A 124,469-nucleotide genomic window follows, 5' to 3' on the forward strand; every position below is an offset into this window, starting at 1 on the left:
CCCCAAGGTTGTAGGCCTCTCTGGCGTATTTTTGAATATCCCATCTGGTTGCAACTCTGGGCTCCAGTCCTGTAATAAATGACACTCTGCTTAAATTTAAAAAAAAATATTCAAAACAAGCAGCTATAATAAATGTGTAATTTTCAATAAATGAGTTAGATAAGTTGTCAATATTTAGTTCCTAACTCTTAAAAACTATTAACTATTTTGCATTGACGTATCCAATTTTAAATACTGTGACAGCCGGACTTCAAGATGATTCCCAATGATCTCTGCCCTCTGATGTTCTCACCCTTGTGTGGACCCTCCTGTATTATATCAGGTTGGTCTGTGAGACCAATAGAATATGGCAGAAGGGATGGTTTGTGACTTCTGAGGCTAGGTCCTAAAAGACATTATGTTTTCTGCCTTGTTCTCTCCTGGAACGTTCAGCCCAGCTGCTGTGTTGTGAGAACACTCAGATACCACAGTGGAAAGGCCCATGAGCCAAGGAGCTGAGGCCTCCAGTCAACAGACAGAAAAAAACTGACCCTGACTCCCAACAGCCAACTGAGAGAGCCTGCAAGTAGATCCCCCAGCTCCCATCAGGCCTTCAGATGACTATAACCCTTGCTAGAGTCTGGACTGCAACGTATTAAGAGACTCTGAGCTAAGCTGCTCCCAAATTCATGACCCACAGCAACCTGAGATATAATAAATATTTGTTGTTTAAAGCCACTAAATTTTGTAATAATTTGTTCTACAGCAATAAATACCACAAATGCTTTGCCGTTCTTCTTCCATGGTTCTTCTAGACTGATTATTTTCCAGGGTCCCTCTAGAATATGGGATAAGGACCTTAGAATGAAATAGGAGGCTGGCCAGGCTCTGGCCCTGCTCACCCGTGACTTGATTCTCCAGGTAGACTCACCCCCACTTCCCACACATGCTTTATCCCTCTTCCCAGACTGCAAGTATTCCCTCCACTTCATCTGCTTGGTCTCTTCATTCAAATCTGTTACACAGTAACCCAGTGATGGTAACTTCCCTCTGCCCCCCAAACTCAGATATTGCTAGAATGTCTGAGCAACATTCAGAATAGGAGAAAAGTACCTCGGCGATAACTTGGTCTAAACTACTTATTTTTTCTGATGAGAAAATTAAGATCTGGGAGAACTAAGAAATTTTGCTAAGGTTCTGCAACTTAGCAACAGAGCTGGAACCAGAAATGGCATCTTTGCTGATCCTACCCAGGAGGGTGTCCTTTTTGCCAACTTCAGGTATGACGAATTGGTTGTCTACCTAGGTGTTGACTCACCTGTGATTTTACATTTAAGTTCAGAGGTCTTTTTTGCTTGCCGGTCCTGTCTTTTCCTAATGTCTAATTTAAAAGTTGTTGGGTTGCAAGGAGAGAAGCTGGGGGCAAGATATGAGGAGATATGCAGCCATTACTTTACATGATAAAGCTCTATGGCTAGAGATTTCTTTGGAATTTGTCAAACATAAAGACCCTGAGATGATTTATAAAACGTCTGTCTTACCGAAGGGGAATTCTGGCAGGTCGATAAATCCCTGTTTGCCGCAGTCGGGAGTGTGGAAGGCTAAGGGCTGACTCATCAGGTGGGCTTTCAGTCCCGAGGCCTCCAAGCCTTCTTTCATGAGCTTCACTGTTTGTAAGCTAGTTGTGAAGTCAAAATGGCAGTTCACGCCAACGATGGAAGCTCCTGCAAGTGGGAAGAACATTTGAGCTTTAGGGATTCACCAGGTACCAGTGGGCCCAACTCTCCTCTCACTCGGGGAGCTTTTACTTGGAATGGTGAATTGGAAATAAGGCACTGGGTCCCTGCAAACTTATCCTACCCTTGGGCAAGAATGATTGGTAACAGGCAGCAAGCTCTTTCTGCGAACAGTGCTTTGAAGAGTCAGATATAATTGAAGTGTCATTTATGCACACTTGGCTGTCCATCATTTTTTGAAAAATATAATCATTATTAGAGGTTTTTTTAACTACAAATTTTAGTAGTCATTTAAAAAAATCATTATTGGAGTGTTCTTTAACTTCAAATTTTAGTAGCCATTTTTTCAATCTTTGACATTATATTTGCAAAGCATGATACTTTTTCACGACTCCCAGCTGCCCCATGGCACCTGTGGTTACGACTCATCTGAGGAATAAATCAGTGTTTCCTTTTATCAGGCCAATTTAATAATATTATTAAGTTTCTTGGGCATAACAGCAGGGTGTAATTTAGGAAACGGTTTTTCCGAAACTTTCAAACAAGTGAAATCATATAATATGTGTCCTTTCCTGACTGGCTTATTTCACTTAGTACAATGTTTTCAAGGCTCATCCTTGTTGAAGCATGTGTCAGAATTTCATTCCTTTTTATGGTTGAATGATATTCCATTGCATGTACGTACCACATTTTGCTTATCCATTCATTAGTTGGACACTTGGGTTGTCCTCCAAAAAGGACTTTTTTGATGAACTCATGGCCTAGGATTTTGTAGCTGGGATATAGAGATGCCAAGAACAAGGAAAGGAAAGATTCACTCTGGCCGCAATGAGAGCAGCACCAACATCCAGATTCCAGGAGCAGCAGAGCTGACACTACGCTCTGTGACCCCCAGTGTTCAGTGGCAGGCATCTTAGCGGTCCTCACTGGCCTGGGCCTGCAGTTCACTCTTCATTTTTGTTCCAGTCCGGCCTCACTCCCCGTCATTCCTCTGAATCAGTTTTTGTTAAGGGCACCGATGACCTCAATCTTGCCAAATCTAGTAGTCGCTTCTCTCTTCTCATCTTACTCAACGTCTCGGCCACATTCAACCTTGTGGCACTCTCTCCTTCATCAATACTCCCCTTCTCTTGGCTTCTGAGAACTTCCCCCTCTCTCTGAGTGTTGCCCCTACCTCCCTGGCTGCTTTTTTTTTTTGAGTGTTATGTGCTGACCCCTCCTCAAGGCTAAACCTTTGAGTCCTGCAGTGTCCCAGGATCCCACTGAGTCATCTTCTCTTCTGCATCTACACTTCCTTTTCAGCCCCAGGCTCTCAATACCATCTATATCCAGACCTCTCCCAAGCTTCTCTCTCTAACCCTCACCTTTCCACTGGGTTCCAGACTGGTATATTCAACAGCTTACTGAACAGGGTCACTTGGATCTTGACTACCTTTTTCTCTTTCTTTCTTTCCCTTTCTTTTCCTCCCTTCCTCCCTCTCTCCCTCCCTCCCTCCCTCCCTTCCTCCCTCCCTCCCTCCCTTCCTTCCTTCCTTCCTTCCTTCCTTGTTTCCATCCTTCCTGGTGTTCTGGAGCCACACTTTCTCTTTCCTTGCTAGATATCATTACATTAATGAAGTAATCATATTTTGGCTATTTATTGGAGGTCTATTAGGTATAAAGGTCCTTGTAAGGGGTTTTAGAGAAATATAAATAAAGGACACCAAAGATTTTATAATTTAGCACAGGGCTTCCCAAGGTTTGCTCTATGAAAACAAGGTTTTATGATCCATTAAACTGGGCAGTCGTTATTTACTGTAGTCCCTTCTTGGAGACTGCCAGTATACACGAACACGTCAAGGCCTCTGAGAAGTTCTGCAGCCAAGAGGCTGCTTAACTTGGCTTAACACAGCATTTTCTATCTGTGTGTAACTCCAGAACCCTATTAACAGTCTCACAGATTAGAAGATGTCATCTGAGGATACTCTAAATGTGTGACACAGCTGCTGAGAGGAGGAAGTGATTATTTGGGGTAGGGATGACTATGTAAGGGCACATGGAAGTTGAACTAACATTGGAAGATGGACTAGATTTGTGAGATGGATATTGACTAAGGACCTATCATGTGCTGGGTGCTGTGCTGGGCACACGGTACTCAGTGCTGAGCCAAGCAGACGTAGTCTCTGCCCTCTGGGATTTTACAATCAAGTGAGAGAGCCAGACATTCAAGACATAACTAATGAGATAACTGGGGAGTTCTGTGAAGGATATAAACAGGGTACAGTGAGGTCAAGCACTGTGGCCACTCACTCTGAACAGACTGGCAGGGGAAGGAGTATATGCAGGCGAAGAATCCCTGCCAAGTAACAGTTGGGATGATGAGGGCCTCCTCTGATCTTTTTGAAACATATTAATTTGGTTTCTCCCCCCAGTTTTAATATGTATAATAAAAAATTAGGATTCTACAATGTCATTCCTAAACCTAAATAATTATTATTAGTGACAAGTATGAAGTGACTTTCATGAAATATTAAGAGTTGGGTAAAGATGAGAAATTAGGGCTTCCCTGGTGGTGCAGTGGTTGAGAGTCCGCCTGCTGATGCAGGGGACACGGGTTCGTGCCCCGGTCCGGGAAGATCCCACATGCCGCGGAGCGGCTGGGCCCATGAGCCATGGCCACTGGGCCTGCGTCTCCGGAGCCTGTGCTCCGCAACGGGAGAGGCCACAACAGTGAGAGGCCCACGTACCACACAAAAAAAAAAAAAGATAAGAAATTAAACAATTAGCCAATCAAAATTTCTGTTCCACAGAGTGAGTCAGACTCTTCCACAGACACTGCGTTATATCTCAGGTTGAAAATGAGGCAGCCTTGAAAACAGTCTGTGAATTTTCCCTAATTGAAATGAGACCCAATATTAGGAATGGAAATTATATAAAAAGATAAATTAGGTGCTCAGTGTCTCATATCAAAGGATTTTTAAATTTATTATACCAATTACAAAAAGTAAAGCATACCAGTAATTTATGAGAATGGAAAAACTTTGGCAAAGAGGGCAACTGACTTAAAACTTATTAATGTCTAAAGACCTCAACTTTAGATAATTTAAAATAAAACATAATTTTTCCTAATGTTCCTTTCGATTTACTAAAATTCTTCTCATTTCCAGGTGTTAAACCTTCAGCGTAGGTCTAATTGCCCATTTCAAAAGGCTGGTATGTGTGTGTACGTATTTTTTTAACATTTTTTTCTCTTTGGGACTCAATAATGATATTATAGATATTCCTAAGAAAGTAAATTAATGGTTTTCCTGTAACAAAAGTAGTATATAGTGATTCATAGATGGACCTGCATTTGTATGTCATTTAAAAGACACACTAGGGGCTTCCCTGGTGACGCGGTGGTTGAGGATCTGCCTGCCAATGCAGGGGACACGGGTTCGAGCCCTGGTCCGGGAAGATCCCACATGCCGCGGAGCAACTAGGCCCGTGGGCCGCAACTACTGAGCCTGTGTGTCTGGAGCCTGTGCTCCACAACAAGAGAGGCCACAATAGTGAGAGACCCACGCACTGTGATGAAGAGTGGCCCCTGCTCGCCGCAACTAGAGAAAGCCCTCGCACAGAAACAAAGACCCAACACAGCCAAAAGTAAATATAAAAATAAATAAATAAATTTAAAAAAAAAGACACACTAATTGCAAACTGGTCAGAACGCATCATCACCTGCTTTAACCAGGCGCACTGCACACTCGCCAGGGGCCACGCCGTGCAAATCTCCCTCTGGGCCGATGCACATGGTTGCTGCCACTGGTTTCCCAGATGCTTTCAAGGCTTCAACTGCCCATACAGCCTCTTCAACGTGTTCAAAATACTGAAATAAGTTAAAGTCAAGATACTTTTAATCTTGTTTCTTCCCAAATAATTTGAAAACTTATCCTACTGTGTATTAACTTAATTATCCTCAGATGGGTGTTTTTCAGACTCTGAGTTGTGACCCATTAACATTTTTAAAACAGAATAGAATGGTGATTTCAGCGACTTACAGTCCACAGGTTTGAAGGACACTATGTTACATTAACTGAATCACATTTAGTTGAAGCCCTACATTGGAAAAACATTTCAAAACTAAATATTACAGCTACTAGTCATGACTGGTACCTAACCCCACATGGTCCTCATGAGAGTAAAAGGCAGAGAGAATGTCCTAAGTGTACTTGTCTCATCTTAGATCGTATATGTTTACCTCTGCGATCAAAAAGTCCACGTTCTTCTTCATGAAGACCTCTAACTGTTGCTGGAAGACTTTTTTGACTTCAGTTTCCCTCTTGCAGCTAAGGTACGAAGGTGTCTGGCTTACGCCTCCTGCCACCAAGGCGTCTCCCTCATCAGCCACTTGCCGGGCAATATCACAAGCAGCTTCATTGACTTTCTGCCCCTGAAATGGATGAATTTATGATACATCTACATTTTCATGTGAAATTGAAGCAAAATTGTTATTCAAATGTCCAAATCTCAGTTGTATGTTACAATAGTGATTTTATTCCAGAAAACGACAGTGATGGAGTAGTTCAATGCTTTATGGAGTTGAGCAATTTGCAGTAACAACACTGCCAATAACAGTGATTTAAAAAAAAAATCTAATGATAGTATTTAGGATATTACATTATACCAAAGATCTGTGAGAGGGTAAAAGTCTTTACATAAAAGGATCTGGTATCTTCCAGTGCTTAAGCTGCACTTAGAAGAATACCTAGCAAATAGTGGTGATGATGATAATGATTTGCTTTTATGATTAATAAGAATAAAATTCAATTTAAATTACTACAGAATTCATAACTTTTTGTCATTATATATTTTCTCAACAGATACATGTATCACAAGTAAGGTCTTTTCTAATTATTTAGACAATATAAATTGATGCTTGTCCTCAAAAAACCCCAGTACTATAGATCACACAGACTCATATAATTTTAGACTTCCTTTTTCATTTTAGAGATGAAGAAATTGCTGATTTGATGGGATAAGTAAATGGTTTGCCCAACATCACATAGTTGATTGTAGCTGAGCCTGGAAGATTCTAGGGTCACTGACTCCTGGCACATATGACCTTTCTCCTATACTGTGTCACATTAAAAAATTGTAAAGATGTAAGAGTTTCGGACTTCCCTGGTGGTCAGTGGTTAAGAATCTGCCTGCCAATGCAGGGGACACGGGTTCGAGCCCTGGTCCGGGAAGATCCCACATGCCGTGGAGCAACTAAGCCCACGACCCACAACTACTGAGCCTGCGTGTCACAACTACTGAAGTCCGCACGCCTAGAGCCCGTGCTCCTCAACAAAGAGAAGCCACCGCAATGAGAAGCCCGCGCACTGCAACAAAGAGTAGCCCGCGCACTGCAACAAAGAGTAGCCCAGGCTCGCCGCCACTAGAGAAAGCCCGTGGACAGCAACGAAAACCCAACATGGCCAAAAATAAAATAAATAAATAAATAAATAAAATTTATTTTTTAAAAAGATGTAAGAGTTTGTAAGGATACTCATTCAGCAACTTAATCAAGAGACTGAGAGAACCATTAATAGTTAAATACTTCTTTGATCTGCTTCATTAAATGCCTTTCTGTTAATTTGAGGGATGCTAGCTAAAACCCTAAGAATATTATTTATACATATCTTGTTTCTGTATTGTTTAAAACAAAACAGAACTCTAAAGAGGCTCAACACTTTTCTCTATGAGAGCTTTGGTAATGACACGCGTGTCTACTGTGTCCTTCTAACAGTGCCACGTATGGTGTTACTCACGGATATTTTCTCTGCAACATAGTTTCCCCTGTTCTCCAGCTTGTCTTCACTGGCGTAGAAGGTGAAGGTCTGCATGACATTTGATCCAGCTCTGAGGAATTCTCGATGAAGCTGGCGAACTGGGAGATTGAATGAGGGAAATGTATTCATTGTTAACAGTTTATTAGTCTGTGATGCTTTCAAAAGGCTCTCAGATAAACAACTATGAAAATATCTATTTAAATTCCTGGTTGCCTGGCATTTGCTCATCCTGGGGGCAAAAGAGAGGTGGATCTGGAGTCTCTTGCCAGGAGGAAGAGATTATCTCTGCCATGGATGTGGGGTGAAGGGAAGAGGGAGGTCCCACAGAGGAGGAATCATCTCAGTGCTTTTGCCAGGCAGAGAAGATGGGGAAGGGCATTCCCTATAGAGGGGACAGCCCGAGCAAAGACAAGGAGGCAAGAAAAGTCTTGGCATTTGGGGGAGTGACAAGCAGTCTGAGTGGCCGGAGTTGAGGATATGCTGGAGAAGTGGTGGGAGATGCACTTGGAAAGGTGGGCTGTCAGAGTGTAAAACAGCTTAGCACATCATCCCAAGGAGTCTAGGCGCCAGACCACAGGTATCAGTGTTTTTGTTTTTTTAATTTATTTTATTTATGTATTTTTGGCTGCGTTGGGTCTTTGTTGCTGCGCGCACGGGCTTTCTCTAGTTGCGGCAATCGGGCAACTCTTCGCCGTGGTGCACAGGCTTCTCACTGCAGTGGCTTCTCTTGTTGCAGAGCAGGGGCTCTAGGCGCGCAGGCTTCAGTAGTTGCGGCATGTGGGCTCAGTAGTTATGGCTCACAGGCTCTAGAGCACAGGCTCAGTAGTTGTGGCGCACGGGCTTAGTTGCTCCACGGCATGTGGAATCCTCCCGGATCAGGGATCAAACCCGTGTCCCCTGCATTGGCAGGTGGATTCTCAACCACTGCGTCACCAGGGAAGCCCAACTCAGTGTTTTTGAAAGATAATTCTGGTAGTAGAGTGGAATAAGTGTTGGAGAAATGTTCGCAATCTAGGTTCGTGGGTGAATACCATGTGGCGAAGCTTTCATTGGCTGGAGGAAATATGGTGGGAGGTTTCTTTTTTTTTTTTTTTCCATATAATCAAATGTATACAATTTAAAGAGTTATCCTTTGCTCTAAAATAGTGGTCCTAAACCTTGGTTGCCCATTAGGTATCCTGCAAGCTTTTCAAAAATTATAAATGTTAGTGTCAAATCCACATATATTCTAATTTAATTGGTTTGGGGTAAGGCACAAGCAATTTTTTAAAAAGTTTTCCCAGCTGATTCTTATTTTCAGTTTTGTTGAGAATCACCATTCTAAGAGAGCAGGAGAATGTTTCTTTTATAAAATGATATTGAGACTTGGATGGTGTTTTGTTTTTGTCAGGAGAAATGACTGGACAGAGTAAGAAATCAACAGTCGTATATCGAACCCTAAAATTTATTTTGAAATTTCAGAGACCTATAAAATCTGCAGGTCTGGGAACAACTACATTAGACACTAGGAAATTATTAGGACACTGGTGTTCTTAGCCCTTCAGAGGCTAAGACTGGAGATTAGTCTGGCATCTTTGCAACCCAGATGCCTAGTAGAGTGCCAAGAACATAAGAAGCTCAGTTTTTGTTTATAAATGGACAAAAAGGTGAGGCCAAAAAAGCTTTTGAATTTCAGAGAATGGATTTCTAAGCTTGAAGCCAAATCTCTGCTTTTAAAATCATGGAACCTTTCGTTCTCAGTGGGAACTTAAAAGCATGCCTAAATTAGGGGGTTTCGAAGTTGTTTTAATTAGCAGCAGAATCAACTGAAAAACCTTATATACAGTCAATCAGATAAACACAGAGTGCTGAGGTTGGAGCAAGGGAGAAGGGACTACAGACTTGGTATCTGGGACAGAATGGTTTATGAATAAGAAGTCCACCCAGCTGGCCCTTTGATGGATTTCCAGAGACTGTAAAAAAAAAAAAAAAAAAAAAGCAAAAACCCTGGCATGGTGTGCAAATTGTTTACATGTATGTACATTGTATAGTGCTCAGAGGGTCTATAATCTTTTATCAGATTTTTTCAGAGGGCAGTGAATCAGAAAGGTGAAGACAACTTTTCACTCTTAATAGATTTGATTATTCCATCATGCTTCTTAAAAATGCCATGCTTCTCAAAGTGTGACCCTACTAGACTCGCTTGGGGACAATTAAAAATTCAGATTCCTCAAACCCCTCCAGACCCAGGGAAACTGAATTCATCGCCAGATTCAAAGCTGATTCCACTGAGTGCAAGAACCACAACTTTTGGCATAAATTTTAGTAGGAGAGTTAGTCTGGTAATTTCTGAATATCCTTTCAATTTCTATTTTCTGTTTCCTCTCATCATAAAACTATGAGTCTTCATCCTCTAACCAACAACAGGGTATGACTAGTTCCCATGACAACGATACAACTTATGCTAATTAATTATATTCATTTTATGGCTTTACACTCTGCATTATACTAGTTTTATTTTAGCATCATAGAAACTAAATATTACCAACTTATGTGTGTGTGTGTGTGTATATGTATAAAACATATCACCCAGACATATATGTACAGAATATAGATATTACCTTGTACACTTACTTGAGAAATGCAAGTCTTTGAAATTCCACAGCAAACTCTAAAAGGTCAACTAAAAATTTGCAGTATTTCTTCAGTGGGATAATAAATTTGCAGTAAAATCATTTGGCAGCAAAATGTCACCTGAACTAATGTGAGGATATTTATAATTGTATCCTATTTAGTGTGGGTAGTCATATATTTTGATGCAAAAAGAGTATTAATGTGTTTGTGGGGCGTAGGGGAGCACTTCAGACCCTAATAAGAGCGTTATGCAATATGTAGCGTATGTAATGTATTAACTTTCTAAAATTCCCACAAATTCTGGATTCTAAGACGCATTTGGCCCCAAAAGGGCTTGGATAAGGAATTGCAGACTTGTAGCATAACCTTCCCTTTCTTACTGCTTCCAGCACTAAAAAGTCAAGTCCAGGCACCAGTCCTACAAAAGTGTTTTGGGTTCCGTCCAGTCTACAGGGAAACTTTTCAGGGTCTATATGAATTCTAGTTATTACCCAGTCAAAATTAGAAAAGCACCTGCAAAAACAAATTCATTTGCATAAAGTAGCATGACAATGACCACCGCTCTCATTTAGAGCATGAATGTTTTAAACACATTTCACCGCCCCCCACCCCAGAAAAGGTTAAATACATCCAAGGTCGTATGAAATGGTTCTTTGAAGATAAGTTACAAGCAGAGTTGTCTTTTCTGATGCATCCTGTAGTCCACTGTGGTTGACAGAGTTTGAACTAGGCACTGGCAGAGTTGAATATAGGGGATATCAGTCTGTAGCAGAAAGGATTAAATCTAATGACTCAGTATCATGGAGTTTTCATTAATTCTTGAAAAGCAAGGAGCTCCCAGAAGAAAAAGTAGAGCAAGTGCTCAATACATTTAAATAAGCTCAAATTATTCAAGACACAAATGGCCAAGAGATCAAATGTACTGTTTCTGCATTAATAAAATCAAAGAAAATTGGTATCAGAGCAGTTTCTCTTGAGCTCCTCTAATGTGTGACTTTAAAAAAGTAAACGTGACTAACAAAATTGAAATTTGCAGTTTAAACAACAGTCTTATTTTGTTTCCATGGCAGAGTTTGGGCAAAGGTAGTTTATCGTTAATGTCAGTTTGGCCCAAGAAATATTTCATTCTGAGTTTAACCCAGCAAGCAGACCTTAAGAAACAAACCATAGATATATTAGAAATCCTCACTCTCAGGTCTTAATTATGCCATTGTGTTCGTTACATCCCTTCAACACAATGCTTCTGAAAGTGGGGTTTACCTTGCCATCATTTGGAGACAAGTATTATAAATATGCAGGTTCCTGGACCCATCACAAACCTAATGAAACCAAATCTATAAGTGGGGCCTGGGAATTTATTATTTTTAACAAACTCCGCTGGTGAAACTAAAATTTGAGAACTCTTGTTGGTTTAGCTTCCAAAGCTTACTAATTGCATTTTTTTTTAAGGGTAGAACACAGTATTATTTCTACGTTTATTTGGAAATATAAAAGTTGCGTACATTTGCTAGGTTTCATAGTGTGACTATGGCTCTTTTACTTTGGATACTTTTTAGGGACAGTGTGATTTGAACACATTTCTGTACTTCTCTAGCAGTAATAGATTAATACAACCAAGAACATTACCAAGAGAGGAAGCAACTCACTCGAGTTAATAACAATAGCGAATAGTTGTAGTATTTAACATGAGCCAGGCACTCTTTTGAACACTGCACATATAATTTATTTAATCCTCATAACAACTTTATGAGGTAGATGTCAATATTATCTCGGTGTTCTTAGCTAAGTAATTTCCCCAAGGCCACACAGCCTAGTGGCTGTGTCAGGATCGGATCCAGTTTGTCTGGATCCAGAGTCTGTACTGGATCTCAAAGCTGTACTGTCTCTCAGTTTATGTTCTTGGTCAATTTCCATCCTTCATCACTGAGTTTATTGGAATACGCTCTTCTTTAACATAAAAAACATCTGTTTATTATCTTATACAATATTCACAAGAACTCTGGTTTCCTCTGAAAGATTTAAATTCTTTCAAAGTGTTGGTTGCTGACGGCTCCTGGCTGAGACCCTTCCTAGGAAGTGCCCTAGGCCAAAGGGCACTCCTTTGCCAAGGATTAAGCCCTCTCCTGGAGGAGGGGAGGGCTGACAGCTTGTGTGCCGGGCTTGGTCTGTTAGTAGGGGGAAAACACAAAGACCTAGCCGCCTTGCCTCAATTTGGGACAACTCTAAGGGGCCTGTGCAATTCCAGAGCTCCCTGAGAGATTGGCTGGGGTCTCTGTTACAACTCTTCACAGCGTAGTTCCAGTTCCTCCCTTTCCCCAGTCCTGCTTTCCTCACTCCCTTAGTTCACTCCCAAGAGTAGAACTCTTGAGCACAACTCTCTACTTCATAATGTGTTTTCTGAGTGGTCTGACCTGCAAGAGTTGAAGCCAGAACTAGTCATGGGAAAGAACTCTGAAGGCATCATTTTAGAGTCAGATCTCCTTCTGATTAGCTAGTAATGAGCACCCACACATCACAGGTGATGGAGCTCCCAGCATGCTCTAGGGGTACAACTATTAAAACTTCAACCTGTGGTGAATTAGGATGAGATACCCTTGGAGGGGAATGCACTAGCCGGTACACTATCTCAGATGTTTGAGAGGTTCAGGGGAAGTAGTAACTATAAGGACCCCGGAACTAGATGGCTATTGTTGGGTACCACCAAAGTACTGGAGAAAGACAATGAAAGGCTACAGGTGAGTCATCGCCGATTTCAGGCAATGTGTGAAAGTCTGAGGATCTTCTGGGTGGTATGTAAAGAGACTCAGTTCCTGTTACTAGAGAACAGAAAAACTGAGGCTCTGGCCCAGGACTAAATTACATAGGCAGCAGAGTTCTCAACTGGGAAAGCATTTTATTGCCAAAAGTTAGGGTCTGATTAGGAAGAAATAGGACCCTCAGATCTGGAATAAAGACATATGGGTGGATTAACCCATCAGCCTTGAAAACCTACATCCCTCAGAAGTCCATGGGCCTGCAAAAGTGGCCCATTCCTCCCTTTTAAAGCTTAAATCTTCGCTATTGCTTAAGGATGATACAGAGGCCTTAAGAGACAGCATTTATCCCCTTCAGATTGCACCCTACTTCCCCTCCTGTCCATAAAAGATTTGTGGTAAAAAAGTAAAATGAGAATAAGGTTTGTGGGCGCAGGTGCAGGTTAGGTAGGTAGTTGAACAGGGTGGCGCTAATATACAATGAATTTGACTAGTTGGCAGATACATAATGGAAGAGGGCTTATCTGCAAGATGGTGATTGATGCTGTATCATTGCAACTTACAGTGGGTTAAGGAGGGAAGGTGGACTTGTGGGGGAGAATGGCTAAAACACACTAAAATGGTAGAGCCAGAGTCATGATGAGATTGAAGAATAGGAGTATTAGAGAAAGTGAGCAGAAACGATAGGAGGGGGTGGTCAGAGAATGTGGTATTTGTCCTTGAGATTTCAGAGGTGGACAGCTATTGGCGATGGTGAGGTCTAGGAGAGGGTTGCTAAGGTGGGAATGGAGGGAAAGTTTGCTGGAGCTGAGGAGGAGGTCAAGGCACTAACAGGAAGAGTGCTGGATGGATCACATGTATGGATGTTGAAGTCAACTAGAGTGTTGAAGAAGGGAGGGGCAGAGAAAGGCAGTGAGCCAGGTTCTAGACTCATCTAGAGTGAGGATCAGCGAACAAGAAGTAGATATAGATGACAGCAACAGGCCATTGGTACTTACCCAACAGGCAAACCTGTACTTATGTACCTAGCACAGTGCCCAGTAGGCAATAATAAATATTTGGATACCATGGCATGAATGTATCTGTTTGATGGTATGCTTCTAGACTTGGGTCAACATAGTGGTCTTTTATGAGAGCTTAGAATATAGCTGTGCACCAACCTGCTTCTGGGTGTTCCACAGCAGCTTCTGGGGTCCAGGGCCCTGCCTTCACATAGCCCCTCTTCTCCAGTGCAAAGACAAAACCTCCATCTCCAATCATGACCTCTCCAGAGTTTAACCGTTCTAGGATGCCCTAAAATTACAGAAGAGGAGGAAGAAAAGTTGTTACTTGAATTTTTAAGAAAATTTTCTACCTTTACAACTTTTGCTATCATATTCTTGAGAAGTATGATTTCTTTAGAATTCTCGGAAAATATCTATTTTATACAGAAATTTGTGACTATAATGAGAATCACCAGAATGCTAATATATTGAAAGTTTGTGTATCCATGTGTATGTGACAAGGATGGGGTCTTTCCGAACACATTAAAGAGTATTTGAAGAATATTGTGGGAGGACGTTATGTTTGAATAAATATCTTCAGGGGGATTAAATGGAAAGGTTTTGTTGTAAAGCCTCAAATAAATACTTAAGCACACCTTCTTAAAATGGTGATTGTTAGTCTTTCTTCTTATTCTATCAATAAACTAAAGAGAGGATTATATTTTATAAAGAAGTTGAAGTGGCATACAATGCTATTAAGGCATTTTGAGACTGAAAAGTCAAAAGATGTTTGGTGAAGACAGAAGGAAGGAGATACTACCACAAAGATGGCCAAATCAATTAAAGACTTCTGTCTCTGGCGTTAAAATTCAGTTTCCACAATAGGGGCTGCATTATGCTGTCCAGGAAGTTATGAGTATGCACAGCCCACTCTCTACAAGTGAGAGAACAGGAAAGAGACAGGTAAATAAAATATTTATAAACTAATTTCTAATCCAACCTCCATACCTATTCCATTTACAGTACTATGCAATAATTACCCTGGTGTTAATAGAGAAATTTTGAACTTAATATTTTTAAAGGGCTTTGTGACTTAGAAAGTAATTTTCTAGTGTAACTATTTTTTTTTTAATTTCAAAAACTCATAGCCTTTAAAAATAAAAGGTACCCTAATTCAAGTTAGGTCACTCTGATTTTACAAATGAAGAATTAAGGTCCAGAGTCTCTGAGTAATTTATACACGGTCTTCCAGGTGCGGTGTATAGGGCCTCCTGATTCTTTTATCCTTAAATGGTATCTAGATTTGATTTTAAATGGGGGTGGGGAGGGTGGGATAGCCCTGAAAAGGCCATGTAAAGTAATAACTTGGAATGTACTTACCTGTTGTGTTCCATTTATTACTAATAATGGTTGACAAAACAAATGCTGATATAACAAGGGTTACAAATTCTGTGAGAGACATTCGTAGGCTTTTCTATCTTAGGTCCTCACCAACTTCTGCCTCTCTCCCACACCATTTTGACAACTGGTGCTTGGAGAAAAGAAACATCTGACATTTCTACCTTAAAGCAGTAAAATAGGAGGACTATGCTATATACTCTTGAATAGCCCTTCCATATAGAAAAAATGTCAAGTGTACAAGTCCATGAGATAACAAATACAAAAATATAGAATTGATCACATGTAATTTTGAAGTCCAAATACCTGTCATGATTACAATGTGTCTAAATGTCACATTTTAGATTGACACATATACACGAATATGTATAAAACAGATAACTAATAAGAACCTGCTGTATAAAAAAATAAAATTCCAAAAAAAAGTCACATTTTAAAACTACAACTTTGATCGTTATGACCCAATTAACAAGAAAAATAGATATATTGCTAGTCGGTGCTGTTGTATAAAAACATGAACAACAGTCAAATAAATGAGATATGACTGGCTACTAATTTTCATATGGGTGAAATAGTTCATGATATTTTGTTCAGTCACCTAGCAACTCTCATTGGACTCTTGGGTGTGTTTTCAAACTTTAGTAGCACAGCACTTAAATGCACAGCATAGCTAAGAATCTGATATTTGGTGGCGGAGTGGCTAGTGGTGATTCAATTACCATGCTGTACATTAGTTTATTGAACAATTACATCAGGAAGAACACTCTCTTAGATTCTACTGCATTTTTAAATTACCTGAACTTCAGACTTTCTTGTTCCTAAGCTAAGTGGCTTTTTTTTTTAATGGAATGTGCTATGAGAAAATGCTCAAGATATTGTTTGTGAAAAAGTGTTGCAAAGCAATATGTGTAATATCAGACTTTTTGTTTAAAAAGTACATATTTGCCTAGACAATAAACTAGCAGAATATACATCAAAATGTAGTAGACACTGTTCTTAGTGTTTTTCCTAGTTGTTTACAATGAACATGTGTTAGTTTTGTAACATATGTTTTAATTTTAATCAGAAGTATAGAAGTATTATTGTCCATATTTTAACAGTGGCATAGGCATGGAAACAAGGTTACCAAAGAAACTTTTTTTTTTCTTCACATCTTATGTCCATCTGTTGCTAAAATAATTCTTTAAAATGTTTCATTTTGTGAGTTTGAGTCTGGGGGAGTGGATTAGGATTTATGGCAACGTAAATCGGGCCAAACCAAAAAAAAATTTTTAATCTCTATGGGAATCATCCTTTCCAGCCTACATCAGCTATTCCTTTAGTAGATATATGGATTGGCAAAATTCTCCACCTAACTGAACAGGTGACAGCCTATAATCGATTGCCATCTCAGCATCTTAAATCCTGGGACTGCATGGCATTTAAAAAATTTAATTGAATTAATGTTTTTCCTTGTGTGGAGGTCTTTTTAATTTGAGGCGGGGTCATCCCTTTAGAAACTAGGTACAGCCCATTTCTAAAGGGATGGCTGGCAATGAATTTGGGAGGTGGACCTGCCCCCACAGTCCTTACAGCTTCAGGAGTACAGTTGGCCTGGCCCTGTCTCCTTCGCTGCCTTTCCCTGGACCTTTCCTCTGCCAGGCATGGAGTTGGGTGCTTTGACACCCAAGGGGCAAGCATATTCCCTACGCCCTCCGTGCTTCTCTTCCCACTCCTAACCATAGTCTACTCTCAGTGCATCCATCCATCCATCCATCCATCCATCTCTGCCCCCCGCCCCCAGTAACGAGACGAAGGCCCACATTCTGGACTGAAACAGTCGTCCCCAGGGAAGGGCGGGCTTGTTACTGGGTTTTTATTTTTAAAACTTATTAACAGTCCTTCCTCAATATCTTACAGCCATTGTGCTTAATTTTTCTGAAACTGTCTTTTCGAGGCCCGCACGGTGCCCTGTTCTGTGATCGCTGAAACCAAACTGCGGGATGAAAACTTACATCATCCAAACAACGCCAGAGCCTTAGGGCTGCGGCAGGAACCCTGCAAGGTAGGGGCGCTGAGACCCTAGGCGCCTGTGAGGGCGCGGGCGGGAAACGGTGGGAGCCCGGGCGCGCGCCTCCCTGCCCTGCAAGCGCGGGGCGTCAAGGGGCGAGCGCGGTGGCACGGGCACAGACCCCAGAGGAGCCCGGGGCACGCAGCAGGGCGACCCCGAGCCCCACCGCCATGGCAGAGGGAAGTCGCACCTGTGGGTCTAGGAGCCGCATCTTGGGGGAGTGCTCTGGTCTTGGGGTGCGCGACTCAGAAGACGTTGGGAGTCTCAGCGCTTTGGGGGCGCTCTGGAGTTGGGGGTCACATAGTTCTAGAGGGCGCTCTGGTCAGGGGGTAGGAGTGGGGACTCAGAGGCGCCTTGGGGTCCTGCAGCAGAAGTCCTGGGGGGCCTTCTGATCACAGTCAGGCTCTAAGGGCTCCTCTGCGCTCCCCGCGGCTGAGATGCGATGCGGGGCTGGTTTGTGGATCGAAACTCAGAGCTTTGGCCGGGATGGACAGCGCCCTTGGGTCCCCTGCAGACTCACCTTTTTGGCCTTTTTGCCCCCAACTGGTGTCATCTTCGTGGTGTCCCGGACAGACTGTACTTAACACGGATGAGGACCGGCGAGGCGAGCGTTTCCCCCTGCGAAGCCCGGAGCTGCAGGGCGGCAGCAGCCGGGCTCTTTATACCCGCTGCTCCAGCGGGGCGGGTTTCTCCACCCCCGGTGCGATCCAACGCGGGCCTCGGGCTGGGAACACGCCCACCAGCCCTTGATCCCGGCCTGTCGCTGCTTGGGAACCTGCGTGCGGAGGAGGTGATCAAGATTGTTCTGCCCAAATGGGTGAAACCATCCAGAAGTAATAATAATAATAATAATAATAATAATAATAATAATAATAATAATGCCACTCGCTCAGGTTTCAGACCTACCTGTGCCCGGCCCTTCTTTTCCCCTCGCAGGTCCCCGACCCTGATTTCTCCCTTGCCTGGGATCGTGTATCATTACTGCCTTAAGTCGCTAGGCCAGACCCCTAAGAATTTCATCCAATGCCCAAATATTTGTCAAAGGCCGAGGATACAAGATTATTGAATGAGGAGGCTTGCAGTTCTTGGAAGAACTTCAGCCTAAAGTGTGACCTCCTGTGTGATATACACCCAATGGATATGTATCCGAACAAAATATGACATTTACAGAAGGGTGCGATACTGACCCTGCATTAGTGTGTGTGTGTGTGTTCAAAGTGAACTTTGCCCTTATATCCAAACATGCCTTACAGTTTCTAATAATATCTTTGCAATATTTAACAAGGACGAACACTTAATGTTTATATATGACAGTGGATGTACTTTAGAGACTTCAAAATTCAGCGTGAAAACTGTGTATAAAAACAAATAGGCATTAGAGAAACTGGAGGAAAATAGAAATGTTAATAGTAGTTATCTGTTGATGGTAGAGTTAGGTCTTGCGTTTATTTTATTCATTATGTTTTACTGTATTTTCCAAACTTTCTTTACAGTGAGAACACATTGACTTTTTAAATTTTTTTAATTAAATATATTTATTTTTTATACAGCAGGTTCTTATTAGTTATCCATTTTATACATATTAGTGTACATATGTCAATCCCAGTCTCCCAATTCATCCCACCACCCCCCCAGAACACATTGACTTTAAAATAATGAAAACATTACTTTAGAAAAATGTACAATGTGAGAGTAAGTAGCCTAGAGAACAACTAAAAAGTCTGAAGTAGAGTTCAGAACCTTTTACCCAAATACGTAAAAGCACACAAGGAAATTTTGTATGTAGAACAATAACCTTTATTTCAACAAGTGCAAAGAAGGAAATTACTGTAGCAAGTGATGAATTAATACAAATTTAGTTGCTAAAATTAGGTGCACTTGAGATAAAACTGAGAAATTAGAAAACTCCTTTTGCTTCAGGTAATTGTCAAGTTTAAAATGGAAAAAAGGGAAGGATGATGGATGCATATATTGTAATGCAAATGATCTATTATTTCACCTGTCCGGCAAGAATGAGGCATGAGGTAATGTAGGCATCCTTCACAGTGCCTAGATTTTCGACCATGAAAGCATTGGAGTATATGAGTAGGTAACAGTTCAGTTATTTAATGCGTCAACTACGCATATTATTGATATTAACCAGGTGAGTATGGGTGAGAGGAGCAGATTCAGGCTGAGTCTAGTCAGGGCTGCAGAGAGCAGTTGCGGTGGTGGGTACTAGTCGCTAGGGGGCAGTATCAGGGCTCGACAGTAAAAACTGAAAGCAGCTGTTCTCAATTTCACAGTTTGTCCACTTTCAGCAAAACTCAGGAGAGATTTTAAACTAGCAACATTTAATTTAAAAATGAATTGCGGGGGCTTCCCTGGTGGCGCAGTGGTTGCGAGTCCGCCTGCCTATGCAGGGGACACGGGTTCGTGCCCCGGTCCGGGAAGATCCCATATGCCGCGGAGCGGCTGGGCCCATGAGCCATGGCCGCTGGGCCTGCGCGTCCGGAGCCTGTGCTCCGCAACGGGAGAGGCCACAACAATGAGAGGCCACCGTACCGCAAAAAAAAAAAAAAAAAAAAAAAATGAATTGCGAATTTTTAGTAGATAATATAGACACATGGCAAAAATGTTAAAGTCCTTCCCCAGCTGCTATTCCCAGGTCAAGTCCTCCCTGGAGATAACCACCGTTAGCTGTTAACTATTCTTCCAGAACTCTGTGCCTGTGTAAGTGTATACATGTATAGATAAGGATTTGTATTTAAATGTAGGGAATTTAATTTGTTTAGTCACTTATCCACCTCCACCTTTTCTGAAATGATTAATAGGCAGCTGTTGAAATAATTTTGTTTTTCTTCAGCTTCTCAGTTTGTTCTACCTCCACTCCCCACGCCAATGGTGTCCATTAAAAAAATTCATGCACCTACTATTTCCATAATAGCTAATAATATCCACAGCTCACTGAGTGCTTACTATGTGCCAGGCACTACATTAAGCCTTTTACATATGCAATATTGTTTACTCCTCACAGTTCCGTGAGGTAGACACCCCCTCTTTGTCCTCAAGAACTGTGAACTCAGGGAGATATAGAAGAGTTATCAGAGTGATCTCTGAAGGCCCTGTGCCCCATTTCCAAAGTACAAAGTACTAAGGTGGCTTGGATGCCACCTGGGGAGTGAGTTCTGTAGTAACTGTTCTTGGGAGGCTGTCCATGTTCTCTGTTCTCTGCTAGAGCAATGAGATGAGGAAGGTCATATAGCACGGAAGTCTTTGACCTCCTATGTAGACATTTGGGGTCAAAAATATATCCTGAAGGGAAAGAGGAGGGTTAGAGCTGGAGGTCCACTCCCTCAGTTTTATAACCTCAAAAAGAGAGGTTATGGTTCCATCTCCAGCTAGTGCTTTGCTCCACTTATAGGCCTATTTATTAATTCAACAGACATTTAAGGCCCATGCATACAATGATTCAAGCACCATGCTTGTTGCTGGAGATAAAGGATATTTCCTCCATTTTCCCAAAAGGGGGAAATAGATTCCATCTCATGTAAGAGTTAAAATGTCCCCTTTGGGCTTCCCTGGTGGCGCAGTGGTTGAGAGTCCGCCTGCCGATGCAGGGGACGCGGGTTCGTGCCCTGGTCCGGGAGGATCCTACATGCCGCAGAGCGGCTGGGCCTGTGAGCCATGGCCGCTGGGCCTGTGCATCCGGAGCCTGTGCTCCGCGACGGGAGAGGCCACAACAGTGAGAGGCCCGCGTGCTGGAAAAAAAAAAAAATGTCCACATTATCAATATGCAGATGAAAAAAAATGTCAGGACTTTTCATTTTCCATTTCAACTGGGATCATCTTTAAAATGAAAGTGGCTTTTCATAGATCTTTTTAGACTAAAAATGTTTTATTTAGCCTCTAAACTGTTGAACATGTTTTATGTTTTAACGTCATGTAGAACAGTGTTTGCAAACTGGTAGCATGGAAATGGGGCCAACTTCTGTGTTTACTTTGGCAAGTCCAGTGTTTTGAAAAGATTGCATGTGAATTCCTTTATGTGGAGCCTTCCCGTTTGCCAGTCTGTCCAACACCCAGTTGTTCCACTCTTTTTTTTTTTTTTTTTTTTGCGGCACGCAGGCCTCTCACTGTTGTGGCCTCTCCCGGACGCGCAGGCCCAGTGGCCATGGCTCACGGGCCTAGCCGCTCCGCGGCATGTGGGATCTTCCCGGACCGGGGCACGAACCCGTGTCCCCTGCATCAGCAGGCGGACTCTCAACCACTGCGCCACCAGGGAAGCCCCCTGTTCCACTCTTGATTGGTTCACATATTTACCTTACCTTGAAGGCATGTGAGTTTTCAACCTCTGCTGTAAATAGAAGGAATATTGGGAGTTATCAAATATATGTGAGATGTCCTTTGGTCCGAGTTCTCCCAAATAGCCCCCAAACTGAAGATTTCACTTTCCTTATATTTTTCTATTGCCACTAATCTCAGTTATTTTTTTGTTGCCACTGCTTGGGATCATTGTAAAGGGATGGTGGGGGTGGGCTTTTCACCTAAAACCCTCTTTCCTGGGTGCAGAGCCTTTCCTCACTTTATCTTTTCTGGTAGTACAGCTGGTCCCAGAACAACTCAGGGGTTAGGGGAGCCAACCCTCTGCACAGTCGAAAATCTGCCTGTAATTTCTTCTCTGCCCTCCTTGTCAGCAGTTCCTCCGTATCCATGATTCAGCATCCTTAGACTCAACCATCTGCAAATCATGTATTACTGTAGTATTTACTATTGGAAAAAAATCCTTGTATGAGTTGACCTGCACTTTTCAAACCCTTGCTGTTCAAGGCTCAACTGAACTTCATTCCCTCTGTCCATTGCAACGGCTACACTCAACATGATCCCAACACACCAGGCACATTAAACCACATCACACAATTACTCCTCTTTCAAGGGCCTTGGTTACTTATGTAAAATTCAAGCTGAAGCTAGGTGACTTCTCAGATTCCTTTTTTGCAATTGGCTTAGCGTATGCTTAGAGCAAGAAACAGCCTTTTCCCATGTTCTTTCTTTGCCTTCCTCTTGTGGTCAGCAAGCACTTCCTTAGACTGGCTGAGAGGATACCTTTGGCTCCTGTTCCTGCCTCCAGTTTCTGCCCATTCCTAGTTCCTGGAGAAATAGTGGGTTTTATTTTTGCTGAACTATTCAGGACTTCTTTCCACCACAGGCAAAAATGCTTCTCTCAGAGCTCACAGATCTGCCGTCTTGTACAGTCTCCTGGATTCTGCAGAAGAGTTCTCTAGCCAATGTTCCTGTGAATTCTGGACACCCCCCATTTCCCAGACTATCCTCCCAGCAAGGTAATTGCTTCCCAGGTTCTCTTTCTAGCTCTGAAATTTTCTCTCCTCTCCTGCCTTTCCTTTAATGCTTTCTAACAGGATAATTAGCCTGTCTTCTTTGGTCATGTGTTCTTTTGCTTCTTTTTCTTGAAACAAAACAAAACCAGAAACTATAACTTTTTCTTTTTTTTTTTTTTTTTTTTTTTTTTTTTGCGGTACGCGGGCCTCTCACTGCTGTGGCCTCTCCCCTTGCGGAGCACAGGCTCCGGGCGCGCAGGCCCAGCGGCCATGGCTCACGGGCCCAGCCGCTCCGCGGCATGTGGGATCCTCCCGGACCGGGGCACGAACCCGCGTCCCCTGCACTGGCAGGCGGACTCTCAACCACTGCGCCACCAGGGAAGCCCCAGAAACTATAACTTTATTGGCACTTACTATGTGGAGTTAGCCATGCTAAGTGCATCATAGGCATTATGTAATCTTCACAGTAAACCCAGGAGGTAGGTACTTTGCCATCCCCATTTTACTGATGACAGTACTGAGGCACACAGTTTAAATGGGAATCTTCCCAAGGTCATGCCAACAGCAAGCACAGAGCTGAGAGGAGGATTTCAACCCAAGCCGAATGTTGTCAGAGATCATACTCTTTAGAGTGACTCTATTCTTCCTTTTCAGTAAACTGTTTTTCTAAAAAAAAACTTTCCAAACTCTTTATAACCTCATCCAACTCATGGCCCCTCCCACTCACCTGGCCCAATACAAAGGTCCCTTCTCCTGGTCAGGAGAAGTCCAGATTCACTAGAAATACAATTAGTTACAACAAGTTACTGACAGAAAACAGTCTGTCCTGCCCAGGTCATCTCCACGTGATGACTTGGATTGTGTGTAACCCCTGGCTTGTCCAGTCATACTGAAACTTTGTTGTTTTAAATGGGTACTGGAAAAGAAAAGCCATAATTTCCTGTGATAGGCAATCAAACCTTGGTTTCCTACATCTTTTTTTTTTTTTTTTTTTTTTTTTTGCGGTACGTGGGCCTCTCACTGTTGCGGCCTCTCCCGTTGCGGAGCACAGGCTCCGGATGTGCAGGCTCACGGGCCCAGCCGCTCCGCGGCATGTGGGATCTTCCCGGACCGGGGCACGAACCCGTGTCCCCTGCATCGGCAGGTGGACTCTCAACCACTGCGCCACCAGGGAAGCCCGTACATCTTTGAAAGATGAATAAGACATCGTTTGCTTCTTTGAATGGGAGAAGGTGGAGCAGGGGCTAAAGATCCCCTTTTCCCGTGGGTCTGGCACATGATGTCTGTGTGGTCCATCAGCTCCCACACGCAGCTCCTGATTTGAGGAGTTAAACCCCAGGGACAACCCCATGTCTTGGTCCAGAACCTGCAGGGGAAGTACACACCAGGTTGGTGAGTGTGCGGTGTGAGAAGGAAGAGGTGGAGAAATAAAGAAATTATCACCAGTGGCTCAGAGAAAATCTGGTCATGGTGGGGTGAGATGTGGTGTCCAGCCCAGGAAGTGTCAGACACGAGGACCCTGCTGAGGAGCTTACGTTTGATGGGAAACTCTCTGCTGGGCTGGAACCAAAGATTCCCCCACCCTTTTCTTCTCACAAAAAATGTGCTGTTTCCTATTGGTCTGCACATCACCGTTTCACTAGTGAGCTGCATCCAAAGAGGATTTGGTGAGGACTTTTAGTTTGGTGATGATAGTAGAAATCTTTGTCCATGTAAAGAAAGCATTTCTTTGGGGTGGGCTGGTACATGATTTTAGTCTACTTTTAAAAATAAATAAATAATTAATTAATTAAATTTAATTTATTTATTTATTTTGGTTGTACCGGGTCTTAGTTGTGGCATGCGAACTCTTAGTTGTGGCACGCACGTGGGATCTAGTTCCCTAACCAGGGATCAAACGCGCATCCCCTTCATTAGAAGGCGGATTCTTAACCACTGCACCACCAAGGAAGACCCATGATTTTAGTCTACTTTAAGATCATTACCAGTGCACAGCCCTCAGTTAACTTAGAAAAGTGATAACACAAGTAATAACTGAGTAGTAAAAGTGTCATCACCCACCAGCTTCTGAAGCTCAGGAATATAGGAACATATATGTTTTTCAAGTTAGTATGTGCATATAATAGGAACCCCAAAGAGTAAAATGAGGGGTACATAAAAAATGAGGTTCTCTCTAACTTCCACTTCCCGAGTTTTGGCTTTTTTGATATTTATAACCTACCCAGGTTATAAATAATTTAGAAAGAATTTCTAAAAGAAGTTGGCACTTTCAGAAACCAGCTTCCAGTGATACCACTACAAATCAGCCAGAATAACTAAAATGAAAAATACAAAATAGGGCTTCCCTGGTGGCGCAGTGGTTGAGGGTCCGCCTGCTGATGCAGGGGACACGGGTTCGTGCCCCGGTCCGGGAAGATCCCACATGCCGCGGAGCGGCTGGGCCCGTGAGCCATGGCCGCTGGGCCTGCGCGTCCGGAGCCTGTGCTCCGCAACGGGAGAGGCCACAAAAGTGAGAGGCCCGCGTACCGCAAAAAAAAAAAAAAATAGGGAAGATGGGGAGCAACTGGAACTCTCGTTGCTGCTGGTAGGAGTATAAATTGGTACAACTCTTTAGGAAAAAAATGTTTGGTGGTACCTTTTAGAGCTGCACATATCTGTATCAAGCAGTTTCACTCCTGGGTGGAAACGTGTATAACTGTTCCTCAAAAGAAATGTACGAGAATGTTCATAGCAGCCTATTCATAAATGGCCCAAACTGGAAACTGCCTATTGACAACAGAATGGGAAAATGAATTGTGACACACTTATACTATATGGAATTCTATATGTAATGTGAATGATTCACTTATAATTACATGCAACAATATTAATGAATCCTACACTGTTGAGTAAAAGAAGCCAGACACAAAAGGGCAATACCTTAAGTTTACATTTATATAATGTACAGAAACAGGCAAAACTAAGTTATGCTCTTAGGAGTCACAGTATTGATTACCCTAGGGGAAGGGGTAGTGACAAGAAAGGCATGGAGTGCTTTTGGGTTGCTGGTAATGTCCTAGTTCTTTGATCTTAGTGCTGTGTACATGGAGTATGTTTGGTTTATGAATACTCACCAAGCTGTGCGTTTACAGCAAATATATTTTTTTTAATAGATCTTATACTCCAATGAAAAAATTAAAAACAAGAATTAAAATGACATAAAACATTTTCTTGGCCTTTTGTGCATTCCACAAAATGCTCAGTAAACTAAATAAACTAAAAAAATGAAAATAAGCCTGTCTAGATTTTGAATACAGTCATTTCACTGCTGGTAGGAAATGATTTAGGCAGACAGTATTAACTCTAATAGTTTCCTTGCTATAAAAATAATCCATTTTGGGCTTCCCTGGTGGCTCAGTGCTTAAGAATCCTGCCAACGCAGGGGACACGGGTTCGAGCCCTGGTCCGGGAAGATCCCACATGCCGCAGAGCAACTAAGCCAGTGAGCCACAACTACTGAACCCACGTGCCACAACTACTGAAGCCCATGCGCCTAGAGCCGTGCTCCACAACAAGAGAAGCCACTGCAATGAGAAGCCTGTGCACCGCAGGGAAGAGTAGCCCCTGCTTGCCACAACTAGAGAAAGCCCATGCGCAGCAATGACCCAAAGCAGCCAAAAATTAATCAATTTTTTAAAAAAAAGTAATCCATTTTGAAAAATAAATTCAGTCCTTAATATATACATAAGGTACCCTAAATTCAAAAGTTCACTAATTGTTAATGAGATTAACTATACACTCATGATCTAGAATAAACTATAAAAAGGAAAAATTAAAACACTATTTCAGGGTGTCAGTTTCGTTTTAGTTTTAAATGACTGTTAGATCAGCATTATATAATGTATAGAAGAAAGTTAATTTAAATTAATCAGTTAAGCCATTCACTTAGTTCAAAATTCAAATAAAAAAGGGTATCCTGTTCCTCAGGCACTCAGTTTCCCCAGTCAACCAATGTTTCAGTCCTTTTGTGTCCATTCAGAAATATTTTATGCATATACAACAAATATGTATAAACATTCTTTGCCCCCCCATTTAACTAAGCAGTAGTGCCCCATAGACACTATCTCCACCTTGCTTTTTTTACTTAACGATATATATTCACAATCATTTCATATTAAGATGAGGAAGTTCCTCTTTTTTTAGTGGCTGAATAATATTTTATTGTATAATATACCAGAATTTATTTAGCATGTCTGTACTTACGGACAGTAATATTATTTCCATGCTTTGCCACTTCACATAAAGCCGAAATGAATAGCATCCCACATCCATTATTTTATACATTTGAATAAATACAGGCATACCTTGTTTTATTGTGCTTCACTTTATTGCGATTCACAGATATTGCATTTTTTACAAATTGAAGGTTTGTGGCAACCCTGCGTCAAACAAGTCTATCAGCACCATTTTTCCAATAGCATTTGTTCACTTCATGTCTCTGTGTCACATTTTGGTAATTCTTGCAATATTTCAAAATTTTCTTTATTTGTTGTGGTGATCTGTGATTAGTGATCTTTGATGTTATTGTAATTGTTTTGGGGCACCATGAACTTCACCCACATAAGATGACAAACTTGATAACTGTTGTGTGTTCTGACTGGCCATTCCCCCATCTCTCCCCCTCTCCTTGGGCCTCCCTATTCCCCAAGACACAGCAGTATTGAAATTAGGCCAGTTAATCCTACAATGGCCTCTAAGTGTTCAAGTGAAAGGAAGAGCCACACGTCTCTCGGTTTAAATGAGGTATCAGTTTAAGCAGAGAGAGGCTGAAAACTAGACCTCTTGCGTTAAACAGTTAGCCAAGTTGTGAACGCAAAGGAAAAGTTCTTGAAGGAAATTAAAATTGTTACTCCAGTGAACACATTATAAGAAAGCAAAACAGCCTTATTTATGATATGGAGAAAGTTTTGGTGGTCTGGTTAGAAGATCAAACCAGTCACAACATTTCCTTACGCCAAGGTCTGATCCAGAGCAAGGCCTTAACTCTTTTGAATTCTATGAAGGCTGAGAGAGGTGAAGTAGCTGCAGAAGAAAAGTCTGCAATAACAGTTGTTTGTTCATGAAATTGAAAGAAATAAACTGTCTCCATAACATCAAAATGCAAGATGAAGCAGCAAGCACAGATGTAGAAGCTGCGGCAAGTTATCCAGAAGATCTAGCTAAGGTTATTAATGAAGGTGGCTACACTAAACAACAAATTTTCAGTGTAGGCAAAACAGCCTTCTATTGGAAGAAGATGCCATCTAGGACTTTCATAGCTGGAGAGGAAGAGGTCAATGACTTAGCTTCAAAGCTTCAAAGGACAGGCTGCCTCTTTTGTTAGGGACTAATGCAGCTGGTGACTTTAAGTTGAAGCCAATGCTTATTTACCATTCTGAAAATCCTAGGGTGCTTAAGAATTATGCTAAACCTGCTCTGCCTGTGCTCTATAAATGGAACAACAAAGTCTGGATAACAGCACATTTGATGACAACAGGTTTATTGAATATTTTAAGCCCACTGATGAGATCTAGTGCTCAGAAAAAAAGATTCTTTCAAAATATGAGTGCTCATTGATAATGCACCTGGTCACCGAAGAGCTCTGATGGAGATGTACAATGAGATTCATGGTTTTTTTTTTTTCCTGCCTACTAATACAGCATCCATTCTGCAGCCCATGGATCAAGGAATCACTTTGACTTTCAAGTCTTGTTATTTAAGAAATACATTTTGTAAGGCTATAGCTGTCATAGATAGTGATTCCTCTGATGGATCTGGGCAAAGTCAATTGAAAACCTTCTACAAAGGACTCACCATTCTATTTTTTTTTTTTTTTTTTTTTTGGCGGTATGCGGGCCTCTCACTGTTGTGGCCTCTCCCGTTGCGGAGCACAGGCTCTGGACGTACAGGCTCAGTGGCCATGGCTCACGGGCCCAGCCGCTGCGTGGTATGTGGGATCTTCCCGGACCGGGGCACAAACCTGTGTCCCCTGCATCGACAGGCGGACTCTCAACCACTGCGCCACCAGGGAAGCCCAGGACTCACCATTCTAGATGCCATTAAGAATATTTGTGATTCATGGGAAGAGGTCAAAATGTCAACATAACAGGAGTTTGGAAGAAGTTGATTCCACCCCTCAGGGATGACTTAGAGGGGTTCAAGACTTCAGTGAAGAAAGTCACTGCAGATGTGGTGGGAATAGCAAGAGACTGGAATTAGATGTGGAGCCTGAAGATGTGACTGAATTGCTGCAATCTCAAGATAAAACTTTAATTGATAAGGAGTTGCTTCTTATGGATGGGCAAAGAAAGTGGTTTCTTGAGATGGAATCTACTCCTGGTGAAGATGATGTGGAGATTGTTGAAATGATGACAAAGGATTTAGGGTTTAGGATTTAGGATTTACCAACTTGGTTGATAAAGCAACCCCAGGGTTTGAGATGATCGACTCCAGTTCTGAAAAAAGTTCTACTGTGGTTAAAATGCTATCAAACAGTGTTGCGTGCTTCAGAGAAATCATTTGTAGACGGAAGAGTCAATCAATGTGGCAGACTTCACTGTTGCCTTATTTTAAGAAATGGCCACTGCCACCCCACCTTCAGCAGCCACCAGCCTGATCAGTCAGCAGCCATCAACACTGAGGCAAGACCCTCCACCAGCAAAAAGATTGAAGGCTCAGATGATGGTTAGCATTTTTTTAGTAATAAAATATTTTTTAATTAAAGTATGTTCATTGTTTTTTTAGACATAATACTATTACACATTTAAGAAGCTACAGTATAGTGTGAACATAACTTTCATATGCCCTGAGAAACCAGAAAACTCATATGACTTGCTTTATAGTGATATTTGCTTATTGTAGTGGTCTGGAACCAAATCCACAGTATCTCCAAGGTATCCATGTTTGTGGCAAGTCTGGAAGATAGTTAACTTTGTATTATCAGACATTTACTTGCTTTCTCCACTTGATCATTTTAGTTTTGAAGCTAGAACTATTGAAGGTGAGTTTTAGAGTTACAGTCGTAAGGGTTTTCAGGTAGAATGGATTCACTGATCCATGCTTTCATTTATTCCTTCAATAAGTATTGAGCCCTATTTTATTCTCCCCAGTGAACAAAAGAGACAAAATTTCCTGATGTCTTGGTGTTTACATTCTGGTATGTTGTGGGTAAGGTGGGGAGAGAAGACAGACAATATGCAAATAAATAAGTAAATGATGTATATGTTAGGAAACGTTAAATGCTCTGCAGAAAAATAAAACAGGGATGGGGGATAGGTCATTCCAGGAAGGGTGTTGCAACTTTAAACAGGGGTGGCAGGCCCCTGTAAGGACTTGGCATCAGTAAGAGCTAGGGACCCTTGGAGGGTTTTCCCTCCATTATGTTTCTTTCCTTCTTTTTAAGTAACTTTTTTTTTTTTTTTTTTTTTTTTTTTTTGCGGTACGCGGGCCTCTCACTGCTGTGGCCTCTCCCGTTGCGGAACACAGGCTCCGGACGCGCAGGCTCAGTGGCCATGGCTCAAGGGCCCAGCCGCTCCACGGCATGTGGGATCTTCCCGGACCGGGGCACGAACCCGTGTCCCCTGCATCGGCAGGCAGACTCTCAACCACTGTGCCACCAGGGAAGCCCTAAGTAACATTTTTATTTTAAACTAGTTTTAGGTTTAAAAAAAGTTGCAAAGATAGCACAGGTAGTTCAGCTTCTTACCCCAATATAGGCTCCAGTATCAGCCCACAGCTTTTTATAACCCAGTTCTGAGGATTTCTACAAGTAGGCTGGCTCACCCACTTTGTTCCCTTGATGTTATCATCTTACACGACTGTGGTATATTTCTCAAAACTAAGAAACCAACATTGGTTTCCTCCTATTACGTTAACTCCAGACTTTAAAAAGTTTTTACCAGATTTTCCGTTAATGTCCTTTTTCTGTTCCAGAATCCAGTCGGGGCTACTACATGGCATTTAGTTGTCATGTCTCCTGGTCTCCTCTAGTCTGGACAGTTTCTCATGATTTCCTTGTTTTTCATGACCTTGACCGTCTTGAGGATTACTGATCAGGTATTTTGTAGAATATCTATCAGTCCAGATTTGTTTGATGTTTTCCTTATGATTAGAATGGAGTGATGGATTTTGGAAAGAATACTATAGGAGTGATGTTCCCTTTTCATTCCATCATATCTGGGCCACATGATATCTACCTGATAAGGTGATACTAACCTGATCACTTGTTTCAAGTGGATCTGCCAGTTTTCTCCACTATAAAGTTAATATTTTCCCCTTTCCAGTTTCTATTCTTTGGAAGCCAGTCAACTAAGGCCAGCCCACACTCAACTGACTTACATTTTAGAAACCCTGTTCTGGATGCTAGGGTGAGAAGTTGTAGAAGCACAAGGGCAAAAGCTGTATTCCAGGTAGAGTTGATGGAGGCTGAAACCACTGTAGCCACATAGGTGGCGAAAAGAAATGCCTGGCTTCCACTTCAAAACTTCAGAACTGAGGAGCCCAGAGCCAATTCTGTGAGGATAAATATGAATGTAGCAATAGACCACCCTGAAATCACTTCATTCTTGCCCCTCAGGGCTGGGCTTGGGGTTTTATTTCCTTCTCTTTGTAAGTTACCTGAGGACAGTTTTTGCTGTAGGTGGAAGAAGTTTGGTTTACTCACCAAATTAGATATTCTGTATAAAGTGTAGAGATATAGAAGTTCTAAATACATGTTACTTTTTGTATTATGATTTTTCATTGCTGTTCAACAAATTAAGAGTCTATTATCTATTACCTAATAATAGGTAAGAGTCTATTTTCTATTATTAAGTAAATAATAACTGTTAGATGAAAACATAGCACAGTGCCTGGCTCTCATAAATACTTATTGAATTAGCCAGAAGAAATTAGGTAGCAAGTGATTGACAAAGGAATGGGTCCCACCCAGTGACCACAGCCAGCTCACAAGAGCTCCTCTTTGATCTCTCTCATGACCATCACTTGGAATTTCCCCTCTTCCTTCTCTTTCTCCTTCAGATAGTTGCTTTCCAGGACCATCCCTTCCCTTTACCTTCATCTCACACTGGGTCAGCTTGCTCTGGAGTTAGTCTGTCAGACCACGGAAAGCAAAAGGCCCTAGAGAAGTTCCATCTCCAAGAGCTTCACCCATCCAGTCTTATTTTCTTCTGAAATAAAATGAATACTACCTCTCTTGCTTTTCTGCTTTGAGTGTCCAACAATCTGCCTTTAGCACCCCTGGGGGTGACAGAAGAGTTGGTCTTTTGATCCCAGCCAGCCTGCTTTTAGAAATCCCCATAAAGTCATAAGGAACCATGTGCCTATACAGTTGGGTGAGAAGCTGAGACTGTATTCTCTTCTTCAGCTCTTCCATGTACAGTGCTTGTCCTTGTGTTCTTGGTTATTCTGTAAGATTCAGGTCAAAGTTTTGCCTGGAAAATCCTTCCCTGACCACCCCTTCCTATTTAACTTTAGAGTAGGAACTTCGTGCTGGCTTGGGAACCCAATCACCTTCCAAAGTAGGAAGACGTGTTTCAAGTCTCAAAACATTTATAAATTTAACATACTCTAGAACAAAGAACTGCTAAAAAAGTTAAGCTATAAAATGTTAAAGAAATTAATATAAAATTAAGGATCATAAAAAAATATTAAGGATCATAAAAAATTATTAAGGATCATAAGGTTTTTGTTTTTGTTTTTTTTGTGGTACGCGGGCCTCTCACTGTTGTGGCCTCTCCCGTTGCAGAGCACAGACTCTGGACGCGCAGGCTCAGCAGCCATGGCTCACAGGCCCAGCCGCTCCGCGGCATATGGGATCTTCCCGGACCGGGGCATGAACCCATGTCCCCTGCATTGGCAGGCGGACTCTCAACCACTGCGCCACCAGGGAAGCCCTCATAAGGTTTTTAACTGGGTTTCCTGAGATCTGGATTTGGCTTCAGGTAGTTTATCTGGGATGTGACTCTGGGAAGTCAGAGTGAAGAGGAGGGGAGTAAGACAGGGATGGGGTAAAGCCCAGGTGTGGTGCCCTAAGGAGGTTGCTGGCTATAGGCAATGGGGTTGCATTGCCTCTGCTGTGGAACCTCCTGAGAATTAACCAGAATGTCTATGTGCATTGTCTACTTGGAGGGACAGGATGCTGGAGCATTAACCCACAGGATTTTTTTCCCCTTGATTGAGGGCTGCCCTGAGGCTGTTAACACCCTCACCCTTTTGGTTATTTGCCTGTGGGAAGAGAGGTCTGCAGCCTGCATGGGAGAGGGCTTTGGGCCAGCAAGCAGGATGACTCGAGCGGTGCTAAAGGAGGACGCTGTCCTGGCCAGGTGAGCCTGAGCCACAGGTAACTGGCCTCGGCAGCCACAGGTGAATTTCAGTCAGAGGTGTGGAGGGAATGGGAGCCGGGGCATCAGAGCCGTCTGCTAGAGTTACCTGATGGTTTGAGGATACGAAATGGTAGACACTGCAGTGGCTTGAAATTCTGGTCTGGAGCTCTCCACAGTGTCAAATTAGGAGAACTAGTTCTGAGTGCTTATTGCTTATTTGTACAAGGCCCCAAATTTGATTGCATGACACTCTGTGAGTTACTCCAGGCAGATATTATTCTCTTGACTCTTTTTTTAAAAAAATTGTGGTAAGACATAGATACCACAAAATTTGCCATTTTAACTATTGCCATGTGTACAGTTCAGTGGCATTAAACACATTCCCAGTATTGTGTAACCACCATCTCCATCCATTTCTTGAACTTTTAAAAAATCTTCCCAAACTGAAACTCAGTACCCATTAAACAACGACTCCCCATTTTGACCTTCCCTCATTTCCTGGCAACCACCATTCTATTTTCTGCCTCTATGAATCTGGCTACTCTGGGAACCCCATATAAGTGGGATCATATAACATTTTTCCTTTTATGACTGGCTTATTTCACTTAGCATAATGTCTTCAAGGTTCATTCACATTGTAGCATATGTCTGATTTTTTTTCCTTTTTAAGGCTAAATAATATTCCATTGTATGTATATACTACATTTTGTTCATCCATCCATCTGTTGATTTACACCTGGGTTACTTCTACTTTTTGGCTATTGTGTATAATGCTGCTATGAACATAAGTATACAAAAATCTGTTTGGGTTCTGCTTTCAATTTTGGGGCATACACCCAGAAGTGGAATCATATGATAATTCTGTTAACAAAAAAATTAATAGTCAATCTAAAGGCGAATTAGAGAATTTTATTTAAGCCATTCTGAGGATTGTAACCCAGGAGACAGTCTTAAGAAAACTCTGAGGACTGTTCCTTTTGTTAGAAGTTGAAGGCACAGTCTTACACATTTTGGAGAAAAAGGATTATACATCAAAATGGCACACTGACATTTTTACATAAAGTTTACCAAAGATGCATAATCCAGATAAGCTTGTACTAAGCAAGCAACAGGCCACTATAACCCCTTACAGGATTAGGAAAGGAAAAATTAAGCTTCTAAGGAGTTACATTGCTGTCATCAGAAGAAGAAAAAAAAAAGCCATTGATCTTTATGGTCAACAGGCATTCCTGCCTTTGAGGAGGTCTGGTTAATGTATAATGCAGGTGCACATCGCACGTAAGGGAGGACCCAGTACAGGCAGGGAGTGTGTTATGCTAAATTTTCTTGTCCTGCCTTAAAACATAAATTTTATTCCATCAATTCTATTTTTAATTTTGTAAGGAGCCACCATACTCTTTTCCATAGTGGCTATACCATTTTACATTCCTGCCAAGAGTGCACAAGGGTTCCATTTTCACCACATCCTCACTGACACTTGCTATTTCTAATGAGTTGATACCTCATCGTAGCTTTGATTTGCTTTTCCTTAAAGGTTAGTGATGTTGAGCATCTTTTCATATGCTTTTTGGCCATTTTTCTATCTTCTTTGGAGAAATGTCTGTTCAAGTGTTTGCCCATTTTTTAATTAGGTTTTTAAAAACTGTTGAGTTGTAGGAGTTCTTTATATATTCTGGATGTTAACCCTACTGAGGTATATGATTTGCAGAATGTTTTTTTCTCATTCCTTAGTTTGTCTTTTTTCCTGACTCTTTTTGTTTGTTTGTTTTTAAGATATTGGGGCTGAGAGGGATTTAGTGACCTGTGAAGATCACACATATCTTTACTGGAGCCTTTATTGGACTTGAACATGTGTCTCTACTCTTTACCTAATCTCCTTGTTTCACTATCTCACCCCATTCTCTAACATTTGGTCACATCAACGTAAACAGTAGTTTGTCCTATGGCAATTGATACTGTGTAGGCAAAGAACCAAGCAACAAAATGTTAACTGGTTCTTTGGATGACCCAGCCTCTTGCTGCCATCCCCTGTCAGTCCTCCTCTCCCACTATCCAGCGGGGATGCTTATAGAGATACAGAACATACCTGGGTGCCTTTAGTTACATTCATTAGCTAATTAATTAATTAAATTTATTTTCACCATCATATTCTGCTTAAAATGTTCTTTTCTGTTCCTTAAAATGTTTTTAAGAATCAGAACGTTTTCCAAAGGCTATTTACTTACTTTAACAACTGACAACTGGTGGGTTTTTCTAGCACATTTTAAAGAAGAGACTAATTATATGGAGCAGGCTTCCATGCTCTCCAAATTAATCCCAAAGCACTGATGCTAATAGATTCAGGCCACCGTCTAGTATGGTGCTTGATACAAAGTAGGCCTCCAATAAATATTTGTCAAATAAATGTTGCAGTGCTACAGCGAAAGGAGAGGATTTGTGGGGAAAGCCGGTTCAATTGTTTGATTTAGCAGGGAAAGAGGAGCAGTATTTTCCACATTATAGCCTCTGTGGAAATTGATTTTATTGGTCTCATTCTTCATGTCTGAGGCTTTGGGACACAGCATCCTTGGGAGGAAGCAGGAATAAATCTCTTCAGAAGAACACAGCAAGCGCAAGCAGCCTTTCTCTCTGGATGTTGAAGAGAGCCAAGATTTGGGCCCTTTTGATCAAAGCAACTTGCTTCCTCACTGTATTATGGGAGGCTATGAAAAAGGGTCCTTCAAGAAACAATAAAACTATTTGGCTTTTCAACCTAATATCATTTCAACAATGACGCTTGGGTAAATCACTGAACTTTCCTGGGCCTCAGCTTCCTCTCATCAAACAACAATAGAGTCGAACCAGAAGAGCTATTCTCCTTGGGCTCTAAAATGCTATATTTCTATTTTAGTATTCCATGTGAAAGAAAATCTGGAAAAATAAACTGAGCAGGTCCAAGAGTTATATGTAAATACTCTATTTTAAATCAGGTCCTCACAGTCGTTAAAGTTTATGGAAAACTTAAACAGAATTTCCCCCTCTTTCTGGTTTTTATTTCAGTCATTATCTCTAACTTGTAATTTCAGTTTATAACCTCAATTACATATTCAATATGATATATATCTCATACATATGATTAGATTCTAATGTGAGAGTATCATAAGAATATTTCTAGTCAACCGAATACTTGAGTTCTCTTGGTTAATGTGGTCCTGTTGTCTGGCTGCCTACCAATCTTTGAATATCCTTCCTATGTTTAGGGGGATTTTCCCATTTTAGGAGTCTTGCCTTCCCAAGGTAGAATTCCCAAAATTCACTTTCCCAGCTTTCCTGACAGCTAGGATGCAGCAGGCCTGTGACTGAGGCCCTCCTAATCACATACAGCAACTTGAGAGTCTGAGTGAGAGACAGTGGGTATGATGAAGCAGGCATCAAGTGGACCCCTATTCTGGAATGGGTGTGGCCACGGCAGCAGTGATGGAAGGGGTGGTCTTTGTATCTGGTGTCAGCAGTGGCGTCACCATGGACTACTTTGAATGTTGTTTAATCAGATCAGGCTGACTCTGGCCCTCCTGGAGTTTCTTTGAACTTCTTCATAATCTTTAGTAAACCCTTTCCTGCTTAAACTTGGTAGAGTGGTTTCTGTTGCTGGCAAACAAGAACATTGACTGATAGAATTTATTTTCAAAGTGATCTCTTATGTGTCCAGGACCTAAGTATTTACTTTCCAAGACAAAAAATAATCTTCAAGTTATCTGTTCTTAAACTCAATTTTTGTTAGTCCATAAAATAATATGACAGATGCTTTAGTAACAGTTATTTATTTTTTCAGCAAATCTTGTGCTCAGGGCTGAAAAGGATACAGTGATTAGTAAGTCACCAGCCCTGTCTCTGAAAGCTCACATCTGTTTCAAAGCTGAGCATCTATTGCTGGATGACTTAATAATTATAATAACGTTTAACATGAATGAGTACTTACCCTGCTCCAGGCACATGTGTTAACTCATTGAATTGTCCCAACAACTCTAAGAGTAGGTATAGTCCTTATTCCTACAGATGAGGAAAGCAAGGAGCTTCCCCATGCTAAGCCACTTGTTCAAGGCCACATAGCTAGTAAGCAGCAGAGCTGAGATTCAGACTCAGGTGGTCTGGCCCCAGACCACACATTCTTAACACCACTCCATGGCAGTAAGTTTGCACTGCACTATCTTTGTTATAAGATAACATCATGTTTGAAACTGTTTCCCTCTCATTATGAAATTGAGAATCAGCAGTCACAATTGGATAAGGAAAGAGTAAAGACTCCTCCCTCTGGCCTTTTTTTTTTTTTTTTAAGATAAAACTGAGCCCCCAAATGGACCATAACATTTCCCTCAGTTTCCCTGGGCACAGCTGAGAGAGACCAGAACTTTCAAAAAGACAATTTAAATCCTACACCTCTCTTTCCTTGCTCTGACCTCTTTGTGGCTTATTCTCAACACAACAGCCAAAGTAATCCTGTCCTCTCTTGGTTCAAAACCCTCCAGTGTCCTCTCATATGAGTCAAAGCCAAAATCCTTGTTAAGGTTGCCAAGTCCTGACATAATGTGACTTCCCTACTTTCCAGATCTCAGCTCCTGTCACTCTCTCCTCTCTCACTGTGTCCCCAGCAACCCTGACTCCTTGGCTGTTCCTCGAAAACGTGGGGCAAGCTGGCTACCTCAGGCTTTGACCTTTCTGGACTTCTCTTCTCCAAGATGTCCATGTGTTACTGTCCTTACCTCCTCCAAGTTTTTTCTTGAAAATAACCTTTTTAGTAGGGGCCCTCTCTATCTAATATTTCAACTTCACCTCACTGAAGTAGGTTCTAGGATGACCAACTTTGGCCTAGGAGAGAGGGATTTCCCAGGACACAGGACTTTCAGTGCTAAAACTGGGTTTGTCCCGGACCAATCAGTCCACTTGATCACCCTGTGTAGTCCCAGAACAGTGCCTGGCTCATAACAGCCTTAATAAATATTTCTGGAAGAGAACGCATGAATGAACGAACAAATAGGTAAGAGAAATAAGCAGTCTTAGAGGGGAGTGTAGGCGGGTGTTTATTGCCCCTGCAATCAGAACATATAGGTATATCTGTTCATCATAGCAACTTGTAAGGCTTCTTCAGCATGGAATAAAGCCCAACTTTCATGAATAGGGAACCAATATTTCTTAATCTCCTAATCAGAAAAGTATGATTTATCATTTTGCTGTTGCTAAAAGTAGTTTGGAATAGTGTGTCCCACACTCATCTTCTCAAGAAACAGTTAGAATGGCCATGTTGGCTTTACATTTTCTTAGACTTCAAAGTGGTTTCCATATTTTAAACGGCAATGATGCATTTTTAAAGGTGTGGTTTTTTCCATTGCTAATGATTCTGAGTGCCAGCTCCCTCCTCTACCTTAACGCTTCCTCCATCTACTCCAGCCAGGACCTTCCTGGGGTTGCCCCGAGCCATTCTGCTTGCATAGCATGCCCTTCCAATTCCTGATGCCCCCTATTTTCTCACACCAGTCTCCCCAACTTCAGCTTTTTCAAACGAACACAATCTGATGCCGGTCTGTCATATGTCAGGTACTTGTTCTTGAAAATATCTTTGGCAAGAGAATTCAACAAAGCAGCATAAGTCAGTGGCTTATTCGTCTTTGCATCCCTTGACCCTAGCTTGGTTGGTACATTCATTCACTCAACCAACACATCTTTTTTGAGTTCTGTAATGTGCCAGGTAATGGGAATACATCAATTAACCAGATATTTTCTCTGACCCCTCTAGTAGGGGACAGGCAAATAAACAGGAATGATAAAGGGAGTATTAAAACTGCATTGTACTTATTCATGATAAATGTAGGGTATTTTGGAAGCACGTGGGAGGGGTGCAGTAACTACCAGAGGTCAAGCACTAGGAAAATGTTATTTGAATAACAAATGGACGAGTGAGTGGCTGAGTGAATAAATGAATGAATGAGTGAATATAATTGGTATGAGAGCACAGAATCTTCATGGTATGTAGTCACCATCACATGGAAGGATGTTTCTCCAGCTTCACTATTTTGAAGAGCCCAGCTCATATGAATCCCTATGATGAAAAATATAACTTCTACTTCCCCCTTTCTCCTCTTCTCCTTTCTCTTCTGACCAAATAGCAGGAATGAAATGAAATGTGAGGGCCAGCAGTGCCATAGTCAGCATGCCCCATCTACTTTGCTCAACACTCTAATAAAATAACTCTGATGTCAGGCAAAATTGCACCCTTCTGAAACTCTTCAGCATTTTCATTATTGATTAGACAAAATATCTGCTCGACTTCAAGGCAGCTGGTTGTACAGCCAAAACGGGTTGCTTAACTTTGCTTACAATTTTGCTTAAGGGTATCAAATCGTGGCTGTGTCCATTGTGAAGCAGGAATTGTTTTTCCAACTGAACTTCACCTCTTAGTTTCAGCACATCTCTTCGATCCCTTGTGATGGTTTCCATGCCAGCAATTTGCCGGTCTGCATTGCTGTTTCTACACACAGCACTACAGGGTTTATCAGAGGGCCATCTGCTGTTCCCGGTAACTCCCTGGTACAGTAAACATCTGCTATGGAACTGGAAAGAGCTAGTTCAAACCAGCTTTTCTTAGTTTCACTGATCATTTTTGACTTTTTACAATGACCTTTTTCTTAACTTCTCTATACCAAATCAGAACCTATAGGAATTTTGCTTTTTAAGAAAACCCTCATTTTTATATGTTAAAATAGTTAAAGTGAATTATAAATAGTAATTTAACATTTTAGTATGCATTAAAAATTCTTATCTCTAAAAAGTAAGGAAAAAATTAATTCTGATTCATTAATACCAAGTCCATATTAAATTTTTCATAATTTGTACCCAAGAGGCCTTTTATAGTAGGTTTGTCAAAACTAGGATCCAATACGAGACCATGAGTTGCATTGGTTTGTTTTATACACGTGAGCACTCCCAATACACGGATCTGTGGAATGGACCAGGCCAGCTATCCTATAGCATATATGATTCACCTGATTGTTTCCTTGTGGAATTATTTACCTTGTTCCTAGATCACCTGTATTTCCTCTAAATTGGAAGTGAAATCCAAAGGCTTGATCAGATTCCACTCAGGCACCTTTGGCTGGTACATCATTGCTGATATAGTGTTTCTCATTCTGTATCACAACAGGAAACTCATGAAATCTGATTTTCCCTCTTGCAATCAGAAATCTTGATATAAATTTTAAAATTATAAAAGTTAAAAAATTTTTATTTCATTGAAAAAGTAGTAACTACCCATATTAACACATTTGGACACTAAGAAAGGTATCAGAGAAAACGAAGTCTTCCTTCTACACCATACTTTCAATCACTTGTCTTCCTTTCATAAGAGGAAAGCATTCCTCCCAGAAATATTCTACACACGCATGATGGGAGCATACTTTCATTTAGAACTTATCTGGGAGGTCCTTCCTCTTCAGTACATGTTGAGCTCAGGTATTCTGCTTCTTTTTTAATTAAAAAATTTTTTTAAAAAATTTTTATTGAAATATAGTTGATTTACAATGTTGTATTAGTTTCAGGTGTACAGCAAAGTGATTCAGTTATACATATATATATATATATATTCAGATTCTTTTCCGTTATAGGTTATTACAAGATATTGAATATAGTTCCCTGTGCCAAACAGTAAGTCCTTGTTCTTTATTTTATATTGTAGTGTGTTAATATCTACTGTTAATCCCAAACTCCTAATTTATCCCTCCCCCACTTCCCCTTTGGTACCATGTTTGTTTTCTATATCTGTGAGTCTATTTCTGCTTTGTAAATAAGTTCATTTGTATCATTTTTTTTTAGATTCCACATATAAGCAATAGCATACGATATCATAGCATGTATTCCTTTTAATGGCTCCATGGTTTATCATCCTGTACACGTTCCATAAATCACTTAACTAGTATTTCACTGATGGATATTTTGGCAGTGTCCAGACTTGTGCTTTTGCACAAATATGAAAATAAGTGTAGTCTACATTCCTAGAAATGACATTGCTCATCCAAGGGTGTGTGAATTCTAAATTTGGATAGGAATGGCCAAATTGCTTTCCAAATAGCTTGTACAAGTTTACACTTCTACAAATAGCATATGTACGATAGTGACTTTTCCTTTACACTCTCAACAACACAAGATATTATCATTTTTTTTGTTTTTGTTAATGATAGGTGAAAAAAGGTATCTTCTTGTTTTCACATGCATTTACCTAATTTTGAATGTGTTGCATATCTTTTCCTATATTTAATAGGTTAAGGAAATCTATTTTCTGATTTATAGGTTAGGGAAAATCTCCCTTGGTATATCAAATGTATGTAAATATTTGTGGCAGGATACTAGGATTCAGATTGCTTTAATCTGTAAACTATTATTATGCATAATAATAATTTACAGATTAAAAAGAAAGAATAAATTATTATTCTTTTTGCCCCTTTTTCCTGCACTGGAAAGATAAAGAGCAAATATTTTCCCTACCTCCAATAAGGGTGCCTTTAGGAAAGTGGACCTCATTTCTCCATTACTTTTGGTCTAATATCGTGTTATATCAACAGAGCAAGAGGGAAAGAAGTTTTTCAGAAAACTTAAAAGGTTTTGGGCATTGGGGGAAGTGGGGAAGAGACAGTATGAGCTGCACGTGGGCCACAGGAGCTGAGAATTGATCCCCAGAAGTTTCTGAAGAAGGGAGAGGACCTGCTGCCTGGGAAGGAGAGAGTCAAGTTGGGCCTGTGGTTCCTTAAGTACCACACTAAGGAATAATGTATCAGTGCTCAGAAGCTGCCTGAACTCCCTGTCAGTGCCTGCAGACTCACTACCCAGCACCTCACATCATCTCTACTAGGTGCCCTGTGCTTCCTGTGGCACGTGACTCACAGCATCATATCCCACAGTGAAAGAGTGATGGTCAAGCAAGGGTGATGATGCTAGTACTGACCCCAAGGCTTTGCTTGGTCCCTAGCTGGGTACATCTCCCTCTCAAAACACCTGTAAGCCCAAGAAAACGGCGTGGAGTTCTGAAGGCCAATCACATAGGAGAGCCTGCCTCACAACATCTACATAGGTGGGAGGATGGTTGAACTAAGGCAACTTAAGTCCCCTTTACTGGAATAGTGGTTACTAACCCTCGTTACACATTATTCCCATTTGACTTCACCTTTGTTTAGAGTATTTTGGGTTTTGTGCACACATTTAATTTTATATGGTGAAATTTATGTTTTCTTTTTCTTTTATGGCTTTTCTCTTACGGACTTATGTTTAAAACTTTGATCAACCTTGAACTTGTTCTAAGAGATCCAACTTTTTCTTCCTAGGTTACTGACCAAATATCCAACATTATTAAACAATCAAGCTTTCCTCACTAACCTGAAATACCTCCTTTATCAATCCAGCTTTCGCTTACTGACCTGAAATAATACCCTCTTTATCATACATTAACATTTATATATATACATATATGTTCCACTGAACTTTTTTTTAATACAAGTATCCAGTGGCTTTAACTACTATGTTATATATAGTGGTTATCTGGCAAGGCCACACCTTCCTCACTATCTCTCTTTATCTAATTTTCTCATAACCCCTAGAATATACCCCCGCCCTCATGTGCACTTGAGGGTTTGCATGTCTATTTCCCCTCAATACTCATGATTTTTTCCCCTTGGGATTATATTACATTTAGTAATCAATTTAGAACAACTTTGTATCTTAAAATATTGTCTTTCTCTTTATGGGCATGTGTGTAGATTTATTCGTCTTATTTTGCATCCTCAACTTTCCTTCAACAGCTCTTACACAGTTTTTGTAATATTATTCCTAGATATTTCATCATTTTGCTGAAAAAATAAAATAGATCTTTATTTCCACTATACTTTCAAAATCATTGTCAAGTGTATATAGAGAAGCAATGACTTTTGTATACAAAATTTTTAACCAGTCATTTTACTGAATTCTCCTGTTGTTTGTAAGAGCTTTCCAGATGATCTTCTTGAGATTTCTAGCTATATAACCATTTCATCTACATAAAATATAATTTTCACTTTTCCATTATTTTTAATTATCTAAATGTATTTTCTAGTCTTGTCAGACCAAGGCAATAACAGTGGAGGACTGAGCATACTTTTTTACTTTATTTGGGGGCATAATTATTAAATTGGAGTTAGAACCACATGGTTTGAAATACTTTTCCCCAATATGTTTTATTTATTATTATCTATAATAAAATGTGATCCAATTACTATATAAATTTTGAATCTTTCAATCCAGGAAATCTATTTTTTAAGGACTTTATTTGTTACCTGTTTGTCTCTTGGAAGTTTTATCAACTTCCATCTCATCAACATTCTATTCTGAGCATTGCACTTACTAACCCAAAATGAAACCTGTGTGTTTCATAAAGGTAGGTTGGCTTTTGTCATATATATATATATATATATATATATATATATATATATATATGATAGAGAGGAGAGAGAGAGAGAGAGAAGCAAGAGCCTGGAACATAATAAGTAATAAATGCTTGTTGTTATTACTATTCCAAAGAATGTCCGTAAAATTTAAAGTATTCAAACACTTTTATAAAAGGTAAATTATTTTTAATTTTATTGTTACAAATTGATACATTGTTTTGAAAAATAGAGAGAAATTGGCATGTAGCAAATAGCTCAAACATAAGTCAAGAAAATATTAGACCAAGATAGATTTGAACTCTAACTTTTAAAAAGGTCTTCCAAAACTGTTTATCTATTTTTATTTATTTTAAACAATTAACATAAGTATCTCATTGAGCATCTGGCACAATGATTAATACTTTAAGGAAAAATATAAGAAGCATATCACATTGTCCTTGTCCTTAGTAGTTTATAATCTAGCTATTTGTGATTATATAGACACATTTTAAAAATTCTGGGACCTAACACCTTTAAGTAAAATCATCTCTGAAAGTAATCACTTTGGAAGGTTATATGATTATTTCAAAAAATCCTAAAACATTTTTTGCATCTTTTCCTTTGGGATTGCCTTTGGAGTCATTATACAAATCATTTAAGAAAGGCGGACTCATTACTTTCATTTTAGTTTAGAATGCTGCTCTATCCTCCTTCTGTACCTAGTTTAGTCTCCGTAATTAATCACTGGGTTTGTTGCTCACAGACTTCGTTATTTTAAAATCTCAAATTCACCCTAAAAGACAAGTTTCACTATTCTTGATTCCCTTCAAAAGCATGTCCTGCAGCATTACTGGACAGTAAGTACCTGGAGGACAAGAAGCCTTTCGCATCAGCTTTGCATCTCCCCCAGCATCCTGCTCGGAGCTTAAGCACAGCAGGAATGCAGTATGCATCCTATGTTGAATTGACAGCACATTAGCTGTTCAGCAGCTGGAGACATCAGGGTGGCCTGAGGATAGAGGCGAGGAAGGGTTCCAGATGGGGCTTGAGGGGGATTTCTTTCCATTCTGCTATTTCAGTGTTTTCTTTCATTACTCCTTAGGCATCTGGCTTTGACAATGAAGGACAGAAAGGTCTGCCTGAAGCCGGCAGCAGATTCTCCCAACACTCCCTTCTAGCCCTGTGTTTAAAAAATATATAGTTAATCAATTAAAAGATTCATGTCTATTTTATAAGTCCAATACTTTATATATATATATTGGCTAAATACTCATAAGTTTGGTGGATGACCAGGCTAAAGTAGAATTTCAGTTTCAACATACAGACAGAAAAACTATGCCCATATCCATTAATTCCAGGAGTCTTTCTACATTTCTATCCTCAATAACAATCACTGGGTTTCATACCACCTTTCAGAAAAAGACAACATGTTTGAATTTTACATGTTTTTGTGAATTATATTCATTCAGAAATTTCTAGCAGGGTCCTTCTAGCTCTACTCAATATTTTAACATAATGACAAGTATATGAAACCAGTTTTTTTTTTATAAACATAATAAACTCTAAGGAATGCAATGAACAGTACATCTGATTTATAAAAAAATGAATGAGCATAAACTTTACAGAGACAAAAACTTCAGATTTAATAATCCTTAGACATTAATGTACCATGAATACAACACAAATATATCAGGACCGTCAAGTAAAGAGATTCAGTAAGTCTGAAATAGGTCCTAAACTTTCTGTATATTAATGAAACTCCATAGTAGGTGATGGGAATCCCCAACTGAAAACCATTGGCCAAAAGATGCTAGATTCAAATATTAAAAGTAAAGTAGTGACCACGTTAACATTTAAAAAAAATAAAAGAAATCATGTCTGATAACAACTGCAGAGTACAGAGCAGCATCAGGACTCTGATAAATAGAAATGTATCATGACAGCGCAGTACTGACAGATCTCTTCTCATTTCATAACTCTTCCCACGCAGTTCATCAATAGTTACAAATCAAGAAAACCTAGTTAGTCTCAGTACCTTTCCTTTTATAGGATGAAAAGATAAACCTTTGTGTTTTTTTCAGGGCCTCCCTGGGAAATCTCAAAGACAGGTTTAGGAGCAAAAGATATCATGAAATTTTGATTTCATTTTATTTTACATTTAGGATTTGATTTTGTGACGACAAGAAACCAAAAGTTTTCAGGAGATTTGAACATTTAAAAGAGAAATTGGATCATGGGTACCTGAGAAACAATGACTACTCATTTTAATATTTACTCTAGCTTTTTTTTAATATAAATTTATTTTTGGCTGCGTTGGGTCTTCGTTGCTGCGTGTGGGCTTTCTATTTTTTTTTTTTTGGTTGCGGTGAGCATGGACTACTTTTCCTTGTGGTGTGCAGGCCTCTCATTAAGGTGGCTTCTCTTGTTGCTGAGCATGGGCTCTAGGCATGCAGGCTTCAGTAGTTGTGGCTCGCAGGCTCAGTAGGTGTGGCTCGAGGGCTCTAGAGCACAGGCTCAGTAGTTGTGGCCAGTTTTAAACATAATGAGATAAAGTATAATTCTTCAAAAAGTAACCAAAAACAGAATACAAATTAATTTGTCAGTATTTGTGCCTTGTTTTTAGACAAAGAAAGAACACAAAGGTTCCTGGTCACAGATCTTTGTGTTAAATGAATTTTATAGTTTTTTCCATTTTACCTATGAAACAATGAATAAACCAATATTTTTGGATGATGAAAATGTCAGAAATCTGGGGTGTCTACAGGTTTCTGGGTAATCACAAATTTTTGTGAACATCAGTATGTTTGGGAGTTTAGGGTACAAGGAATGTCTGGCTTTATTCTATAGAATAATGGTTTTTTGTGTTTTTTTGTGTTTTTTTTTTGTGGTACGCGGGCCTCTCACTGTTGTGGCCTCGCCCGTTGCGGAGCACAGGCTCCGGACGCGCAGGCTCAGTGGCCATGGCTCACGGGCTTAGCCGCTCCGCGGCATGTGGGATCTTCCCAGACCGGGGCACGAACCCGTGTACCCTGCATCGGCAGGCAGACCCTCAACCACTGCGCCACCAGGGAAGCCCCTAGAATAATGTTTTATTTGAAATTACTAATGAATTTTAAGGATCCCTAGACAGTGTTTATTAAAAAAAGCCATTTCTCATTCTTATCTGAACTATTTTAATCATCATCAAAGTATACTTTCCTCACCTTTTAATTATATTTCCTTTTTTTAAGTAATTTTATTTAATTAGTTAACTTATTTTTTGGCTGCGTTGGGGCTTCGTTGCTTTGTGAGGGCTTTCTCTAGTTGCGGTGAGCGGGGGCTACACTTTGTTGCGGTGCGCAGGCTTCTCATTGCGGTGGCTTCTCTTGTTGTGCAGCACAGGCTCTAGGCGCGCAGGCTCAGTAGTTGCAGCACACGGGCCCTAGAGTGCGTGGGCTCAGTAGTTGTGGTGCACGGGCTTAGTTGCTCTGCGGCATGTGGGATCTTCCCAGACCAGGGATCGAACCTGTGTCCCCTGCATTGGCAGGCGGATTCTTTTTTTTTTTTTTTTTTTTTTTTGCGGTACGCGGGCCTCTCACTGTTGTGGCCTCTCCCGTTGCGGAGCACAGACTCCGGACGCGCAGGCTCAGCGGCCACGGCTCACGGGCCCAGCCGCTCCGCGGCATGCGGGATCTTCCCGGACCGGGGCACGAACCCGCGTCCCCTGCCTCGGCAGGCGGACTCTCAACCACTGCGCCACCAGGGAAGCCCTGGCAGGCGGATTCTTAGCCACCATGCCAGCAGGGAAGTCCCTATATTTCTATTTAGCACTTTTTTTTCTAAGCATGAGACCTATAAAAAAAATCTTCCTGGATAAATATCCATACCTCCCCGAAGAAATGTTTGCCTAAATGATTTCTTGCCTGCTTCTACAATCTAAATTAATTTACGTTAGGAACGTTGTCCTAAATGTTCAAAAATGAAGACTGTTCTAAATTCTACTGAAATGGATAAAGAAGTACAAAATGGATTAAAGACATAACAGCTCTGATTAGAGAAGAGCAGAAATTGTGGTTAGTTTCTAAAAGATGGAAAAGATTGACGGGTGAGAGAGAGAGACAGAGAGAGAGAGAGAATGATTCAAAACAGAACAGTAATTCAAGGAGCCCCCAGAAAAATATCTTCAATAATAAAGTGATTAATTGTAACAAACAGTATAATTTAGATATTGGAAGACCTTAGAGAAGGTGAAGGTCTATTATTCTTCTTTCAACAATGAAAAAGAAAGTTAATTAGAAATTCCTATAAAACCAAACATTGTACAAAGACAGTCCAACTATGAAGCAAATTAAAGTATGGCCTGAGTTTGGACTATGGATGAAATCTAAGAGGAGAGAATCAATTTGACCTTGATGCTTGGAACGTTCTCTCACAAGGGGCTCAGGTTTTGTAAAATAGGTTTATTTCTCTTTCTCTTGGTTCTGCACTGAATAATGTTTAGAAAATAGTGATCAGGGTACCAGGATATTAGATTGGAAATTTTACTGGTGGCACAAGATATGATAGATGTCAGGTATTAAAGCAAGACAGACACTCTGCAGAAGTTTCAAAGTAGTTGCCTAAGAGCCAGTCAGATGACTCACTTGACTCTACACTGGAAAATCTAGATCACAGAGACCAATGGGTCAGCTACTTTGTGAGTGAAGATAGTGTGGTTAAATTGGGATCAGACCACACTCTCAGTTTGTCTCCTTAAAGGAAAGATGAAAAGTCTTCTAGCCAGTTTTGAGCCTAATAGGAGAGAGGGAGCCAGCCTGGGCTGGCTAAAATCAGGCTCAAGAGGAACACCAGGAAGGAAAATGAGACTTCCCAAAATAGTGTATATCTATAGTGACCTGCTGAGAAAGTTGGGATCTGAGGGCGAAGCAGAGAAAATTGTTCAGAGAAAAATGCAATGCCTGTGGCATGAGAAATACAGACAAAAGTTTCCAGTGGCAGCCTCTGAAGAGCTGTAAATACACTCATGAGGATCTGCCAGGCCCAGAGAATGTGGTCTTCCTAATAGGGTGTCAATTAAGCAATACAAGTTTACTCCCTTTTCCATCTGCTCTCCTCTCTCTTTGAATCTGAAGAGGTCAGAAACCATGATTAGCAATATGGGAAGGGAGGGTTGGAAGCATAAGACAGAGAAAGAGAAAGATCAGACTGGCCTTCCCTGGTTTCCTGCATATTGAAATCTCCTGCTGGAAAAAAATGAGGTTTTCAGTTTGAAACATGTTCCAAGTCTTGATTTCACATGGAATTGAACACTTAATTACTGAATTGCCACTGTGTTTGCTTATACTGTGTTTGGTTATAAACCTTGACGATGTAAAAGTAGTTGTATACGTTAAAGAAACCAAGAGGTAGATGAGGGAGGAAAAGTAGAGGGAAATGGAGGAAGGCAATTCTTATTTTACAGAGAGTGGAATCAAGAGATACTGCCTCATATTGATGGATTAAAAAACAAGTAGTTAGGGCTTCCCTGGTGGCACAGTGGTTGGGAGTCCACCTGCCGATGCAGGGGACGCGGGTTCGTGCCCCGGTCTGGGAGGATCCCACATGCCGCGGACTGGCTGGGCCCATGGGCCGTGGCCGCTGGGCCTGCGCATCCGGAGCCTGTGCTCCGCAACGGGAGAGGCCGCAATAGTGAGAGGCCCCCCTACCGTAAAAAAGAAAACAAAAAAAAAACAAGTCGTTAAATATGAAATTCAAACTTGTAAAGATAGCCAACAGAACAAGCAAAAATGTAATAAGTCAAATTTGTGAAAAGGAGATCAGGGCAAGGGGGAAGATTATGTGATTTAAATCCCTCAGCTTTCATAAAGGGTAATTACCACTTAAAATTGATAAAACAAGAAATAGAGAAATAAGACTTCAAAACATAAATGGCAAACAGGTTACCCCTGGAATGGGATGGGTGTCAGAAATGGGCGGCATTTACCTTTCATTTTGTATACTTCTATACTTCTGAATTTGTATTACCATGTGCATGCATAATGCTAACAATAAATAAAATGAGATTAGGGGAAAACAGTAAGTTAATTAAAAAATTCCTACCTGGCTCTAATCCAGGGTTTGGTGTGCGTGTTGAGACCACTTCCCCAGCTGCCATGTTTGTCAGAAGACGGAGGCAAAAATCCCCTTTCCGGGGCCAGCTCCTCTGCAATTGCCCTGATGTGATAGGGCTCAAATCCACAGCACCCACCTATGTACCTGACCCCCAGGTTGTAGGCCTCTCTGGCATATTTTTGAATATCCCATCTGGTTGCAACTCTGGGCTCCAGTGCTGTAATACAATAGTTATGGCACTTCTGTTACCATCTCTATTTTCAAACAGTCGATGCTCAAGGGGTATTTTCTTTTTTCAATGAAGAAACTATAAATTTTAGAGTATGAATTCCTCAGATAGCTAATTTTTGGTTAACACTGAATGTCTTTGTCTTATACAGTCTCGTATCGTAAGTCTGTACCGTAGTTGTTCATTATAGCCATTTCCGTTTTGTCACAACAAGAAACCACAAGGTCTCTAATATGTGCCTGAGCTTACCGAAGGGATATTCAGGGAGATCCACAAACCCTCCTTTGCCACAGTCGGGCATGTGGAACCCCAGGGGCTGCACCATCAAGTGTGCTTTCAGCCCTGCAGCCCATAGGCCTTCCTGCATGAGTCTCATTGTCTTCAGGCTGGTCCAGGGCCCAAATTGGCAGTTCACACCAACAATTGAAGCCCCTATGCAAAGAAATACATTTATTTACTTGTTTCACAATTTATTTACTTGTTTATTTTTTAAAATTGAAGTATAGTTGATTTACAATGTTGTGTTAGTTTCAGGTGTACAGTCAAGTGATTCAGTTATACATATATACTTTTTCAGATTCTTCTTCATTATAGGTTATTACAAGATATTGAATATAGTTCCCTGTGCTATACAGTAGGTCCTTGTTGTTTATCTATTTTATATATAGGAGTGTGTATCTGTTAATCCCAAACTCCTAATTTTCCCCTCCCCCCTCCCTATTTCCCTTTGGGAACCATAAGTTTGTTTTCTGTGTTTGTGAGCCTATTTCTGTTTGGTAATTAAGTTCATTTGTATCATTTTATTAGATTCCACATATAAGTGATATGATATTTGTCTTTCTCTGTCTGGCTTCGTTTCTATACACTAACAACAAAACATCAGGAAAAGAAATTAAGGAAACAGTCACATTTACCGTTGCATCAAAAAGAATAAAATACCTAGGAATAAACCCACCTAAGGAGGCAAAAGACCTGTACTCCAAAAACTATAAGACACTGATGAAAGAAACTGAAGACAACACAAACAGATGGAAAGATATACAGTGTTCTTGGATTGGAAGAATCAATATTTTTAAATGACCGTACTACCCAAGGCAATCTATAGATTCAGTGCAATCCCTACCAAATTACCAATGGCATTTTTCAGAGATCTAGAACAAATAATTTTAAAATTTGTATGAAGACACAAAAGACCCTGAATAGCCAAAACAATCTTGAGAAAGAGGAACAGAGCTGGAGGAATCATGCTCCCTGACTTCAGACTATACCACAAAGCTACAGTCTTCAAAACGGTATGGTACTGGCACAGAAACAGACACAAAGATCTTTATTTTCTTTTTTAATAGTTGGAAGATGTCTTAGAAATTAGCTGTCCCCCTCCACCTCCTAAGTTTTACAGATAAAGAGATCGATTCCAATTAATGTTTTTATTTCCAAACTGCTCTCCCAATGTTAAGAAACATCTCATAAACAATAACTGAACTGCTTATCACATCATGGGTCCACATTACCTGCCTTCACCAGCTTCACAGCACAGTCTCCAGGTGTTACACCATGCATGTCTCCCTCTGGGCCTATGCACATGGTGGCTGCCACGGGTTTTCTGGCTTCTTTTAAGACTTCCACAGCCCACACAGCTTCTTCAGCATGTTCAAAATACTAAGAGAAAGTTCATGTTCTTCTATTGGTCCAAATATAAAGCAGATTTTGAGTGGTAGACCGCAAATGTTAGAAAAACAGCTATAAAAATTACCAAATATATGTGATAAAATGTGCTAAGAAATGTGTCTCTATCAGACTGACTACAGAATACTTTTCTGAGTAAATATTTTAATTCCTTTAACAATAACATATAGGTTTTCATTCAGATATCATACTAAAAAAAGGTTTTAAAGTAACTGAGTATTTAAAATCATACTTTTGAAGGAACAAAAGTTTGCTAATAAATTTTGGACTCATTTTTTATGGAACTTGGGTGATCTCTGCAGAATAATTGTTTATCATGCTTTACAATTCAAAATACTTTTATATTCACTTCTAGTTCGATATTCTAAACTGCTCCATAAAGTAAGAAGGGAAATATGATTATTTCCCCAGATGAGAACATCGAGGCACAGAGAAGGGAGGGGTAGCTACTGAGTGTCTTTGCCAATGGTAGACAGGACACCTTGTCTGGTAAACCCAGGCCATTTGCAGGGGTGCTTCCCAGGAAACCCCATAAGTGCCACAACTGAAAAGCTGAACTTAATTTAAGTAAGTGGAGAAAAGCTAGCAGAAATCTCCCTGTTTCTTCCTTTTTGACTTAGATTCTGCAGAAGCAGTGTGTGAGGAATGGCAGAGAAAGTCAACAGAGAGATTCTTAAAAAACAAACTTGTGTTCTCATCCATCTGGAGAACATATAGGGCAGAGTTTGTGTTCATTTCTGTAGATGATTTTTTCCTGGTGGGTTAGCCAGGCTTGGGTAGCCCTAAGCCTTGGGAAGGTTGACGTAGCAAGGTTTTCAGTAAGTTCAGTAGGGCGATTGGGGAACTAGCAGTTGGGAGGCTATTGTCCTTGTTGGGGGTGAAGAGCTGGGTTGAGGCCTTGACTCTAGATGGTAGCAATCATGATGAGAAATAGGGAGATGGGAGAAAGAGGATATTCCAGGCCTTCATATCCAGTCAGTGACAATGCTTATTGATTCTAACTTCAAAATATCGCTCAGATGTTATAGCTTTAGTGAAAGCAGAGAGATGGGAGTGAGCAAGGCAGGGATGGAGGAGGGCAAGGAAACTACTACTTGGCACTGAGTGTTAATGGTGAGGCCTGAGCAGCCGCCTACCCTCTAGGCTTTACTCCCCAACAGCCTCTATCCTCCCCACCACAGCTCCTTCCAGCCCTGCCCCTTTAATGCTAGGCTTACCTCTGCAATCAGGAAGTCCACATTTTTCCTGGCAAAAACCTCTAGCTGTAGTCGAAAAAGTTTTTTAATTCTAGCTTCATCCTTGTGGTGTTTGTACAACGATGTCTGGCAGATCCCCCCTGCTACCAAAGCATCACCTTTGTTGGCTACTTCTCTGGCAAGGTCACAGGCAGCGGTGTTTACAGCTTCCCACTGAGGTTAGACAGCGAGAGTACACATGGTGAGCCTGGCATTTTAAAGGTGAGATATAATAGATATCAAAGGGGGCAATGAGCAAGTAGCATGAGCACAAGTCACGGGTTTAAACTGCAATTCGAGAAGACCAGCAGAATTGGGTATCATCTCCTCTACTCCCAGTGAGCTTGTATGTCCATATTGTACTTACCACACTGGATTTTAGTAAATGCTCATTTGTTTGTCTCCCATACTTGACTGTGAGCCACTTCAGAATAGCGTCTATGCCTTTGTATCATCTTTGTATCTAGCATAGAGAATGGACTGTAACAGGTACTCAATAAATGTTGGTTGGTTGAATGAATAAATGGGCATTAACGTTTACAAGTATTAATACTTTATATTTGCAGAATATCTCACAATACTTCCACATCACATCCTTACCCACTTTTCTCAACAACCCTATGCATGTAAGCATCAGTTATCTCCATTTGGCAGAGTAAACCAGTGCTCCATGCCTTTAAGTGTCTAACACAAAGTCACACAACCAATAGGTGGCAAAGTTGGGTATAAAACCCAATTCTCCTCATTCCTAGGCCAGTGCTGTGTTCCCTAGGACCGCCCTGTCTCCACATGGACAAGTCAGAAAAGAAGAATGTGAAATGAGATGATAACAAGAGCATCTATAAAGTGTTCTTTCCCTACAAAAACATATCACAGAAGGATGCTCATGCCCTTCTAATGGCATATTTTCTCCCAGTCCTACCCCCTCCCCTAGATAAAGAGACAGAAAATGCTTATTTATTTAGTACATATATGTTTACATCGTGATTAATTACTGGATAGATATTTTATGTGGAGGAGTTTGTAATAAAGTGTAGTAACACATCAGGTCAATTCCATGGATTCCCATCAAGAGGTTATTTTTATTATAGAGGATCCCTCTCCCCGCCCCTCCCCACTCCCACCTGCCCCTTTATCGTTTACCTGACTTTCCATTTTGTCCTCACTGGCAGAAAAGGTGAAAGTCTGCATGACATTTGACCCCGCTCTCAAGAATTCCATGTGAAGCTGACGAACTACAAAGGAGTTGTTTTTTCCATTGAAATTAAAAAAGTAAAAATCACAGAAGCTATCATTTTCAGCAGCAGCTCATCCACTCACATCTCTTTCAATCATACACAATTTCAAACCTGGTACTTATAAAGAAATTCAGATTCAGGTCAGCAGAATTTAGGGGCAAGGCAGAGTCCATACCAAATGGGGGCTGTTTAGAGTAGCCTCATGTTGACCTGCCAGTGGGCCCCATGGCCTGGTGCAGTCACATGCAGACATTAAGGCCCAGTTGGCCAACTGTCCCTTGGTCTCTTGGTCTAGAGAGGGTTTATTCATTTGCCGGTGTCATGAAGGATGTAGCTCATCTACTTACAGTCAGCACTGGGGAGCCCTCAAAGTAGGATGAGGGAATTCTCACAGTGGGCAGAATGCATATGGGTGGCGCCCCCATCAAGTGTATTCAGTAGCAAGCAGCTGGGGAGACGCAGTCAGGGAGCTTTCCTTGACCCATCGGAAACTCCTTCCTCTCTCTCTCTTCATCTCCTCCCCACCTCAGTCTTTATCCTTGCTATTTCAGCACTTTCCTCCTGGTTGAGCAAAGAAGATTTCCTAAAATTAAGAATGAGTTCTTCTTGGGTCAGATGAAATCTTCCTGCTAACACCAGAAAGACAAAACTCTGTCCTACCATATAACTCTGGGTGTCTGATGAAACAGTAATCATGGCCATTGGGTACTTATATGGGCATTTCATGCTGGTTAATTCACAAGTCCTCACAACCAGCCCATGTCATGCCCCCATGTGACAGATGAAGAAACTGATCCTCAGAGGTCAAATGACTTGTTCAAGGTCACTCAGCTGGTCAGTAGAAGGACCTAGACATGACCCCATGTTTGTCTGATACACTGTGTATATATGAATAAAATCAGAGTGGATCAAAAGTTCCATTCCCAGCTTGTATCCCGTTTCACCCATATCTTCTTTGGCTTTATTTCCCACTTTCAGTTAGAATAGCAAATATAAAAAAGAGCAAACATAGAAATAAAGTTCCAATTTGATGTTACTAACCAATCCTATCACAGTTTCTACCTCCAACTCTTTTTTTTTTCAGCCAGGAGGTTGAGGTATAACTGTGTTTATTTCTTTGTCCCTCCCCTCCACTCAACAGAACCTGGCTGTCTACTGTCTATATTCTGTTAAGCTGGTGGTTACCATTAATCGTCCCTACCAAATGTACTGTTTTAATATCGTATGCAAATTAGCCAGAAGGATGAATCTGAAGCAATAACAGTTTTACTATGTTAAGGAAACTCTTGAATATAGAAGATAAATATTCATGGAACAAATATTGCTATGTATATTTTAGCACTCCCTGAATACGAAGATGCGTGTCTGTGTGTGTGTGTGTGTGTGTGTGTGTGTCTGTGTAGAGGAGAGAGGGAAGGAGAGAGAAGCCCTTTCTTCAGCTCGTGTACTGCCACTGTCTCCACATCTTGGCAGTTTTGGCAAGTGAAACAGTCCCTAGAAAATGCTCGCGGAACTTCCCTGGTGGCGCAGTGGTTAAGAATCTATCTGCTGATGGGGCTTCCCTGGTGGCACAGTGGTTGAGAGTCCGCCTGCCGATGCAGGGGACACACGGGTTCGTGCCCCGGTCCGGGAAGATCCCGCATGCCGCGGAGCGGCTGGGCCCGTGAGCCATGGCCACTGAGCCTGCGCGTCTGGAGCCTGTGCTCTGCAACGGGAGAGGCCACAACAGTGAGAGGCCCGCGTACCGCAAAAAAAAAACAAAAACAAGAATCCATCTGCCAATGCAGGCGTCATGGGTTCAATCCTTGGTCTGGGAAGATCCCACATGCCGAGGAGCAACGAAGCCCATGAGCCACAACTACTGAGCCCATGAGCCACAACCACTGAGCCCGTGTGCCACAACTACTGAAGCCTGCGCGCCTAGAGCCCATGCTCTTCAACAAGAGAAGCCACCACAATGAGAAGCCCGCGCACCACAACAAAGAGTAGCCCCCCCTCGCCGCAACTAGAGAAAGCCTGCACGCAGCAACGAAGACCCAGTGCAGACAAAAATAAATAAATAAATAAAACAAATTTATTTTTTAAAAAAAGAAAATGCTTGCTTTTATTTATCTTCTCTCAGTCAGATTTAAGTAAAATGTCACCCAGATAAACACTCAGGGGTGATGCTGGCACCGACCTGCATTTGGATGTTCTACTACGGCTTCTGAAGTCCAGAGCCCAGCCTTCACGTAGCCCCTCTTCTCCAGAGTTATGAGAAAGCTGCCGTCTCCAACCACAACCTCCCCACTATCCAGACGTTCCAAAATGCCCTGAAGAAGAGAAAGAAAAATCACCCAACATCCCTCTTTTTTTTTTTTTCCTAAAAGCAGTTTCTAATTTTAGGAAAGGTGGTACAATGCTCTCACAGCTCCAGTTCTGTTGAAATCATCCGTGCCTAATAGTATTTCAGAAAGGTTGAGAATACTCTATTATTGGACAATCCAGGTACTTGTTTTGTGCAAAGTTCTGTGACTATTTTTTCTCAAATACAATTTAATCTGAGTCAGATTGTAGTTAAAGTGCTGATTCCGTAATGGTTATTTTGGTTTTTCAAGATGTTTGTGGCAGACACTGCTAGTCACCTAATGTGCATTTTTTTCTCCTCTTCTTTGCTAATATATTTTGTTTGGGGAGACAATGTCCCCAGCTTAAAAAAAAAAAATCCTCAGGCTCCTTTGCTGAGTGGGGTGGCCATGTGACACAGTGGTGGCCAATGGGAAATAAGTGAAAGTCTGCTGAAGATTTCTAGAAAAGTTTTGCTTTCCTGATAGAGATGCCCACTCCCTTCCCTCTTGTCCCTTTTTCTCCGTCCTGTCTGGAATGTCAACTTAAGCCCTGGAGGTATAGCCATCATCTTGCAGCCATGCCACTGAAAGCCACACTCAGGCTGATAACCGCAGCCTGGTGTCTTAATGACATCTTGGAGTAGCTGCAGAGGCCGTGGACGGTGACCGTCTGCTAGACCTCTCGTTAGGTGAGAAAAATAAACCTCTTTTGTGTGTGAACCACTGGACATAATCCTATTGGACACAACATTTTATAATTATACCCTACATTTTCCAGCATGTTCACGGACACGTTATCATTTGGTACTCTTAACAACTTTGGGAGCTAGGCAAGGCGGATAGTTTTTATTCCCACTTTATAAATGAGGAAACTGAGGTTCAGAGAGGCTAAGTGACTTGCTCAAGATCACAGAGCTCAGTAAGTGAAAAAGCAGACATCAGACCTTCTAAATTCCTAACCTAGTCTCTATTTACCACCTTTCTAGTCAGCCCACCCATAATCTGAATATAAGGTTGCATCCAGAGCAGTTATCCAAAGCTATGGTTTCCATTGTCTACAAAGTGTTTCCCCAGATACCTGAATGGCTCGCCCTCTGATTTTCTTCAGGTCTTTGGTCAAGTGTCATTTTTTCAGAGAGAACTTCCCTGCGATTTATAAAAACTATAAACACCCTCATGGGGATCCCTATCCTTCTTGTATAGACTGCATTAGTTGAAGATACAGCCTTTTGTTGAAAATACCAGCCAGTTCCTCTCAGCCCTGCCTACAGCTGGACACAGAGCAGTGCATGAATGGGGGAGGAAAGGCTCCCGCTGCCCCTTCTAACCAGTCATATCTGCAGCCCAGGAAGGTACATTAGAAGCGGTTGCCCTGAGGCTAAGTACCAGGCCACTATCTCCACCACATCTCCATTTTCCTGTGGAGGGAAGTGGAATGGAGCCCAGCTCCGTTAACCATAAACACTATTTTGACAGAGAGAGCTCCTGACTCTGGTTATTTCCCCAGGCCTTATATCTAAAGATGAATTTTAGCTGAATGTAGAAGAAATGTCAATGTATTCTATGGTTCTCACCTCTCTCCCTACTCCCTCCATGAAATGAAATTTGCTCTTTTCATTTTGGACTTTCAAAATAGGAAAATGACTTAAACTTTCAGCTTTCATTGAGACCTTCCCACATGCCAGGTCCAGTTCTAGGCAGGAGGGGTAAATGCTGGAATAAGACATGGTCCTTGCCCTCAAGAAGCTCCAAGTCTGGCTACCTTGGGGAAGGCCATTAGGTCAACAGATTATCACAGCACAGTGTAATAAATAAATGTTGCAGAGGGACATAGAAGAGAGAGTCAGAGGTATCGGCATCTTTCTAAAATTGCATCTTGAAAATCTAACACATTTCAATGAAGTTAACCAGATTAACCTCATCAGATTTAATACTACACGTCAAACAATGCCTCTAGAGGGGAAAAACATTAGCACACAATTTGGTTGGTATAGGTTAGTCTCTTACCTCCCACCTCCAATCTGTCATAGGGTTACACCAGGCATATCTATTCAACACATCTCACATATGTCCCCCCATCCTCACTGCCGCTGGGCTACTGAAATGGTCTCCAATTCACTGCAGCCCACTCTAAACTATCTTCCATTGCTGCCAGAGCAAAGCTTTGCCTGACCTACTCTTATTCGTGATAACATTCTCCTTTGTCTCCTGCCTAAGTTCATACATCCTCTATTCCTGCATCTATCACCTGTGCTGCAGTATCTGGTTACTTTCCTGTCACCTCTGTTTGGCTGTAAGATGCTTGAGGCTCTATCTCTATCACCTCATACAGCACCTAACAAAGAGTAGGCCCTTAATAAAATATGCCAAGAGTTAGCAGATGGACAGGACTGTTTTGAAAATGGCACATACCTCACATATGCTATAAGCTTGGTCCTGACAAGGAGGAAAAAGATGATACTCTTTAATAGAAAATTAGCTAGGGGGCTTCCCTGGAGGCGCAGTGGTTGAGAATCTGCCTGCCAATGCAGGGGACATGGGTTCGAGCCCTGGTCTGGGAAGATCCCACATGCCGCGGAGCAACTAGGCCCGTGAGCCACAACTACTGAGCCTGCGCGTCTGGAGCCCGTGCTCCGCAACAAGAGAGGCCGCGATAGTGAGAGGCCCGCGCACCGCGATGAAGAGTGGCCCCCGCTCGCCACAACTAGAGAAAGCCCTCGCACAGAAATGAAGACCCAATGCAGCCAAAACTAAATAAATAAAATTTAAAAAAAGAAAATTAGCTAGGATTTTAAGAAAATGACAGTGCAAATTTTTTTTTTTTTTTTGGTACGCGGGCCTCTCACTGTTGTGGCCTCTCCCGTTGCGGAGCATAGGCTCCGGACGTGCAGGCTCAGTGGCCATGGCTCACAGGCCTAGCCGCTCCACGGCATGTGGGATCTTCCCAGACCGGGGCACAAACCCAACCCGTGTCCCCTGCATCGGCAGGCGGACTCTCAACCACTGCGCCACCAGGGAAGCCCGACAGTGCAAATTTTGACTGTTGCCTTCATGATACCAAGTAAATGTAAGGCATTTTGATCTGTTATCTGGATGTTTGTCCAACATTTTAAATTTTGCCAGTTTTCTAAACAGCCATTAGCAAAATAAGTAAATTATCGATATTTGAATTCAGAGCATCTTTTAGCCCCTCCTTCACCACTAGACTTACCACCTCAGTTAACTGCTACACCTATATGATCTAAAGCCAGCTCTAGAATGACAGAATTGTGTAAAATAAAGAGCACTGTAAATTATTTGCAGTATATTTATGTTTTCATTCCATCTTCCCTTTCAGTGTGGCAGTGACTCTGCCTTGGATCTGATGGTGATCTCTGAGAGGCATTTATGCCCTCTTTTTGCAGATAACAGTATCTAGACCTGTTGGATTTAAGATCTGGTTTCACGGCACCTCTATTCATACACAGAGGAGTAGACCAACTTCACCCTATGGCAGGAAGCTGCCAGAGGTCCATCTGCCTGAAATTGCCACCAGGACTGCTCTTTTGGATTAAAGAAGCAATTGGAGGTGTCCTCTGTAGCAGTTAAATGAATTCTTAAAATGCACCTGTTAGCTGAGCAGAGAGGTGAGGTTAGCTCTGCCCCACTAACATTTTAACTCCCAGGTACACATTAACATGGATGCTCATATGATAATCTTGGTGTTGCAAAGAGCAGAGGCCAGGAAAAATAGAACAGGGACAGCATATTTTTAAAAAACCTTTTAAAAAAATGAACTGTAAAAGTGAACATAGTATTAGAGAAAGTTCAGAGAAAGAAGTCAGCACAATGTTCTTTGCTTCTTTTTCTTTTTATCATGCTCATTTGCTTCAATGCCCATATTTTACCTTTATAATCAGAAAAGCATAACCAGAATATGTTTTTTTGTTGTTTTTTAAACCTAGATTCCACATCTTATGTAACCACTACCATTATTGTGTCCTTCCTTACAGTGTGTGTATAAATATTTTATGTAGTTGGGATCAGTCTGTGATATATCTCCTTCTGTAACTTAACATTGCAAAGCACTTTGCCTGTTCCCATACTTAGCTTTTTAATTGGCTGCCTAATAACTTATTACGTGGATGCACTTTATTTACGGAGCCCACTACTGCAGGGCATCTTGGTTGTTCCTATCTTTTTAGTATTACTAAATAAAACGGTGGTGCACACCCCCTCTTCCTTGCCCACCCTCTCTTCTGAATTAGGGAGCACAGGTGGGTTGCCTTGAGGAGTTTGGAGATGTCCCGCATCCAAGTTCATGCCCTTTTCCTAATTTTGTTTTGTCACCCCTTCTCCCCACCACACACACATCCAGCGTAAAAATGGGGGAACAGGGCGACAGCTGGCGAGCAGATCGGGAAAAGGGAGCCGGGAGACCCAGACTGCGGCGTGAGATGAGGCGGAGGCCCCACCCCCGGCTCCGCGCACCCCACCCTCCATCCCCGCCGCGGGTCTAGGGGTGTGCATGCCCGGGACCGGTTTCAGGCCAGTCCGAGGCTTGGGAGACCAGGCAACGGCCCTTCCCAAACACACGAGGGGCACGAGCACTGGGGCCATTGAGTCGAAGAGCTGTAGGTGCGGGCGGGCGGAGGGCAGGAAATGTGAGCGCGGCCTGAGTCCGAAGGCTAGACTTCAAACCCCTGCTCCACCTGGACTAGATCGGTGACCCTGAGCTAGCTGACGGACTCTGAGCCTCAGTTTCCTCACCTATAAAATGGGAATAAACGTGAAGAGGAGATAATTTGCATGAAGCACTCGCGCAGTGCAGGGCAGCGAGTCAAGGCTCCATAAATGCTACCCAATATTGTTATCTCGTCCTGACACCTAGGCAGTACCGTCGTCCAGGCGATTCGCGAGCGGGTAAACCGAGGCTCAGAGCCGTCCAGGTGCCTCGCCCAGGCCGCAGAGCTTGATTAGGGGCTGAGGTGAAGCCCCGCGGCCAGGAGGGCTGAGTACCTCCCGGGTTCCCCGAAACTCACCTTCTTGGCTCTGGGGCTTCCGGCCAGTGCCATCGCGCAGCGGCTGTGGCGGGCGCTGAGTGGCGGGCAGCGCAAGGAGCCAGAAGCCCGCCCCTCGCCGGGGGGAGGGTCTCACCGCCTCCCGCCGGCCCCGCCGGCCCCGTCGCCCCTGCTGCCTGCTGGCTTGGGAATAGGTGCCCGCGCCCTCGCCTTATGGCCTCGACCTCGCCATGTTCCGCCCGGGCGCGCTGCGGCTGCGGGGCTTCCCGCTGAGGGGCTCCCCCGGCCTCCTACGCTCCGTCTGCGGCCGCGAAGGGTGAGTGGGCCCGGGTCTGCGCGGCGGCCCGCGGCTGGGCAGCTGCGGGGTACGAGCGCAAGGCTGAGGCGGTCTCCGGGTTAGGGGTGCTTCCGACCCCGAGAAGTGGGCATTCGGCTTTCTTCTCGAATTATGTGTGTTCTTTTCCATGCACAACCGTTCGAAGTGAGAATATCAAAGGGTTCCTGGTGCAAAGACTCTCCTACCCCCATTCCCTTCCCCAGTCAACTGTTAGCAGTGTCTTCTGTATGGGGAGGCAAACGCAGGTGTATATATGGTCTTCTTTGACTTACCTATACCTTGCTTTTTACAATGCGTCTTGGAGAAGCTCATGATCTAGCTAGGAAGACAGACATGCAAATCAATATATCAAGCCACTGAGCAATATTTATCATTGGAGAAGCAGGAGCACGGTGAGAGGACGTTGAGCAAGGAAGAGCATTGTACTCCATCTGGCTCTCTTCAGCCTGGAAAACACTGGAGGGAGGAGGTGATCCAAGATTTATAGATAATGGACTTCATGATGATTATGGGTTTTTTTATGGAATAAAATGTTTATCAGTGTGTTTTTAAAGTAGACTGAGAAAAATTATTCTCTAGATTTCTTTGAGAAAAAGAAGTCATCTGTTCAATTCTTTAGCTCTATTAAGTATCTACAATGGGTCAGAATTAGGGGAATGGCATTCAAATGCCTCCTCTTCCCTCCCCCAACCAGGTTGCCTAAGTCAGGTTGAGGCTCCCAAATGATTGTCAGCACATGTAACTCTCCCAGGCACTAGATGTTAAGTACTATAAGAATAAGTAAGGAGAATCACACTAGTCAGAAAAAAACCCCAAAAAACTATAACTATCATAGCCTAGTAAAGCTACTATTAAAAAAAAAACTGTCTTCCAGAGAAGAAAACCCACCCTTACCTGCAGAAACAAGATGGAAAGACAGGGCAGAAACAGTGATAATTGGAGGTGGCTGCGTTGGTGTGAGTCTGGCTTATCATTTGGCCAAAGCAGGCATGAAAGATGTGGTCCTCCTGGAGAAATCGGAGCTCACTGCTGGATCTACCTGGCACGCAGTAAGAAAACTATCTCAACACCGTCATATGCACTGAATTGTCACTTGTGCAAATGATTTTTTTTCCTATTCACAGATCCCCACTGAGAGCTCTTTAGAGCAAGTTCCCTTTCCATAGCGCTGGAAGGTGCAATTGCAGTTTAGTTGGTATACTTTAAGTGGGTGATCAACATTTATGATGTTGATAATCATAAGAAGATAATCTTGAACATATGACTCTGGATTCAAATCCTGACTCTGTCACTTTCTACTTATGTGACTTCTGGCAACTTACTTAAGTTTCTAGTTCCTGATGTGTAAAATGGGAATATTAATAGTACCTACCTAATAGGGTTGTAATGAAGATTGAATTAATATGTGTAAAGTTATTATGGTAAGTGGTTAGTAAATGTTAGCTTTTGTACTGAAGGATAGTGGCTGGGTGATCCTGAATACAGGCCTGTGAGACCTTTACCTACGTCCCCTCACCTGGCTTTAGTGATCCTTTTATGTTTATTGATTTATGATTTTAAGTTAGTGCTATGAGACAACAGCTTGGCTTCATGAGGACTTAACTATGAGGGCTGAGAACATGCAACACAGCTTTCATGTTGTGTTAAATGAAACACACGACCAAGTCAATCTCGCCTATTTAATGGTATGTATAATTGTTCCAGTGCTGTATAATAATTGGGCTTACATCGAAAGCTGCTCAGGTAAATGAGGTGATTGACACTGCTTTCCTACTGCCAAATCAGTTATTTCTGAAATCAGCTAAGATGGGAGGGGAAGATTTTATGACTGCAGGTGCCGTTTTTGTTTGGAGGAAGAGTTGGGATGAACAACAAGGTCCTACAGTATAGCACAGGGAACTATATTCAGTATCCTGTAATAAACCATAATGGAAAAGAATATGAAAAAGAATATATATATACGTATAACAATCATTTTGCTGTATACCGGAAACTAACATAACATTGTAACTCAACTATACTTCAATTTAAAAACAAGTTGGGCATTGTTAGCTTCTGCTCATCATCCCTTTCCATCATTAGCTTTCCCCTACTGAGACAAGAGGGAACCCTGCTTTTAGGGGCCTTTTGACACCCAGAACCTGCTCACGGTAAGGGATAGAGTTGGATCTCCTGCCTCCAGCTGAGTTTCGGGGAGATTGATGCCCAGACTTAAGCCCACTTCACCCCAGAGTCCCTGTGGTCACATAGTCAGACCACACCCACCAATTGGATGGAGACTTCTAGAAAAATGGCATCAAGCCCTGCTCCTCTTCCTTCTTTCTTCCCCTGCCAGCCCTCTCACTCCTCAGTCTGGGAGGGAGGCCCAGCTACCTGGTCCTCCCTGAGTGTCTTTTCTGAGTCTCCATAGGCACATTTGTCTCTTGTGTCAGCAGTTCTCCCTCAGCTTGCTTCCTGCTACCTGGAGAGAGGGGCCCAGGAAGCCACTGACCCTCTGGCTCTTCTCCCCTCTCTGAACTAGACTTTCTATGCAGATTTCCTTTTATCATAGAATAGGAAGCCTGCATTTCTCCCACAGCTCTCCTATGACTTCTTTTTAGTGGACATTCGGTCAGTCTTTCAACAAATATTTATGAAGAGCCTATATTGTGTCAGGCCAGCACTGTTCTAGGAGGTGAGGACACAGCAGTGCGCAAAACAAAGCCCCTGCCCTCAAGGAGCCACATTCTGGTGGGGCGGATGGAAAAAACAGAAATGATGCTCTAGAGTAATCGGTGCCACAGAGTAGAGCGGGGTAAAGGGATGAAGAATGATGGGGGTGGAGGAGCCTGGAGGCTACTTCGAAAAGGTGACACTTGAGCAGAGACTGGGCAGGAGTGAGGGAGCAAGGGGGCCATGAGGCTCTCCAGGTAAGAGCATGTAAGCAGAGGGAAATTTTGGCAAATGGGAATATCCTGAGAGGGAGGGCTTACACCCTTTTAACACTTCCGGATTGTTAAGGAGGGTGTACACTCTAATATTTTAATTACTTTTTTGTTCATTTATAGTGGATTGACTTGATGTAACCTGCAATTTAGTTACTAGAATAATTAGAATCCCTGAATATTACTTCTTAAACATCCCATGAATAATAATAATAACAATAAAGCAACATATCCTTAGCCTAAGATCTTTTAAGAAAAGTGGGCAAAGTTTTTAAGATGATGGCTTCTTCTTAAAAGTTAACTGTGCAAAATAATTTCCCCTTAAGCAGAGAGATACCAGAATGAGTGGAAAAGGCATTTTTCTGCTTTGTGAACAAAGTAGTAGGCTCTGGTTCACAAAATAAGATTCATGCAGGGTGAGCTCAAGATGGACTCAGGCATCAGAAGCCAGGTTATTTGGGCCCCTACAAATAAAGGAAAAGAAAACTGGATTGCCCTAGGAAGCTGAATAGAGGATTTCTTGCACACAAGGGGGTCTCCCACCAGAGAGCATCCTGAAGAAATGCCACAGATTAGAATTTTTTTTAGATATAATTGACATAATAGTTTCAGGTGTAGAACATAATGATTTGATATTTGTATATATTGCAAAATGATCACAGTAAGTCTGGTTAACATCCATTACCACACATAGTTACAAAATTTTTTTCTTGTGATGAGAACTTTTAAGAGGTACTCTCTTAGCGACTTTCAAATATACACTACAGTATTGTTAACTGTAGTCAGCATGCTGTACGTTCCATCCCCAGGACTTCTTTATCTTATAACTGGAAGTTCGTGCCTTTCGACCCCCGCCACACAGCTCACCCCCTCACCACCCCTGCCTCTAGCAACCATCAATCTGTTCTCTGTATCTCTGAGTTCCATTGTTTTGTTTGTTTGTTTTTAGATTCCTCATGTAAATGAGATCATATGATATTTGGTATTTATAGTTCTTTGTCTTGTTTTATTTAGCATAATGCTGTCAAGTTCCATCCATGTTGTTGCAAATGACAGAATTTCTTTTTTATGGCTGAGTAATATTCCATTATATATATACACCACATTTTCTTTATCCATTCATTTTTTAACACAGAGAAATTTTGGAGCAGATATGAGAATGTGGACGTTTTGGGGGGCCAGCTGAAGGGGCAGACTACAAAAATAAAGGCAGTCTCACTGAAGAATAACATGTGCTCAAGGCTAAACATTTCTGGGACATGCAGGAATCAGATGCGCCGGGGAGGAGGGCACAGCTTGCAATGTGAATATTCAAAATGGAATCACAAATCCAATAGCCTTGAGGTTTTGCTGGACTTTAACGAGACTGTTCTGTCAGCACCCAATACTACTGCTAATATAGAACATTTCTTGTAGGATGGAAGGAAAGGGGAGAGAATGGAGAAAGAAGCAGTTTTGGCATATGGGGTCCCCAGGAGAGGCTGCCCCTGGGAATGGTGTCAAAGTGGATGTTTTGGAGGGCTGAGGACTAAAGATGCAAGATTATCCATTTGGGGTGTAGGAAGACAATGTTAGACCTTTCTGTTTATTTTATTTTATTTATTATTATTTATTTTTTTTTTGCGGTACACAGGCCTCTCACTGCTGTGGCCTCTCCCGTTGCAGAGCACAGGCTCCGGACGCGCAGGCTCAGTGGCCATGGCTCACGGGCCCAGCCGCTCCGCGGCATGTGGGATCTTCCCGGACCGGGGCACGAACCCGTGTCCCCTGCATTGGCAGGCAGACTCTCAACCACTGCGCCACCAGGGAAGCCCTCTGTTTATTTTTATCTAAAAATATAAGAAAGACATTAAGCTTTACTAATCTTTATAAATAGCCCTCACCTTTGATGTGGGTGACATATTGTGTATGATACCAATGTTGCCTAAGGGAGAGGGTGGTGCTCCACAGTGGGAGCGTCCCCATTCTTTATTTTGTCTTCAGTCTGTCATGACATATTGCAGATCACATGCTATAGGATACCAATGTTATGATCGATTTTATAGAAACAAAGCTTTAAATAATATTATTTGTGATGAAAGGGAGAGGGAATGTGTTGTACTACACCGAGGTTTGTTGGTTATCCCATAACAATAATCAAAAGAGTTGTAAAACTTAAAGTTTTTCTTTTACAAAAAGACAAGTGTCCCCAATTTGGTGATCTTTGTAGTGATGGAAGTGGCTGCCAGTAATTCTATGTAGTAGATACATACAAAACAAAAGATGCAGTTTATTCCTTCAAAGTCAAGGTGATGCTCACAATAAGTGAAAAATAATTTTTGGAAAATAGTCCTGTTGGAAAGAAAGCATTTTGAGAAGGGGTGTTTGGAAATGTTGGTATCATTATTAGATTTTTCTGGCCAAAATGATATGTATCACCTAGAAAAAACTCTCATACATGCAAGAGATAAATTTAAAGTTAAGTTTAAACCCATTTAACATTTTCCCAAATGAGGAGTCTCAGTGGGTTTGTACCCATTTTTTAAAATGTAAAATGCAGTACCTCCCAATTAACTTACAAAAGCTGATGGACAAGAGAACGTGAAACATTAATAGTCAAATTTCAGTACAAACCTTTTGGTAGGTGGTGATGGGAATGGAAGAAGTGGCGTCAAGATACAGAGAGTACAGCCAAGAGGGGGCACTTCTCCCACTTACATCTTTGTATCATTGACAGATAGCTTCTTCAGCTATCACAGCCATTCAAACCAACACAAAAGAAAACACACCAAGAAATTAGACCTTCAAATCGCTGTTTTACCAACGTTAATCCAACATATATATTTTAGTAATATAAAATATTACATAGCCCTTGCTAAAATATTAATAAGCTTAATATTCAAAAGCTTTTCTACACAATAAATTTTTAAAATTCAAAAACCTTTCTGCACAATCAATAAAGTAAGAATTATTTACAATATTTAATTCATTTCCAGTTGTTTTTGTGTGTTTTATGATCTCTGCTAATATAGTAATACATATTTATATGTCATGTGGGAATAAAGAAATACACATATTTTAGTGGGTATGCTCAAATATTTTTATTGGACGCAAGTGCATGGAAGCACTGGGATATGGGAAGGCTTGAGGTCAGTCACTGGGCTTTTTGAGACTGTAGAGGCTCATGACAGAGCGGGAAGGATTATTAAAGAGAGAGAGAACATCACTAGCTTTAGCATCCATGGATGATTTTTCTAACTGCATCATTCTTTCATACTTATTGTTAGTCTGCTAGAAGGAAGAGCCTTCCACTCTCCCTACTTATTTATTTATTTATATCAACAAGGATTTATAAATTCTTATTTTACTCAAAGGGTTATAATTCTTAATGATTATTCTTTTTTTTAAATTGAAGTATAGTTGATTTACAACGTTGTGGTAATTTCTGCTGTACAGCAAAGTGATTCAGTTATACATATTTATATTCTTTTTAATATTCTTTTCCATTATGGTTTATCACAGGATATTGAATATAGTTCCCTGTGCTATACAATAGGACCTTGTTGTCTTAATGATTATTCTTGTCTGTGTTTCATCTTCCCTCTTTTATCTTCTCCACCAACTATAATCATTTTCTTTCTTCAAATCGAAAGTAAGCCCCTGCCTGTCCTCCATGAAGCCTTCTGTGATCCTTCCAGCATCTTCTCTTCTCTTAGTTCCCTTAGTTCTTGTGTTTTTCTCTCTATGCTCTGGCACTTAATCATATGCTCTTGATTTCATTGTTTCATGTATGAAAGTTTCATGACCCCAGTCAGACTATAAAATCTTGAAGGATAAGAACAGTGTTTTTCTTCTTCTTCAAACTTCCCACTTAAAATATCCTTGCTGGAGCCCAGAAAGGAAAAACATTGTACCCTTCTTCCACCCCATGCCACAGGACTGACACACAAGTTAACAATAAATACCATGCAGGACATTACATTCAAATAACTCACGATAAAAGCACAGATACGGTTGACCCCAAATTTTAAACACAGATCAAAAGACAAAAACTGGTTGATAAAAAATGTAAGGAATACAAAAATTTTATATATATATATATATATATATATATATATATATACACATGTGTGTGTGTGTAATTTTAACCTGACAAAAAATTGAGCTCAGGATTTACTTCTGACTGTCCTGGCAGCAAGGAAACTAGGGTTGTATGGATTGTTCAGTAGAAATAGTTATAGCATTTCAGTAAGAAAGACCAATTTTTCCTTGACCAGAAATTCCTAGAAGACTTTGTTCCCTAAAAAAAGGATATTGATCTAAATGTTTTGAGTAAGAGCTTTACAAAACAAACTGATATGACTCTTTCAGTAGAGAGATAATTAACTCATTCTATGAAAACAGCTTTCCGGGGGGGGAAGAAGATTGATGTAGTGTAGATATATCATTTTCGGGTGGTCTGGCTTAACCTAGGTTAAACTTAGAGGATCTTGAGGAGTGAATGGTGAACAGAACCCTAGGCCCAGGCTTGTGAATATCCATTTTCTCAACTGACACAAGATATATTGAAAACAAAATTGAGTTCTCTAGAAGATGCCTGAAGGCCAGAGATTCTCTATTATTGAACTAGAAAACTTCATATCACACTAGATACCAAGCATGTAAAGAAGGATGTGATATTTGGCTGAAAGTTAGGGAACCTGACTGACAGTTGCCTCATTATGGGGCTGTGCTATGAGAGGACCTATGACGTTGGGCCAACATTTTTCTTGGAAAAGTAGCCAAATGCTTGAACACGTACTTGATAGACACGGAGGATTCTGGTCCATAAAGGATCACTGATGAACTTAAATGGCGGATTTTTTTTTTTTTAATTGAAGTACAGTTGATTTACAAAGTTGTGTTAGTTTCAGGCGTACAATAAAGTGATTCAGTTATACATATATATTCTTTTTCAGATTCTTTTCTATTATAGGTTATTACAAGACATTAAATATAGTTCCCTGTGCTACATAGTAGGTCTTCATTGTTTATCTATCAATATTTTATATATAGTAGTATGTATCTGTTAATCCCAAATTCCCAATTTATCCCTCCCTGGCTCTTTCCCCTTTGGTAACCATTAGTTTGTTTTCTATGTCTTGTGAGTCTATGTCTGTTCTGTAAATAAGTTCATTTGTATCACTTTTTTTAGATTCTGCATATAAGTGATATCAGTAGAACCAAATGCCCAACACGAAGAACTTTATAAATACTCGCAAACAGACTTTATTTTAAACAGATTGTATTCGGATGAGCTTTCCAGGATAAATTAGCTGCTGAATGGGGCCCCAGATACTTAACTGAGAGAACCTGCTTCATATCATTGCTTAGAATTCTTTGTCTGGATACTATATTGCATCCGCCAGAGTTGATAAAAAGGGGTTTGGCAGGTAATATTTAGATATTTTCCTGAGAGTGATTATTCAATATTTATTCAGGAAATGTTTGCAGGGTATAATCTATGTGCTCATTCATCAACTGGTTAAGCTATGACAAAGGTCTGTTCATCACTCAACAGGCTCTAATTCCTAGGAATGTTCTACTTCTTCAATTTTGGAAATTTCAAGAAAGAAAATAGGAGGGCCGCTCGATTCAAGGGAATGGTGGGGATTGGGACAAGGAAAACTTTTTGCTTGCTTGTTCATAGTCCTTCTCCTTAAGGGAACACACGCTTTGTTGGTTTGAGTCCACATTGTATGCCGTCCCCCCATATTTTTCCTAATAGCGTACATTCCTAACCTAAGTGATTCCATCTAAGTCATCCCATTTCTGAATCTGCAAACAATCCTTTCCCTAATAACTTTTACGGACTTACTATATATGTTTGTTGGCTGGCTCTCATTTATGTGGTTCAAGTGGGTTCTTATAACTGTCACGAGCCTTATGCAATGTGCATTCAAACTCTTGCTGATGTGTTCTCATCCCAGAGGACTGGCTGGTGCTTGTCAATTTCTTGCCAGTAGTAAATTACTTCTTAACAGATAAACTGTCAACATTATGAGAATGTTAATTTTTTTCGGTATTTCCTTTCCTCCCCACTTTTAAGGCAGGTTTAACAACTTACTTTCATCCTGGAATAAACTTAAAGAAAATACATTATGATAGCATCAAACTTTATGAGAAACTGGAAGAAGAAACCGGACAGGTAAATGCATTTAGCTTGAAATTGTCTTTTTAGGTCAGTTTCTCAGAGATACATAAGATTACTGAAGGATTTTGATATCATCATGTATCGCTGTGTGTAGTGATAGCCATGGCATGTGAAATGTGGTAGAAGATTCTGATGAGAGTTTAAGATGAGAACCTCTAGAGCTTGCTTTTCAATCAATTTAATTTCTTGAAGTGTATTACCCATGTAATTACCTGCTCCTGATTTTTTAAATGAGGAAAGAATAAAAGCAGCTTTCAAAAATATCTTTAGTCAGCTTCTATATCTAGAAACTAAGATATCACAGCCTTTCTGCACTGGATTGCAAAGGATCTGACATCTGTACATGCCAGATTGTCACATGCCTTTGAAAAGTACTTCACTAAAAGCCCCTCACTTTTTTAAAAAAATATGTTTGTTTGTTTGTTTGTTTATTTTTGGCTGTGTTGGATCTTAGTTTCTGTGCGAGGGCTTTCTCTAGTTGCGGCAAGTGGGGGCCACTCTTCATCGCGGTGCGCGGGCCTCTCACTATCGCAGCCTCTCTTGTTGCGGAGCACAGGCTCCAGACATGCAGGCTCAGTAGTTGTGGCTCACGGGCCCAGTTGCTCGGTGGCATGTGGGATCTTCCCAGACCAGGGCTTAAACCCATGTCCCCTACATTGGCAGGCGGATTCTCAACCACTGCGCCACCAGGGAAGCCCCCCCTCACTTTTATTTTTATCTCTTCTCATTTGTATTAGTACTTTCAAAATAAAGTGTCAGGCAAAGAGTATCCATAGACTAAGACTGAAGTCTGCTTAAAATTTTCATGCTATTTCCCTTGCCTAAAACCATCATATGGCTCCCCACAGTCTACAGGACAAAAGCCAAAGAAGAAGGGCCTTCATTAGCTAAGCCCTGCCTGCCTTTCCAATGTTTTCTCTTGCCACTCTTTGCGATGCTCAGATGCTTCAGCTATTCTTAATTGCATACAGTTCTAGAATGAGCTGGGCTGTCTGCCTGAGACAGCATTCCCTCTGGTCCCCATTTAAGCATTCGCCTTCCACCCTTTCCTGGGGGGCGTCTCCTTTGAGAAGCCATGCTTGACTTTGTTCACCCAGCAGTCAGGCGGAGCTGAGGGCATATCTCTTGGTTCTAAGAACATGTGTACACATACCTCTTATAATACGAATCCCTCTCAATTGTGATTGTTGCTTTACTGATTGGTCTTCCCTACAGATTCCGGGCAACTTGAAGATAATGACTGCATCTTTGATCACTGTCACCCAGGGCCTTGCTGAGTGCTTGGACAACTAAAGGACTTCAATAAATGCCTGATGAATGTTTATTTCAATTCACACTTAGTCTCCTCACTGCAACATTCTGATTCTTCATGTTCCCTCTTCAAATCCTTTGTCTTTCTTTTTTTCACATAATTTTCTTCCACTCTGTACATGAGCACTATCTCATGTTGTAATTATGCGTTTAGCTGTCCATCTTCACCTATAGACTGTAAGCTCCATCCAGGCAGGATCTTCATCTCTCTTGTTCACAACAGCATCTCTGGGGCTTAGCATAGTGCCTGGCACAGAGGAAACAGTAAATATTTGCAAAAGAACATCTTTTCATATGATGTAAATATGGTATATAGCTATCACTTTCACTGCATAGCGAATCTCTTTTCTTACACACCTTCATTTTCATTGTGCTGGAGAAGAACCATGTTTGAGTGCCAAATAATGATTTATTTATGAGTTTTTACTGGCATTGTCATCACAGGTGGTGGGATTCCATCAGCCAGGTAGTATCAGAATTGCTACAACTCCTATAAGGGTAGATGAATTTAAATATCAAATGACTCGGACTGGCTGGCATGCAACGGAACAGTATATTATTGAACCTGAAAAAATACAAGAGATGTTTCCTTTACTCAACATGAATAAGGTATTTATCCTAAGGGCTTTTTTTTTTTTTTTTTTTTTTTACCATTTGTTGATTTTAATTAAGATCAGAAAATGTTATTTTAGAAATTTAATTAGAAAAAACTTTGTGCACACATTTTGAATGTCAAAATCAGATGATTAATGCTGGAATTTGGGTAAATTATAAGATGGGCTATTATGTTTGCTAAATACAGTAAAGGTAATGAAAAATCTTATTAGCTTTCTACCTATTACAACTGAGAAAGCATTTTCAATACCTCTCTATTACTGTGTCCCCCAGATCTGGAGGTTTCTATAATAAACCTTCTGTTTGAGAAATGCAGAGAAGACGATAACCAGGTGTGACAAATGTGTGTATAGAAAGACTGTGTTACTAACATTTTTTTTTTTACAAAATCAAAGGTAGAAGTACATGTTATATTGCTACACAGATATCACCTAACTCATAGCTGTACTACCCTGACAGGTATTAATCTAACCAAATTTAGCTGAGAAAATCCACTTGGGAATTTAGTGTCTTTTTGCTGGGTGATAATCCCATTTGAATAATAATAACAATGACTAATACTGCACTACCTAACACTACAGCCCATACTTAATGTACTAGGTATTATGCAAAGCCATTTACATGTATAATCTATTTACTCTTCACAATAATAATAGAAGGTATAGATTATTACTAAACAGGAAATTGCAGCTTAGATAGTGTACATAGTGGGCCTGAGCCCATCCAGCTAGAAAGAGCTAGAGGAGATTTGAACCCAGGCTCTCTGACTCCTTTGTACATATGCTACCTAAGGGTACAAGGTGGAGCTGTTCAGGGAAACAGAGGCTTGTGTTTCTCCCCAGTGTAGTATCTCTGACACCTAAGGGTTCATAGCGTTGCTCTGGGAGCTGGGTTGTTAGCCCCTGTGAGTCTTGACAGGTTGCTGGCACTCCTTTTCAGTAGTTTTGTGTGATGCCAATGTGGTGGCAGATTGGTGTTGCATTGCATTCTCTGCGTTCAAATTCTGCCACCACTGCCAGGAAGGATATTCTTATATCTGTTTATATGTCAATCTTGGGATGCTCTGCTGGAAGTTCTCACCATCACAGATTTTTCTCAAGGACATTGAGCAATGGAAATATGTGGGAAGAGTAGTCTCTGGCTCTGGGCAAGGTGCCAAATCAAATAGATCTAGGGTCACTGCATAAGGACATATCCATTATAAAACACCAAAGTGACGTTTAGAAGTCTACAGTAATACAAATTCCGTTAAAACCAAAAGTCTCTTGCACTAAACCTATAACAAGAGATTGGATTAGTAATCCAAAACTTCCCACAAAGAAAAGCTGGGGCCCAGATGGTTTCACTGGTGAATTCTACCAGACATTTAAAGAATTACTACAATTCTTCACAAACTCTTCCAAAAATAGAAGAGAATTGAACACTTCCCAACTTATTCTGTGAGGCCAGAATGTATTGCTGTGATACCAAAACTACACAAAGACATCACAAGAAGAGAAAGACCTGTATCTCTTATGAATATTGATGCAAAAGTCCTCAACAAAATACTAGCAAACTGAATTCAGCAACATATAATAAGGATTTTTTTAGCATAACCAAGTGGAATTTATCCTGGCTATGCAGGGTTAGTTTAACATCTAAAAATCAATCAATGCAATATTGCATGAATAGAATAAAGGACCAAAATACATCATCATCTCAATAGATGCAGAAAAAAAATTGACAAAAGCCTCTTGATGATACTTGGTGCTTAATAGATTTTTGTTGAATGGATGAGAACTAACTGTACTATTTCAGTGCTCCTTCCTTGTTTCATCTGAGTTTTATTCTTCTTTGTTTCCCCCACAGTACCTCAAGCCGTAGCACGAAGTAGGTATTTAAGAACTAGTTGTTGATGACTGAATCAAGTATACATTTTCCTGACACCAGATATATATTTAACATGTGAATCTATTAACAGTATTAAACAATTAAATATAAATAACTTATCACTTAGTATTAGATTTAACTGCAAATGTTAGAAACCAAAATAATAATGCTTAAACAAGATAGACGTTTATTTCTCTTTCGTTTTGGCAGTCCAGGGCTGAAGGGTGGCTCTTACCCATGAAGACTTCAGGGATCCAGTCGCCTTCTGGATCATTGCTTTGTCATTCCTAGGATGTGACTCCTTTGTTCTTACTCCAAGATGTCAGCTAGAGCACCAGCCATCATGTCTGCATTCCAGACAGCAGAATGGAGGAAGGGACAAAGAAGGGACAAAGGGCATATGCCAGTTGTCTCCTTAAAATTGTTCATGTGACCATGACACTTTCATTTGACACTTTCATTTGCATTTCATTGACCAGAATTTAGTGATGGTTTTAGCTACCATCTGGAACGAGCAGCTGCCAACTATTGGAAACTCTTTGTTCTTAGTGGTTATGTGTCTAAATAAACATTTGGTTTCCATTGCTTTGTGGGGGAGGGGAGAATGAATGTTGGAAACAATTGCAAGCCTCTGTCAAATAGCCTGTCTGCTTAACTCTCAATGTGAGTCCTGCCTAGCTCTTGGACATAGGAAAAAAAAAAAGTGGAGACTGATCAATCTGATGCCATGATGCATTTTTCAAGTCCAGTTTTGCTAAACATTTGCTGGCAGGATACAGTTACACTGAGTGAGTATATGTATTCATTTGAATATTGACTCTTTTGTGATTGATTTAGATTTTAGCTGGACTGTATAATCCTGGGGATGGTCACATTGATCCTTACTCTCTAACTATGGCCCTGGCTGCTGGGGCTAGGAAATATGGTGCCCTTTTAAAATATCCTGCACCGGTGACTTCTTTGAAACCCAAGTCAGATGGAACATGGGATGTTGAAACACCACAGGGATCTATGAGAGCAAACAGAATTGTGAATGCTGCAGGTAAGCGTCATTTTTTTTTAAAAATACTGTTTTTTTTTCAAGTGGCAAAGAAATAAGATGTTTAGTCATAACGTAATGTTTTATACTATGAACATTGTTATGAAACACCATGGTACTCCCATGGCAAACATTTTGTCTGTTTCTAAGCTACAGAGCTCTCCCTCCATCACTTTGCTCTTGTTGTGTGAGATACAACTCTGTCCTTGGTTATCCATAGCGAGTTGGTTTTCTTCTCCATGCTCCATTTTGTTCTGCTACGGATAATGTTTTGCTAAATTATGCTGCTTTTTCCTTCCTGTGTTCACATTTTCTTTATAATAACCAAATTCTAATGTTCAAATTCACGAGCATCCTCTTTGCTCTCAGTTTGTTTTTTAGAGCAGAGTTGATTATTTGTGTTCTTTCTCATCTATTTTGATTACTTTACTCTGTTCAAAAAACTTTTAACCCTTTTCCTTTCAGCACATTATTAAATATATTTCATAATCTTTTCTTTAGGTTGCTCTGTTACAATTTAGACTCAGAGTAATGAAGACAAAAGGGATATTTGAGATAATCTAACAACTCACTCATTTTCCATTTGTGGAGACCAAGGTCCAAGAAGGTTATACTAATTGGCAAAGTGACAGTTATGTCAGAGCCAGAACTTGAACCTGGGTCTTTTGATTCTTGAATTAACATACTTTCTATCAGATTCTTTGCCTATGAAGTAAATTTCAAATATCACACATAAAAATAAATCCTGGTGCAAATGAAACTGCTTGTGCAATCTAAACTGGGCTAATAATTTATATTTATCTATAGTTCATAATGGTTAATTTAAAATGTAAAATAAACATGAGGCAGCTACTGATTTTCTCATGTTCTGCTCTTTGAGTCATTGCTTAAATTTACAAAATGAAAACAATCTTTATTATTTATCAGATCAGATGATACACCATGAGGACATGCCAGAAACAAACACCCTAAGGATTCTTTCCTCTAAATTGTAACTTCTGATTGATGTTATTTTTTAACAAACCATTTTTAGTGGCCCTGGAAAAAGTCATGTCTTCCGTATTTAAGAGTTTAAGTTAGTATTTCTGAATCTTTCTAACCCATGCCCCCCATTTGAAAAGCATAAACTCTCATTCATTCTTTAACATCATTTGAAATTCCAAATAATGTAAAGGGACTTACCTAATAAATAAGAGCAAAGGCATAAAACTTTGCTTTGTTTTTGAATGTCACTTGCCCCGCCCCCAAGGAAATCCCCATCAGGCACCCCCCATCTCCAACTGTCCTTGGGTACATCTGGTCTAAATTCTGCTAGAAGATCGAAGGCAATGAAATCATTCATCCTTGTTTTTACAAGTAGCAAAAATTCTTTGTAATCTTGAAACTTTCTTTATGGGCTCATGAATTCAGCCTCTAAAAACATTTGACTGTTTTCATAGTGATAGCAAATACTAAATAAACATGCTCTGACTTCATATCCAGCACCCATGTCAGACATTGCTAATTGATCACTGCACTCATTTCAGAGAGACTTGGACAAACCCCACGATGTTTCTTAACACGGTGCTTTAGGCAGCCACACACTCCCAACTGATATTTTGACAAATAACATAGAAGACCTTAATTTAACACATTTATCTACTGTTTTCCTAAAATGGATACATATTTATTTGCACGATTCATCGCCATTGTAATATTTTGTTTTCTAAAGCACAATCTGTGAGGAATAAGGAATCTCTGAAGAGACAGAATAATTTCCAAAGAGATCTGACCTAAGCCCAGGACATTGGTTACCAGATGAAATAGTCTATGCAGCTGTGCAATCTTGTGGGGTGATCCGGGCAGAGGAGGACAATGGCAGGAGGTCCTGGAGAACAGTTTCTCTGGTACTGGCCTCAGAAAACAAATCCCAGACCAGCACCAGAAAAACTGTTCTTCAGGATGTCCTTCTTCATTCTTTGCTCCTGATGCCTTTAACTCAGCCACGTCTGAGTTCCATCCTCAGGTCTTGGTAACTCCAGGCAGCTCTTTGTTCACAGTTGTATGAAGAACTACACGGTCTCAATTCTCAGTTCTTTACATCATTCAGATCACATCTCTGGCCCATATCTTTTTTTTCCTTTTGCTTCTCCATCTCTTCTCTTCCACTGGGCAAAAGTTATTGGAGAAAATCTAACTGATCACATACAAATAGTCCGTGGAAGGTGTGGAGGGGTGTCCCCCCCCGTTTCTAGACTTAAAGCTAACAAAGATTAATTTTATGAATAAAAGCAACCATCTGCAGAAGGCATTGTGCTAACATGATTTCGAATGTGTGTCTGATGGAATGTTTCCCAGAGTTACTCAGTGAGTCCAGGATGTCTCATAAATTCAGGTGAGGCCCTCAGGCAGCTCTGAAACCTAATTAAAGTAACCAGGATATAGACTTGGATATACAACCAAAACGTAAATGATGTAAAGGCCACTCTTATCTACTCAATTGTACCATAACCTGCTAAAAGTTTCTTTACATGGAGTCATAACAGAAGGCTGCTGAATCTTCAGGATATCCATGGAAAGGGAAGTCTAAAAGCAGAAATTTATCAGTTTGCTGATGTGTCTCCAGCACTGTCCAGGGCTGTGGGGCTATCGCGACCAGAGACACATTATTGCCAACTGTGTGACTTGGGCAAATTACTCATTTGTAAAATGGAGATAATAGTTCCCATCTGAACAAGTTATTCTGATCTGTAAATGATGTAAAGTACCCAGAAAAGTCCTACCACATAGAAAGCACTAAACAAATTAAGTATAATAATGATAATTTTTATGATTATTATAATTATTTCCTTGAAAGTCTGTGCCCTGGTCTGGGAAACACTAGCATCAAGTGTCACAGCTTCTTGGTACCAGCCTTAAGATTCCCCAGATCCTTTCACTTGCTCTGTAGTCATCCAGCACCCATTCTGCTGGTAAACTGACTTCCCAAAGAGCTTGGTTCTCAACCTAGGTGCGTAAGAGTCACCGTGGGAAGTTTCCCAGGTGGTCTGGCTGGGAAGCTGTATTTTAAACAAGTACTCCAGGTACTGTACTGTCTGTACCAGATAGTCTGTAAAATATCTTTTGAGAAACACTGCTATATCAGTGTTCCTACAGGAGAGGGAATGTAGGAACCTTATTCTTGAGCAAGCAGAGCTGAGGAACAGTTTCTGACCCTGCTGACCTCTTGGTGTGCAATAGGCTAACTTGCCTTTAGTACTGCTTTAAACACAGCTTCACTCTACCTTCGGTCTAACCTGAGCCCCAGAGGCAGCTCAAGGGCAAGGGCAGGAGCTATTCACTGTGATGCAAGCTTTTTCTTTGCATGGTGAGGAATGTTTCTCTTGATCTTGTTTACAGTTGACTTGTTAAGCCCTGAGATAACTCTGTAAAATTTACTTAAGAATTTTCCTAATATGGTAAATCAGAAATGTGATTGGGTCATGCCAAGATGAGCCCAGTGTTCAGCCAAAAAAGAATTGCTTAATTTTACCAATACTTTGCATCAGAGAATGTCACTGTATAAACATCATTGTCACTGTATAAACCATCTAGTAGAAGTAAACCTGTCCACCAACCTGTACTGTTCATTTTAACTCCATTTCTGTCAGTCACTGCATTTTTAAAAATTGGAAGCCATTTCTAATGATCACTTTTTTATTGACTCTTCTGTTCAGTGTTTTTTCAGGTGATAATGGTAGGTTATAGAGGATTCCTCCACATTTGTTTCTCTTCCCTTTGAACTTGCTGGGTGGGTGATCTAGCAAGGGTTGAAGTGTAATCCTGGCAAGTTTTATGTTAACTTGATTGACATATAGAGGAAGAGAATGCCAACAAACACCACCACGTAGGGAAAAACAGTGTCCAGCTTGCTATGGGGTTTGGAGTAATATAGTTATATGATATTTATGCATACACTTCCACTTTATTTTAATGATGAAGTATATTAATAAACAAGCAATTAGATTCAGAAATTTATAAATATATTTGAATAGGACAGGATTTATTTCCTTCAATTTATGTTTTTAATTGAAGCAAGTATATTAAGCACTGCAGTAGTTTGAATTGCTAGGCTAAATATTTTGGCTTTTTATATTTTGAAACTGCTCCAGCGCATATAACTAGAATATGTGGCTTTACTATATTATCCTACAAAGTCCTGACATTGGTAATTCACATCTTCCTAGGCAAGAATAAATTAAGTCATTAAATTATTCAAAGACCAGCAAACAGCTCTAATGCCCACAGGTAAGATTTTTGGTTTGCAAATGGACACCCATTTCTGGGGCTGTTATCCAAGTGTGACCAACTTAGCCGTTAGGCCAAAACAAAACAACAGAACGCAAGAGTGATGTTTAGATGCCATATAAGAGTACAGTAGTCAGGGTTCCTAGACTCATAATTGATGATTTGTGAGTAGCTCTGAGCTTCATAATAACAGAGACTTCAGAACTCCTTATTAGATTGCCAAAAAAAGGAGAAACAGAAATGGTTAAAAATTTAGAGAATGCAGTCTCTAAAGAAATAACTTAAGGAAGATTCCCTAATCATTTGAATGATTTATTCAAAATTCTTATGAAACAAACAAACAAGCAAATAGAACCCCCTTCTCCCCAATAATTCATTGATGGGTCAGGTGACCCTGCATCCCTGCCAACTAATCATTTTTATCATTTTAGATTCTCAAATACCTTTATACAAGTGAAGGAATCTTGGATTTTAAAAATAGTCTTTCTGTAGCAAGAAAACCAATAAGATGTGACCATTTCAGGGTCTCCCAGTGTGACCTTGGGCATGTCTCTTTATCGTTCTGGACTTTAGCTCCACATCTGTAGCCTTAAGAGTCATCTAGAGGGAGAATCAAGGGTCTTTCAGTCACAAATTATCTGGTTCCATCTTTTGCAAAGGAAAAAAAATAATATTCATCTCCCCCAAGAAGACAGTCCCCTTGCACACTGAAGGGAGAAACGTAGGTTGTGGGAACTCTCACTTATCTATGAGCCCTCTCTTCTTTGCTGTGGCACCTCCTCCCCCCTGCTCTGGACACCAGGTGCCTTCATGCCTTTGCAAGAAAGGATCTTCCAAACATATTCAAACTAAACTTTTAAAAGAACAGAAAACTTAAAAGCCTATCTCTCCCAAAGTGTATACATTTTCAAATTTTAAGTTAACAGAACAATTCTGTGTTTGTGGAATTTTAGGCTTCAACAATTTGGGGAGAGGAGGGTCTGGGGGATAGAGGACTAACTAGTAGGGCTTTATTATGCATGATTATTATGTTGATCACATCGACCCAGGGCCTCTTCCATTGCCTGACCGGCCCTGCTCTACAAGTAAGGTCAGTCCATTACTGTCTTTCTTATCAACATTTGTACATTCTATATATTTGGGTTATTTATTTTTTTCCTTCAAATAATTTTCTTTTTTGCACACCTTTGCTTATGGGCAAAATTGTTTTTCAGGAATGGAGTTCCCTTAGATTCTTCAAAACTCTGGGGTAGTGTGAAATGTTGTCTTCTCTTCTCCTGTTCAATTTTGCAATGGCAAAAAATGTAAAGTTTTTATGGACATTCTTTTTTTTTTAATTTAGTTTAGTGAAGTATAGTTGATTTACAATGTTGTGCTAATTTCTGCTGTACATCAAAGTGATTCAGATATATATTATACATTCTTTTCCATATTATTTTCCATTATGGTTTATCACAGGATATTGAATATAGTTCCCTGTGCTATACAGTAAGACCTTGTTGTTTATCCATTCTCTATATAATAGCTATATTAGCATCTGCTAATCCCAAACTCCCAGTCCATCCCTCCCCCACCTCACCCTTGGCAACCACAAGTCTGTTTTCTATGCCTGTGAGTCTGTTTCTGCTCTGTAGATAAGTTCATTTGCATTGTTAGGACATTCTTTAGACTTTGCCATGAGCACTGAAGTATTCTAAATATTTTATTTTAATTGAAATTGCTGTATCAATGTCATCTGTGGTATGTTTTTATATGTGGTGACATTTTTAAATGATTTTTTTATTTCAGGGTTTTGGGCTCGTGAAGTAGGTAAGATGATTGGACTAGAACATCCTCTCATTCCAGTTCAGCATCAGTATGTTGTCACATCGACCATCCCTGAAGTGAAAGCTTTAAAGCAAGAACTCCCGGTGCTCCGTGACCTGGAAGGATCTTATTACCTCCGACAGGAAAGGGATGGGCTTTTGTTTGGTCCATATGAAAGTCAAGAGAAAATGAAAGTTCAGGACTCATGGGTCACCAGTGGAGTTCCTCCAGGTGGGTTCAGCAAATAGAAGTGTGTGCAGACACATCTATTTTATCTTCCTTGTAACTCTGGGCTGGCTGTAGAATAAGATGACACCATAATAATAGACTATCAGATACCTGGGACATTGGAAGTGAGGGATTCGAGGTAAATTCTGTTCTCATATCCCTTTGAACAATCACAACAGGGGATAAGGAAAGAGAATTGGTGGTGGGAAAGCTGAAAAAGATGCTCCCTGCTGCTTTGGAAGGCCCCAGGTAATTGTTACCTGCCCACACCAACCTCCTGCATCCCCCTTTTCTCCTTATTCCCCTGCTTACTTGGTCTAGTTTCTAGATTTGGATATAGCTGCTCTTGTTCTTTGACAGTTGGAAACACAACAGGTAGCAGAGATAGGACATCCAGCCTGTTAAGAATGAAAGCCTCAAAGTCTATAGCAGAGCAGGATAAGTTGGTACTGCAAACTGAAGCCCTCCTGTGCTGCATAAATGGATGTGGAAAAGTCTTAGGCCTCAGTGCTAACTCAGGAGGTACCATAGTTTCTCTTTCAAGATCTGTAAGGGAGAGAAGGACCTGTTTTTGTTTTTCATGAAACATTTCTGCAGAGCCAGATGAAGGGTTGGTTCACCTAAGGAGGTATCTCAGGTTTTAATCTATAAAAGGAGCTAAGGGCTTCCCTGGTGGCGCAGTGGTTGAGAGTCCGCCTGCCGATGCAGGGGACACGGGTTCGTGCTCCGGTCCGGGAAGATCCCACATGCCGCGGAGCGGCTGGGCCCGTGAGCCATGGCCGCGGAGCCTGCGCGTCCGGAACCTGTGCTCCGCAGTGGGAGAGGCCACAACAGTGAGAGGCCCGCGTACCGCAAAAAAAAAAAAAAAAAGGAGCTAAAATGTCATTGGCAAACAAATATTATAGGGAATATAAAGAAATGGAGGTAATTGTGCTTTCTAGAATTATACTTTGATAAGCTACTTAGGCTAGGGAATGAATCCCTCCCTCCTACTCTTCAAAGAACATCTGTGCCCACATTACTACAAATGATAAACCACCTTCCACAGAAGTTGGGCCAGTCAACTGAGGGCTTTGGTTTTGCTGGGTCGGCTCCGCACATTCGGGCCTGAGGGGAATAGCTCCCGATCCCAGAGGGAGGGCTAATCTGCCACCTGGGAGTCTCCTTCTCTGTTCTTCCCCCATGCTGGCAATCTCTCCTCCACATAAATATTTGAACAAATATTTAATAATATTTATTGAACAAATATTTAAATAATTCCAGTTGGAGGAAGAGCCAGATTGTTGGCTGGCCCTGGGCGTCCACATGCCCTGGTCTAACCCTAGTGATCTGCAGGCCTCCCTGACCTGACATGCAGTCCACAGGAGGGACAAGAAGGAGCTGGCTGGCTGCTGTGCGGGAGCATCCCTGGGATTGGTGGCGATATTCTTTTAGAAGCTCATCCATAGCCCTGCCTTCAATCCCAGTGCCTTTTATGACTGAGAAGATGACTGTGCTCCAAGACCCTGACTCTTTTCACAGAATTCCAGCCCTCAGATGTTTATAGAAGAGGGCTAGAGGAATGAAGCCTCCATGCCATCCTTCCCCGCTAAGAGTTAAAAGGTGTCTGGAATTCATCATCCTAGATGCTAAAGTGGTTTTTCATTTATCCCCACTGTCCTGACATGACTTTGCAAACTCCCATTTGCCCTCACCTGAGAGGATGAAGCAGACTTCTATGGTTAATTGAAGGATAAAAGACCTCTCTTGACAAACCAAATTATTATTGTTTGTTTTTTAAAATTGTGATCGGCCTAAATGCTGGAAAGTGCTAATATGCATAAATTAAAATTTTCTATTAAAAAGGTTAACTTTCATGGTTTATTGTTTCAGGAAATAACATTATTCTTCTCAGTAATATAGTATACCAATATAACAGTACTCATCTGTTGATAGTAAATATCAAGTTTAGACTTTAAAAAGAAAGTACAATACCTTCCTAACGGGCCATCTTTAAATGTAAGCCGATTCAGAGATTTAAATCACTTTGGAGCACACGTCAGGGCAGCTGTGGCATCCTGACCACAATGGCATTTCTCTTCAGGTTTTGGAAGGGAGCTCTTTGAGTCTGACCTAGACCGAATCATGGAACACGTCGAGGCTGCCATGGAAATGGTTCCAGTCTTGAAGAAGGCTGACATCATCAATATCGTCAATGGTCCTATCACCTATTCTCCTGATATTCTGCCTATGGTAGGGCCCCATCAGGGGGTCAGAAACTACTGGGTGGCTATAGGCTTTGGGTGAGTATCTCTATGTAATTCAACATTTATCATAGAGTTATGTAGTTTAGAGAAGTCGTATCCCATTATCTCAGGCCAAGAATGGAAAATGGGAGAGAGGCAGAGAGTCTTCTCCCTTTTATGACCAATGAAATGTGAGGAATAAAAAATTTTAGTCTGGGCTTCCCTGGTGGCGCAGTGGTTGAGAGTCCGCCTGCCGAAGCAGGGGACACGGGTTCGTGCCCTGGTCTGGGAAGATCCCACATGCCGCGGAGCGGCTGGACCCGTGAGCCATGGCCGCTGAGCCTGCGCGTCCAGAGCCTGTGCTCCGCAACAGGAGAGGCCACAACAGTGAGAGGCCCGCGTACCACAAAAAAAAAAAAAAAAAAATTTTGTCTTAAAACTTTGACTTGTATAGGTTTAAAAGATTTGGACACAGAAGGGCAATGATTTCCTGGAATTTTCTCTTTGCATATTTCCTGCCGTTTTCATTATTTATGTTTCCTTTCACGTTGTGAATGTTCAGATAGGTCAATTTGCCCCACTTTTGCAAGGATGTTTTCATAACACAATGTGACAAAGATAAATCAAAATATCAAATGTGTAATATGCCTCGTGCAGTTTTCACCATAATTCATGTTTGTTCAACATGATTTTTGTTTCTTTATGGTTCCTCTGGTTGCTTACTATTTATGGTTCCATTACCCATTTGATGTTTCATCTCTAATATTTCTTCCATTAATTTGGTGAATATTAACGTCAAGCCTACCTTACTATCATATCACAGTTTCTAATATTTTACTTTTCTTCCCCATTTTATTTGGCCATTTATTCAACTGATATTTGATGATTGGCCAGCTTTGTACCAGGTCTAGTTCTGGGCACTGGGCTACAGCTGAGAACAAGGCAGTAAGTCTCATCAGAGTCACAAGGCTGGTTGGGGTGCTGTTCTTCCAATACAGTAGAGAGGCTGGGGTCTGAACTAAGGAAGCAGCAGTGGGCACTGAGAGATAGGAAACAAAATTATTTAGATTTGGTGATTGATTGCATTAGGTCTTAAGGAGAGAGAAAAATAGCAAATGATGGCAACCTTTCTTACTTGACTCCTGGTTGGACGCTGGGGCCAAAGGAAGAAATAATTGGAAAAATAATGAGTTCCATTTTTGACAGTGTTAAGTTTAGGTCTTTGGGACATCCAGAGGGAGAAAACCAGATGAAGATAGGAAGCTGGAAGGTATAATGTAACTGAGGGCCTAGGAAATCCCCTATAGAGTCCATATGTAGCCATGTTCATGTGGGAGTGTTTCTCTTGTACATCACTTATATATCTTCTTTGGAGAAAAGTCTATTTGTATACTTTGCCCATTTAAGAAATTGGATTATTTGTCTTTTTATTGTTAAGTTGTAGGAGTTCTTTATATATTCTAGATACAAAACCCTTATCCCATACATGATTTGCGATTTTTTCCCATTCTGTGGGTTTTTCATTTTCTTGATCATAGCCATTGAAGCACACAAGTTTTTAATTTTGATGAAGTCCAGAATGTGAATTTTTTTCTTCTTTTGAATGTAGTTTTGATATCATATATAAGGAACCATTGTTTAATCCAAGTTAATGAAGATTTATACCTGTGTTTTCTTCTGAGAGTTTTATAGTTTTAACTCTTTTCTTTTAAATATATATTTTTTTGATGTGGATCATTTTTTTAAAAGTCTTTATTGAATTTGTTACAGTATTGCTTCAGTTTTATGTTTTGGTTTTTTGGCCTTGAGGCATGTGGGATCTTAGCTCCCCGACCAGGGATTGAACCCACATCCCCTGCATTGGAAGGCGAAGTCTTAACCACTGGACCACCAGGGAAGTCCCTAATTTTAACTCTTACGTTTAGGTCTTTAATCAATTCTGAGTTAATTTTTGTATGTGCTGTGAGGTAAGCACCCAGCTTGATTCATTTAAGGATAGCCAATTGTCCCAGCACCAATTGTTGAAACACTATTCTTTACTCATTGAAATGTGTTGGCATCTATGATGTCTTTTTTCTGACACCATTTCTGACATTTAATTCTCCAATTCTCTGACACCAACTGACTATCCAACAGTTCAATTCAATTCTGCTGCTAACTCCCAGAGTTAGTGCAGACCCCACTAGTTAAGGAGTCAGTCCCATAAAACTGTCCTCACTTCAGATGCCAATTTCAGATGTCCTCACTTCCAGGGATCACCTGTAATTCTGACTGAATGGCTACACATTTGGAGGTTCCTGCACCCCCCTCCTCAGGTTTGATAATTCAGTAGAATAATCACAGAACTCAGGAAAACCCTACTTACTTTTACCTATTTATTCTATAGAATACAACTCAGGAACGTCCAAATGGAAGAGATGCACAGAGCAAGGTATGGGAGGGAGGGGTTTGGTGCAGAGCTTCCATGCCCTCTCTGGTGCACCATCTTCCTAGTAGATCAATGGGTTCACCAACCCAAAGGCTCTTTGAACACTGTTGTTTAGGAGTTTTCGTGAAAGTTTCATTACACAGGCACAATTGATTAAATCATTGACCATTGGTGATTGAACTTATGGTGACCAGCCCCTAGTCTGAAGCTATCTAGTTCCCCTGCCCCCCTTCCATGGAGCTATCTGTTAGCATACAAAATAATATAAATTCCAAAGGTTTTAGGAGCTCTGTGCCAGGAACTGGGGACAAAGACCGAATATTTATTTTTTTTATTGTACCGCAGCATCCTTGTCAAAATCAATTCATCATATATGTATGGATCTATTCCTAGACTCTCAGCTTTATTCCATTGATCTATACGTCTGTCCTTATGCCAGTACCATGCTGCCTTGATTACTGTAGCTTTGCAGTAAGTTCTGAAACTGGGAAGTGTGAATCCTCCAACTTTGTTCTTTTTCAGTATTGTTTTGGTTATTCTGGGCTTCTTAAATTTTTGTGTAAAATTTAGGACCAGCTTGTCAATTTTTTCAAAGTAGCCACCTAGGATTTTGGTAGGGATTGCATTGAATCTGTAGATCAACTTGGGGAGTATTGTCATCTTAATATTGAGTCTTCCGATTCATGAACAAAGGATGTCTTTCCATTTGTTTAGGACTTTCAATTAAAATTTCTCTCAATAATGATTCGTAGTTATCAGAGTGTAAGTTTTGTACTTCTTTTGCTAAATTTATTCCTAAACATTTTATTCTTTTTGATTCTGCAATTAGCTTAATCACTGAATTATTGATTTAGTCAACACATATTTGCAGATCATTGCTCTTTATCTGTGAACAAGAACAGACAGTGTTCCTGGCCTCATGATATTTATATTTTAATAGAACACCTGTCACTAAGGAAATTAGGAAGTTGCTTTCTTTAGAACACTAGTTACTTATCACCTAGAAATTATCTACTTGTATGGGGCTGATGTTGGACTCCTGCTTTGATTGCTTTGGGTAATTTTCCCAGGTTGTAGACGTCACGAAGTGAATGGGGAAGATAACAGGTCCGGGTAGACAAAGTGCCACACTCTCTCTGACCAATTTGGTCTGACCCCAAAAGGCCTTCTTGTTATTTAAAAGTTGGGATTGCTAAGATATTTCTTATGTAACATGGTGGAATCCTCACATCGGCTACCCCTCCCAATTTATATCAGTGATCCATCCCATGGTTCTGAAGGCCAGTGATTTCCATATCTGGCTGAGCACCAGGGCTTGTTAAAAAGCAGAATCTCAACTTTGTGGTTAGTCACTTACACGTGTTTCATCCTCCTTTGCATCTTATCTGTGAAATTCTTATTAGTTATCACTAGAATCCATGAAAGGTGTGTGGAATTGGAAAACCAACCAACAAACAGATTCCCAGACACCCCTCCTATTGATTCTGATTCAGTAGTCTGGAGAGGGGCCCAAGGATTAGCATTTCAGCATTGTCTGTTATTCTAGTCCAACCAGTCGAGAGAATAGGTATTTGCAAACTGTCTACATATATGCCAGTGCTCATTTACCTTACTCACAGAATACCCTCAGTCAAAGCTGTTTTACTTTTATACCAAATCTAATACGTTCTTCTGCTTCTACGTGACTAACACAATGCTCCCCAAATGTTTAATGAGTTGGATTGAATTGAATCTAGTTATCCTGGCTTACAACAGATTATAAACAGCAAATTTAAAGAGAGGAGAGACAGTTTCACAGTTATCATAAAAAAGCATACACACGGGCTTCCCTGGTGGCACAGTGGTTGAGAGTCCGCCTGCCGAAGCAGGGGACATGGGTTCGTGCCCCGGTCTGGGAAGATCCCACATGCTGCAGAGCGGCTGGGCCCGTGAGCCATGGCCACTGAGCCTGCACGTCCAGAGCCTGTGCTCCCCAACGGGAGAGGCTACAACAGTGAGAGGCCTGTGTACCGCAAAAAAAAAAAAAAAAAAAAAAAAAAAGCATACACAAACACTCAAAAAGCATAGCAGCTGGGCCATGTAGAAGAAGTAGGTTCTACTGATTAATGCTAGACCTAGAAGAAGAGCCTCACTCTTCTTTCCTCTTCAAGTTCCCTTTCACTTCCACTTCACACGTTACTTCCTTATGAAAATCTTATCCATTGGGCAGAGACATACTCTGTTGTTGGTTATACAAGGACCCATAGCCACCATGTACTGCTTGCCTACTATGTGCTTTTAAATGCCATGTCAATTACTTCTCCACCAGCACCATAAAGTGTGCACATGTGGAGACTAAAGCTCAGGGTGGTTACACCACTTGCCCAAGGTCACACAGCTGGTAGTGGCAGAACCAAAATCCTACCCAGATCCCTCTTACTCTATGCTTTTACACTTTCAACCACTACACCAGGGGCTCTCAATAGATGTTTCATAACATTCAGTTGTATGGGATTTTACATATAACTTAATAATGATTATAGAGCTGAAGTTTGTAGAAATCTAGTTTTTAAAAATAGATTTGATTCAGTATTATCCTCAAATAACAGCACTCTGCCCCATTTATTGGAAAGAACATGATGGTGTAGCAGTGAGACCACAGGAAACCGAAGCACAACCCTACTTATGCCCAAGGAGTCTGCCAAGGATGTAAATTCTGTTATGTGTGTCTTGGGTGAAAAAAGATTGAGAACCATTGAAGAAGTAAAGTCCAATAACAGGGAGTGTATACTGGGGGCAGAAGACTGAGTTTGTATCCTGAATCTGCTGTGTGACCTTATTTAACCCCTGAGTGCAGGCTGATTTTCTCATTGGTAAAATAGAGTTGCTAAAGAATAAATCACCTGGTACATGTTAGAAGGCAACAATGCTTGGTAAATCGTGAGTACTCAGTGAATATCAGAAGAACTTTAAATAGTTTCAAGTCTTATAAACAGTATCTCTAGCTCTCAAAAATGGCAAGTGTTGTATATCATACATTGGGACTGTTTAAGTGAATAAACATTTTAAGCATATATTTCACAATTATTTTAAGCATGTATTTAATTTTTTTTTTTTTTTTTTTTTGCTTTCTTGAAACTTAATGAGATTGTTTGTGGGTGATTTGGATGAGCCATGTCTCTTTTTAAAACTATCCAGAGAAGTATAAATTGCTGTCTTTTTATTCTGCTTGAGAAATATCCTTATAACAAATATAAGCATTCATTTTTATAAAGTAGAAAAACTGGTATCTTGTAGAAAAAGTTAGTTAACATTTCCAGTCTTTGCTAAGGTCCTCCCATGCTCTTAGAAGCTGCGATGCTGGCTAAGTAGCTTCATCTGAGGTACTAGAATTTCTTGCATTTTGGGGTCTGCTCATGTAGCTCCTTTTCCTGGTCCTCTACCGGTGACTCCCTGCTCATCCAGTTCCTCAGAAGCTTCTCTTGACTTAAACCACAGACGAACCCACAGTAAAGTCCTTCATCAAAACTTTCCTTTATCCACAAGAATGAATGGGTAGGACTGCCCATGGGCGACGTTAAACTGTGATCCCTTCATCTGGTATGAAATTATTTGCCACAGTCCTGTTCTTGGTTTTAAAGCATCCTCATGTGGAAATAGAAAACAAGCCAACCCTCCCCACCAAGTGACCCAAATTGCAAAATACAGGAGCCATTGTTTCTTCCTCCTCTTTCCCACAAGTCCTTGCGTGAATGCCTCTTTGTCTGAATGCTTCTACAATAATGGCCCAAGATCCTTGTGCAGAGGTCATTGCTATGGGAACCTGAACCAAACTGAGTCTGAGAAGAGATGGGTGTGCCACTCTACAGTGCACATATTTCTCCTGCAAAGTTCCTATTAGTGAGGATAATCATAGCTCAAGAGGGCTGATAAGGCACCAACCACATCTGCCTGTGTACTTCCTCTCCTCCATTTTCCTAAAGCATCCTTACTAGCTAAGAGCCGTAGACTGTTTTGCAGATAGACAGCTCTTGAAACTGTGGAAAGAAACTAGCTATCAAGTCAGGCACATTTAATTTCGATGCCTAAACATTTTTTTTTGAGGAAAAAAAAATGATAGCATAAAGATTATGTTGATTGTGTGTTCTGAATAGCAATAGCACAGAACACCGTAGCTTTGAGGACTTGTTAAATATATGGACATGTTTCATTGTTGGAAAACAATATGTGTTAGTAACAGGGTATTTATTTCTGTATTTGAAAGGTATGGCATAATCCATGCTGGTGGGGTAGGGAAATATCTCAGTGACTGGATCCTGCATGGAGAACCTCCTTTTGATCTGATAGAATTGGATCCCAATCGCTATGGCAAGTGGACAACAACTCAGTACACCGAGGTCAAAGCAAGAGAGTCATATGGATTCAACAATATGGGTAAAGTGCAAATTTACTGTTGTCTATGAAGTGTGTTCAGAAATGACTTACATCACTTCTGCCTTTAGAAGCTTTTTATTCTGTGTATCGTGGGGGAATGGTTAGGGAGTCTAAAAAGCATGTGCTTCTAAGACACAAAAAGGAGCCTATATGAATATATATCTTTAATGTGAGGAATGCATAAGTGATTTTAACTTTTAAATGTATTTTTATTTTACCCTTTGATGATCAATATAAATGACAGCTTTGGGTTTTTTTAAAACATAAATTTAATGCATATATATGTATATATATTATACATACATATATATTATACATATAATATATACATATATATATTATATTTATATATATATATATATATATGCTTCTAGACTTTAAGTGCTGTGTTTTCTATTTTCTGAATCCCTTCAAAATATTTTATAGTTTTGGTTCTATGCTATTCAGAGCACCGATTTTCCTTTTTCAGTTGGTTACCCTAAAGAAGAACGGTTTGCCGGGAGGCCAACTCAGCGAGTCAGTGGGCTTTATAAAACCCTGGAGTCCAAGTGTTCCATGGGGTTCCATGCAGGCTGGGAGCAGCCACACTGGTTCTATCAACCAGGCCAGGACACTGGGTACAGGTAAGTGAGTGACTTAACCTGCCTGTCACTCTCACCGCAGAATGAAATTTGGGGGTGGAATGGAGGGACCCCAGAGAAGTGCCATGTCCCCCTCCCACCCCGTCACTCCACCCCATTCCAAAGAGCATTGAGCCTTTTCCCACAAAAATCACTTTTTGTGCAGTGCAGGCCTTAGTTTATTCCACGTGACATTGGCCCACATCTAGGACCCATGTGGCCTCGCAAGACCTACAACCAGCCCAGATGAAGCCTCTGCTTGGCACTTTCCAGTTGCTCAGAGAACCTTCCCCACCCTCTCCAAATCCCCACATGGCTTCAGTTGGCTCCTAAAGGTTTGTCCTGGTTTAGGATGCCTGGCCAAGTCACATGGTATGGAAACAGTATGGAAATATGGATTTTCTATTTGTCAAGGAATAGCTCAAAGCAACTGCTTTCTAGTGTGTGTGCATTGAATCATGCAAATTATATGCACTGCTAATAAATTAGGGGAAAAGGTAATTTACTATTTTAGTTTGAGCTAAAACGTAAAGCACATCACTAAAACAATTCTCTGAATTCCTCTAAAGCTGTTGCCATTATACTTGGATTGCATACTATTGTTGTACTTGGGATTAATAGTGATTATATATTTTTTTCTCATGAGAATCCATAAACCAAGAGAAAACAAAGTTTCCTTTTCACGTTAAGTTCTACTTTTTCTTTCTCAGCTGTGTTTGGTCTTCATTGCTTCGCATGGGCTTTCTCTGGTTGCGGCGAGTGGGGGCTACTCTTTGTTGCGGTGTGCGGGCTTCTCATTGCGGTGGCTTCTCTTGTTGCGGAGCACGGGCTCTACACACATGGGCTTCAGTAGTTGTGGCATGCGAGCTCTAGAGTGCAGGCTCGGTAGCTGTGGCGCACGGGCTTAGTTCCTCCGCGGCATGTGGGATCTTCCCAGACCAGGGATTGGAACCCGTGTCCCCTGCATTGGCAGATGGGTTCTTAACCACTGCACCACCAGGAAGTCCAATTATCTCTCTCTCTCTTTTTTTTTTGACCTGTCATTTTGCTTATTTAAACAGGTTTTAATGTCTACTTTAAGATCAGATCTAAAAGGTCCAAAGTATAGTAGAGGGCCAGTTGTTGATTAATGAATTTGGACTCTGTAGTCAGCCAGTGGAGATTACCTGGGGGCAAAATACCGGTTTGGTGTTTCCTAAATAACTCAGATAAATGCCAGATCTATTCTTCACCTTATGCTATTTGGACCTGGTCTATTTCTTCTACTATTTTAATAATTAAACCACTGAAGACTCATTTTGCAGACTTAGCATCCTGCTCTGAAGTTAAAATACCACATTAACAGTCCACTCTGTAAACTAGAAACGACCCTGCATAATGAGTTAGGAGACCTTTGTTCCAGGCCCAGCTCTGTCATTAACTAATGCAAAGACCTTGGAAGTCACTTTGTGCCTTTTCTCTAAAAATTGAAGATGTTGGACCAGATCCTTGCTTACTCCAGGTGGATCAGCATGAAGCCTGTTAGAGTGCAGAATCTAGGGCCCCTCCGCAGACCTGCTGCATCAGAATCGGTATCTTAACAAGTACAAGTGATGTATTTGCATAAATGTTTGAGAAACAACAGACAAGATAGCTCTACCCCTCATATATTCTGGTTTAATTATGCCCCCAAATTAGTATTTTTAAAATGCTCCCCCTGGTGATTCTAATATGTAACCAAGGTTGAAAACTACAGGATTGGTTAACTTCTAAGCTCTTTTCCAGATCTGAGAACCCACATGGCCTATCTTATTTTCTACTTAATCAATACTTCATTCACTATGAAATGGGTCAAGGGATAGATGAGTAACTTAAAAAATCAGATTCCAATATATATGTATGATTTGTAGCACAGGTGGCACTTTCCCCCCAAATGAAATTTTCTAGGCAAATAGGGTGTATTAAAATATCTTTATTCTGTAATTTTTTGAAAATGAATAACTCTTGTTTTATGACAAACATTGTGTTTCAGGCCAAGTTTTCGCCGCACAAACTGGTTTGATGCTGTGGGCTCTGAGTATAAACAGGTTATGCAAAGAGTAGGGGTGATTGACCTGTCACCATTTGGCAAGTTTAACATCAAAGGCCAAGACTCCATTAGATTGTTGGACCATCTCTTTGCAAATGTCATTCCCAAGGTAAATAACCTTATAGGGGTACAAGGTCCAGGATTCTGGCCTACTTAATTCTCTACCTCTCGTTTTCAAAAAAACCAATATGTTATTTCAATTCACCTAATGATTTCTGTATGAACACCAGAACCCTTCAACTAACCAAGGGTATTCTAGCTAATTTTCAAATTTAAATTTTTGTTAAATGAATTATCATCTAAGGACCTTATGACTTTGTTTAGTTGTGTAAATGGGAGCCCCCAAATTGGCTGAAGTGTAATTTTTATGACAAGTAATTATAATGGTCATTTAAACTGAAAACTTCAAAATTAATGGGTTTAGGTTTACAGATAGTTCACACAATTGATATAAATGATAGCATTCAGATGTTTTTCATTGTTGACACCCACATTTTTATTTCCATGTGGTGTTAAAAGGACACATAAGATTTTTATTTCATCCTGAGGTAATTTAAAATTCTCTTGTGTAGGTGGGTTTTACAAATATAAGTCACATGTTAACACCAAAAGGTCAAGTATATGCTGAGTTGACAGTTTCTCACCAGTCTCCTGGGGAGTTTCTATTAATAACTGGTTCTGGATCAGAACTTCATGATCTTAGGTAAGTGTACACCTAGTAAGAAAATTTTACATGGATTATATATTGACCCAATCTTGCACCAAGGTATTTTTGTTTGTTTGTTTGTTCACCAGTAATTGAAAGTACAACTTTAATTCTTAAAATCTTATTGTTTTAAATAAACTTCATGTCTCTTAGAGGAAATTATTTGAAGGGCCCCTATGACCATCCCCCTCCCAAAGGTAATCCATCCATGGGGTTTACTGGTTTTAATAATATTAACTCCCATTTGTTAGGCATCACCAATATGTCAAAACCATTATTACACATTATCTCAATAAATTCTTTTAATAGATATATCTGCCAGGTATATATTATTCCCAATTTCAGGTGAGGAAAATGAAGTTTGGGTTAAAGTAACCTGCTCAAGCCAGCCTTGTTGATTCTGATGCCCACGTTTGGTCCACTTTAGTGAACTGCCTCCCTGGTTTTTCTTCTTCCTTTTTCATGCTTTGTGCCACAAAGCTGCATCTAAATCATTGACCTCCCAAGTCAATCCTTCACACGAAGGTTTAGTCTACTATTTAGTCTACTCTAAAATCTCTAATCTTCAGTATTTCAAAAATATTTGGAATATTGTTGTTTAATAAACATCTTACTCTGACAGATTCTCACTCTAGTTGTAAAATGATGCAAATTATATCCTCCAATCCAAGGTGCATTGGGAGCCATCTTAGTAGCTTAGCTTTGTGTCAATCCAGATGATCATTTTCTGATAGACTTGTGTAGCTCCAGGGACTGCTCAATAAATTATAAACAAGCCCTATAACTGTGTTCCAGTAACTCATCAAGACTCAGAAATTGAAACTAGTCTTTAGAGTTTTAATCTTTTCCTTGTCATTGTCAAAGCAAGTATGTGTCTGGTGGCAGGCGCATTATTAACCTTTAGCAGCACAAGCATGCCTCCTGTGTACAGGTATTAGAGAAAATTTTCCCAAGATTGAATCATCAGTTTAAATGCAATAGGGCTGTCACTATTTGAAAGAATCGTGTGGCAGAGCTTGTTTAAACGGAAGGGTCCTTCTGTACTGTGAAAAATTGCCCACACATTTAAGTGGGTAGTTTAAAGAGGATCATTTAACATCTCTGGGACTCAGTTTCCTCAACTTTAAAAATTAGGTGATTATATGAAATGATATTCTAGGGACTTTCTGGCAATTCTAGACACAGAGCATTTCTTCCGAGAAATAATGTTACCAACATGCATTATTCAAGCAAGATTTAACACGATGTTTATGAATCTCAAATGCAGATGGATTGAAGAAGAGGCTGTCAAAGGTGGATATGATGTTGAAATTAAAAACATAACAGATGAGCTTGGAGTCCTTGGCGTCGCAGGGCCACATGCAAGAAAGGTCCTTCAGAAACTGACCTCTGAAGATCTTAGTGATGATGTTTTCAAGTTTCTTCAGACCAAGTCTTTAAAGGTTTCCAACATTCCTGTCACTGCTATCAGGATATCTTATACTGGTAAGAATTGGAAAACAACCTAGAATAAGGCTCTAAAATTTAAAAGCAGTTACCAGAAATGTGTGCATGATGCACATATACACAGCACACACACACACATTCACTTTGGTCATTTTAACTTTGGAGAAAGATTTCTCCTGCCTGACTCTTCTGACAATTCTGTTTATTCACTCCCAGTCTGAGAGTCCTTCCACAGATTTCCAATTGTTCCAGGCTCATAGCTAGCTGCCTACCATTTGGAAAGGTAGGTAAGAAAGTGGGAAGAAGATGGCTGTTGGAATAGTTGGAAGGGTTGACAGAATATTCAGGCCAGCTGATTCTGTTTGGGAACATTCAAAGTGGTCTCCCATTGATAGAGTTTCCCATAGAGAACATTGTGAATGTATCAGGCACCGCTCTTAAAGCATTACCACCGATCTTCTTTCTTTCTGACTCTAAGTGCATTAGGGAAGACTTGCTATGCAGCTAACATTGCACATAGTAGATATTTGGAAACAGGGATGAATGAATGCTCCCCATTGGTGCTCTGGGCTCACTTCTAACTCCCTCTAGATTCCCTGTCCTTTCACAGAAGGCGTACTGGGTGCCCAGGCATTCACTCAATTACATGTTGCTCACGTTCTGATGTTTGTCCTGGAGAAGCACCTCACCATCAGCCCTTGACATGAGGAATGAGGCGAACACACAGTATAAAAGCCATAGCTCTTCCCTGGGCTTCCGCTGTCCCTTTTCACCATCCTTCCTCTGCCCAACCTTGGCAAAATGGTGACCAGAATAAAACATAAGCAGAATAAAAAATAAGCAGACTCTTTGGGTTGGGTGTCATTTTCTTTGTTTTTTGCCCACAGCTCTAATGGTGAATGAAATGACCAAATGGGGAAGAAGGGGGGAGTGGGGAGCATTAGAGACTATGACTATCCCACAGCGAAGACCATTTGAATAATTGTCATCAGTTGCCTTTATCTTTAAGCCTTGTGATTTGGGGCCAAGGAATTGGGGGTTGAGGTGTCTAAACCTTGAACCCCTTTTCTTGATAAACTCTGCCATGCTAATTCCTCACTTAACATTATGAAGCGGAGGTCAAGGGGCAAGAGTAACTCCTGCATCACAGTCTTTCTGTGTCATGAGATGTCCTAGATGCTACCCTCTGTGTGGGGGACAGGATGGGGCACAAAAGCATCTGTGATATGGCAGGCTCCTTTGCAGTGGGGTTTGGTTGCAACCTTTTTCTGAACTGGTCTTTTAAAACTCAACAATGGAATCTCTCCATTTATTGATGTGTTTTAGCTAATGCACATTAGACTCAATGATCATCATTCTTACTCTGGTGGGTACTTGTGCGTGTATTTCAGGTGAGCTGGGTTGGGAGCTGTACCACAGACGAGAAGATTCTGCGGCACTTTATGACGTCATCATGAATGCAGGCCAGAAAGAGGGAATTGACAATTTTGGAACCTATGCCATGAATGCCTTAAGACTGGAGAAAGCTTTCAGAGCCTGGGGATCAGAGGTTTGAAATGCTAGCATCTTTATTAAAATTTTACGTGTATGGTATCTGATTTTTATATAAGGGTTAGTTTTAACTGCGTTAACATTGGCTCTGGCTGTAAGAGAAAGTACGTATTATAAGAAAAAAAATTTTTTTTTTGTTTTGGCCATGCCGTGCAGCATGCGAGATCTTAGTTCCCCAGACCAGGGATCAAACCCATGCCCTCTGCAGTGGAAGCGCAGAGCCCTAACCACTGGACCACCTGGGAATTCCCCGAAGTTTTATTTAATTAGGGAAAGAGGTTTTTCTCCTCAATTTCCCAGTTGCAGATTCAGTGGAATTATGACATAATGTTTATTCTGCCCTAATTCCTCCTGCTTAGCAGAGAGTCCTGGACATCTGTCTCTGACTGTGTGCAGAGCTGTGGCTATCCCAAGGGAGCCTGCCTACCCCACGGGACTTGAGGACTACCTTTCAAATTCTTCATTCTCCTCTGTCACATTGCCCATCCTCAGTTCTTTCTTATCCCGCATCTTTTGGGGAAGTAGCAACCAAAGGGGTCTTTCTGACGGGGGTGGGGGCGGTTGGTGGTCTGGGATGTGTTGGTCCAGCCCACTCCCACCATTAATAATGGGAACTCAGGGTTTCTATTTGTGTAGTTACACACCATTTTCATAGGCATGATCTCATCTACCTTCTCAGCTCTCCCTGAAGGAGGTATTATTGGTGATTCTTGGGCAAAGGGTTGGCAGTTCTACACACAATCCCTGTTCGAAACACAATCACACTAAGAAATAATAAACAAGTTGATCCAGATTACACAAAAGTGGCTCTGTTCTCTGTTTTATCTCCAATATGGCAGGCTATTTTCAGACCCCTTAATTTTTTCAGATTTGCTAGTTGTTTCCTTGGAAGACGTTAAGGTTTTAGGCCTGGGAGGTGAGATAAGGGACAGTGGTAAAAGATGTACTTACTTCAGGGTAGGGTCTCTTGGGTTCATATGTATCCTCCACCACATACTAACTGTGTGGCCGTAACCCTCTAGAGTCTGTTTACTTCTCTATAAGATAGGGCCAGTCTTTCTCCTCCAGAGTTATTGTCGAGATTAGATAGTCTACAAAGTGCCTAGGATATAACAATAAATTTGAGGGCAGAGTGGGTTTGAAAGTGCAGGCAGGGTCCCTTGAACAGCTAGACCAGGGGCAGAAACAAGTGGGCTTTGAGGTGGAGAGGGCAGCCTCCTGGAGCCCCTGAAAGAACAAGGGCCCTGGGGCAATTCACTGTTTTGCAGGAGAGGTGCGGTGTTATAAGGGTTCTCAGCCTACAAGCTGGGTGTGGGTGGGGTTCTTAGCAGAGGCTGCTGCAGGGAGAAAAGTAGAAGAGGACGGCTCTGCCTCCACACTCCACAAGGGATGAAGCAGCTGAAGCAGGCTTTGAGGTCAGGCGTTTCTGCGCCTCCCTGCCTTTTCCCTCGGACCCCTCCTCTGAAATGGTTTTCTCCATCCCCCGTCCCTCCGATTTCCCAGCAGTGCCAGCACGCCCTCTAGTGTTAATACATCAATCAAGCATCTGGGCTTTGTTTCCATTTTTTTCCTGGAATTCTGAAACTTTGAGCAGGTAAAAAATAATTTTAGAGGTGCTCAAATGGTTTAGGAAATATGAGGCCGAAATTTTATGTTATGTAAAACAAGTTTATATTGCTCATGCAGTTCATACGAGGGCTGTATCGTCTTTTTTTTTAAGTTTGGCTACTTTTTATGAGGTTTAGACCAGTTCTCCTGGAGCAAAAGAGACCGACGACAACAAAATAAACAAGCAAACAAAACTCAGTTCTAGTCCCAAATAGTGGCTTTAGTTCCCCTTGAACTATATTGTAATAACTCAACCAATTTTAAAAGATTGAGATTCAATCTCTATTTTTCCTTTTCCCTCTCCTGAACTCTGTAGAAGCCATTTTCCTATCACCTGCTTTATCCTCTACTTATCCCAATTTCTGGATGATTGTAAGATAAGTAAATTACTTAATACCTTTTCAAAACCTATTTATGTAAAATTATTAGATAAAAGCTTCTGAAAGTCTTGTTTCTGGGAAGACATCATTGTTGTGGTATCCCTCAGATGTTTATTATACAAAGAGAGCCTTGGAAACAAACTGTGAATTTTAGTTTCCAATTTGCTATTGAAATAACAGTATTTGCTGAAAGGCTACATTTGAATTTTAGATTTAAAAAAATTACTTTGACGCCAGTCCACAATTTTCCTTTTTCAGAATCTATATTCATAGTGAAAAAGTGTTCTCTTCCCTAAAAAGTATATATGAAAGTGATGTTATTAAAACAATTTGCACTCATCTAAGATTTAAAATGTGTGTTTTCCCTTTTAGATGAACTGTGATACAAATCCCTTGGAAGCTGGACTGGGATATTTTGTAAAGCTAAATAAGGTATGTTTACATTCCAAAGTGTACTTGAAGTAAATCTTAAAATTATGCTGTTTCATGACAAGGCCATGCTTTAAAATTTAGCCAAGTATGATTATAGGACACATGAGATGAACATATATAGTAAGCATTGCTCAAATGCTTCATATTAAATTTGTCAAAATTTGATATTAGTTCAAACAATTGCAATGTGCTTGTAGATGTAAGATAGCAGAATCCAGCAACTTTAAAGACTAGATCTAAATTCTAAGATTAAAAATCAGTAAGGGGGCCTCCCTGGTGGCGCAGTGGTTGAGGGTCCGCCTGCTGATGCAGGGGATACGGGTTCGTGCCCCGGTCTGGGGGGATCCCATGTGCCGCGGAGCGGCTGGGCCCGTGAGCCATGGCCGCTGGGCCTGCGCGTCCGGAGCCTGTGCTCCGCAACGGGAGAGGCCACAACAGTGAGAGGCCCGCGTACCGCCAAAAAAAAAAAAAAAAAAAAAAAAAAAAAAAATCAGTAAGGATAAGATGTCAGCAGACACTCTTGTAAATCTTGGTGACTTGTGAAGTCACAATTAGCTAATGAGACATACTGCATTCATTGACTCTCCCTGGGTGCTCACAGCACAAAGAAGCAGCCTCGCCCCAGCAGATCTATCCATCTGCTATTGAGCATCTTTGTATGTAACTGCAACATCTGCGTATAAGCAAACTGACACATTTCAAATATGTTCAGCATAAAACAAGTATTACTGAGAAGCCAATACAGGCCCAAAGAATCATAACTGATACGAACATTCCAAAGGGAACCCCTGCATCAGTGGTTCTCAAACAGATAGCGTCAGCATCACCTGGCAGCTTGTTACAAATGCAAATCCTTAGGTCCCCGCACAGACCTACTAAATCAGAATCCCTGGGGGTCGGGCCAAGAGATCTGTGTTTAACAAGCTTCAGGGGATTCTGATGCACCTAAAGTTTGAGAAACACCACCCTACCTAATTATTGTGGAAAAGCATATTATGAGCCTAGCTCATCTATACAAATCCCACAAATATAAATGAGGTTATTCCACTGTTATGGTCTGAATGTTTGTGTCCCTCCAAAATTCATACGCTGAAGCCCTAAGCCCCGTGTGATGCTATTTGGAGGCGGGGCCTTTGGGAGGAAATTAGTTCAGATGAGATCATGAGGTGGGACCTCCATGTTGGGATCAATGTTCTTATGAGAAGAAGAAGAGAGATCAGAGGTTGCTCTCTCTCTACCATCTGAGAACATAGTGAGAAGGCACTGTCTGCCAGCCAGGAAGAGGAGGCTCATGGGGGAACCAAATTGGCTGGCACCTTGATCTTGGACTCACCAGCCTCCAGAACTGTGAGAAGTAAACTCCTGTTGTTTCAGCAACTCCATCTGTGCTCTTTTGTTATAGCAGCCTGAGCTGATTCAGACACCTATTAAGCGGTGTCTCAGTTACTATAAGACAACTTAATGGAGGTACAGTTAGCAGTAATATTGAAGGATAAGGATGGCAGCTGCTTTCACTCAGGATATTTGTTAGAATTCCAAAATTCCTGTTCTGGCCTGCCTTAGGTGCTAATCAGCTAAAGTAAAGCCTGTTTCCCCATTCTATGGAAATATGTGAACACATGAATATGAATCAGACTAAGGAAACTTTTTTTTTTTTTTTTTTTTTTTTTTTTTTTTTTTTTTTTTTTTGCGGTTAGGCGGGCCTCTCACTGTTGTGGCCTCTCCCCTTGCGGAGCACAGGCTCCGGAGCACAGGCTCAGTGGCCATGGCTCACGGGCCCAGCCGCTCCGCGGCATGTGGGATCCTCCCAGACCGGGGCACGAACCCGTGTCCCCTGCATCGGCAGGCGGACTCTCAACCACTGCGCCACCAGGGAAGCCCAAGGAAACTTTTTTAATGCCCCTGAATCAGTTCCCAAATTCTAAGCTAAGATATTAACATAAACATGTATATTTATAGCATTCGATTTTAGGAAAAAAAGAACCTCCTAAAGGGTTTTAAAGGGAATATCTTTCTGTGCATTTTCCCCGTGACTTTTATTTTTATGATGTACCATCTGCCTCCAGACCAGAGAAAGCAGGTGCTTGAAGTTTGGGCAGAGCCTAGCAGCAGATTGCTCCTTCTGATAACAGAAGTCTTGGTTTAGCTTTGTAAAATAAGGGTGAAAATGACCTGACTCCTGAAAGCACTAAAGTTCTGTTGTTGGTCACCAATAGATAAATACATAGCTGACTTTTTTGCTTCAGTGTTTGGGTATTATTGTTTGGGAATAAGGCACAAACAATCTCTTCATGTTGAAAATGGATTTTTAAAGCTCTCTTTATGATTATAAGCAGGTGTAGTGTGGATTGCATATTTATTAGTTCCTTTAAATTACTTCAATAACCAAAGCTCAGCTCAAAACTAAGTAATTTAATAGATAATGATTTTGATTTATGGTATATTTTTATGATTTCTGTATTGTTGGTTCTCATTTTGTTGTCATAAAGTTAATTTCTAATGCTTTCATTGGGTGAAGGTCCATGTAGCACAAGGATCTGGACCTAATCAAGCCAGTCTTTTTTAATTACCATGACTCAGGTCATTAGTGGGCATCAAGCTAACTGTAGCGATGCTTGCTAATTTCCAAGACAGGTGAATAGGTTGGATCAACTTTGTTTCAAGCCTATTTGGTGATCTCACAACAATTTCATCTTAATTTTGTAGCAGTCTCTAATGTAAAACAGGTTCCTGGAAAACTTATTTATATTATAAACTGAACTGTGTCACTTGGTAATTCAAGTCCTGTGCCTCAAAACAAAAATGTTACCCAACCTGGCTTCATACAACATTTTAAAGAATAATATAATGCAAGTCCATATTGCTTTGGAAAATTGATGTTATATGAAAACTGAAGCAGCAAATACAGGGGAATATTTGTATTTAATACCAATCAGAACAAAACAAAACCCTAAATCCTGACATTTCACAATATTTTAAAATCAATTCTTTTCTTATCCTTCAAAGTAAATATGTAGACTTCCCTGCTCGGCCCTTAAGTGTTTCCACAGTGATTGTGTAAGCCATAATATGAAGAGAAATATAGAGATGCAGGCTGTGTCGGAGTTAGGAGGACCACTGGAGATCACGCAGCACCACCTCTTCATTTGAGGATGAGGAAACTGAAGCACAGAGAAGTGACCTAGGTGCTGTCCTGTGTGTTGGCCCAGGTTGAACTCTGACCTCCCTGCAGTGCTGTCTCACCCACCACTTTTTCCAGCCAAGTCCTTTCCCATAATGGGCTTATCGGCCTTGAAAAACTGCCTCCAAATTTTCTGGCAACATGTATCATAGAATCTGCATGGCTACATTTTATCGATGAATACCTCCCACAGTTATGTTTCTGTTATAAGTAGTTTTGTGTTTTGTGGTAGGATCAGAATAGCTGCTTTGGCCATTTTAAGAAGGAAAGTGGGTGGGTGAGGAGATGGACCATCTGACCTTATTAGACTGAACTGTGTTCTTATCAAAACTGGTACAAAAGTAGGGAAAAGAAGACTGGAGTATTGGAGACATCTCAGATCGTAAAGATGGCATTTGCCTTCCTTGACTCTTAGAGTTGTCTGAGCCTTGGTCTCCCTATGGTGTGGGCTTATGTGAAGCAAATACGGACGTGTGTGTACATTCATTCATCTAGTCAACATTAATTAAGTACCATTTATTAAACACCTCGCTAGGTCTAAAAGTTAAAGATACAGCTCCTGATGGCTCTCAGATCTCATGAAGCTTGGAACAAATGGAATTTTGGGAACTAAAGCTGTAGGATGCATTCTTAACCTTAATTCTGAAAATACTGTTCTTCATGAGGAGGGTTGTGTAGTAGTGCGTTATCAGTACTGTCTTGTAAAGAGTGAGCATAGGGTCCTGACAGGAAGTGTTAAGCACAACTGTGAAACAGGTAAAAATAACTGAATATTTCCTGTTAAGTCTTCTCAGCTAAAACCCCTTTACCTGAAACAAGTCATATCATTGTGCTTAATAGTATTATAATTTGTTCCAGAGGAAGTTACTTTTGGGGGAAAAAATTAGTGGCTTTTTTTTTTTTAGTTGGAAATGAAAGAAATGCATTAATTAAAAGCAAAAGGAAAATCAGCTGCCTTAGGTTGCAGTCATAAGTATTCTTGGAATTTTCCTCTTGGAATTACTGAATCTATCCATTTCCAGATAACCCCAGCCAAGAGCCACAGAGAATCAAATACTAAGGGTAATGTGTTAAGAGCAGAAGAATTTTTTTTTTCTGTAAGATCCCCCCAACCTTTCTCTCTCTCCCTCTCTTTTCCTGTCTTGAGTTTCTAACCAGCAGAAACAGAATAAAACATGATATCTATTAACCACAACTTAGAAGACAGTATTGATTCTAGAAATTACAGGGTCTCTTTTTTTTTTTTTTTGGCGGTACGCGGGCCTCTCACTGTTGTGGCCTCTCCTGTTGCGGAGCACAGGCTCTGTGTCCCCTACATCGACAGGCGGTCTCTTAACCACTGTGCCACCGGGGAAGCCCCAGGGTCTCTCTTTAAGGAAAGATGATTTAAAGCATAACCATTCAGTAAGCAAAGCAAAACAAAAGGATGGTAAAGAGGCAAAACCCTCACCACCAGGCCGACCAAGTATTCAATAAATATTAGTATTAGTAAAACATCGAAGTGGAAATAAATCATTGTTCACAGAAAACCAGTTAGAAAGGAATTTCTAGTATGTGATGGTGGTGAAAGTACCCAGCTCTGGGGAAATTTTAGGTAAATGGTAATAAGATTTGAGGAGGCAAAACATTTTCAGCGACTCTCAGTCCTGGCTGCATGTCACAATCATCTGAAGTAGGATTCCTTTATTCATGCAATCCTTTAAAAAATCCCAAGGCTCAGGCTGCATCCCAGATCAATTAAAAAAGAAGAGCTGGGGTAGAGACTCAGGCAGCAGTATTTTTTTTTTAATTCCCCAGGTGATTCCAAAAAAGATTGAGAATGATTGTTTTTAGGCCAGTGATTTTCAACTGGCTGAATGTTACCATCTTGAAGAACTTAAAAGAAGAATTCCCTGATGCCTTACCCCCAGTGGTTCTCAAAGTGTGGTTCACAGACCAGCAGCATCAATGTGACTTCAGAATTTATTAGAAATGCAAGTTATCGGGCACCATTCCAACCCCCAAAATCAAACTCTGGGGGTGGGGCTGGCAATCTGTTTTAACAGGCCCTCCACGTGATTCGGATGAGCGCTGAAGTTTGAGAACAGAGACCTGCCCAAACCAATTGGATCAACCCTGGGGGTAGGGTCTGGTTTCTTGTTTTTATTATGCAATGAAGATTGAGAACCACTGTCTTAGTTATTTTAACCTCATACCTGCTTATGGTCCTATGCATAAACAGGAAAGCAGAAAAACATCCTGGTCAGACAATTGGCTACCACTTAATATATTCTGTCCCAAATCTTTTTCTTTTTTTGAATGGATTTTTTTAAAAATATCACCAAGTTCTAGCTCTGTGACCTTGGAAAAGCTATTTTACTTCATTTTCCATCTGGGATTGCTAGTCTGTAAAATGAGGGCTCCCTTCCATGTCTAAAATTCTATGAAATACCACCTTGCAGAGTGGTCGAAGACACTTGCTATGTTATCTATATGAGCCACACGATTGTATTATTTTAATTAAGCCATCCTTCGTCTCTTACCCATTTCTGTTGCTGAATGATAAAAGGAGAAAAAAAGAAAAGGGGGGAAAAAGGAAGTAAAATCTAGTCTGAGATCTAGTTTAGCATTCTTGAAACATCTGTCAGAGCACATTAAACTAAAAACCATTGAATCATTATCCTCATATATATCCAATTTCTGTTATGAAACAATACTCTGTTTCCAGCCTAAAAGCTTAACTGTGCTATTTAGCTGACTGCTTTCTAATTTGGAAGTCTATGGAAACTCTGGGCTAGGAATGAATTGAAGTAATTCTTTAGATTGCTTTTATTTTATTGTTATTATTTTAACAGCTTAACATGCAATAAATTGACATTTAAAGTATACCAGCTAGACACTCAGATCTGTAGAACAAATAAATTAACGTGTATCCTATCGCTAGTATTGCATATATCTGCATGAACAGAATACCAAATACAAAAGGTAGAACAAGTCCAAAGTCAGGAAATAAAATAAAAAAATATTTCATGTCATTCTAGAGATACGGAAGATCAAAGAATGTCATCTGCATGATAAAATGATGATCCTACTAAGCATCAAAGAACAGACAAGCTGATATCAGGAAATTTAAGAGAAATATTATTAATAACTAAAATTACAGTTGCGTTAGCAGCTCTATAAACAGATGGCACATATAGGAAAGATGAAAAATATAACATGTAAACTCAGTGCACAAATGGGGCAAAGGGAATAAAATTTAAAAATGGAACTTGGAGGGGATATATGTATATATATAGCTGTCTAATAGTGACTTTCAAAGAGCAGAAGTTTTTAATTTTTGAATTTTTAAAGTTCTTCTCAATTTGTTCTTTTGTGGATCATGCTCTTCATGTTGTATCTAAAAAATCTTTGCCTAACCCAAAGTCACAAAGATTTTCTGCTGTTTTCTTCTAGATGTTTTATCATTTTTTTTAGAGCTGTGATTCATTTTTAGTTAGTTTTTCTCTCTGGTAAAAGATATGGATTGAAATTTATTTTTTAGCATATAGATGTCCATTTGTTTACAGCACCATTTGTTGAAAAAGGCTATATGTTCAAATGGCATTGCCTTTGTACCTTTGTCAAAAAACAGTTGTCCATATATGTTTAGGTCTGTTTCCGGACTCTACTGTGTTCTATTGACCTATTTATCTTTCTTGATAATGATACCATACTGTCTTGATTACTGTAGCTTAAATCAGGTTGTGATAGTCCCGCAACTTTGCTGTTCTTTTACAATGTTGTTTTAGTTGTTGTACGTCCTTTGAATTTCCGTGAATCAAAAAGCTTGCTGGGATTTTGACTGGAATTGCATTGTATCTATAGGTCAGTTCAAGTCTTCTAACTCATGAATGAGGTATATCTCTCTGTTTATTTAGGTAATCTTTAATTCCAAAGATGTTTTGTAGTTTATAGTTCTTGCATATCTTCTTACAGATCTATCCTTAAGTTTTTTTTTTTTTTTCGGTACGCGGGCCTCTCACTGTTGTGGCCTCTCCCGTTGCAGAGCACAGGCTCCGGACGCACAGGCTCAGTGGCCATGGCTCACGGGCCTAGCCGCTCCGCGGCATGTGGGATCTTCCCAGACTGGGGCACGAACCTGTGTCCCCTGCATCGGCAGGTGGACTCTCAACCACTGCACCACCAGGGAAGCCCAGTATTTTGTATTTTGATACTACTGTAAATGGCATTTTAAATTTCAAGTTTCAGTTGTTTACTGCTAGTGTATAGAAAACAATGGGTTTTGTATATTGATCTCACATTCTGTAACTTTGTTAAACCCACTTAGTAGTTCTAGTACTTTTTTGTGTAGTTCTCTTTTTTCTTTTTCTTTTTTTTTTTTGTAGATTCCATTGGATTTTCTACATGAACAATTGCGTTGTATGAAAATGAAGCTTTTCTTTGTCTCTTTTCTAATCTGGATGTCTTGCAGTTCTTTTTCTTGCCTTATTGTACTGGTTAGATCCTCTACCTGTTGAAACTGCAACAAAGTTAAGTAGAAGTGGTAAGAGCAGACACGCTTATCTTGTTTCCTGATTTTAGATGGAAAACATTCATCATCACCATCAGTCTTTCATCATTAAGTATGATGTTTGCTGTAAGTTTTTCATCGAGTAAGCTGTAGGTTTTTCATAGATGCTCTTTATCAGGCTGAGGACATTCCTTTCTGTTCTTAGCGCTAAAAGTTTGGGTTTTTTGTTTTTTGAATTAGGAATATTAGATTTTGGCAAGTGCTTTTTCTGCATCCATTGAGATAATCATACGGTTTTTCTTTTTTACTTTGTTATATGATGAATTACATTTATTCTCAAATGTTATCCCAACTTTAATTTTGGCATAAAACCCACTTAGTAATGATGTATTATGTTTTTCTATGTTATTGGATTTTATTTGATAATTTTTAAAAGAAATTTTGTAGCTACATCCTACTTATAGGATATGTTACAGCTTGCAATTATTTTGTTCATTTTTCTTGATCTTTTGACATAAACTTCTTGAGTAGAGTTTCTGGCAATACAAAATACATCTTGTTTACCATTTTATCCCCAACACTTATCAGGGCTGGCACATAGCAGATGCAGATAATGCCAGAGAAGTACTGGGACCTCATCAGGAAGGGTCTTATCTGCCAGGCTAGGAAATTTGGAGTGTATCCTGAAGACACTGAGAAACCTTTGAAGGATTTTGAGTAAGGAGTGACATTCTGGTGATGGAAAACAGATTAAAAGGGAATTATCCCGGTGACTGGAAGATCACTTTACCCAATTATTGAAGAAATCTAGTGGAGAGATGTTGAGGGCTTCAACTAAGGCAGTGGCCATAAGATAGAGAAGAAAGAGGTATGAGTGATAATAAAAAGGTAGGCTGGAGACCACATGAAGGACTATTTGTGAAGGGAGTGGAAAGTAGGATCTAGGATACTGTTAATGATCTAGGAAGCACAGGTGGGATGTGATTCAGAGGTTGGAAGGACTTGCGAGGCTATGGAACAGCCAAATGGAGAGTCTCAGTGGCAGCTGAGCACGTTGGTTTGGAGACCTCTGCTCTGAAAGTATGGATTTGGATCATTGATATATAGGTGGCAATTAAAGCCAGGGGAGTGCTGGGACCCCTCTCCTATAGCACTCTGTACTTATCTCTACCATGATATTTTTACACCCCATAATACTGGCTGCCTCCTTAGCTAGACTCTGAGCTCCTTGGGGACAGAGGTCAAGAATCCTCAGGGCTGGTTCTGTGTCCAATAATTCGTATGGGTTAGTAAGTATTTGAAGGGTCTGAACCATGGCTCTGCCACTAACCTAAAACTAACGTTGCTTAACCTAAAAGCACTTCAGTTTTATCAACTGTAAAATGAAGAAAATATCCACCTTATAAGTTTGTTATAAATATTAGATGAGCTAAAGAACATTTGATACCTCAATAAATGTTAGGTCCCTTCCATCTTATTGAATGGAATCTAAAACAAATCTTTTATGGAAAACAAACTATAGATAAAACTCTTACAGTTTTTTGAAGACTCCAGCTTCATTTCTTTGTGTTTTTCTTATTTCCTTTAAGAAATAAATAATAATTATTTACTTTGCATTTAGGCTTGAGTGCTCTCCTTAAAACACCAAATGGGCAATTGTTCTTCACTGTAGTCTAGAGAGATGAAAGCTATTATGAAAACTCTATGTTCTAATTGTTGCTAATGCAGTTAAGCATAAAAGTACATCTGAATCCCTTTGCTGTACACCTGAAACTAACACAACATTGTTAATCAACTATGCTTCAATTTAAAAAAAAAGTACATCTGACAAAGCCACAAGTCCATTCCACTGTTTTCCTAAAGTACATCTGACAAAGCCACAAGTCAATTCCACTGTTTTCCTGTGAATCATAAGACTCAAAGACTGAAAAGTAAATATTTTCTTAATATTGAATCTAGTAAAAGTCATAAAACACATAATGGGGGCTATTTTCATTTTGAAACATCTAGTTTGGTTTGGATGCTAATTAACGAATTATTGGCCTGGCTTGGGAATCATATTTTAAATATTTTATCCAGGTTTCAATGTATCCACGCCTTTCTTTGGGTTAATAGAGTCCCTTTTCTAGTTATATTAAAGACTTTTTTGAGAAGGAATACTTAATTGATTAGTGGTTTTGGTTAGAAAAATTCTAGATAAATTGTTTTAAATTGCCAAGAGCAGAGAATAAAAACTGTGAATGTGAGAGTATTCATTTCCAGTCAATAATAGACTGGACTTGCTACACTCGTAATTTAATAGTTTGCTAATAAAGAGATAGAGAAATTGTGGTTATTATAAACTTACATGGAATGTTACAAAGTTCTGCATAGAGGAAAAGGAAGCAAGAATTGGGAAGCCTGGATTCGAGGTTTGGTAATAACTCACTTTGTCACTTTGGGCAAGAACGTTAACTCTGGGCCTTAATTTTCTCATATGAAAAATGACCTTGGACTAAGTTTCCTGCCTGCTTAAAAACTATGATTCTAACTGTGTGACTATGAAATGAATGATGGTATAATCTGTCTTGATGGAGTGGTGGGCCGGTCAGATCCATACCCCCAAATAAACGAATCCAGTATATGGCTTCATCAGTTTCACTGCGAGGCAAACACAGATGCACCTGGTATTTGACAAATGACCAGAGAAAGTTAAGGTTCACATGGACCGCAGGTTAGTCAGGGCCACGACGTGCTTTCCAAAGGGAGTCCCATGAGGACTGTTTTTAATGAATGATTCCTGGCCTCATTTTAAATAAGGAGCTTTTCAAGAATGTGTTGAGGGACAGCAGCAGAAATCTATCACCCAGATTTTCATCTCTGCTCTGCCACTGACAATAGCTGGTGACCACCGGGTCTCTCTGCAGCTCTCTTCAGGTCTGCAAACATGGGAGCATGATTCCACAACCAGTGCTGTGCCTGGTTTCTAAGGGGGGCTTTCTTAGGACCCAGGATGTTACATTGATTCTCTTATGCCTTTGGAAACATTTGACATTTAGATTAAAAGGATTTTGGCCAAAAATTCAATCAAACTGATGACTGCTTTGAATTTTCTGATGGATTTTGACTCTAAATATGGAACAGAAAAGGCCCCAAACTAGGTTTTTATCAGTTCTCTCCTGGTCTGTAAGAGCCCACCCCCCTGAGTTCGTATCAGAACCTTCCTTCCACTGCTGCTGTTGAATTCACTTTAGCTACACATCTGAAAACTCTCCATTGCTCTGAGAATCCCAACCCAAAATATTCTGGTTTAATTTATTTCATTTCCATGTGCTTTTCGATAATATGTGTGCTTTTAATAAAGCTAGTGAGAGATGAGGAGTTACATTTCACTTAAAATCGACTTAATGTTTTCATCTATGTGGATGTTATATTTAGGATGCATCACAGGTGGCTGCTTTAATGGCTCTTACTGCTTCTTAAAAATTAATAGATTAGAGGGCTTCCCTGGTGGCACAGTGGTTGAGAGTCCGCCTGCCGATGCAGGGGACACAGGTTCGTGCCCCGGTCCGGGAAGATCCCACATGCCACGGAGCGGCTGGGCCCGTGAGCCATGGCTGCTGAGCCTGCGCGTCCGGAGTCTGTGCTCCGCAACGGGAGAGGCCACAACAGTGAGAGGCCCATGTACTGCAAAAAAAAAAAAAAAATTAAATTAAATTAAAAATTAATAGATTAGAAATATAAGCCAAAATTATTTTAAGGTATAATCTCAGTGCCCCAGAAGTGTTTCTTAAAGACATTAACAGCTATTTATATAGTTAATTTGGTAGTGACTCATTAAGAAATACATTTCTGTTCTCAGGTAATCCTGAAGGCACCAAATTTAATCACAGCACTTAACCTTCAGACACATTTTCCTCTCTCATTTATAAATAATAACTGTATAATAAAGTCTACAATCTTGAGAGTAAAGCCAAGCAAAATGAGAATGAAATGCTATCACCCTACTTTTAAATCTTCCCAAGTCAGGCCCAAGGTTAGCTTGGGAAGGGAGAATTGTCTCAAGGGGCAGGTGTCACCTCTTATCTGTGTTTTAAGTATGTGTTCCTTACTTTTAATTAGGTTTTTTTTGTTGTTGTTGTTTGAGTATTGTTTTCATTCATGTCTAAGGACGATATTGCTGACAAGATCACTTCCTAATTCAGGGATATACAGATATAGAGGTTAAATTTCATTAATATTAACCTTCAGGGTGTTTTCAAATCCTTTCACGTAGTACAAAAATATTATTGTGTAGTGAATGTCATTCAAGATAGGTTAGGCTACCTAGAAATAATTTTTTAATTAATTAATTTTTTTATTGAAGCATAGTTAATTTACAGTGTTGTGTTAGTTTCAGGTGTACAGCAAAGTGATTCAGTTATACATATATATGTATTCTTTTTCAGATTCTTTTCTCATATAGGTTATTACAGAATACTAAGTAGAGTTCCCTGTGCTATACAGTAGGTCCTTGTTTTTATCTATTTTATGTATAGTAGCGTGTATATGTTACTTCCAAATTCCTAATTTATCCCTCCCTCCCTCCTTCCCCTTTGGTAACCATAAATTTGTTTTCTATGTCTGTGAGTCTGTTTCTGTTTTGTAAATAAGTTCATTTGTATCATTTTTTTTTAGATTCCACATATAAGTGATATCATATATTTGTGTTTCAAAATAATTTAAAAGAAACATTCTTTAGAGTATTTACATCAGCTGTTCCTGCCAGTGATAGACTCCAGGCACAGCCATTTAAAAAATGCGTATGGAGGGCTTCCCTGGTGGCGCAGTGGTTGAGAGTCCGCCTGCTGATGCAGGGGACACGGGTTCGTGCCCTGGTCCGGGAAGATCCCACATGCCACGGAGCGGCTGGGCCCGGGAGCCATGGCCGCTGGGCCTGTGCGTCCGGAGCCTGTGCTCCGCAACGGGAGAGGCCACAACAGTGAGAGACCCATGTAAGGCAAAAAAAAAAAAAAAAAAAAAAAAAATGCGTATGGATAAAATCTAAAGGTGCTGACTTACATAACCGAGCCTCAGGAAAGACCCTTAACTTTGTTGGGCCTTCTCTTCATCAGCTGGGGATAAAATGATCTGTCTTATAGGAATCTTAATGAGGATTAAATGAGCTCATGATTGTAAAGCCCTCAGCAGAGTGTCTGGAACATAGCAAGTGCCTAATACATTGTAAATATTATTAATATTACTTATTTACTACTTTAATTTTTGAATTAAATTAGTAACTTAATTAAATTAATAATGAATTAAATTATTTTTAAAATTTTTTACTATAACTTTTCTCTTTTAAAGGAAGTTTTCTGGGGTGCCCATCTTTCCTATTTCTTATGATTAACTGGTACCTTATGTTCCTGCTTAGACTTTGGTAAAATTATGAGTTTGGCAGAGTTAGACTCCCCTTCCAGCACTTCTTATCCCCCCCACCCCCATGGCATCCACACCAGCAGTTCTCATCCAGCACCCCTCAGAATCCCCATTTCTGAAAGCTTTGGATGCGTCCAGCTTTCACCTCAGTCCCTCTGAAGGTGTGGCAGATATTGGCTTAAGAGGCTCAGTGAAGACAGCTCAAAATAGATGAAAAGAATGGGGCTGGGACTTCTGAGATCTTGGTTGAGTGTCTTTGGCTAAATTAACTCACTTCTTTTAGACCCCAAATCCTCCATCTATGGATTGTTGGGAAGATTGACTTAAAAGCGCAAGGACTTTTGGAGAAGGGTATGCAGACAGTAGTTATCATGAAGCCTCATCTTTCAAACTCAGTTCAAGCTGCTTCCTCTATAAAACTGTTGCTGACAGACTGCTGCTCCAGCCCCTCTCTCGCCCTAGATAGAACTGATCATACGCCTTCTTGACCTCCCACGGTACATGCCCCTATCATAGCAACTGTTTGTTTGCATTTCTGCCTTAGACATGCATTAGACATTTTTTGTTTTAAATTTCCAAAATGTTGTGATTTTCACACTCTCATAAAACACACAGAAGCAACAGTGAATCATGTTTCAAATTGGTATAACTGATTTGTATACTATCGCTGTCATATTCTACCATGTTTCCGGTAATCTCAAATCATTCTTTTTTCCTCTGATATGTTAAAACCTTGAGGAGATAAAATAATTTCAGCGCTGGGCATACTGTGATGTGGAAGGAAGGGGTCACATCTCCTCAGGGACCTCCCAGAGGCTACAAGACCCTGTTGTATTTAGCTCTGAATATCCTGTATCTAGTATCTGATACATAGCAGGGGCATAACAACAGCTGAGTAAATAATTGAAAGAAAATTCTTTAATAGGGACTCAGGAGGACCCCAAACCTTCAAGATCTAAATGAATCTCTATCAGCAAAGATTCAGATTTCATAATAGGAGGTGAGGAAGCTATTCAGGATCTCCCAGCACTCCACAAGACACACTATATAGTGCTTGGCCACTCCAGGATTGTGTGCTTTTCCACACGATAAAGTGTTTTTTTTTTCATTGCAATCATTGGCTTCCTATATAGAAAAGAACACTAAAAAGCATCCCTTGTCATCATGTATCCATGATAGCAAGTCTTCTTCTTTTTTTTTTTTTATTGCGGTACGCGGGCCTCTCACTGTTGTGGCCTCTCCCGTTGCGGAGCACAGGCTCCGGACGCGCAGGCTCAGCAGCCATGGCTCATGGGCCCAGCCGCTCCGCAGCATGTGGGATCCTCCCGGACCGGGGCATGAACCCGTATCCCCTGCATCGGCAGGCGGACTCTCAACCACTGCACCACCAGGGAAGCCCGCAAGTTTTCTTTTAAAAATATACCAAGATAGCAAAAAAATTTTGTTGTAACATTCTTTCTGTATTTAGATAAACATATTTTAACTATAATGAACTTTGGTTTGTTATGACTTGTGTTATCATGAATTTATCCTACATAAGAACTCAAATGAATCAAGCTCTTCCTGTGTTTGTTGTTTTGTTTTCCCCCAAAGGAAAAAAAAGGTTGAAAAGCGCAGCATTACAGAATAAGCTCTTTGATCAAAATGTCCTTGTTTGACTAATTTTGTAATCCAGGGCCCAGCATGATGTCTCCCACACAGTAGGGGCTCAATAAATTTCTTGAATGAACTAACGGTTCATTCATGCAACCCAATAGGTTAATGCATCCCGGGGACCATTATTCTGAAGAAGGAAAAAAGGTAGGCATTTTGGAGTTGCTTTGGCATCACATTTCAAAAAAGTGAATTTCCTTCTTAGCAAAGGCTTACTTTAGGTAGAAACTGAGTCGCACCTTGCTCACTGCCCACCATTCCCACTGTCCAGAACCAGTAGATACAAGGGTCCCTTTCATAACCCACCATCTCAATATCATGCCTTACATTTTTCTGCCTAGGTAGTTCTGGTAAAATTGTTATCACAAGTTATTACCCTTAAGTCGAACCTCTTCTGAAAGAATAGGTGTCATTCAGGGACTAAGAAATACTTGTCTAGACGTTTGATCCAATCTGTATTTTTATTTAATGTATAATTGGCAAGAAAACAGCAAAGACAAATTTAAATGCTTGCATCTCTAACCTTGTCACAGTGTCTGAGTATTCATTCATCATCATTATCTTGGATTCCTGCAGCCAGCAGACTTCATAGGAAAGCAAGCACTGAAACAGATTAAAGCCAAGGGGTTGAAACGGAGACTGGTCTGCCTCACCTTGGCAACGGACGATGTTGATCCAGAGGGAAATGAAAGCATCTGGTATGGTGGCAAGGTGAGTGCTGAGGACCCATAGCGAGGGGCCACTGCAGTGTTTCTGCAGCAGAAACTCCTTGTCTCTGTTTCCGTTTACAGTTTTTTGCTAGTTATTTATCTGTTGGTGAGATGACACTCTTTTGAATTCTGAAGTGACATTCAAGAAACAGAAATTACTTAACTGAAAGGAAAATGAAATGCTGCTTATTTTGGAAAACATAATATTCTATATGGTTTAATGAAAGAAAATAAACTGCAGGACTTTAAATACATTGGACAATGAGGAAGGTATGATGTAAAAGGTAAAATGACCTCTTGGCTCACCACATCTATATCTGTGAATGCAAGAGAGAGATTTTATAAAGAATTTAGTATTCTGACTTAGCTTCTCAGGGATCTTTCAGGAGGAAACAAACAATTCATACCTTAGCACATTAGCAGAAAACAATTTCCAAATGAAAACATCTATGACAAAAGAGGGTTAAACCTTAGTAAATAAAGGGAAAAGTGGAAATCCTTTCGTTCTTCAGGAGTAAGACTACCTTCTTCTGCCTTTGGGATGCTACATTTCACTGTCTTTCTTGGTCTTCAGTAAAGCCAGAGTTAGATAACCTATCAATAGAATTTCACTTCCTCCACTTTTTTTTTTTGTGTGTGGTATGCGGGCCTCTCACTGTTGTGGCCTCTCCCGTTGCGGAGCTCAGTCTCCGGATGCGCAGGCTCAGCGGCCATGGCTCATGGGCCCAGCTGCTCCGCGGCATGTGGGATCTTCCCAGACCGGGGCACGAACCCGTGTCCCCTGCATCGGCAGGCGGACTCTCAACCACTGTGCCACCAGGGAAGCCCCCTCCACTTTTTATGACTATTTGTAAAATCCAATGTTTTGCTGTGTTTTGGCTGGTGTTATCAGGCAGGGGTTATCAGGCAGGGACACTCAGCTTAGACCATGTGGCGACCACAGGGCCTTCAAGACTCATCTAAACATCTGCTCTGTGTTGAGCAGGGTCTGCTTGGTCAACACCCAAATACTCAGAGATTCTATTCCCAGGTTGTTGTTTTTTTCCTTACGCACTACAGCCTACTTAATACTTGTTTTCATTTTCCCCATCTCTTCAGTGACAAAACGAGCACTGGAGGAGGGAAGAGCCAGTGGTGTCAATCTCAGCCTTTGGATTACTAAACATATGGCCATTTGGGCTGAGGCAGGGGTCGGTTTGACATGGAAATAACATCTACAGAGTTCCTACTAGTGCTGGATATTTTTATGTACTCTCATTTACTTTTTAAAAAATATTTATTTATTTAATTTATCTTATTTATTTTTTTGTTTGCATTGGGTCTTAGCTGCGACATGCGGGCTCTTCATTGTGGCACGCGGGATCTTTCATTGCAGCGCTCAAGCTTCTTTCTAGTTGTGGTGCGCAGGCTCCAGGGCGCATGTGCTCTGTAGTTGTGGCACGTGGGCGCCAGGGCCTGTGGGCTCTGTAGTTTGTGGCATGTGGGCTCTCTCCTTGAGGCACGTGAGCTCAGTAGTTGTGGCGCACAGGCTTCGTTGCCCCGTGGCATGTGGCATCTTAGTTCCCTGAACAGGGATTGAACCCACGTCCCCTGCACTGGAAGGCGGATTCTTTACCACTGGAACACCAGGGAAGTCCCTCTCTCATTTACTTTTACAACACCCCTCCCAGATATGTATGATCATTCCCATTTAAAGATGAGGCTTTGGGGCTCAGAGAGATTAAGTAATTTGCTTGAGGTTACACAGCTATGGCATGTGATTGACGAAGCTGATTTCTGACCCAGGTACAGTTGGACTTTGAATTCTTATCCTTTCTTCTAAGCCATGCTGAATACCCCCATTTGCTCTCTTCTTTGTCTCTGATGGCCCACTGTATTCTCCTAAGCACTTCATTATATACCCACAGTTCTTGCACATCTGAGTAACAGGTGGATGTTATAGTTTTAGATTCTATGAAGCCAATAGATCTTTTCTCAGATCTGAAGCTCTTTCTCAAATGCCTCACCTTTAATTGTGTTGTTTGCTCTTCTGTTTGAACCATTCCTACTCTTACCTCCCGGTCTCCACTTCCTGTTTCTGTTCTAGATCTCTGGTTCAGCCCTCTTTTCTTAATATGTTCTTTCTCTGATTTAAGATTTGCCCACAATTTCCACTGATAACCATGTCTGCCATTAACTAACTGCTTGAGCCTCTCTGGGTCTCAGTGTTCTCACCTACAAAATGAAGCCACTGAGTGAGATAATGTCTAAGTTTCTTTCCACCTCTAATTAATTTTTCCCTGATCATTACACTTCCCTCACCTCATCTTTTTGTTCTACATTTTTCACTCTATTCTCATCCAACTATCTCAGTCTTCCTAATACGGTGTGCACTCATACTTCTACTGATAATCTGTCTTACTTGGCCATGGAATGAATGAGAAGCTCTGTCATAACATTCTGTATGCAACCCCACATCAACCATGATCAACTGACAGATTTTTAGTCATCTTAAATGTGACCATACCCAAGTTAAAAAACTGGAAACCTGTACCTTAAACTTATACAATGTTATATGTCAATTGTATCTCAACAAAGCTGGAAAAAAAGAAGAACCCTGGAAACCCAAGCTCCATTTTTTTAATTGAAGTATAATTGCTTTACACTGTTGCGTTAGTTTCTGCTATACAATGAAGTGAATCAGCTATATGTATACATATATCCCCTCCAAGTTCCATTTTTAAATTTTATTCCCTTTGCCTCATTTGTGCACTGAGTTTACACATTATATTTTTCATCTTTCCTATACGTGCCATCTGTTTATAGAGCTGCTAATGCAACTGTAATTTTAGTTATTAGTAATATTTCTCTTAAATTTCCTGATATCAGCTTGTCTGTTCTTTGATGCTTAGTAGGATCATCATTTTATCATGCAGATGACACTCTTTGATCTTCCTTATCTTTAGAATGATATGAAATATTTTTTTATTTTTATTTCCTGACTTTGGACTTGTTCTACATCTTGTATTTGGTATTCTATTCAGGCAGATATTTTCAGTGCTAACGATAGGGTACATGTTAATTTATTTGTTCAACAGATCTGAGTTCTAGTATGTGACAGCAATATTCTGGACACTAAGGATGCAGCAGTGAACAAAACAGACAAGAATCTCTGCCCCTGTGGAGCTTATATTCCAGGAGAGGGAGAGATAAACAATGAACATAAAATAAAATAAATAGCATGTCAGAGGGCAATGAATACTTTGGGGAAAAATAAAGTCTAATTGGGAGATGGGCAGTGCTAGAGGGAGGGATTATGATTTTAAGTAAGGCTTTATATAAAAAAATCAAGGCATAAGTGGGCATGAGAGGGGCTTAAATTAGTTATAAAAGCAGCTTTGCTGGGAAGTAAGTTTTGAAGAAAAGGTTTTTGAGGAAGGAAGTTTGAAGAGTTTAGAAAGTCTTCTTTTTCATTATTAATAAAACACACAGGGACAGCCAAATATCATCCAATTTAAATTATGTTCCCTCTTTCAAAGGTTATTTACCATGTTATCTTCTCTAAGTCTGTTACAGGCGTCTTTAAGTCTCATAATTAAGAGAAGAATGAGACAAGGCTAAAAATAAGTGAGGATTGTTTACATTGGTAAAAAGAAGGCTGACATTTGATTTCACAAAGAATATGAGAATCTACTAGGCAAAGGGTGAGGGTTGTTCTTGTGATTCACTGAGCAAAACGAAGCAATGGATTTAATTGAATCTGGAAGACTTTAAGGTAGAATTATATAGAATTTATGCCAGGGAAAACCTTTCCCTGGAGACTTAGTAATAAGATAAAAGGAAAGGACAGTTTTCTAAAATACTTTGGACTACCAACCCCTGGATTAGAGAGAAATTAAAGGAGAAACGAAAGTAATCGAGCAGAAAGCAAAGCATTCAATAAATATTTTAAGACTAGCACTCACAAAATAAACATGCTATTTCTTTAAAGTTACTAATGCAGAAATAACTGCAAGAAGAATCACTGCTGAGATTTTGAGAGATGAGAAGGCCCAAGGAGATGGGGCGTGCAGTCTCTGAAGAGTGATTGTGGGTTTTTTATCCAGTGAGTTAGGGGATTTGACCAAGAGATTTGTTCAGGATTCTTCCTGTTTTCTTAAGATGCCCAAGAAAACCAGGTTAACTGTCCCAGAGCTCCAAACACAAATCTCTGTTTTAGAGACTCAGAAGTGAAACCAAAGTTATCGAGAAGGTCTTTCAAAAAAGCGATGATTAAAACTCCAGCCGCCCTGAGCCAAATCCCAGTTTTATATCACGGAAATATGATCTACAGGAGAAAAGCCATTTTGAAACATGTGTGTTATCTCAGCAATACCTTGGCAGTTAATAATCTGCCAGAGAGAAACTTTTACTAATGAATGCATTCACTTTTTTTTAATCACCATAACAAGTTCAGAAATTATATGGAGAACTTCTGATTCGGAGTTTCAACAAGATAATTAAAAACTGGGGCTACAGTGATAGGAGTCTGTACTTAATGTCATAAATACATAAGAGACTAGAAATGCTATAATATGACTTTTGACTGTCTTGAGCCCTTTGCTGAGGCAGCTGAAATATCACCAGGCTGATTCACGTCCATGGATGTTTTTGAGCAGCAGCTATAAGCAGCCACTGTGCTAGACAGTAAGGCTGTAAGGATTAGTGCGATGTTGCATAGCCAGGAGAAGCCGTTTTAAGTCAGGCTATGTATCATTTTGCTTTTGTTGTCTTCCTTTTACTTTTTAAAAATGTGGTGTTTACATATATACAATGGAATATTACTCAGCCATAAAAAGAAACAAAACTGAGTTATTTGTAGTGAGGTGGGTGGACCTAGAGTCTGCCATACAGAGTGAACTAAGTCAGAAAGAGAAAAGTAAATACTGTATGCTAACACATATATATAGAATCTAAAAAAAAGGTTCTGAAGAACCTAGGGGCAGAATAGGAATAAAGATGCAGATGTAGAGAATGGACTTGAGGACACGGGGAGGGGGATGTGTAAGCTGGGACAAAGTGGGAGAGTGGCATGGACATATATATACTACCAAATGCAAAATAGATAGCTAGTGGGAAGCAGCTGCATAGCACAGGGAAATCAGCTCATTGCTCTGTGACCACCTAGAGGGGTGGGATAGGGAGGGTGGGTGAGAGACGCAAGAGGGAAGAGATATGGGAACATATGTATATGTATAGCTGATTCACTTTGTTATAAAGCAGAAACTAAACACCACTGTAAAGCAATTATACTCCAATAAAGATGTTAGAAAAAAAAACTGGTGTTTAAACCAGTATTGTAATTTTTTTGCATTTTACTCTGTTTTTCCTTTTCTTGCATCTTTTCCTTCAGATAAGAGGAGTTGTGGAAACCAGATCTAATCTTCTAATCAGGATTGTTATATAGATTTCTTTTGGTAGCATAAAATTATTGTTTTCATCTCCTAAATTTTGATTCCTTGTTCAGTATTTTTCTCTGGTTTGCCATCCCAAGTTATCCTATTTCATCCTGTTAATTTTGATCATTCACACCGAACTCCACGTCTCCACTCATGTTGGAAAGTTTTATCCCCCTTCTCTACCCACCTAACTCCACCTACCTTCAAAATGTAGAACAAATCCTGGCTTACTTATGTTGCCTACCTTGGCTTCCTGGTTATTGTTTCTCGTGTCTGTATGTTAATTCCTCAACTAGGCAGGAAGCTCATGAGGGTAGGAACCAGACCTCTACTCATTCTCCAGAATGTCTAGCAAAATGTTTTGTGCATGGTAGAGCTAGAGAGGGTAAAGTTAACATTTATTTAAGTGCCTAGCAATTACCAGGAATTGTTAAATCTGTATATATTCATATAGAAGATTCACTTCACATTGACAATGGATATATTAATAGAGTTTAATTCAGCACTATTCTGGCAGGCCATTTTCTAAATGCCAGCAGGAACAGTTGACTAGATTTGCATTTGGATTTTTAGATTTTTCTCCTTTGTATCTATTATTGCCATGCTAGTTTGATGGAAGAGAATTTTTTTAAGTTCAAAATGAAAATATTTGATTCTTCTTCCTATCAGATCTCTTGGCATGAAACTGAGCAAAATAGTGCTAGGTATTAAGAAACTAGATGTAATTATTTAAAACAGAAATTTCAGAGCAACATGGATGTGTATTTTGAGAATTGTTTTTCATAAGTTTTAAACTTTCATTAAGCTTCTCAAAAAAGTGAAGTTTTCCTCCTAGTGTTATCCTCACAGACAGCATATCATAAAACTCTGTAAGTTGAACGTATCTTTTGAGAATTTTCATCTATAGAGGAGGCACACAAAGCTGTGACCAAGATGCTGAGGATGGTAGGGTCTTGTTTTTCAGGTGGTTGGCAACACAACCTCCGGAAGCTACAGTTACAGCATCCAGAAGAGTCTGGCTTTCGCGTACGTCCCTGTAGAGCTAAGTAAAGTGGGACAACAAGTGGAAGTTGAACTATTAGGCAAAAATTACTCAGCAACCGTCATACGAGAACCCTTGGTGTTGACGGAACCAGTCAGAAACCAGCTTCAGAAAAAAGGTGGAAAGGACAAAATTTGAAAAGACTTTGAGAAGGCAACTGAATTATGGTTGCTATGTGATTGTACTGAAAATGATAACTGATTTGCTGGGGAATAGGGGAAACCAAAAATTTATTTCAAAATCATCAGAATCTTAAAACCATTCTCTTGTTTTCTAAGCAAGATAGAATAATGGATGAGTGATTTACATTGTTGTTTCAGATGAAGAAATTTGAAGCTAATGTTTTTACTATTCTATATTGTTGTTTACGAAACTCAGCAAAACATTTAAGTGTTTGCTAACATACAATCATTATTACAACTGAAGTAGAAAACATTATATAATTTTAGAAACATTTGTATGTGGTTCTTGTTAGCTGAAAACAAATTATGTTTTACATAAAGACAAAAGCAGTATTGTTGATGGATTTACTTCATTGAAAAATACTAGTTGAATAAGGGATCATTTTAATTTTTCATAATATATCTAGGAAGAAAATAGTAAAATTTAATATTGGTATATGTAACATTTTTATTCAATTCCTTGAAATATTTACTTTCTTAATGACTTCCCTGAAAGCAGTTTTATGGGACGTCATTATTGTCCTTTCAAAGGTTGTTTTAGAAGAGAAATTGCAAAAAAGAACAGAGTCTTCCAAAGGAAACGGTACATGTAAACCTTCTGAGATGAAGCTGAAACATAAATTGTGCCAGTACAAACACAGTCTGAATACTGAACACCTCTCTTTGGGAAAGAATTAATGCAAGTTGACATCACATTGTGCCGTTCTGAATATCATTTCACAAGCATTTGACAAAGCAGGTCAAACAAGAGCTTTAAGAGCTGACAGGATTGCCCTTAATATTGTGTACAGCAAGAAAAGAAAGCCATTTAGAAATAATTCTTTGATGTACCTCTTGAAATTATTTGGGTTTAGTTGACAGAATAAATCAAATTTTTCATAAAAGTTAGTTTGTCATTTATCATTTGTTCTACACACACACTTGCTGCCTAGGAGAAGTTCAGTAAATAGGTATTAAAGAAGCTGAATGTGAAGCATAATAAGATTCTATAATTAGAATAGATTTTAAAATAATTTCTTAACTTGTAAGTTTTGAGAACATGCCAAATTTACATTTAAATGTTTTATAGAAGTAATCATGTATCAGAACTCTTCAGCATGCCATTCATTTATCTTTGGTATCTCCTCTTACATGAGAAATGAAGGAAATCTTTTTGGTAACAAACATTTGCTAATTATTAAGAATATTATCCAGACCCTCTCTCCCAGTTCTGGTATAGGGTATAGGTGCTTTTCATTCTCTGCCTCTCTGTAGCCCAACTGTTAATTGTGTTAAAACTAATGAAAGAATTGAGAAAATATAACGCTACATCAGTGGCACAATTTAATAGTTACCTACGTTGTAACTTTTCAGTAACTAGTTACTGGAAAATTATTTGCATAAAATATTATTATAGCAGACTCTGATCAAAGGAACAGTACTCAGAACTTGTGGAGAAGGCAACTGACTATGCAAAAACAAAATCTAAAGAAATGGTCATTTATTTTAAAAAGTCAAATTTTAAAGAATGCCAGGAGAAACCACAAAAGATGCTGATCTTACATTGCTAGAAGAAATCAGTAAAGCAGTATTTGAATGCCTTCATCTTTTTTTTTTTTTTTTTTTTTTTTTTTTTGCGGTACGCGGGCCTCCCACCGCTGCGGCCTCTCCCGCCGCGGAGCACAGGCTCCGGACGCGCAGGCCCAGCGGCCATGGCCCACGGGCCCAGCCGCTCCGCGGCACACGGGATCCCCCCAGACCGGGGCACGAACCCGCATCCCCCGCATCAGCAGGCGGACCCTCAACCACTGCGCCACCAGGGAGGCCCGAATGCCTTCATCTTTTTCACCAATAATTGGGCACTTGTTCTAAAGCAATAGATCAAATAACGTCAAAGTTTGTTACCATTCAGCCACTTTCTCTGATTTTTAGCAGATGAAGAAAAACTTCAGAAGTTTTTACTGTATGTAATAGAAATGTATGATGAATTTTCTGATGAAGATATTTTAGTAGAAGCTTTTTAACTATAGACATGTTTGAAAGCCACTATAATTGTTCCCAAAGAACCAAAGGCAGTATTGCAATTCCTGGAGTTTGTTGTGAAAGATTTTTATGAATTTCTGCCAAACTTGTCATTATGTTAAAGTCCTTTCCTAGTTTTTTTTACATCTGTTGCTCACGTAAAAGAAACTTTTGAAATTAAAAGCTTAAAAAATGTTCTATCAATTTTGTGCAAAGATAACTGGATAAAGATGGCTATACTGTCTGGTAAATATTAATATGCAAAGAAAAAATTCAGTGAAGTCACTGCAAAGCTTAAAAACAGAAAAGGTTTATTATTCACAGGCAACAGACCACTTTATTACAATAGACCAGTTTGTGGGTATAAATATTTTCCTTTTTCAAAACTACTTAATATAATTTAAAAATATTAACCCCTTGCTTTTTTATACTATAACACTTATTTTATTTCTATTTTTCTTATTTATTACTGGCATGACTATATATTCAAAGTTTAATAGAAACTTTTCACTCTTTGCATTTCTTTTCTGGTTGTTATTATTTCATTTTGTGATTATTACTAAAACTAATTGTGTCATGTAAAAGGGGCAGAGAATCGTTAAAAAATGGTCATCCAGGGTGGCTTCTTCGCTCACAAGTCTGGCACCTCACTAAGGTTGTTGGCAACACCTGGGGCTGGCAGGGCACCTCTCTCCATGTGGCCTCACTGTGTGACTAACTTGCCAGGTAGTTCAGAGGAGGGAATTTAACATGGAGAACCAG

At 40.3% G+C, this 124,469-nt stretch overlaps 3 protein-coding genes across 3 annotated transcripts in view; 1 reads left to right on the forward strand and 2 right to left on the reverse strand.

Moving 5' to 3' along the window:
* Nucleotides 1–17,860, reverse strand: part of LOC307052581 (betaine--homocysteine S-methyltransferase 1) — a gene marked incomplete at both ends in the record, with an annotated part of 19,908 nt that extends 2,048 nt beyond the window's left edge. Inside the window, 7 exons of the mRNA XM_079703582.1 lie at nucleotides 1–69; nucleotides 1,521–1,703; nucleotides 5,415–5,562; nucleotides 5,935–6,126; nucleotides 7,490–7,608; nucleotides 14,037–14,169; nucleotides 17,828–17,860. The exon at nucleotides 1–69 is cut by the window's left edge and continues 160 nt beyond it. Coding sequence (XP_079559708.1) covers nucleotides 1–69; nucleotides 1,521–1,703; nucleotides 5,415–5,562; nucleotides 5,935–6,126; nucleotides 7,490–7,608; nucleotides 14,037–14,169; nucleotides 17,828–17,860 — 877 coding nt within the window. The remainder of the gene's footprint in view (nucleotides 70–1,520; nucleotides 1,704–5,414; nucleotides 5,563–5,934; nucleotides 6,127–7,489; nucleotides 7,609–14,036; nucleotides 14,170–17,827) is intronic.
* Nucleotides 17,861–44,481: 26,621 nt separating this feature from the next.
* Nucleotides 44,482–61,307, reverse strand: LOC307052582 (S-methylmethionine--homocysteine S-methyltransferase BHMT2; the record flags this gene model as incomplete). Its single annotated transcript, XM_079703583.1, has 8 exons — nucleotides 61,210–61,307; nucleotides 56,041–56,173; nucleotides 53,767–53,858; nucleotides 52,606–52,797; nucleotides 51,214–51,361; nucleotides 49,952–50,134; nucleotides 49,462–49,690; nucleotides 44,482–44,563 (listed from the first exon to the last, which is right to left on the reverse strand). The coding sequence occupies exons 1-8, from the start codon at nucleotides 61,240–61,242 to the stop codon at nucleotides 44,482–44,484; spliced, it is 1,092 nt and encodes a 363-aa protein (XP_079559709.1). The 5' UTR covers nucleotides 61,243–61,307.
* Nucleotides 61,308–61,418: 111 nt separating this feature from the next.
* Nucleotides 61,419–121,662, forward strand: DMGDH (dimethylglycine dehydrogenase; the record flags this gene model as incomplete). The annotated part of the gene is made up of 16 exons (XM_079703954.1): nucleotides 61,419–61,504; nucleotides 62,400–62,574; nucleotides 70,517–70,615; nucleotides 72,377–72,541; nucleotides 75,254–75,458; nucleotides 81,510–81,758; nucleotides 83,839–84,037; nucleotides 90,652–90,821; nucleotides 91,291–91,444; nucleotides 93,453–93,618; nucleotides 94,082–94,212; nucleotides 95,483–95,700; nucleotides 97,053–97,210; nucleotides 99,573–99,632; nucleotides 114,932–115,066; nucleotides 121,447–121,662. 16 exons carry the CDS (start codon nucleotides 61,419–61,421, stop codon nucleotides 121,660–121,662), a joined length of 2,586 nt encoding a protein of 861 aa, XP_079560080.1.
* Between the last annotated feature and the right edge of the window lie 2,807 nt (nucleotides 121,663–124,469).

This window comes from Hyperoodon ampullatus (genome assembly GCF_949752795.1).
Source record: "Hyperoodon ampullatus genome assembly, chromosome: 4".
NCBI classification, from domain to species: Eukaryota; Metazoa; Chordata; class Mammalia; order Artiodactyla; family Ziphiidae; genus Hyperoodon; species Hyperoodon ampullatus.